The sequence below is a fragment of the Tenrec ecaudatus genome, chromosome 16 (assembly GCF_050624435.1).
Source record: "Tenrec ecaudatus isolate mTenEca1 chromosome 16, mTenEca1.hap1, whole genome shotgun sequence".
Classification (NCBI taxonomy): Eukaryota; Metazoa; Chordata; class Mammalia; order Afrosoricida; family Tenrecidae; genus Tenrec; species Tenrec ecaudatus.
This window is the reverse complement of record NC_134545.1, coordinates 61,534,891-61,679,069: the sequence shown is the minus strand read 5'-3', so window position 1 is coordinate 61,679,069 and position 144,179 is coordinate 61,534,891. Positions and strand designations below refer to the sequence as shown.

Sequence of the window (144,179 nt, the reverse complement as noted above, 5' to 3'; positions counted from 1 at the left end):
CTTGATCTTCATCTCTCTGGCTTTCAGTTTCTTTTTTAAAAATAGAGAAAGCTACCTTGTAAATCTGTGTGTGCTTGCAATACGTTCTTACACACAAAGCACTTAGGATAATGTTTGGCACACAGCAGTCACTCAGGGAGTTTTGCTTTCTCGTGATTATTTTTATTTCCAGCTAAAGTTCAATGTCTCAATTCCACCTTCTTGACCCAGGAGCTCGCTCTTTTTGGGAGACTTGCAACAGCAAAGACACACTTGAGTGCCAACACCAGCCCTGCCATCTCGCTTCTTTCTAAGGAAGCGAGTGGCCTTCCTTCAAAGTGGCCTCTGAAAAGTCCAATCAGAAAATATATGTCACGTGTCAGCAACCAGCATAGGACGTACATGCAGTGTCAGAGAGTTACTGCCTCCGAGGTCAGGGAGTGCCTTCCTGAGGCGGTGTCCAACTGTGCAGTGCGAACCTGGGTGATTTCTTGCTTCCTGAGCCTTGCATCCCGGTCTCCCACTGCCTTTTTCTGGATAATGGTACTTGGACACTGGTTTTTGAGTTGAATGCTCATCCCATTCTGGTTCTGGAAGTCAACTCCAAAGCCGGCTGATTTGGATGGACTTAATCTACCCGCCTAACTTCATCTGGTCTTGTTCCCTAGAATGATGGATGTAATCTTTGTCATCTTAGCTCTAGTTCCCAATCCCAGCCAATAAATGCAGTAAGTGGAGTTAGCAACTGCCGCAGAGGGCTGCTGGTGCCTCAGAAGACTTGGGGAGCTGTGCATATTGTTACTGAAAATATGGTTGACATTAAAGATGCCATGAAAATCCAGTTGTTGTCATAAGCATAGAAATGTCATAAGTTAGGAGCAGATGTGAATGAGAGTGTCTATCATGTTGGAGAGAATTCATCACCCAGGACTATCTAAAATTCACATCCATACAATTAGAACTCTGAGGAATTCTCTTACCAATGGCGGAGGAGTCTCTTTGAACACTAAATATAAACCTTTCCTCTCGGCCTTACAATACCCTGTGAAGTTGTTTACCAGCCTCTCTCTTTACAACTCTGTGAAGGTCTCGAGGATTCATACTTATATTCTCACCACCTGGCATTGACCTTGACATTTAGTCACTACTCAATACATTTTTGCTTAATAAATGAAATAAAAATCAAACCACATGGCAAAGGCATAAAAACATTAAAGTTAGTAAACAACGTTGAAAAAAAAAAGAAAAAGTAAACACGAGCAAAGTGGCTAAAGTAGATCATGCCTGGAAACATAGGCTAGACTGTCATGGCATAACTAATAATCCTGTTTTCTATGAATATTTAGTGACACAAGACAGTACTCATGATGTACACTCAATCAAAAATCAGCATACAAAGATCAGTAATTAAACAGTACAAAAGAGGAAGGTTGGCAGTGAAATGACGACATTGGGGCTGCGCCAATAGGCTCAAGCACAAGAACACTTGTAATGATGACTCAGGACCACACGGTCCTCTGTGCTGTTGCCATGGCGCCAGGTAGAGTCAGACTTGAAGGGACTGAACAGTAGCAATAACATTGTAGGACTAGCCTCCAAGGCAGCTAACAAACCAACAATCCATTCAATTTATCCTTCCGTGAATACTGTCTTTGCAGCCTGGTTACTGTACTTCTTGCCTGAAGATAGCAGAAAGGAAGAAAATGAACCTTTTATTCCCCAAAGAAACACCTCATCAAAGGAAAAAAGTTCATGCAAAAATACAATAGCCTTTTTATTATTTATAATGACCAAACCAAAGAAAAAAAAGTTCAAATGTACACTAGTGGATAAATTGAAACTATGGCATATCTATGTGCTGGAATAAATCATCTTGATAAGAATATTCTTGTGGCCTGCGTGATACAGTGTTGAGTGAAAATGCAGGAGCTGCTAGCTTAATTACATGAACATATGCATGAAAAGAAAACTATATAAAGAAGTATTTCTGTATTTTCCTGTGTCTGTAATTTTCACTGAAGATAATTAAAGGTTATTAAAATAAATAAGATCTTAAAATGGGGGAGGGGAAGTAATGTATCTAGATAAACAGGTGTGGTATAAGAATACAAAGGAATATTATTCAGTCATGAAAATAAATGAAGTTCCGAGATATGCTATGACATAGCTAAAACTAGAAAACATTTGAAGTGAAGTAAGTCAGATACAGAAGCGATTCCACTAACATGCAATACAAGAGGTTTCCAAGAGGTTGTGGGAAAATAGAATTAAAAGAGAATGGAATTTCCCATAGACTCTTTGAAGACCTCCTGTACAAAATTGGGCAAATTCATAGTTGGCAAGTGTAGGTTAGAGGTGGTCAAGGGCTGGGAGGAGAATTATTGTTTAAGGGTGCTGAATTTCTGTTTTGGGTGATGAAAAATTTCGGCCCTAGATAGAGAGCATCATTGTTACAACATGGTGAACTAATGTCACTGGCTACTCTTACAACATGACTAAAACGGCAAATTTTAGCGACAATAAAAAGCTTCTCTAAATGATAAAATTCCTATTTAATAAAGAATGTTATGTACCTTGGTACCTGCATGCATAGTGTACAAAACACAATCTCATGTTTATTGTAGCTGTACAGGATGAAGATAGAGTGAAGACTAATCCAAATGTGATTTGTGAGCACCTCTTCTTGGTGAAGTCATATTTATATAATTGGATTGAAATGTCTGTATTTATTTTCCACATCTTCTGCATGTATTTTTACAGTGTAAGAGAATTAGTAGCCTGAATTAATAAACCAAGCTCTAGTTAAGAAGCCCTGGGGAGGCGTCGTGAAAGCTTCTGTGTGGGGAGTTGGGGAGGGGTGCTGCCCAGGATGACCCATTACCTTCAGGTTGAGTTAGCAACGTATCCTCAGGACTTTGGAGCCTTAAAGGAACCCTCTCCTGGCTCATGTCTAAAAACAGCTCCTTGGAGTCACTCCACCTGACCTGGGGTGACCCGGGTCACCCTAGCCCATGCCTTATGAGTAGTCCCTGCTCTTCTCCCTTTTCCTGCCACCCTTATTCTCACCCCATGGGCTGTAAGGATAAGAATGCTCTACTAAAATGGTCCCAAAGATGGGCTCCCCTCTTGACCCACCAGAGACAGAAGTCAACTTCTCGATGGGGAGCAATCTGAGCGGCCAGAATGGAAAGCATCACACACACACATGTGCAAATGAGCCTGCCCCGTCACCATTTAAATATGATGCAAACATAAAAACGTGTGGAGTTCTGATATGGGCTACAACATGATGAATGACATAAGAGAGATAGATAGTGGGGAAGGTGGCATGGCCACCTAGATGATTAATGTCACCGACTTAATGGTCTCTCATTAAGAAGGTAACCGATTATTGGGAAGGTTCTTATGAGGGCAGCCATTGATATCTCTGGGCCTAACTTAAGGAGGGAGTTGTAGAGTTGCCTCTGGTACGAGGGGGAAACTGGGAGCCTTGGAAAGGCAAGGTAGCCCAGGGAGCCAGGAGCAGAGGCTAAAATTACATTTGGCATCTAGGTTCGCTTGGCCGGCTCTGGGAAGAAAGGAACGTGGAGGTCGGGGCCAAGTTGAGATCGGGGCAAATGCATAAATAGAAGTGGATCAGGTCACTGCTTGTCAGCTTTTACTGCGTGCACATTGCTGGCCGAGCTTCTCGAAAGGCGTTGTAGGATTCCATAGCTCAGGGTGGGGCCTGAGATTCTGCTTGTCTAACGAAGTCTGGACGATGCTGGCGTGGTAGTGGGTAGAGGGAATAGCAAAGGGTCTGGGGGGCGGGGGGCTGGGCTGAGAGGAGGAAGGCTTCCTTTACTGTGTGAGTGTGCAAGGCTGGCTGGGGAGGCAGTTCTCGGTGACTGGCAAACTTGCTTCAGCCAGTTGTATTTAGGAAGCCGTGCGCTGGAAAGAGATCAGGATTTGGAAACACACAGACATGGGTGTGAATCCCAAGGAGCTGGTGTTTATCTTGTAGGAAATGGGAAGACTTTGCAGGAGTTAAGCGTCGACTGGTAAACTCCTTCCTTAGCCTTCTGGCCAAGCGCGCCATTTGTGCCTGATTCAGGGCCAGGACTTCAGTGGCAGTGGCCCCACTGCCACCTTCCTGCCTAGGCTGAGCGATGCTGCCTTCTCACTGCCACTTGATCAGAGAGGGGGAAAGATTTGAAGGGTCAACCATCAAGTCACAGTCAGGATACACACTGCACCCGCTGCTTCCTCACCAGTGTTGCCTGGGTCTTACCCCCAGCTGTTCAAAGTGTGGTCCATGAACTAGCAGGGAGAACCACAGGATCTTGGACGCCATCTCTGTCTGATGCACTCAGTCAGAATCTGCATCGTAACCAATCTCCCCAGGTGATCTGTATGCACCTGAAAGGTTGAGAAGCACTGTCTTATATAAATAACGCTCACAACACAATGCTTTCCTCTTGGTAAATACATTTAATTACTACACGAGACAAATGCTAGTGGGTGACTTGGGCTACTCACTGTGAAGCCAGCAGTGTGAAATCATAGGACAGAGATGAAGCTTTGTCCTCCCATCAAAAGTTAGCGTCTCCAACACCTGCAGGGACAATTCTACCCTGTCCTGTAGGGTCGCCCTGAGCCAGAATTGACGCAATGGCCATGAGTTTTTAGTTTGTACACAGACATGGTAGGCCTGACCAGGTGGACTGTGTTCTGAGCATTTTTCAACAGGGAACTCTTCATCACCCACTAATCAGCCACAGTATCCCTTTCTTGTCTCACTGACTGCTATGGTCAGGGCCACTCCGCAGGTCACCAGAGCTTCTTTATGAGTTCCACGACAGCACAGCCTCGTGGGCGAGAACTGCGTGTGAGGCAGCACGACTCTCAAACAATTCTTTCTCAGCATCTTGGGAAGGAGTCCCATTGCCCCAGTGGTGAAGGGATCAGCTGCTAACCCAAGGTCGGTGACTCAGACTTAGCAGACACTCTCCGGGGGAAACGTGTGTCTGTTTGCTTCGGAAACCACATGGGCCAGCTCTGCCCTCCCTGACAGGGTTGCTATGAATCAGAATCAACTTGAAGGCAACAGGTCTGGTTTTGAAGCATTTGGGAAAGATTTCTCAACTCGATGGTGAGTGTATGCTAGAAAGAGTGTTGTGGGTGGAATTATGCTCCCCTGAAAAGAGAGATAAGGAGCCTGGTGGTACAGTGGTTAAGCACTCAGCCTCTAACTGAAGGGTGAGTGATTTGAACCCAGCAGTGACTTCTTGGGAGAAAAGACCTGCTTTAGTAAAATGTGCAGGCAGAAACCCCATGGACAATTCTAGCTAATTTCAGGGTCAGCAGTTTGAAACCGCCGACCACTCTGTGGAAGAAAGGCGAGGCTTTCTCCCCCAGGAAAGCAGAGTTGCAGTCTCGGAGACCCACAGGGGCAGTTCTACCCTGTCCGACAGGGTCACGATGAGTGGGCACCAACTCGATGGGCGTGAGTTGAGTTTAGAGAGAGCGTTGCTCTGAGATGGAATTGACTAGCTTGCCCATAACAGTGGTCGCAGCAAAACCAAAAAAAACATGTTAACGTTCCAGCTCTTGGGACTTGCCCATGTGACCTTGTTTGGAAATAGGTCCTTTGACAGTTGACATAAAGCTATATTGGAATAGTGTGGGTCCTAATCCCTTTTGAGTGATAGCCTTCCAAAAATAACAGAGATGGTCATGCGATAAAGGAAGCCGAGATTGGAGCGAGTTACCAGCCAAAGAACACTCAGGAACGCCTGTTGGCACTAGCTGTTAGGACACAGGCACAGAACGGATTCTCTCCAGAGCCCTCAGAGAGGATCAGCATAGCTGGCATCTTCATTTCAGACTCTGAGTCTCCAGAACTATGACCAAGTGCATTTCTTATCCAACTGTGTTTTTCTTTTTATTATTGAGAAGGAGCTGCTACTAAGATTGTATCAAACTGCCAAAATAGCAAATGTTTTCATCTCTACACTTTATGAAGTTAAGTCAAGAGGCATTGTTACAAAATCATAGACACAGTTATTAAACAAACACACAACAAACCCCAAAGAAAACAAAGAGAGAAGTGCTTGCTTCTTGAAATATGCTCCGCTTGGGCTTAGGCCCTTCTGAAGGTGGTGTTTACCTCTCTCCCGTCCTTCCCTAAAGAATTCTTCATCATTTGCACTATGTCAAAAGCAGTTTCACATCTTCGAAGGACTCACACCATCTTTCCTGTAAAGATGAGGGGCAGAGAGAAATCTGAAGGGGCCAGATCAGATCTCCAGGCTACAGGCTGGATGGAGCGATGCCATTCTCCTTGGACATCCACCCCGGACAAACCTTAAAGATTGAGCCGGTGCAGTGTCACGGTGGAAACATTTCTCAGCACAGAGTTCCTGGCCTATTTCTCACTAACACAGTTTGTTTTCTTAAGACCCTTTAATAATAAGGCCTAGCGATTGTCTTCTCTCCTTTGGGAAAAAAATGATCAGGACTCCATCATGGGACTTCTCCCAAAATAATAGCTATATATAGAAAATCATATGAAATATAAACAGGAAGCAAAAAGCAACAACAATAAAAAAATTCAACCACAGTGACTACACAAAACATAGAAAAGCCTCATTCAAAAAGAAAGCATGAAATACTAAAAACCTGAAACAAGTTTAAAATAGCTCAAAGAGGAGATCAAATGATGAGGTATTGCATTTTAATGAAGATTGCACAAGTCTTCTTAACGTAATTGAACCATTAAAGTACATGATAAATGAAGTACATCCCATGAAAATATAATAAATAAATAATAGGAGCTATCATATTCTGAGCTGACCTCTTTGTCGTGTCTTGAACCGGCTCAGCGGATCCCCTCAGACACCACTTTGTTTGAAGATGGGTGAATGCTGCCCGTTTGATCTTCAATTTGATTATTTTACCAGAGGGGGGTGCTCAGTTCTAAATCTGAAGGGTGACTAACTGTCATAGACGTGGGTGGTTCCAAACTAGGCCTTTCCTACCAGTACACCTGGCTTCTCTTAGGATTTTAAGGTTCATCCCACATGTTTGTCCCCTGTGCCAAGGACCTTCCAATGTGTGGTAGGCAGACCCCTTTCAGTTCCCTATTTTCCAAAGTAGGTGAAGTGCTAGAATGATCCGGGGCTGCACAGGTGGATAGACTTTATCATGGATGACGGGCTATAGTCCAAAAGTTTTTAATTGCCAAGGAGGGTGCTGAGTAAGTGGTTTTTTTTTAAAATGGAGTAGTTTTTTCAAACTACTGGCCAAATAAATTTGGCAGCTTGTAGTATAGTTCTTCCTGTCTCAGGGTGGTGGAAAGTGATATTTGCCTAGTGCCTTAGACTACTTTTTCCGATGTCTTTCAATTTTCCTTTAAATTTTTATTATTAATTGGGAATTAATACATATAGCATGTCATTCCATAGTTTAATCACGTCAAACAGTATTGTGCAAGTGCTACCACAAGCAATTTCCAAAACATTCTTTTCTTTCCTGGACTCCTTGACATCTTGTCCCTTTTACGCCCCCCACCCTTCCACGGTGCCCCCCCCCCCCCGGGTGCTTCCCCTGAAATCCTTATTCTACTTGCTGTCCATATAGTTTCATCAATCCGGGGGTCCGTATACCAGAAGAGCATAGGACAGAACTTGCAAGCCGCAGGACATGTCATGTTTTCTAACAGCCGTCCTAGGAAGCCCACACACATGGGATCGGCACACTGGTTCCCCCTCCCCTCCAAACGGAACACTCTTGGCCTCCAGAGGAAGGGAGAAGATCACTCTTTACAGACTCAGGCCACACAGTGGGAGGAGTCTCTGGTGGAGAAACTCTGAGGGGCCCGTCCTCATTCCCAGGGTAAAGGCTTTTGGCCCCGTAGGGCCGTGGGTTAACTTTGGGACTCCGAGACAGACTTACTGGGTTTAAACCATAGTCCTGCCACGTGTGAGCGTGTGATCCTTATATGAATCATCAACATCTCTCTGCCTCAGGTTTGCCATCTGTTTATCATGATGGATACAAAGTGCCTCCCTCATAGGAGTGTTTGAAAATTACATGAATGAATATATATGTAAAATACTTGACACATTTAATAAATGTTGTCTGTTACTGTACTTCTGTCTCAAGTCAAATTAAGCTGGTTCTCCTTTCTTCAGTCCGAGCTAGCTGGGTGCCTCTGATACTCAGTAGGGCCGAACTAAGCTGAAGGGCCCCATGGATAGTCCCCAAATTGAATATGGGGTTGGTAGGTCGTTAAGGCTGAGGAGAAACAAAAGGCTGCTGTGTTACTTTTCTATTGCCATTGTCAAAAATCACAAAGATTCAGTGACTTAAATAACATTCTGAAGGTTAGAACTCTGACATAGGTTTGTGTTTCGGTGGAGACTCTGGAGGAAAATTGTTTTCCTTGTCTTTTCGAGCTTCTGGAGGCTACCTGTATCCCTTGGCTTGCGGCTCCTTCCTCCGTCTTCAAAACTATCAGTGAAGCACCTTCAAATCTCTCCCGCTTCCCATTTCACTCCTCTAAGGGTGCCGATGATTGCACTGTGTCCGCCTGTGTCATCCAAAAACTGTACCCACGTCAAGAAGCTGAAGTTTCTCAGCCTGTATAGTCTTTTTGATACCTATTGACTGCCGTTGGGTCAATTACGACATAAGGCAACATATTCTCATGTTCTACTAGTTAGACATGGATATTTTGGGGGATTGGTGGACATAATTCTGCTCACTATATGGGATAAGAATATTTGGCTGAATATTAGCAACTCAATGAAGAAAGAAAGCCCTTGTGAATAACCAGAAGAAATTAGTAAGATACTCCTGCCCATGAGAGGACACAATCATTACGAGGGACTCACATGTGCCAAGCCCTGCTCAATGTGCTCCAAGGTTTTTAATCACTTAATTCTCACTTTAGCTCATTTTACAAATGAGGAAACAGAGGCTGCGAGAGCGTGTGACCTGTTCCAGCTACAGGCTTGGTGTTTGAACTCATGTCTGTAGGACTTCAAACTCCACTCTCTTGCACCCGTGTGTTTTCTTCAGGAGAAGTCGAGCTCGCTATGACATGCCTATGTAGAAGGCTCACTGCCTACAAATCATATTTGAGTTTTCATATAGCTGGGAGATGGTCAGAGTAAAGTTGCATTAACCTTGGGCATTCCCTTTACTCAAGCGGGGCTATGGGAGTCTTTGGGGAGGAGGGCTCATTTTGCCATTTGGGCCTCATCCTAGAACCTGATGGTTTCCTAGGCAATGTGACCTCGAAACCCAATGCCTCGCACTGCCTGGCCCAGTTTGACACCCAGCGCAGGGCAGAATGCTTTCAGATAAACAAATGAGAGCATCTCAAAGTGTTCAAGCGACTCCACAAAATCAATTGTGTGCCCCTGGCAGCCAGGCTTTTGACATTAAGAAGCTTGGCAGGCCCGTTCATGAATAATGAAGGGCACGCTGAATAGCAAGGTAGAGAGAAACCTGGCTGGGGGTGTAAATGTTCTGTTGTCATCACAGCCAGGGGCAGAGTACCCAATAAGTGAGGTAAGCACGGGCTTACTCGTGCTTACTCCTCAATCTATAGTGAACCATCTTACGTGGGTTTATCTATCTCCCCTTTGCGGTGGTCCACCTCTTGGATGTGAGTCATAGCCCAGGGAAGTGGAACTATCCCAGTAAACCTGTGCAGAGATCCTCCTTGATGGGATGACGGGCAGGAGAGAAGTCCAGATGGATTTCTGCGATGGAAGTGCTCGTGGACCAACAGAGGGAAATGCTCCCTCCCAAGCAGCCACGGCATATTGTACACGGCTTCTCCTCGGAGATCCGCGTGAGCGGACAAGGGCTTCTGGAGAATGATACAGATGTACCCTTCTTTAGGAATTGAGAAAGAACGTTCTAAGAACGACCCCACTGCCCCTGAGTCCCTTTGGCCTTCTCATGATCCTACTCAGAATCGTTTGTAGGAGTAGACAGCCGGAGCCTTCTCCCATGGATCGGCTGTTGGGTTTGGACCACTGACCTGGTGCTTACCAGCCCAACACCTAATCCACAGTGTGAGCGCCATGCCACCCAAAGATAGACTAGACTGACACAGAGGGTAGTGACCTCCCCATCTTCAGAGTAATGTAAGGCGAAGCTACATAGAGATCTATTACGGTCAGCGAAGGTGTTCCTACTGTATCCTCAAAGGAAGTTCAAAGGAAGTTAGCCTTATGGCCACATTTCACTGGCCTGCTCTAATGCCGTCTTCCAAGAAAATGTTGGGAGTCCCCAGATGTTTTGCATGTACTCAAGACAGTGCACTTAGGTGCTTTTGAATCCCCCTTCTTGTTTGTGCCTCTCAGTTGTTTGAGGAAGATACTTCATCATCAACTCACTGGCATCATGACAGACTCAGCAATCTCATACAGGGGTTTGGAGCCTGTAAGTCTTCCAGGGAGCAGAGAGCTTCATTTTCCTCCTGCGGATTGACTGGTTGGTTTGAATTGCTGACCTTACCCAACGCTCACCCAACAGAGCCCCAACCTTCCTTTCCTACACAGCGAGCTGCCAAGCCCCCTTGTGCCAGCTGCCTGGGATTCCCAAAGCACAGGAAGAAAGAAGCCTGTGCGACGCGGGTAAATGTTTAACAACTTGCTCTTTCCAGGGGAAAAAGACTTTGCTTTGTAGTGTTTTCTAGTCACTACGGTGTACGTAATTCCATGATGGTTGATTTTACGTTGTTAATTTTGGTCAACTGGCTTGCATAATTACTGAACAATTTTAAAAGTTGACTCTCCTAAATCATTGTGGCCCAGTTCTAGCCTGTCATCAGGAGGCGGTTTCCAGATTTTATCTCTGTGTGACACAGGTGTTTGGTGTCTGCTTGTAGCACTGTTTCTAAACCAGGGCTGGGGAACTGCTTTCTGCCAAAGGTCAATTATAATATCATTCATTGATAACATGATTCATGGGCCACATTAACTCACCCCTCATGTGATGAACTGTTTATCTTTGGTGAGGCATGTGACGGTAGCTAGTACTTATGACTTCTCAGGCCATGTAAGAGACCAGGCGTTCCCTGACCATGTTCCAAGCCAAAGTTCTTGTGACAGGTGGGGAATTAGATGCTCTACCTGTTTTTCTAGTCTTCCTCATACCCACAGCACAGTTCTTGTTCTGACGGAGCCTCCAGAAAACACAATTCACTGCTTCAGAAGGGATCTTTCCACCTGTATATCACTTATGCTTAGAGATCCATGGCAGGCTCTCAAGATCTTCCCTTCAAACTCTGGTTAAATTTGGCTGGTTCCCTAAAGTGCCTGACCTTCAGAATTTCATGAGAATTTTACAAAATAAAGAATCCTAGGCTTCCCTTTCTTCTAGAGCAGCAATTCTCAACCTGTGGGTCATGACCCCTTTGGGGGTAGAACAATGCTTTCACAGGGGTCACCTGATTCATAACAGTAGCAAAATGACAGTTATGAAGTAGTCAGGAAAATAATTTAATGGTTGGGGGTCACCACCACATGAGGAACTGTGTTAAAGGGACGCGGCATTTGGAAGGTTGAAAACCACTGCTCTAGAGAGTCTCACTTGGTAGACAGGTGTAAGACTGGGAAACAAGTGATTTTTTTTTCAAAAGCTCCCTGGGAAAGTTTAATAATGAGATCTGTATGTGACGCAGTCCATCTCATTATTTGGGGGTGGAGGCTACTTAGACAGCATCCCGTTTAAGGGCCCTCTGAAGTTGAAGAGTTGGTGCAACCAAAGCTTGACATTAGCTGCCTCCAAATGGGGGTAGAGGAGGGAGGCAATGAATCCATGGGACATGACTGTACATTCCTTCAGTGTGCAGTAAATGAGATTAGAAAAACACTGATTACATACAGAAGATGCTAGCGAGCTTCTATGCAGGCTGGTAACGAACTGCTGTCTAAGTCAAGTGGGTTCGAGCTGTACGGTATGGGCGACCATTACCAAATGGCAATGGGCTCTGGCAAGACTATTCCTTGAGCTCTGCTACTCCTGTTCTCTCTTTCCGTCGTCTCCACTCGCCCAAATCTGTATAGCTCGCAGCTTCCAGAAAGTCCTTAGATACTGAGCTTTCCCAAAGGGAGGGAACTTCCTTGTGTTTGTTACCCAGGAGAGCAAGACCCCGGAGAGAGACATAAGATTAGAGAAAGGGCAAAACAGCTAAAAATGGATGCAGTGGGAAGAGCGAAAGAGGGAGTTGTGATACTTCTCTGATGGTGGGGATATCGGATCTCTAACTTCACAAGGGACAAAGAGAACCAAGATCAACAGCCAAACTTGGATCATCACGAGGCAGTGAGACTAGTCCTCTTTTTCAAACCTTTCTCCTAATGCTGAAACTGACCTTCCCTCCCAGGGTGCTCCGCACTCCTCTGCTGGGTTTGTAACGGATTTCAGTGGTCATACAGACCTCGCAGGCAATGCAGTTATGATGTCTGCTAAGAATGTGACCGGTTCAGAAGTGGCTCAGGACACAGTTCTTCAGTCAGGACATGTTTTCTCAGCAGTGCCTACAGGTAGGCCTCTCTCTGGTTCCTGAGCTCTTGTCCTTTAGTCCCCACCTCCCTGGCCACTTGGCCTTTGCCCTGTTCAGGAAAGTCTTACAAGTCTTTTAACTCCACTAATAAGTACCACCTCACTCTGCCACTAAGCTTCCTGTCTCAGCTTCCTTGCTCGATGGTCAGGAAGCTCACAGTGCTGGGTCTTAGTTCTGCTGCATCTGTTACCATTGTCCCACTACTGCTGCTCCTTGCTGTGCCACTGTCTCTTGGTACATCCGGTGTGACAGGTCTCTTTTAGGGGTGCTCCGTGCAGGGACTTCAATTTCAAAGGACCTACTCCATACCAATAGTTCTTCTTGGTGGTAGTGAGGGTCTCCTTGTGCTCAAGGATCAGCTCTCTTTAAAGCCTAATGGAATAGCAAAAATGATTCACATCCCCCATGAGAATTGCATACACTTCATTTGCATGGTCCCGCCTCCACAAGAGTGCCCTGCATCCTATTTACATTATTAATAAGCTATCCAATTCCATGGGTAGTCCAAGCACCCCCATTGCATAAACCTATCTGGTTATTTGGTGGGAGTTACAAAGACTTTGTTTAGGAAGGTCACATCAAGTCATGCACTGTGCTGCACTGACAAATGGAGTCAACTTCATCAGAAGTCTTAGTTTTTCTGCCTTGGTTTCTATAGTTCTCATAGACTGCATTGTTATAAAAATGAAATCAGCTGTTCTATTGGCTTCAGTAGCAAGAAGTGGGGACCGTCATATGAAACAAAATATTTCAGAACGGAGGGTTGCTGTGTGCAAGGTGCATTCAGGACCTCCAGAAAGAGGCTTAGGTACTCCTGGAAGAGGCCTTGGAACTGGGAATCCCACCACTCCTTGGCCACTCTTTGTGCTTCTCTGGAAAAAAAAGGCCATGCGGTGTAAACCCCAGAAGCAATCCTGTAAGCTTTCTCATCTATGGGGTGTACATGGCTACATAGCAGGAAAGGACACCAATCCTGATTTTGTGATTATTTCCTTTGTTTTCTTTCAAAGCTCATGAGCCCAATGGCCGTGAGTCAGGAGACTCCATTTGGCCTCCTAATGGTGGTTTCCCACATCTAGAATAATTGTGTTGGCTTTGTCCCATTTTAAGGCTTCATTAAAGTGTAAGGTTTCATTAAAATATGTGGGAACTTGTAGTCCCCCCACCCAAGCACAGAGTTAAGGGTTCACTTTCTGATCATAATTTATATAACCAAGTGCCTCTGGTTTTAAGTTCTCATACAAATATATGCCCTAGAGCAGTGGTTCTCAACCTTCCCAATGCCACGACTCTTTAATACAGTTCCTCATGATGTGGTGACCCCCCCCAACCATAACATTATTTTTGTTGCTACCTCATAACTGTAGTTTTGCTACTGTTATGAATTATAATGGAAATATCTGATATTCAGGATGTATTATCATTGTTACTGTTACAAATTGAGCATAATTAAATCATAGTGATTAATAACAAAAACAGTATGTAATTATATATTGTGAAATATTTATTTCTAATTATAAATAAATGAAATTTTGTCTCAATGCATGCTAAAAAAAAAAAAAAGAAAAAAAAGGCCATGGGTGTGGGTTTGTGGATAAGGAGTGGTGGTGCGGCAGTTCCAGGGGTCTGTCGCTGGCGGTGCTGAGGCCCCTTCCTAGTGGTTGTGAGTCAACCTGGCATCCAGAGCTGGGAGATCCGAGACTTGAGAGAGTGGCAGCAATTTCCTTTCTACATGATATGCCTATCTAGTCCTTGTTTTATGCCTATCTATTCTTGCAGTGAAGAAGCCCAGGTGGCACGATGGCTCAGGGGTTTGGACCCTCCCGTTGCCCATTCTGTGGAAGAAAGATGTAGCAGTTTGCTTCCACCCAGATTACAGTGGTGGAAACCCGACGGCGGTTACACTCTGCCCTACAGGACTGCTATGAGTTGGCCCAGACTCAATGGCAACAGGACTTCCAGTTTGGATCCTTGCAGTGCAGCTCGAATGGCTGGGATCCACCTTAATTCTGTGGACTTAATGATTGGAACCGCGCTTGGAATTCTTCATCTAAGTTTCATGATGCTGAATCTAACACTTCCAAATTCCCCAATATCATAGGTGCTCAGGGCATGTTCACCTTGACTAGCATAAAGTTGAGATTCTGAAGCATTTTAGACTTCTAAAGCACATTGCCCAGAGTAGACCCTATATAAGAGTCCACTCTATAGGGTCTACTTGGAGCAATGTGCTATAGAATAGCAATTTTTCCCTAGGAAGAAGGCACGGCTGGGGAAGGAAGTTGTAAATGGAGACTCTCACTCGTGGTCAGCCTTCAGGAGGTGGAGACTCGCGCACTCTGCCTCTGCTTCTGCCTCCCTCTGAACTCCCAGCTGTTCTGCGCCACATGGACTGGCATCGATTACCTAGACTCTCCTACTGGGTTCACACTGATGCCACTTGAAAGGATGAAGTGCTGCTTTATATGACGACCAAGATTCTTTCCAACTTCCTAATTCCTGCGTTTGCTCCCAAGACACTTGAAGGGCAGGGCATAGGTTTTCTATGTCATTGCTATCTCTTCCAAAGAGAGCCTTCTAAAGGGTCACTGGAGAGGTTGCTTCCCTCAGCGGGGCCTCCTAACTCTCCAGAGAGGAGCAATATAGCACAGAGCCCAGGACTGCCAGGATCGGGGCTTATCTGTTACCGTAACTGCAGATTACAGCACCATGAACGTTGGACGACTCCAGACTCCCATCCCAGGTTAAACCTTCGCCAAGGAGTGAAATGGAAATAAGATGCACATTTCATTAAGAGGACCCAGCAACCTAAGACGGCAGCTCTGCTCACCTAGCGATAAGAGAGGTTTGTAGGCGTGAGAGACAGTTCGCCGATAAGGAATCAGGTCGATATCAGACAGTGTATCAGCAGGAAGAAGGAATAAGGATAGGCTACCTACTGAACGCCCACCCCCCGCCCCCCGGAAAGTGGCATTAAAGCCAAAGAAGACTGGTCTTGATCTCTGTAGGGCTGGCACTAACTTTATGTGGCCTGGGGAAAGTCATGGACACTCTCTGGCCTGTAGGATCCTATAAAAAATGTAGGGTGCAAAGGAAACAGTGAGTGAGTACTGAAGTGAGTTTGAATCCCCTCGAGGGCACTAACAGTGCAAAGTTGGTAAATTAGTTACACTCTCTGGGTCTAGTTTACCACTCGCAGCATGAAGGGGAGCTACGTAGCAGGGAACTTCAAAGTGCTTCAGGCACTACACAGTCTTCACTCAAAACTAGCTGCTTATTAACTTGGCATTCTTAGGTAAAATGACTGATCCTGAACCTTCTCACCTCACCTCTCAAGAAGGTCAGCACCCAGGCCTTCCTGAGAGTACTGTTGTGAAGAGGGCCAGGCTCAAAGTGGACGAGAGAAAGAGGAACAAGAGGCAGTTGCTATTGTTAGTTTGGTGAGTCACGGAGTCTCTTCTTGCAGGTTGTGGCTGGGAGAGACAAGAAACAATCAGAAGACGATAGAAGAACCAGCAATATTAGCAATGACAAGTGCCCGATACCTCCCGAGTCCCAGGGACTTCTGGGGAAGCCGGATTGGACATTTTATGAGTATGCTAGGGCTTCTTAACTGAGAATCATAAAACTGAGTGGCTTGAAATAGCAGCAATGTATCATCTCAATTCTGGAGGCTGGAAGTCTGAATTCAAGATGCCAACAGGACCATGCTCTCTCTGAAGATCCTTCGTTGCTTCTTCCTAGCTTCTAATGGTTCCCGGTGTTTCCTGGCTTCTTGGGATCACTCCAATCTACCTCTTTCTTCCTTTTAAAAAAATCATTTTATTAGGAGCTCATACTCTTATCACAATCCATACATACATCAATCGTGTAAAGCACATTTGTACGTTCATTGCCCTCATCATTCTTAAAACATTTGTTCTCCACTTAAGCCCCTGGCATCAGCTCCTCATTTTCCCCGTCCTTCCCTACTTCCCCCTCCCTCATGAACCCTTGATAACTTATAAATTATTATTTTGTCATGTCTTACACTGTCTGATGTCTCCCTTCACCCACTTTTCTGCTGTCCACCCCCCAGGGAGGAGGTTGTATGTAAATCCTTGTAATCAGTTCCCCCTTTCTACCCCACCTTCCCTCCACCCTCCCAGTATGGCCACTGTTACCACTGATCCTGAAGGGATCATCCATCCTGGATCCCCTGTGTTTCCAGTTCCTATCTGTACCAGTGTATATCATCTGGTCTAGCCAGATTTGTAAGGTAGAATTGGGATCATGATAGTGGGTGGGGAGGAAGCATTTAGGAACTAGAGGAAAGTTGTCTGTTTCATCGTTGCTGCACTGCACCCTGACTGGCTCTCTTTTTTTTTTATAAGGAAGCAGTTATATTGGATAAGGACCCACTCTACCTCAGTTTGACCTCCTTAATCCTTCATCTACTGAAAACAAAGTCAAACTATGGGTACCAGGGGTTGGGACTTGAATAGATCTCTTTGGGGAACACAATTTAGCCCCCACAAAAATGTTTTTATTTTGGGGGCTTGGGTCAAGAGAGGGCTTCCTGCTACTTCTCTATCTCCTAGACAAGTCTGAGCCTTTACCTGTAGGGAGAGTTCAGTGGCTCAGAAGAGATTTACTCCACTGACTTCATGGTCTGCTTACACCTTCAATTCTGGTAGAAACAGGAAGGCTCAAGGGTCAAGAGAGAATGCTGACTCATGCCTCTCTCTAACTTCTAGCCCAAGTGTGCTCCCTGTGGGGGCAGAGCATATGAGAATCTAATCTTTTCCTGCACTTCCAGGAGGCAAGAGAGAGAGAATTTGTAACCCTTTCTAGTGACTATCAAGCCAAGCAAATGGGTTACTTCTTCATAGGGCAGAAACCAATGGGGGTGGGGGGTGGGATGGGGAGGGTAGGACAAAGGTCACAAAGACTCACTCCAATGCATGCCCTCATTGAGAGGGGTGTGTTTTCTTTGAAAATATGGACAGATGCTAAAAGTCCTTTCATGGTGGTGGAGGTGGTCAACTAGCATTATATTACTGAAAAGAAACAACTTGGGCTCACAGTATTCCCGAGTCAAAAAAGTGGATCCTTCTAGGAAATCTGTCAGATGAGTGCCCTTCCTGACATGTGCTTTGGACATACTTTTCACTTTCCCCCTCACCTGGAACGATATGCTTATTTGTTCCTGTTGAAGACTTTGAAAGCCAAGGGCAGACCATCTGAGACTTTATAGTGCCAGATGCCCAAGAATCCATAGGAGTTACTGCTTTCAATAACAAGGACCAGGTTGTCTATTTGGAAAGATTACCTTGGGGAAAAAGGACTTCTTTTTTCTGACCCACTATCCTTCATTCCCACACCTACTTTCCTCCTCTGTCCCTCATCACTGCATCCGGTCTTCTTACCTGCTATCCCTGTTGGCCGCTTCTTCCTTCTTTGCTCATCTACATACTCATATAGCCTCCTTAGAATGATGGAGAAGCAGCAAGGAGGTGACTGGGGTTGCTGCCAGGCCAGAGCGCTGGATTAACGGGAGAATGACTTTACTTAGAAGTCCATCAAGTGACTATTTTCAGAGCAGGAGACATATCGAAGGCTGAGTTGCTGCTTTCTTTTTTTGCTCTGATGGTAAAATAGACAAACAAGCAGTAATGTGTGTAATTATAGAATGTCAAGGTTGAATTCTTTTTCAACTCTAAGCTGAGATAGCTGCTTCTCGTTATCCCATGTGCCCAAGTGGACGGAAACAGAAAGAGCTTCCATGCAGTAGGACATTCAAGGGGAAGATGTGTGCCTCCTTGAAGCTCTATGGTCATGTTCCATGTCTGTGAGCGAAGTCATTCAAGCCTTCCCTCTTCATGGGGGCTGGCAGGCTGGGGGGTGGTGGTGGCAAGAGTCAATGGAGCATCTTGGTGGCAGGCCTACCTGACATACGCATCTTACACTGTCTTAGGTTAGATTCCCTAGAGAAGCAAAACCAGTGAAGCTTATGTATGTACGAGAAATTTACATCAAGACAATGGTGTAAATGGGCAAGCCCACGCCCAGGCAAGTTCCACGGCCATGGGTCAGATGTTAGGCTGGAGGCCTTTCTTCACTTGCACAGCTACGAGGGCTGATGAACCCAAGCTTGGAGGGAAGATGACAAGCCGCAGCGGCATACGGTTCCGTGGCCAGTAGGCAGGCTTGTGGCTGTTGAGGCCAACCTATCCAAGGTAGCAGGTCAGATGGTAGCCCGCTTGGTGGCAATACAACAAGTCATTAGCTCAGATCCCCAAAATGGAGGTTGATGAGCCCAACAAAGAGCAAGCAAGTTTTTCTACAGCGTCCACATATATTGGAAGCAGGCCATATCCCTGAAGAGATTTCCTTCCATTTGGCTGGATTGGGGCTGTGATCTGAGTAAGGGTGTTTGGTCTAATCTAATTTTCTAGTAAACTCGCACTATGTGATCTAACAAAACCACTTCCATAATGTGACACACACACACACACACACACACACACAATATATACTCATGTATAAGGTGAGTTTTCAGCACATTTTTAATGCAGTTTTTGTGTTAAAATTAGGTGCCTTGGCTGCTATTTGGGTTGATTTATACATGAGTATCTATATCTATGTATCTATGTATCTATGTATCTATGTATCTATGTATCTATGTATCTATGTATCTATCTATCTATCTATCTATCTATCTATCTATCTATCTATCTATCTATCTATCTATCTATCATCCATCGAGCTAACTAGCTAGCTAGCTATCCCCATGATGTGTTATAACACATTGTGGAAGTGGTTGTATTGTGTTAGGTCACATCCTGGGGGCTTACTTGGTCTTAAAAGCCAAAGCACTGTGAATCCTGGCTTAGACAAACTAACAGAAAACCCAACTATCACACACTCACACCTCATTAAACTCCTATTAACATTTATAGAGGGTTTCTGGTGGTGTAGTGGGTTACACAATGGGCTGCTACCTGCAAGGTCAGTGTTTCAAAGCCACCAGCTGCTCCATGGGAGAAAGCTGAGACTTTCTGATCCAGTGAAGAGTTACCATTCTGGAAATCCACCGTGGTAACACCACTCAGTCCTCTTTGGTTACCATGAGTTGGCATCAACCCTGACTCACAGTGAGGTTTGACATTTGCAGATGAAAAAGTGGAAGCTTGAGTCATTCAGACCTGCCACATCCACACAAATGCTGTGAGTCATAACTTTCAAAAGAACTCAGCAGGGACAGCTTAATTCCACACAATATGTGGGCCTTCCTCTGGGAAGACTTGAAGGTTAGGAGCTAGAATCATGTGGGAGTGTTTTCGTTCACTTATTTGGTAATCAATGCTGAAACCTCAGCTGAGCTGTTGACTGGAACACTTCATACTATCCTTCCAGGGGGTCTACTTGGGCTTCCTCATAGTCTGGCAGTTTATAAGAATGTATGCAACCAGAGAAAAAAGCAGAAGTGCATGGTATTATATATTATATTTTTAATCTAATCTTAGTAGTCACATGGTGTCAGTTCTACCACACTATTTTGTTTGAGAGAAGCAAAAAGATTTCGTTCAAGTTCAAGGACAGGGACACAGATTACAAGATTCAGTGAGAGCAATATCAAGGTCACAACAGCTAGAAGCTTAATGCCCCCGAGGAGGCTCAGCATCTTTCTGATTGGATTTCTATTGTTAGGTTGTTGTTAAATGCCGGTGAGTCAGTTCTGACCATAGCAACCTTATGTAGAACAGAATGAAAAAGACTGCCCGGTCCTGCACCCTCCTCACCTTTGTTCCCATGCTTGAGCCCATTGTTGCAGCCCTGGTGTCAATCCATCTCCTGGAGGGTCTTTCTTTTTTCTTTTTTTAAAACAATTTATCAGGGGCTCATACAACTCTTATCACAGTCCATACATATACATACATCAATTGTATAAAGCACATCTGTACATTCTTTGCACTAATCATTTTCTTTTATTTTCTCCTCTTTTCTTTTTTCACATTTTATTAGGGGCTCAGACAACTCTTATCACAATCCATACATATACATACATCAATTGTATGAAGCACATCTGTACATTCCCTGCCCCAATCATTCTCAAAGCATTTGCTCTCCACTTGAGTCCTTTGCATCAGGTCCTCTTTTTTTACCCCCTCCCTCCCTGCCCCCCGGGTCTTTCTTTTTTATTGATGCCCCTCTACTCTCCCAAACTTGACATCCTTCTCCAGGGACTGGGCTCTCTTGACATGTCCAAAGTACATATGATAAAGTCTTGCCACCCTTGCCCCCAAAGAGCAACCTGGCTGTACTTCTTCCAACACAGACTGATCTGTCCCTTCAGCAATCCACAGTTCCCTACATTTTCTCCTCCACAACCACAACTCAAATGCAGAGGACTCACTTGTTCACTTACATCGTTGGGGAAGATTTTCCTGATCATCGAATTTAAAATGATATTCTTAAATATTTTCTACCCTCTTATGCTCATATTTGTCTGTTGGCTTTCATTGCATGTCTCCCACAGTGAAATGTAAGTTCTATAAACAATAGAGATTTGGTGCTGAGAAAAGTACCTGGCACTTATCTTTGGAACAAGTATTTGTGGAATGAACATAATCTTGGTAATCATGCTACTTGCCACTTCACTTCCAGAGCCCAGCACTCTGGGAGACAATGTCAAGAATGCCCAATACTTTTTGCCGCCGAGCTGGGATTGAGCCTCAGAATCCTTTACAACACTAGCAGGATTACTGTGCCAAGTTAGGAGATGAGATGAAGTCTATTTCCTATATTGGATCTAAAGCATTCATTTTGGTATGCCCATTTATTACTCATAGAGTGTGTCTAAACAGAAATCAGACACACTGGAAGTCCAAAGACTGAATTACATGTAATTGTTGGCATATAGTAGTTCAAAAAGTCTTAGATGGATTGAATTAATTTGTGATAATTTTGAGATCAACTTACACAATTTTCCCAAGGTAAGAGGTGGCTAATGGGTATCATACCAACAAAAGATCTTTCTGGGAAGGGGCGAAATGAAGCTACACCTGGAAAAAATAATTCTAGTTGTTGAGAAAGTCAGTTCTGTTATTAGTGTTTGGGATGCAGGGTATTTAATATGAACCTCCACAGGATTAGAAAAGTGGGGCTTTCTCTATTGTCCCAACACAAAATATCTAGCCAATTTTTTTCACATCACTTACTTACTTATGGTATATTTTTGGCCAGGGACTAGCCTAGAACTTAATCAGGGTCAAGTCAAGTATGAGAGAGAGAGTGGGGTAGAAAAATAACATTAAAAATGTATTCTCCACACTTGACGACCAAGGTACTCTGGTATCAGTTTTTTCTGGGAATGAGTGTTTCATTTTAGAAGAAATAAAATCTAGAATTTTCTTCAGGTTGGAAGTTCCTGGGTGAATTGTGGGTCAAGGCACTCTGAATGGAAACACATTTCCATGGCTTTCGTCTGGAAAGGGACATTCCAAATTGTTTGAATGCAATCCTTTCTGATTTAAGAAATACATAGCTGAGAAGGGCATCCCACTGAAACCGCGAACCGAATGTCATTTCAGAGAGAGAAGACTTTAACAAAGGTCGTTACCAATCAGAACAATCACTCATTCTTATTACCAATGTATCTATCACTCAGAAGCAACCCATTATATGAAAAGAAAAAAGACATCTTCTTGGGGTGAATTAAGATATTTATTCTTCCTCTAGCCAGTTGCAAGAATCAGTAAAACGATTCTCTTCTCCGAAACTGTGGCTCAGTGCCACCGAGTCAGTTCTGCTGGTTCATCGCAGTCCTGTGCACGCAGAACTAAATGTCTGCTCCTGAGCCATTGCCACATTTGTGATGTTTGAGACTGTGTTGCTGCCACTGTGCCAGCCCCTCTCTCTCACTGAGGCCCTTCCTCCTTCACACTGACCTTCACTTCACCCACCAGGAGATGCTTTCCCAGGGGCTTGTCTCTCCTCATCACACATCAGAGTATGCTAGACAAAGGCTTGCCATCCTCTCTTCCAAGGAACATTCTGACTATACTTTTACGATACGGTCGAGCAGTTTGTTATTCTGACAGTTCGTGACACTTGTAATAATCTCTGCCAACATCATAATTCAAATGTATCAATTCTTCTGAAATTTTCCCGATCCTTTGTCCAACTTTCACATTTCTATGAGATGACTGAGAATAATGTCCCAGGCCAGGTACACCTTAAAGTGACACTTTTGCTCTTTAATGCTTTAAAGAGGTCTTTCGCAGCCGATTTGGAATGCATTATTTTACTTGTTGATTGTCATTGCCAGAGTGATTACGCATTGAGCTGCCAACTGCAAGGTCAGCGCTTTGAAACCACCAGTCTCTGCAGGGGAAAGGCAAGGCTTTCGACTCCCATAAAGGTTACCTTCTTGGAAGCCCATGGGAGCAGTTCACCCTATCCTATAGGTCACTGTAAGTCAGAATTGACTCAATGAAGAAGAGAGTGAGCTTTCCATGAGTGTTGATTGAGGAGCCAAGTATAATGAAACCCTGAACAATTCTGACCCTTTCTCCAGTTATCATGGGTCGTCTTGGTCCGGCTGTGAGGATTTTTGTCCCCTCTCCACGGAGCTGGGATCCATACGTACCAAAGGCTGCAGATCTCGATCTACCAGCAAGTGCTTCCAGCAAGCAAGGCTGTGCATTTGCATATTGCACGGCGTTAAAAAGTCTTCTTCCGTTCCTGCTGCCCCGTTCTTCTCACGTAGTCACGCTGCTCAGGTTATTTGCTCAGCATACAGACTGAATAAAGGAAATGGCGAAGATATACAACCTTGACATCCACCTTTCCTGACTTTCGACCATGCACTATTTCCTTGTTTGTTGGAATATTTTGGTGCATGTTCAGATTGTATATGGGCACCTTTGAGTGTTCTGGAATTCCCATTCATTGCAATATTATCTGTAGTTTGTTAAGATCCACAAGGTTGAATGCCTTTGCATAGTTAAAGGAACACAAGTAAACATCTTTCTTGTATTCTCTGCCTTCAGCCAAGATCCATCTGGCATCAGCAATGATGCCTTGTTTCGAATCTTCTTCTGAATCTAGCCTGAATGTCTAACAACATCCTGTTGATGTACTACTGCATTGGTGTTTGAGTTATCTACAGTAAAAGTTTGCTTGCAGTTGCTATTATAAGGTATTTTCCATATTTGGTTGGGCCGCTTTTCTTTGGAATGGGCACAAATAAGGATCCCTTCAAGTTGATTGGAGAGACAGCTATTTTCCAAATTTTTTGGCATAAACCAGTAAATTCTTCCAGCACTGAATCAGTTGGTTGAAACGTTTGAATTGGTATTTCATCAATATCTGAAGATTTGTTTTTGTGAATGCCATTCATTCCATCAATATCATTGGATTTTGAGAATATGCTACCTCTTGAAATGGTTGAATGTTAATCAATTATTTTTGTTTCAGTGACTATATATTTCTTCCATCTCTTTTTGATGCTTCTGGTATATTTTAATATTTTTTCCCATCAAAATCCTTCAATATTTCAACTTGGGGCTTGAATTTTTTTTTTTTTTTAGTTCTTTCAGCTTGAGTTGTGCTGAGTGTGTTCCTCCTTTTTGAACTTCTAACTCCAAGTCTTCATTCACACGTTCCATTAGAATACTGTACTATGTCTTCTGAAGCTGCGCTGTGAAACTTTCTGTTGAACTCTGTTGCATCATCATTTTTCTACTTTCATTAGCTCTATGTTCAGAGCGAGTTTCAGAATCTCCCCTGACGCACACCATGTTCTCTTCCTTCCTTCTCTCTGTCTTACTGGCCTCTTGCTTTCTTGATGTATCATGTCCTTGATGTCATCTCCTAACTCATCATATCTTCTGTCGCTAGTGTTCAATGTATCAAATCATTTTACTGGGGGTTCATACAACTCTTATCACAATCCATACATACATCAATCGTGTAAAGCACATTTTTACATTCATTGCCCTCATCATTCTCAAAACATTTGCTTTCCACTGAAGCCCTTGGCATCAGCTCCTCATAGTTCCCCCTCCCTCCCCATGCCCCCCTTCCTCATGAACCCTTGATAATTTATAAATTATTATTTGTAATATCTGGCCCTGTCCGACGTTTCCCTTCACCCACTTTTCGGTTGTCTGTCCCCCAGGGAGGAAGTTATATGTAGATCCCTGTAATCAGTTCCCCCTTTCTACCCCACCCTCCCTCCATCCTCCCAGTATTGCCACTCTCACCTCTGGTCCTGAAGGGATCATCCATCCTGGATTCCCTGTGTTTCCAGTTCCTATCTGTACCAGTGTACATTCTCTGATCTAGCCGGATTTGTAAGGTAGAATTGGGATCATGAAAGGGGGGGTGTGTGGGGGGAGAGGAAACATTTAGGAACTAGAGGAAAGTTGTATGCTTGATCGTTGCTACCCTGCACCCTGACTGACTAGTCTCATCCCTGCGACCCTGCTGTAAGGGAATGTCCAGTTGACTATAGATGGGCTTTGGGTCCCCACTCCGCACTCCCCCCATTCACAATGATATGATTTTTTTGTTTTGTTTTTAATGCCTGAAAACGGATCCCTTTGGCACCTTGTGATCACACAGTGATGTTCCTTAAATTCAGCTTGGATATACTCAAGGTCATATTGGGCTAGTTTTCATTTTATTTCACTTCAATTTTCAATTATATAAGAGATATTGATGGTCTGTTTCATAGTCAGGCCCTGGCCCTGTTTTGGCTGGTGATAGTAAATAACCTCCTCCAATGTCTATTTTCATAGGTGCACTCAATTTGCCTCCTGAGTATTCAAACTGCTGATGTCCGGGTGTATGGAAATGTTGGTCTTGCAAAATTCTATCATGGGGTCACCATTTTTGTTTCTATTACCCAGGCCATATTTTTCATCTCCTGATCTTTCTTTTATTTCTAATTTTTGCATCTTATTCACCAGTAATCATCAGTGCATCTTGATGGCATGTTTTATCCATTTCAGAATGATGAATTTGGCAGAAAATTTCAATTTCTTCATTACTATCTGTGGCAGGCCAGGTTGGCTAGAGGATTGAGAGACACTCATATATGTGTAAGAAAGAGCTTTATATCAAGAAGTAATTGTGTATCAGCAAAACATCCCAGCCTAGTTCAAGTCAAGCCCATAAGTCCCTCTTCAGACTCACACAGCCACATGCAATGATACAAAATGCGGGAAGATCACAGGCTGGTGGGTGAAAAGTCTTGTGGATCCAAGGCAGTGGAAGCACCACAGAGCTCTTGCAGATCTCAGCATGTCTCCAAGGTGAAGGTGAAGGCAGAGAGAGGGGGGGGGAGAGGTTCCCAGGACCCTCCTGATGAAGAGGTCTTGCCCACAAGGAGACACCATCACACAGTGACCAGATTGACAGGCTAGACTCCATCCCTACACTTCAAGTTGACACAGAATTATGTAACTACCGCCCTAGCTTTGATGATTGGCTCAGTTCTATTAGTTGTTCTCCCCTGTAGGACTATAGATGTCAGAAATGTGCTTCAAGAGAGATTTTGAAAATTCCTTTTTGGCTATGCCTTTACTCTTGAATCAGTCATTCCTGGCATAGTAAACCATTGATTATCTGAATAAAAATGTCCAATACTAGTCCATTTTAGCTCACTAATCACCCATAGTATATATACGTGTATATAATGCCAATAAAACTCGATATGTCTAGCTTTTTTGGCATACAGTTCACATACCATACAATTCAATCACTCAATCATGTTAAGAACATTTGTGTAACCATCAACATAATCAATTTCAGAATATTTTCTTCTTGTACTCATGATTGCCACTCCCCATTTCCTCCCATCCTCCAGTACTATGCCCCTATCCAGTTACCGTCTCTATGGATCTGCCTATCCTGGATTTCACATACAGAAAATAAAACAAAACAAAACACAATCATAAAAAATCCTTATAAAACAAACAGGCAACCTTCCACCCAAGAACCCACCAACCACCCATAGCGACTAGACAAAGCACAGAAAACCCCCGATCAAAAAGAAAGCAGAAAATATTAAAAACTGAAGCATCTTTAAGATGGGCCATAAAGGAGATCAAATGATGGCGTATTACATTTTAACCCTAATACATTGGCTGTAATTGACCTTACAATGTTCTTTGTATGGTAACAAAGAGACTCACATCCCTGGACTGTGGTCATAGAGGATTCACCAGAGAATCAGTCTATGTGGGGACCCTGAATGGATTTTGGCCTTCTACTGTCATCCATAGCCTTCTGCAAATGGGATGTTCACAATGTAAGCTCTCATAACATTCTCTCCCTTGGATTTGGGTTTTATTATTTATAATCCTTGGATCACACAGGCTGCTGTGCTTCTTCCATGTGGACTTAGTTGATGCTTCACTTGGCTGCTTGTTTTAAGACAAGCCTTTAAGACTCCAGACAGTATTCTTTTTGATATCTGAGAACTGATTTTTTTACCACATTTTAGTATCATACGCATATTTTCAGTGATTTCTTCTAGGTATAAAGTCTAGGTTATTGATATTTATGTGTTCATTTCAATTTTGACAGCTTCTAATTTTCCTGGATTCATAGGATTCATGTTCTAATTATTAATGGATGCTTGCAGCTGTTTCTTTTCATTTTGAATTTTGCTCCTGTGTGAGTTTGGGTAGACTAGAGAAACAAATTCATAAACATGCATATGTGTATAAGAAAGAGCTTTATATAGAAGAGCAATTGAATATTGAGAAAACATCCCAGCCTAGTCCAGATCAAGTCCATAAGTCTGATATTAGCCCATAAGTCTGATACCAATCTATAAAGTCCCCTGTGGACTCGTAAAACACATGCAATGATGCCAAATGAAGAAAGATCACAGGTCAGTGGGGGGAAGTCCTGTGGATCCAGTGGCATTGTAAGCATCTCAGTGCTGGCAGGGGTTTCCACGTGGCTTCTTCAGCTCATTGCACTAGCATAGTTCCATGTGTCTTGTCAGTGGAGCATTTCCCAGGGAGTGAGCGAGTGTCTCCCTCCTCTAAGGAGGAAATACCAGAATTCACAGAATTCTCAGGAGGCTATGCCCACACAGAGCCCTCAAAGGCTATGCAATGATTGACAGGCTAGTCTCCACCCCTTCACTCTTAATCCTCAAATTGACACCAGATTATGTAACTACCACAGCAAATGAAGGTTCTGAAAGCTTTAGCCCATGTCATTAAAGTCATTAATCTTTACTATGAGGATACAGATCATTCTCATTTATATTTTGAGTGCCTACCAAGTGGTAGGGCTCATCAGCTGGCACTACATCTGACAATGTTCCAGTGCTATTGTGGAGGTTTCCGTGGACACTCATGTGTCAGTTAGTGGTACTCTGGTGGTTTGGGTTTCTAATATACCGGCAGAGTCACCAATGGTGAACTGGTCTCGGCGGGCCTTCCAGATTAAGAACAGACTAGGAATAAAGGCTGTTCATTTGGGGGAGATTAGCTACTGAAAGTCACATTCACTTATAGAACTCTTCTAATAAAGCCAGAGAAATAAGCCAGAATATAATCAGACAGGTGAACTCAGTGCAGCAAATGACATGGCTGCTTAGTATTTTGGCAAATGGAATGAATGACTTATTAATGAAAATTCAGAGTCAGGTCCAAATCCCATGTTTTCCGGCACTGAGCAACAGGTTATGCTCATGGGATCAGCTCCGCAGAAATCAGACCGTGCTCTCATGGGAACCATATAGCAGGTATTGATATAAATGTGCAGAAGGTCAAATCTTTAGTCTTTGATTAATTCTCCTGGACAGATTTTGTGTGTGTGTTTATGACAATAATAGTGATTGTGAGGAAGAATCAGAATTTCCTTAGTGAGACTTTTTCAGAAATTGTTGCGAGTCCACAAAACGCTGTGGGGCAGATGTATGTTTAGATTTAGATACGTCATCATTGAATCGGTTTTGGAGAGTTATATAATGCACCATGACGTCCTTCCAAACAAGGTCTTGTGCACACTTTGAGGACACAACAGCTTTGAGGTGCTGCGAAATTATTCAAGACCAATCAATTTTTGATGTTCTTTAAACTGACTTTTGCATTTCTATTATTTACATATGTTACGCATTGAATAGTGTCCTGGCAAAATACATGTGAAGTTGGCTGGGCCATGCATGATTCTCAGTGTTATGTAATTATCCCCTATTTCATGATCTGATATAATTATTTGGTGTATTTTAAATCCTCATCTCTAGAATGCCAACGAGGCTGGATTGGAGGCAGTCATGTTAATGAGTCAGCATGTAACTACAGGATTCACTTGTGTCTTGGTAAGTCTCCTTTGATATATAAAATGGTTTAAATGAGTGAGCAGAGATGAAGGGACCTACTACCACCAAGAAAGACGATCCCAGGGTGGCTCTCATAGTATGGACCCAAGGTCCCTGTACTGGGAGCTTCATGGACTCCAGAAAGTTGATGCCAAGACATGGGAGTCTGGAGAGAAGTTATCCAGGTTTTCTGAGAGGGTGAACAATATACAAGTAATGGACTGGTGGCTTTCGACTCACGTGAAATAATTGGAAGGCGACCTTCAATACATCCGAGCAAACTCACCAGGGATTTTTTTTTTTTTACAGGCAGGAGATTCGGAATCTTAGGATCCAGAGGTCTTGGGAAGCCATCTTGTTTTCTTGTCTTGAGATGTCAAGGTGAGGTGGAATGGACTAATGTCAAGGAGACGTAGAATTGGCTTATTCTAGTACATAACATTTGCCATCTCGGGACGGTTTCTGTAAACCTCTTCAGTGCAGGGAGCTAAGTGTAGTTCCTTCTTTTATTCTTTATTGCTGGTCAGGGCACAGCCATTCCCTGGACTTGGTCAGAGCCTTTCAGGTTCTCTATGACCCTTGAATGCTGTAGAATCATACTGTGGAGGCTAGAGGCTAAGAATGGATTTTCATGATTGAGTTCAATCTTCCCACACAGGGCCCATTGCCATTTTTAGACGGAGACCCGAGGGACGCGCACACTGTGAACACTGTGGTGCTGGAGTGTTGGGATGGATGAGGGGCTCCATCGCGAGTCAAATGGGACAGTAAGAGGTGGTGGGGCAATCTCAAGGGTGCTGCCAAGTCATAGGGAGCAAAGGAGGAAATGGACATATTGTCATATGGCGAGATATCTAAAATGATGCTGGGTCCGAAAAACAGGTCATAGAATGAGATTGTGTAATACCATTTGTGTAATGCACAGACATGAGGCAATTGTGTGCATGATAAGGCTATCCCCATGCTTGAAGATATGTCCTGAACACATCAGAAAGAGCTGCTGCCAGAGTCCATTCCGGCTCCTAGCAACTTATCGGGACAGAGTGGAACCACCTTCTGCGGTTTCCAAGGCTAACTCCGTACTGGGGTCGAAAGCCGCATCACTCTCCCACTGAGCAGTTGGTGGTTTCAAACTGCTGGCCTGTGGTTAGCAGCCCAGGACCGAAACCACTATGCCAGAGGAGGAAGTGAAAACGAGAAAGCCTTGACAATGGGTAAGTATTGAAAAGCACGGTTAACGAGAACCTAGTTGCATCTAAGACTGAAGCAGGCGATGAAAATAAGGGCCATGGAAAAGACAGGGCTCTCAGTGGCTCAGCAGCTCAGCCACGTTGGTGCTGGTGCGGTCCAACCACCCGATTGCCTTATTCAACAGACAGGCAAGGCTCTGAGGTGAGTGATCGCCCAGAAAGACTACATTCTCTCTACTCTTTTTCCTTCAGCCCCGCCCCTCTCCCCCATTTCCCTAGCCACACAGCTGCGATTTTCCAATTCTTTTATCACTCCCAAGAAGTCCAAGCAGCAAGCGCAGGATGGACTTTGAGAGACTGGAAAAGAAAAGGCCTCGTTGTTCTGTTGTGTAACTTAGGCCACTGTCTTTTCTTGGGCTTCCTGCCTAACTTTCAACATGCTAGGAGCACAAGTTACCTTCAGAGTAAGCACCCAGTTAAGACGGTCTGATATAGAGATAACTTAAGAATGGCTGCCATAAGGCTGCTGTATTAAAAATCAGAGTTAAGCACACCAGCCTGTGTGACCACGAGGTGTAGAAGGGGCCAGGTAGCAGGTATCAAAGAACAAAAAAATCATATTGTTGTGAGTGCAGAGTGGAGACCCAAAGCCCATCTGTAGGCAGCTGGAGGGTTGTGGGGAGGAGATGAGCCAGTCAGTGTGCAGGGTAGCAATGATGAAACATACAACTTCCCTCTAGTTCTTAAATGCTTCCTCTCCCTACTATCATGATCCCAATTCTGCCTTACAAATCTGGTTAGACCAGAGGATGTACATTGGTACAGATAGGAACTGGAAACACGGGATCCAGGACAGTGATCCCTTCAGGACCAGTGGTGAGAGTGGTGATATCTGGAGGGTGAAGGGAAGGTGGGGTAGAAAGGGGGAACCGATCGCAAGGATTTACATATACCCTTCTCCCTGGGGGATGGACAATAGAAAAATGGGTGAAGGGAGACATCAGACAGTGTAAGATAGGACAAAATAATAATTTATGAATGAGGAAGGGTTCATGAGGGAGGGGGTTGTGGGGAGGGAGAGGGAAAATGAGGAGCTGATATTAAGGGCTCAAGTAGAAAGTAAATATTTTGAGAATGATGATGGCAACCAATGTACAAATGTGTTTGACACAATGGATGGATGTATGGATTGTGATAAGAATTGTTTGAGTCCCCAATAAAATGATTTAAAAAAAAATCAAAGTTAGCCAATGGTTCATAATGAATGCACACACTGCACCATGACAGTGAAGAAACCACGGTGGCATCAGCAGTGAGCTGACTTGAGCGAGGAGAACACTGTCTGCCTTTTAAAGCCAGACCGTGCTGTCATTAACACTCTGTGGGGTGTGTACCTTTGTCTTTGGGTCACATCTTCCTCCTGTTTGCTCTTAGAGCCCTACTTCCAAAGCATAACCCCAATGCACGTTCTGCCAGCGCATCAAAGGAAAGGAACATGGTCACTACTGAGACCGAAGAACCAACCAAGGAAGACCTCATGGACTCACGCACTGCCTTCAAGTCCGTGCTGGCTCCTAGGACAGGGTTGACTGTGCCTCTGCGTCTCCAACTGTAATTCTTTAGGGAGGGGAGAGCCTCGTCTTTCTCCGGAGGGGCCCGGTGGTTCCAGCTGCTGACTCTGCAATGAGCCGCCCGCCTGGTGCCCACGATGCCATCATGGAGCCAGGAAAGAAGACGCCAGAACTGGAAACGTTTTTGATGAGTCAGCCGAAGACGTTTTGTCTCACTGGAGCATAAATGTGCACGCAGGAGGAACCAGATCCAAATGCAGCAAGGCTCACCAAAGTTTACTGTCCAGTTTCCAGGGCCTCAGCTGCGACAAGGCCATTTATAACGAGGAATAGCTCTGTGCCCCCCTCCCCCCCCAGTGATGTCTCTTGCAAGAAGGTGGTGGCCGTATCAGCCGCTCCTCAGCAGGCCTACTGGCTCTCCAACACGAGGTTCATCGTCTATTACCAAGAGCATAATTCTCAACGGTAGCTTCCTCTGTAATGATCTTTCACCTGAACTATTGAATTATTGTTATGAGGTTACCTCACAGATGCCCCTTCCAGTATTACTGCTACCTAGCTGATTGTGGCTCACAGTGACCTATAAGAGATTAGAACTGCCCCTTGGGGGTTTCGAGGTTTAAAAAATCGTGACAGGGCACACAAAGCCATCATTCGCTCTCAGAGCAGCCAGTGGGTTTAAGTCGCTGACCTTGTGGGTAACAGTTCAGTGGGAGCCCACGACAGCACCAGGGCAAGCTATCACCAGAGGGAGAGTAAGGGTTAACCTTTAATCAGGGCATGAGCTGTCTATTATTTCCCCTATCCAAACTGTTTTCATAACGGGTTAACTTATAAAGTCGTATTGTGTATGTACACCATGAGCCCTGGAGGGGCAGTGGGTCACACGTTGGGCTGCCAACCACAGAGTTGACACTTTGGAAGGCAGCCATGTGCACCAAGGTCAGCAGTTTGAAACCACTGGGCACTCCTAGGGAGAAAGATGAGGCTTTCTACTGTGCAGATTTACAGTCTTGGAGCCCCACAGGGAGGATTCTCTTGTTCTCTAGGGTCACAAAGAGTTGGAATCATCTTGATTCCAGCCAGGAGCCCTGCTGGCGCTCTCAGGAAACTGTCGTGAACTGCAGCGTTAGCGGTTCAAAGTCACCAGTGGCTCTGTGAGAGAAAGGTAGGGCAGTCTGTGCGCGTAGAGAGTTACAGCCTTGGAAATGCTGCACGGGGCCACTAGGAGTCACAATCAACTGGATGGCAGTGCGTTGTTTGGTGGTATACTTACACATACATATTTACACAGAGAGGACCACATTATTATGATTTTTGTTATGATTATATATAGGGTCGCCATGAATCAGAATTGACGCCGTGACAGTGAGTTTGGTTTTGCTGTGTTTGTTTTACTGTTTTTGTACATATTTGTAGTTTTATATGCACAGAATGGTAAAATAGGTACTATATATGAAGAAGCATATTTGACCAATAGATGCTGAGTAAGACCTGTTGCGACGTAGCTAGCTACACTTCTGATTTAGAGTGACTTAGGAATGTATCTTGTTTGTAAGTCGGGGACTGCCTATACACCTTTTATTTTCTATTTACTTATAATGTGCTAAACAACAGGCCCAATGTTCTACCTAAATCAACTCATTTAGAAACCCACAACTCAGTGTGAAGCCCTTCTTGAATGACTAAAGCTTACAAAGGTGTATCTTTTCACACAAGAATGAAAATGAACATGCCACGGGGATATCGCTTCACGAATGATCATGAATCAATCAATCAAAAGGATGATTCCCCCCCCCCCCGCCCCGTCCACCAGATTTGCAGGGAATAAAATGTTGCTCAAACTTTGATTAGCATCCAAGCAGAAATAAATCAATGCAGCCCGCCTTGTTCCACCAAAGCATCTAACCACTCTTGGCTGTGGACCAGGGAATCTAAGCGTTTCTCCCACGCAGCTGGATTTGCGTACCACCCTGTGGTAGTTGGATGATTTTATGTCAACTGGACACTACTGGCCAGGGGTGGAGTCAAACCTGTCAATCAAGTAGTAGCTTGACAACACCTCCGTGGGTGTGTGGTCTTTGTTGTGAGCGTGAGGGACTCTGGAAGCTGCCTCTCTCTTTGCTGGTTTGCCTTCCTCCTCTCTGGGACTTCACTGGGACTCTGCATCTGCCTCCAAGGGTGGCCAATGTGGGTTGCCTGACCCCGGCACCTGTGGCTGCCCTGTTGTGTTTCCACTGATCCTCCCCATTCATGAGCCTGCTCTCGCCAGCCTGTGATCTCCCTGCTTCCCACTTCGCCTTTCAGTGTCAGTTACATGAACCTGAAGGGGGCCATGCTAGCACAGGACTTGGACTTGAGTTGAACTGGGTTGGGGTGCCTTCTTGATGAAAAGTTCTTTCTTGTACATAGATGAGAGTAGCTAGGTTTGCTCCTCTAGACAACCTGCCCGAGTGCACACCCACTGCATCCACATTTCCTTGGAATTCATGTCCCCAGGACTCTGTGCCCCTAATGGGGATGGGGAACATCGGTGAATAGGCCGCAGATTGTTTGCTGCCTTATCTTGTGGATAGCAATTTCACGTCTGGTTCGCACAGCCACATGATTAATTGGTTTCCACTCCAGAGTTATTTCTAAATCCTTTCCATATTTTGTAGACTGTGGATAATACATAGCTAACTGATGAGCCACCTATAAAAGCATTGCTTTTACGGGAGCCTCTGGGTGCCCTCCCCTTGTGTGTGAGTCTGGGTGCTTTAGAGAAACAAATCCACAGAAATTCATATATAAGAGAGAGTTTTATATAAAGGGTGAGTGCGCATCAAGAAAACATCCCAACCCAATGCTGCCCAAGCCCACAAGTCCAATATTAACCCATATATCCAACACCGATCCACAAAGTCCTCCTCCATCTCACAAAACACATGCAATGATACCAACTGCAGGAGGAAAGTGGAATCAATCAATCAATGTGTAAGCATCTCAGCATTGGCAGAGGTCTCCATGTGGGATACAGAAGGATTTCGCCCAAGCTGTCTCCCCCAAATATATGCCAGACAGCTGCTTGGGAATGACTACACTTAGAGGTCATCAGAAGTAGGTCAGGGGTTATTCTCCCTGAGAACTATCAACTATCCAGAGCAAGCAGGCACCACTGTTTATCCCACAACAAATAGAGCCCACTCCCTTCTGATAAGGATAGTTGTCTGTTTCCTTGTAGGAGACCCCAGAGAGGCCAAACCCGCCCAAGGATGACCAAGGTTAGGCTGCCATCTTGAATCTAGGGTCCTCCCATCTTGTGACATGTATACCCCAGTCCTTCTTCCTATTGCGTGTATGTCCCTAGACCACACCCCTCTCATTACTATATTACCTATAGGACAGCCCCTTCCAGTGACGTATGTCCTCACCTGTAATTAGGGGGCTTGCACGTCTCCAGAGAATATAAAAAGCCTGGGCTAGCATTAAACGCTCTCTCTCCCTCCATGTGGACCATCATGCAGGGCAGAGGTGACCATGAATCATGACTGACTCCATTTATTTCATTACTTCTATCTCTCATGCTATCTATAACTTTACTATGATCTTTACTTATTATCGCTGTACAATTGTGCCTACCGGACCCGTAATGATGTGTTAGGGGCTGGCTTCCTGTGACATCTCCACATGGCTGCTCCAGCACCCAGGGCTGCATTGGGGTAGGTCCATGTGGCTTCTTGTCTGGGATGTCTTGCAGGAAGTCAACCTTGCCAGCTAAAGCAGGGAACTGGCTAAGGCAACTGCACCCTGGCCTGACCATCACAAAGCTAGAGACCCAAGAACTCGAAAGGTGAGGCTCACCAAGCCATTTATCCCTGTGCCCTTCAATTAACCCCACATGTGGTTTATTGACCAGGTTGGCACAATAAACTTTAACTAACTCACCTTGTCTTCATGTACAAATCTTGACCTTTCATGGTGTGTCAATGACCTGCCTTTAAATGGGAATTCAAGAGAACAAAGGCTTTGTTGGAAACAAAATTAAGTCAGGAGTTGTGGAACAATCTCAGGAAGTAGCACTTCATAAAGGAGGCCTGGTGGTGTAGTGGTTACATGTGGGGTGAACCGCAAGTCAGCCCTTCGAAACCACCAGCTGCCCTGAGGGAGAAAGACAGGGATTTCCACGCCCATAAAGAGTTACAGCCTTGGAAACTCACAGGGGCAGTTCCACCGTGTCCTTTGGGTCCCTGTGAATGGGCATTGAATCATTGGCAGTGAGTTTTGAGAAAAAGAGTACATCCATGTCTCAGGACTGAACTCAACTACTATGGCTTTAATTGCCCTCCCCCCTCCTTCCTTCCTTCCGGTTTAAACTTTGTTCTTGGCCTCTTTTGACCCTACACTGCACTGCTCCTTAATGGCTTACAAATGCACACACATACCCATTGCCGTTACTTTTTGTCACATTAAATAAACGTAGTCTTAATTTCTTTAATATGAAACCCTCCAAATCTGATGAAAACAAAGTGTTTATTTTTGAAAACAGTCTTATATACCATCTAAACAAGATTTTTTTTTTCAGATTTGAAAGTGAAAGGCAAAGCTCCCGAGACATGTGGGTACATCCTGATAATCCAACCTGATCTTAGTCTCTGTCAGTTTTATGATACACTGGGGAAAACTTTGCTGTAGTACTGAACGGTACAGTGTATGTCACATTTGTATAGAAAAGATGACCATTTATCCACTAGGATTCAATTAGGTTCTCCCCCCACTCCGCCGACATGTATTCAGTTTAGCTGTACGGTTGGGGTAAAATATATAGCAAAGCTTCAGTCTGCACATAAGCGTTCATTTCAGAAATTCCGCAGTCAAAAGTTTCTTATCATAGGACTCATATTGTTTCTCCCTCTGACTACTGCCACTCATTCTACTTAGGCAATGTCACTGAGGTGAGAAACTGTGTTTTGGCCACTATATGAAAGAAGCATAAGGGGAAAAAAAAAAGGAACATTAGACTGGCTTTTGAAGGTCCCCTGCCTTCTAATTAGAAATACCACCTATAGACAGCAGGATTTGTGGTTCCCCAAATACCAATACAGGGATGTTGAACTTTCTGGTAACATACGAGTGAACAAAGACTCTCTCTAGTAAGCCTCCAGGGGGGTATGCCTGTGTAAAAGCTGTCATGGTCAAGACCGTTCAATTGTCAAAGGTGTGCAGATGTATAGGAAATCTCATCGACTTCATTCTTTAGATATTTCTCATATAATTAACTCCTTGCCATGGAATTTGGAGAACTTGATCTGCAGAACATCTCCCAGCGAGAACTCTCCTCGCTGAGCTTGGGCACACACCTAGAAGTCTAGAGATTCCCCAGAGGCTGCTTGCAGGTGCTGCTTTGGAAGGGAAATCATTGTGAATCCCCCAGTTCAGACTCTCCACCCATGTTATCGCTGCAACTGCTCAAACTCCGGCGACAGTTCAGGCAGAGCTCCTGCGGAGGCACAGAGATCTTTTCTTCCCTCCAAGCTGCACCACCTCTAGTGACAGCCGCCGTAGCTCAGAGCCAGACGCCTCGTTTGCGTCACAGCCCTTGGGTCACCTCTGCTCACGATATTGAAGTAGAGGTGGCCTTCATTCCAAAAGCCTCATTTCTGAAGCACACACAAGCCTCACGGTCCAACTCCCGTAAAATGCTAGTAGTGAGCAAGAAGCTATTAAAATGACACACACGAGACGAGGGAAACCTGTACAAAGTAAACACCACCAGCACCACAACACAGAGCAAAACTGGAGACATTTTACAACTAAACCATTTTATTGGCTTTTTTGTGAAATAAAAAACACAAAACAAACCACCATGGTGAAAGGCCATAATCAGCATCTACCAAATGAACCAGCCAGTTGGTCACAGGAGCTGATAACAAACACTAATGGAGATTATTGCTTATATCCCAGGTTCATTTGTAAGTCCATTACATTTTGGCAAGAGTGCAATCAAATGGGAGCTTTGGTTGTATAAATTCAACTATGACTACTCATTAAAAACTCAACTACTGCACCATTTATGATGGGACATTGGGCAATTCTTCCTGAGTCTTGGCGTTCAGCCTTTGCGTTGTCTTCTTCCTCCTTGCGTGGACCCGTTGCGAGCCTACTTGCCAAAAGTGAAGGTGGACGCTCTTAGAGCCTTCCCTGCTCTCCTGCTCCCGCCCTGGTCACGGGAGGAGGATGCATTTCCAGGCCCCGCTAAGCTCTTTCATCTGGGGTATTGCTACAGCCTGTCATAGATGCCTGTTCATAAGCTAGGTAGAGTTTTCAAATACATATGGCTGTCAGTTTGGGGCCTGGGCCCAACTGTCTCTTTTTCAACTTCTAAAATCTAAAAAGAAAGTAAAAATAACAAACAAACAAACCCCAAGATCAATAGCGTGTAGCATCAGTAAGTGAGCCACCAACAAAATGAGCCCTAGCCCTGACGCACAACATGCCGTGGCATTTCTGGACCTGTGGCCTTAGAATGTGCCACGTGCCTGCCCTAACATATCAATTTACAAAGAAGCAATGGTTGATTGCCTCTCCAAAGCGCCTCTGCTCAATACTTTCTAATTTTAACACTGAAAACTCAGAGAGACAAAGGGTCAGGACTAACTCACAATAGCACCATTTCCTAGATTCTTGCAGTAAGAAATCCCTTTCTGCATCGGAGAATGCAGGGCCCCTGGGCGACCCAGCCTCCAGCTTTGAGCTTTCATAGGCCCTACCAATTTTCAGCATGAGTGAGGGGGTCTGCAGCAACCTGGATTTTCCCTGGGAAGAGTTAAAAACACATGTCTTACAAAGTGAAATTGGCCACAGGTGAGAGACCTGAGGAAGCCTGCCTCTGGTGGCGAGATGTAACAAGCCTGACAAGGCTGGGATGGAGTCCGTGGCCCTGCCCCTTGTCCATCTCGATTCAAGTCAATGGAGAATCTGCATGCAACGCGTGGCCAGATCAAGGAATACTGAGACATACACCCTAACACGGCCATCCACACCACAACGCTCTAAGTGTATTGCTGTATTCAGGTCCACCAGTGAGCTTGCCGTGGATGATGCTGGGATCGAACAAGCCCTTCTAACGATGGTAAAGATTATCCTCTTAAATCTAGACATGTTAAAAACAGACTATTTGCTATCACTACAGTTTACGTGGCATGTGTAACCATGTCAGTACTAGCACTTACGCAGCAAATGTTATAAGTACACAGTCCTTGGAGTTGACTTAGAAATTATACTGATGGTATTCAGCAGAACAGAGAATAAACACTCTTTAACTTGCACTTTGGGGAATTCCATTCCAACCCTATCCTCTACGACAAAAGGATAACCCTCTAATTACGCAGCGTGCCTCAGTGGCCGTGTGTGGCCCGAGCGCTTCAACTCAGCCACAGGACGACTTCGTGGTTATTTTGTGGCCTGTAACATAAAGTAATACACAGTACTTTTATTTTCAACAAAATACAAGAGACCATATAAAAATATTTCCCAATTTGGAATTTGAAACATGAAAGCTGAATTTTTTTCCTTTGTATAAAAAGAAAGAAAATAACGGGCTAAAGTTTGTTAAGCCTCCTAAGAAAAAATAATATACTTATTGGTTTAAGGAATGCAGTGAACATCAGCTTCCCTTCTTTGTCCAGGCTCATGGATGGTGAGCTTGTGCTTTGAGCCGAACAAAGAAGAATGCACGAGTGGAGGAAGATCAGTGCCTGAACCCGAACTACGTTTTCTCTCTAACAGTAAGACTAACTTTACAGTAGTGCTTTGCGATACGGCGCATCAGGCTGCTCGTTTTCTTCTCTTCCTCCTCAGGCGACGGCTGGCGACGAGTTCCAGAAGCACCATTTGCGCCTGGAGTGATGTTTATGTAGTGCGATCGCTTCCTTTTCGCGCTCCCTTCTCACTCGCTGGTAGTGGTCTTCTTCCTTCAGATACCACACGGGGGGCCAGCGGTGCCGCTCGAAGTATTCCCGGTTGTCTAGTGACAGAAAGATGGACGGTGATGCGCGCTGTTTATTACTGCTCCCGTGGGCCGCGCCCTATATTCTAGAGCCTTACGAGTCCTCCCAACAACCCCATGTAGCAGCCCCTCCGAGGGGAACCATCTGCAGCCCGAGACAAGAACCTTGAAGAGGCAGAAACATGGAGTTGGGCAAAGAGACCCCAAATAGGACTCCATATTTTTTGAGTCTAACCTTCCCAAGGGTGAGCCAACGACCTCAGAATGCTTTGAAGCGGGGTGCTGGGAGTTCCAGTCACCCAAATCCTCCCAAGCATGAGACTCTCTTTGGAGAATTTCTATCGGACAATGCGTAGGGATGTGACTTCCTAGGTCTGTGGGGGCGGTGTGCAGCCCTCCTCCTCCAGGCATGGTGAGGGAAGACCTGCCCGGCGGGGGGAGCGGGACACAGGAAGCCAAGGCTCGTCTCACCTGAGGACTGTGACTTGATTTCCTTGCGGAACTTGGCACAGACACTGTTGTAGTTTGTGCAGACGTGGTGCAGACACCAGGCAGCCAGCTGGTGGGCGTTGTGAAACTGCAGGGGAAAGACCGAAAGGGACTCAGTCAGGATCTATTTTCTAAAGTAGAGGCTCCATGGGGCCACTGCGGTGGTGACATGAAATCAGGGCCTGGATAACTAACTCATTCAGTAACCTGCTGCGACGCCAGTATTTTCACTTTGGTATGGCTGCTAGTGCCAGCCAAGTCTAGCGTTTGGCACATCCCTCCTTTATCCCATGATAGGTACACCCAAAATAATCACTGTATCAGATTCGGAGCTTAACGCCTGCTCTCTGTCCACCCTTCTCCACTATCTGCAGCGCTGGCCACCAGTAAGCATGGCCTCTGGAAGAAAGCAAAAACACGCAGCAGTGTCATCTCGGTTGAAGGAAGCCCCAAGAATGGAATGCTCCGTGCCACATGCCAGAGCTCAGCTGCGGGGCCCAGCGATGCCAAAGAGGAAACTGTGATGTGTGGCGGTCCTCCACCTGTCCTCTGGGTTACATAACGCAGTGGGTGGTGTAGGCAGGGTGGGAGGATCCAGACACGCACTGGGTTCCATTCTGAGCACAGAGACACCCAGGGAGGAGGCAGCGGAGGTGGCTGTGGATGAAAGCCCCAATGTTGAAACAGAGGCAGACCTTCGGCGGCGTCTTTGTTGTTTGCATCCTAGTTGTGTACTTGAAGGCCTTCTGGATATGAAATCCAGGAAATCTACAGAGGCAGTGCTCCGATGAACGGTTCTCTAGGGGCTTGGCAGGGGCGGAGCGGTTATGGGGAAATGGGGAGCTAACAACAGTGAGCAGGAGAAGACAATGTTCTGAAAATGATTGTGCTGATGAGTATAGCGCTCTCTTAATGTGATCGAATGATTCTGCTGTAAGATATGTGAAGTATACGCCAATAAGATTATTTGTTTTAAACCAGGCAGACCCAGACTCATTCCCCAAATTTGGCACAACTTGCCCCTCACTGCTTGGGTCCCTGTCCTTTTCAGACATCATTGCCCTTTGCTCTTGGATGCTGGTTTGATCTGGTCAAATCCGGCCTCTGGGGTCCCCAGCTCTACCTCAGAAAGCCAATATAAAAGCCAGAAGCCATTTCAGGAAACTCTCTGAACTGATTCAAGAACCTCCCAGAATTATCACCTCACACACCAAACTGAGCGCTGGGCCTGTTTCAAAACACCCCAAACACCAGTTTCGATGCAGGGAGGTGGGGGTGGGGATGGGGGTGGGGGAGGGGCACGACGAGTAAGTAGGTGTTTATCCCCCATCTGAATGGTGATGTCGATGAGACATTTTACCACATTGAGCTTTAAATAATTTGTACTCCTCGCTTTCTCCCGTTGGCCTCTGCCTGCCTGGGGCTGAGGAACAATCGCCATAACGATTGTTTGTTAAATGCTCCGTCGAATCCGGGCCACCTCCTGTTGTCAGAGTTGCAATGGTCCGGGCACCACGTGTTGTATGCCTTCTCCTCCCTCTCGACCGAGACACATCCAATGAAAATGCCTGGCCTTTACTCCACCGCAGCACTCACAGGGAGAGGGAACCATGACAAATCCAGTAAGCAGAAGACTGCAGAAAATGTTTCTTAGTTCCCTTAGTAAACCCTTGTCTCTAAGTCTATGGCAGAGAAGCGAGTCTCACACACGTTCCGTGCTCTGAGAGTAGAAGACTTTTGACTACCCAGTGCTCTTTTGTGGACATTCTCTCTTACTTTGTTCTCAAAATCACCTCTAAGTCTCGGAGGGTATGAATCCCCACCCCCACCTCTTACTGCTGAGAAACCGAGGAAAGGTTGCGTTTGTACCTGGACTAAATTATTAAGTGATGAAGCTGAAATGGGGTCCCCTGGCCCCATGGAAGAAGGTAGGTGTGTGCGTATTGGGAGTTTGGAATCACAGCATCCATGTGAACAAGTAATGATTGTGGAAAAGACCTGGGTAGCTGTCATGAGATATATGGGCAAAGCTGGCCTGCATGGATTTCTAGAAACTGTCTGGCCCTGGACAATACATGTCTAAGAATTAAAGTATAAACTCAAAGGAGAGACAAAACCTCTCCCCAACAAGCCCAAGTGGTTCTCCCACATGGGAAGCTGGTGCTTCAGGGGGTTATGAGGATGGTGTGGGGGAGGGGGTCCCTGTTGATTTTCAAAGGAAGCCCAGCAGGGCGAATGGTGCATGAAATGTTAAAACTCTTAGATCTTGGTGTACACAGGGGGCCTCTGTGACTCAGTGGTGACATCTTTATTTAGACAGATGCAACAGAGGAATGTTTTAGCAGCACTGAAACAACGGGCTGAAAACACTTAAAAGGTGAAAAGCAAATTGTTACAAACCTGGGCTAATTCCAAGTAAGAGAGCACTTCCCCATCAATGCCCACGCCATTCATTGCAGCCTTGGTCAGCTCCTGTACAGCGTGCTGCTCTGAGGGAGGGAGAAGAGCAGGAGAAGGTCAAAAGGCACCCTCCCACCCTGGTATCTTGCTTAAAGGGTCTTTTCTGGGACCACCTAAGAGAAAGGGCATGGATCCCAGCTCTGGGCAGTCATCTGAATTTAATCCCAAACCCATTCTGATGCAGTCTTGCAGTGTACAGAAGTTCTATCGTCTACCCATTGCATCAACTACTCTCGGGGCTCTTGTTCAGATTGCTGAAAATAGCCAGACTCTGCTACGAGGGGGCATGCAAAAAAAAAAAAAAAAAAAACCCTGGGAAAAATAGCTGTGCTGCGGGGAGCTTTCCTAGTCGGCATTTTTCCCACTAGGCGAGCATCAGGCAACTCGCTCTGAGTTAGTGCACCCAGTGGCATTGCCTGGGAAGCTTCTCGGGTCACGGTGAATTTTTGTTTTAAGAGCAGTTTTGCTCAAACCTCATTTTTTGTGATAGCCAATTTAAGAGAACAGCGTGTGGTTGGAAAATTTTGTTTCCTGCTCAGGAAAAATGCCACAGAAACTGATGTGATATGTTGGACAGAGTTTCTAAGGACAGCACTATGGGTAAAATTCAAGTGTACGAGTGGTTTTCTCATTTCAAAAGAGGTGAAATGTCGATAGATTAAAAATCTCATTCTGGACATCTATCAACTTCCCAAATGGGATACAAATGTCAACAAAATTTGTGCACTTGTGCTCAAAACCCAATGATAGACCATTGAAGAAATGGGGTCTATCTGTCCTGTATACCCTGTGTTATCAGCTCTTATCTGTACCCATGTACATGCTCTGATCTAGCCAGATTTGTAAGGTAGAATTGGGATCATGATAGCGTGTGTGTTGGGTTGGGGGCAGGGGGAGGAAGCATTAAAGAACTAGAGGAAAGTTTTATGCTTCAGATAAATCCCTCAAGACCAATAATGAGAGTAGTGATATCAGGAGGGGCAGGGGAAGGTGGGTAGAGAAAGTGGGGGAAGATAACAATGATCTACATATAACCCCCTCCCAGGGGGACGGACATCAGAAAAGTAGGTGAAGGGAGACATTGGCCAGTATAAGACATAAAAAAAAATAAAAATAATTGATACATTTTCAAGGGTTCATGAGGGAAGGAAAGTGTGGTAGGGAGGGGGGAAAATAAGGAATTGATACCCAGGGCTCAAGTAGAAAGAAAATGTTTTGAAAATGATGAGGGCAACAAATGTGCTTGACACAATGGATGTATGCATGTATTGTAATAAGAGCTGTATGAGCCTCCAATAAAAGATTTTTAAAAAATAAAGAAGAAATGGGGAAGTTATCTGGACTCTCTTGGAGCTTGGGAAAATGAATTTTAACAGAAGATTTGGAATGAGAAGGGTCACTGAAAAATTTGTGCCTTGGCTTCTGACTGACCAGGTCAAAGTGCTAAGTGGAAATATGCCATGCTTTGAAAGAACAGCTCCGAAGTAATCCAGACTTTTCTCCAAGGTCATTACTGGTGACGAGACATGGTGCTATTCTTACAACCCCCAAAAGCAAACATCAATCAAGCCAGTGGAGGACACCATCGTCACCTCTCCCCTACAAAGCTAGTTAAGTGAAATCAAAGATCAAGATGATGCTCATTTGTTTTTTATGTGAGGGGGATAGTATATTTGAAGCTCATTCCACCAGGTCCGACTGTTAATTAAGCTTTCCATTTAGAGGTTCTAGAAAGATTGTGCAACAGTATGTGACAAAAAAGGTCTGCTTTGTGGCAGATGGGGGACTGGTTGTGTCATCACCACAATGCACCTGCTCACGCAGCCATCTCTGTGTGCCAGGTTTTGGCAAAAAAAAAAAAAAAAATCATGCTTCTCTTGCCCCATGCACCTGATTCACCTGACCTTGCTTGCGCAACTCCTTTTGTTTCACAGGAGAGTGATTCGATGATGCAGAAGAAGTGAAGAAAAAAACGAGGGAGGTGCTGTCAGCCATCCAAACAGATGAACTTGAAGAATGTTTCCAAGAATGGAATTGCAGATTTCACAAATGTATTGTGTAATGGAAAATACTTTGAAGGTGATAAGGTTGTTTTGTTAAAAAAATTTTCAGGTTATTTTTGGGTTCCCTCTTTTAAGTCTGTACTTTCTAGTGTGGCAATCATGGCTACTTAAATTCATTAAAATGGGGGAAAAATTCAGTTTCTCAACCACACTAGCCACAATCTAAGTGCCAGGTAGCTTTATGGGGCGACCTTATTGGGTAGGGCTGATACAGAACAGACCCCTCGTTGTGGTATACCTCCCTCAAATCCTTCACACTCTCTAGCATTCATCCAAATCTCAGTACTGTCGGACACTTAAGACGTAGAGTAATCAGAGGAACTTCAAAATGTGAAAGTTTACAGCTGACTCCTCATTTACATGGCCCCTTGTTTTGAGACAAGCCTCTGAGATTGCAGGCAGTATTGTTTTCTACTAGCTGGGAATCATCTGATGTCTTCACCACATTTTGCTATAGCACTCATATCTTCAGTGGCCTACCCAGAGCAAGTCGGGAACAGGGCCATGGTTCCAAGAACGAGTAGTTCTTATTTTAGGGCTACGATCAACTGAGAGCTCAAAATCCATTCATAAATCTATGATTTATATATGTCCCTGGTACATTTTAGAGATGCCTTTCTAATTTTATTGGAGTACATAATAAATCAACCCCATGAGGTATAAAGCAAAAGTATCATTATTTTAGTCATTGGTATAGAATTTAAAATGCTGCTGAGAAAAGGGATTGGATTTATAAATGTGTAGAAGGTAACATTTCTTGATATTCACTTAACACTTCACTTTGGAGAGAATTTTCACCCCTGAGATATATGAACATTATGAGGCTTGATGGGAGAAAGATCTAGAAATCTGTTTCTGCACAGATTACAGGCAAAACGATCCCATGGGGCAGTTCAACTGTGTCACAGGAGCTGTCCTGAGTGTCAGCTGTCTTTAATGTACTTAACAATTACAGCCTGACAACAGTTCTACAAACACATCAAGCACTGTATATGCATTCATGGGAATCATCTTGAGACGCTATATGTTAAATAATCATAACAGTCATCACCATTTTATACAGAGGGAAGTCTAGTTCACACAGAAAGCTTTCATAGGGAGAATTAAAAACACAAACAAAAAAAAAACCTTTCCTGGGCCAATCAGTCCAGTGTTTTTTTTTTAGTCATACTTAATAGTCAAGTAAAAAGTGTTATTCAGAATTGACTCCAAATTACTTTTGATATTTCAAAAAGATAAAAAAGCTAACACATACAAAAATGTAGAACAATTGTGGATGGTCAAATGGATGTAAGCCATCCTTCTGAAAAAGGGAATCAACCATTACACCTCCGGGATTTAGCACGTGCAAAGCAGCGTGCTCACTGGGCTCTACGGCTACCCATGTATAAGTGAAGGCAGCAGACCTTTAAGTAGCTCCTTCCACCCAGCTGGGGAAGAGCTAAGGGGAGGACACCTGGATTTAGAGAAATACAGGCTTTTTGTAAATGTGTTACTGTAAAGTGAAGTACAGATGTGCCTGGCTGGTTTGCTTTTGGATTCATTAATTTATTCAGTGAGTTGCTAAACAAATATTTATTGAGACTTAATATATGCAGATGCTTTCCTATGGGCAAGGAATAAGCCAGTGAACAAGACACTGTCTTGATTTCATGGCTAACAGGAGCCAATTGAAATGTAGCAAGAGAAACCACTGATTGCTAATTGACACCTCTGGTTTAAATTCAAGAAAGATGTATTTGCATGCATGTGTCTTTTAGAGACCAGCTTTGGCTTGGCAGTTGAACAAATCTAGGCTTCAACAAATTAATCAAGATCCTCCCTCCTCCCACTGCCCCCCTTCTTCCAAAAATGAATCTAACCACACCAGAACATTTGCCGAAATAACTTTAAGAAAACCACTTACATAATGCTTACTGTGTGGCAGACAGTGTTTAAAGACTTTATATGTTCTAACTCATTTAATCTTCATTAAAAAAATCTATGTTATGTAAAACTATCACCATTTTAAAGAGAGAAAGCTGGACAGATTGGTTAAGTAATTTATAAAATCAGGAGTCAGGACCCAAACCCAGACAAATTGGCTCTGTGGTCTCTGCTCTTAACCAGTGCGTTCTACAGCCTTTTCTTAAAGATCACCTCCAGCCACACATTTTGTCTTCTTTCAGATTGTGGGGTAGGGTGTCACAAACAGTTCCACACGTGTATAGAGTGTGCCTCCAGGACAAAGGCCAAGTATTACTCATCTGCACATCGCACAACCAGAGAGGGCCGACCTACCCACAAAGTCAACGCTTACGACAGGCATGTTGAACTGCACTGGGCTGCTTTCCCCATCTGATCAGTTCCTATGCTACACACACACACACACACACAAACACACACGCACACACGTGCACGCACATGCACGCACATGCACACACACATCCTATTTGGGGTTAAGACAAAACAGATGACAAAGCACATATTCTTTCCATACCCTGGAAATCTTGTTTTTGTTTTAACATAATGCAGACACTGCATGGTCCCGAGACATAGACTTACCTGCAAGTGCAACCAAGTGTGGCAGGCACAGTCTGTTCGCCAAGGCAATTAACTCCAGTGGGTCCAGGTCCAAGTTAGGTGACAACTGCTTGGTGTAGAGGTAATCCAAAACGGATTGCATTGACATCTTGTTTATGTTCGGGAGATAGACCTGCAATGTTATTTGGAAAGCTAAGTTTTGCGGAAGAAAGGAAAGAGTGGCCACATTCCAAATTATGCTGCTTATAGACACACCCAACTGTACGGTTTCATATTGGTGAGTCTCTGATACCTGCTCAGAGGCTGAGAAATGACTGTATTTAAAGATTTAAACACAACACTTTGATTTGTAGAGGATATACAAGAGTTAGCTTGCCCAACAAAGCCTGATTCAGAGTTTTTAGATGGCTATTTGGATTTCTAAATCAGACAAATGGGTTATAAATGTATGATGGCATTATAGGCCTTCATTGCCAAGTACATTACAATACTCTACTGTAGAGAAAGACATCACCTAGCAACGGGACAGGTGTTGGTGGAGCTACAAACCACACTCCTGCCGACACATGACAGAGCCCAGCTCTCTAAGATGTCAAAACAAGGGAGGAGCAACAGACCTTGCTGTTGACACAGTGGGTGGCTTGATTTTGATGTTCTCTCAGAATATTCTAGCAATGGTATACACACATGATGCTTTTTCAGACAGTAAACCAGACAGATTCAGAATGACTAGAACATTATCAAGTAACAGATTCAGAGAACATAACAGAATCTTTGCTGGCTTAGGCCAGCATCTGAGAGAGCAGCTTGCTAGATAACGTGAATTGTTTCCCATAGACTGTTCCAGTTCCCCTCTAGTTTGTTTGTAATTGTTTCCTGGATAAAAACGTGCTAGAGTTTTCTAGAGAGGTAGGGACAGTCTTGGAGCCGGAGTTCTGAATGCTTGGCCTGGGTCAATTGGGATGTTCCTGTATACTCCCCACTACAGATCTCTAAATGATCCCACCAGTCAGGCCCTGGTAGGGCATAACTTAGTACTGGAATGATGATGCATATACAAAAATTAATTGTAGACCTCTATGTACCAGGTATTATGCTAATTTTCTAAATGAAGTATCTAGTTTGATCCTTACAATGTCCCTAGGAAGAAGATATTTTTTTCTTTTTACTTTATAGACAATGAAATTGAGGTTCAGGAAGGTTCAATCCCTTGTCCAAGGTCTTAGAACTAATAAGTACTGCCAAGGATTTGAATCCAGAGAGTGTAACCCTGAAGTCTATGTTCAGAACCAATGCAAAACACTTGGAATCCTTAATGGCAGGGAAATAAATGTTTGGTTCAGAGTTCAAAAAAAAAAAAGCACCATGTGTCAGTATTTTTAAGAATGAGATTTCCAAGTACAAAGGGATGAACTTTCATAAATTCATTTCTGGTATTTTATAAACATCTATATATCACACCTTACAGATATGCACACGTATAGCAGTGGTTGCTTTAGAGCACGATATAGTATATAAGGATATAAAATGCATACATGTACCGCTATATAGTATATCTGTATATATGAGGGGGCACCCCCCAAAACTGGAAGTTTTTATCAAAGCTATGTATTTAATTTTTCTTTTTTACAAAACGACCTTATCACCTTCAAAGTACTCTCCATTACACTTAATACATTTGTCAAATCTGTGATTCCATTCTTGGAAACATTTTTCACACTCATCTGTTTGGGTGGCTGACAGCACCTCCCTCATTTTTTTCTTCACCTCTTCTTCATCTTCACATCACTGTTCTTTCATGTCCCTCTTCATTTGCCGAAACAAACAAACAAACAAAAGAGTTGAATGGAGCAAGGTCAGGTGAGTAAGGTGCCTGGGGCCAGAGAGGCATCTTGTTTTCTGCACAAAACTGGCGCACTGAGACAACTGCGTGAACAGGTACATTGTCATGGTGGAAAAACCAGTCCCCCATCTACCACAAATCAGGCATTTTTCAACACTGTTCTGCAATCTTTTCAGTACCTCTAACTAGAGAGCTTGATGAACAGTCTGACCTGGTGGATTGGGCTCCATGTCCACTATGAGGGAAGATTTTAGTTTGTTCAGGAAGTTGATGGATGTCCAGAACGAGGTTTGTCGTCAATAGACATTTTTTGAAATGAAAAAGCCACTTTTACACTTGTTTTTCCTATAGTCCTGTCCTTGTAAAATGTGGTCAACACCACACAGTTTCGGCGGCATTTTTTCCCGAGCAGGAAACAAAAATTCACAGCGGTTCTCTTAAATCTGCTATCATAAGAAATAAGGGTTGAGTGAAACTGCTTTTACAAAAATCTTCATTGTGACCAGGGAACCTTCCCAGGAGATGACACTGGGTGCACTAACTCAGAATGAATTGCTTGATGCTCTCCTAGTAGGAAAAATGCATACTATGATAGCTCCGCCCAGTGGAGATTTTTTCTGTTTTTTTTTTTGGGGGGGGCCCTTCGTTTATGTGTGTGTGCAGATACATGGAGAGAAAGACAGATGGCAGGCAGGCAGGCAGGCAGGCAGAAAGACCATGCTCTACCTACAAAGAGCTCTTGGCCAGTGCCGTATGTTCCAGTGGCGTGACTCCAGTCTTGTTTAAGCTACAGCAACTGTCTACGCCATTGTGCTATGCAGCCGCCAACTACCTGAGAGAGGGCTGAATTCCCTCCAGCCTCTACTGTGCCATAGGGAGGGCCGAGAAAAACTGCCCAAACATTAAAGAAATGGCCCCTTTCTGCTACCGTCAGCGAGAACAGCAATTCTGAGTCGATAAATGAGCTTGGTGAGTCCCTGCCATCAGTGATGTGCAAAGTGTGGTCACTTTGCAACGACAGCTCTCTCCGAGCAGCAGCAGTTACTGTGGTTACCAAAGGACCGATGCTCAAGGTGGCGCCTCTGCAAGACACACACGGGGCAGGGTTCCTCACCCTTCAACCCGCTGCACTTACAGTCGAAAAACTGCTATGAAAACGAACCTAGGGACACCCGTGTATATGCATTTATATTTATATTATATATTTAGACATGAATACATTTAAAGCACCCACATTAACTCACTTGTGGGTGGGGACACATGACACCATCTCATTTCTCTAGAGTGATGTTAGGATTAGTACACTTTTCCAGATAACTGAAGACTAAGTTGTGCATCTTTGAAACTTTAACCATTTTGATGATGAAACTGTATTTTTTAAAGCATGGCATGCTATACACTGTTAGTGATCGTTAACATAAAAGGCCCCAAAGCTTCCTGTCATCCCCATGGGGCTGTGTGCTGCTCCTGACCTCACCAGAGCCTGACCCAGCTGAGACCCAGCACTAAACTGCTGGGTGCCCTCTGACAAGGCCCTCCACCTCTTTGCCTTTCGAGACCTTTGACCTTCTTCTGTTATATGAGAGTTTAGAAGAGTTAATATCTGAAGCTGTTTTTTTTTGCTTTTCTTCCCTGACATGCTGAGCTTGGAGGCTATTCAGATTACCGTAAGGCATTTTTTTTGGCAGGGGCACATGCTAAGTCATTGCTTAGAAAAGTAAGGCCGGTTAGAAATACAAATGGGAAAATGAACATCCCAAGTCAAAAGAAGGAATTCCTGGCAGCAGGACATGGCAACCCCAGCCAGTGGCCCTGCCGTAATCCTCACCATGTCCTTGGGGTGCGCTGCTGTGCGGAGCCACCCGTGACCTACTGTTTCCTCTTGCTTAACACAACTCGATCATTTTTGTTTGTTTTCTTATAGCTGCGGCTCTTTCTGGCAAATAATTTGAGGGACTCAGAGAATGAACCAGTCGGAGAGAAAATCAGCTCACCACACTTTCAGACCGTCCCTGTTCTTCTCATGGTCTCTTTCTTCACAAGCCTGCCGTGGCATCTACAAATTTCTCTTCTCCTTTCAGAGAAGAGAAAGTTTTACAGCATTTTAAAAGAAATGGAATTTATCATGTACCCTACCTGCAGGAGGCAGCTTAAAAATCAAAAACCAACAAAAAATCACAAGAACAATTAATGAGAAAAACTCCAAACAATGACTCATTCCAGTTTAGCTGGTTTAAAATTTTAATTGCGAAGATCAACACAGACTATTAGGCTTATAATTCGAGATGTTCTCGTAGAGTATGCGAAAGCCATCGAGATCCAGCGCTTCGCTTACAAGCCGCGCATTCGTGCTTAATGAACGACTTGTGGAGCGCCTCTGGGGAGAGGGTTATGCTTACTGCTACATTAAAAGTAATAAGAAAAATACGTAAGTAAACTACAGCAACTTCCTGAATATTAAACCACAAAAAAGTCAAAGTAACACCAATGAGCATATTTTATTCCTTTTCTGGACTGCTTTGGAGCCACAGCAGATGAGGCAAAGTTTGTGGGTGGAAGTTAGATTTTCACAAGGCAATAGAGAGTTCAAAGGTGGCCTGGGAAGGGCAAATCCTAGGGGTGAACACAGGCCTCCATCCATCAAGGAGTATTTATTGAGCATTTACTATGTGTTCCACCCTATCCTACGACCCTTCTACTGTGCTGTTGCAGTTTAGCAAGGGGTGGGGTAGGGTTTTTAAGTCTAGAGCTTTCAGGGTACAGAGATTTAATCTCTCATGGAAATAACTTAACATGACTGTCTCACGACAGCCTATCATTGATGGAGCATTTGCCTTGTTGGAGGCACCAAATTAAATGCTTCCACAACATACTTTCATGGTTTGCCTGCCCTGTGAGGAAGTTGCCCTGCATTCCCTCCTTCAGATTGAGGAAGCCGAGGAGACAGTCCTTTACCTAATGTCATGCTAGAAAGACCTGGGATACATGCCTATAATGTTTACCTGAGAGATTAAAGAAGAGACAGGAGTGGGCAGTAATGTCAAGTGTTCCAGGCAGTCTTAAAAATGTTTTGTTGGTGCTGTTTTATTCTAGAAAAAATATAAACTTAAGTTTTGGCCCTTGAACCATTTCCAACTATTGAATTCAGTGGCTTGTGGCATTCTTAATAGATTGGCTTAAGGAATTTAAGCCCAGACCTTTTGTTCCTTGGCTCCTTGGCCTTTTTGTCTCGAGCTCAATTGAATCTGTACATGCCGACGGATGCCTTAGCTTTCCAGAACTGACTGCTGTGTTTGAGGGCGTGTTAAACAGGCGACTATCTGCAGAGGAGGTTACTGGGCCCGGGCATAGATCACACATGTGCACTCACATTGGTGGCCAAGTTTTTGCTGTGGTCACCTTTACTGGGCATTTTAATCGGAGACGATTACAGTCCATTCTGGGAAGGGATAAAGGGGATTAGCATTTGTGAGGTTGGCTTTGACAGTGTCTCTTTGTGCCTGGGCTCCTGACCTTGATCCCCTCCCTGCTCTGTGCCTAGCAGGCCCCACGCGGCCCAGGCAGCTGGAAAAGGAAGGAAGCAGGCCTCTCCAAGCTCTTCCTCTGGTGATTGTGGAAACCGGACCATGCAAGTGGGACGAGGTTGTACTTACTAGCTGGTGGCTATCTCCAAGGTTTTTCTTGCAAGTACTGAGAAAACCAAAACACCTGGTTCCCTCAAATACGACAGACAGACAAAACCCCAAACTTCCCATTATTCAATGGATTCCAACTCATAGCAACTGTCCAGCAGACCCTGCAGAACTGCTGCCCTAGCGGGTCCCCAAGACCGCACCTCTCTACGGGAAGCGACAACCTCATCTGTCTCCCACAGCTGGGGGCTTTGCAGCACCAACCTTATGATTCTCAGCCCGGTGCTTCGCCCACAGCTCGCAATCAAGAGGGGGTAGGGTTAGGGGTGCCATCCCAACCAGTGACAGTGAATTAAGAATACCACTTAGCTACTGTTTACAATCTGCTTTGGGAGTATCGTATCGGTCCTTGGACCTCACAGCCACACTACGGGAAGGGGGTGGCGGCAAGGGGGCCACGCTTATATTCTGGTTCCCATATGACGAGACTGGAGCTCGTAGAGGTTAAGTCTCTTGCTCGAAGTCTCACAGTTTGTCCGTGCGATTCCCTCCCCACAGCCAGTGTGGGGCTTCCACTCTGCTGCAATAGCTTCAGAACAGCTTGTACATCTGGCTGGGCTTAGACATCAGAAGAGGTCAGCATGACACTGTGGATGCCAGCAGATGGCCCTTTGCTGGGGGGCACCTGCAGTTCATTCTGAGGAGTCCTGGTGGCAGAGTGGTTAAAGCTGTTGGTGCTTTGAAGCCACCAATGGCTCTGTAGGAGAAAGATGAGGCCGTCTATCCTACGGGGCGGCTCTATGTTGCCCGGTAGGTCTCCATGGACTGGAATCCACTGGACAGCAGGGAATATTTTTGGAGATTTTTCTGGAAGGAGAAGGGTGACCTAATGACCTTCTCAGCCCCAGCCGCCCCGACTTGTGATTCTAGGATTCTGTTTCTCTACTTAAGGATGCGAACACAGGCTCCCGGGCCACAATGGGAGTGCTCAGATTTCTGCTGCTAACACCCCTTTGGAAAAGTTATTGTGTTCTGTATTTTCTTTAAAAGTTTGGAGAGATGCTGAACCAAGCAAAGCAAGCCTCCTAGGATAATAAACTTGATGGGGTGTCCCATTTTTTTTTTAAAGACAGTTCAGAAAATACACAACCCAACAAAAATGCTTACTTACTCTAAGACCAATGGTAGAAGCGCTTGGATGGAATTTCCTTCTCTCACTTTCCAACAGAACTTGTGAAAAGGATGAGGGTTTGGGGTCTCTGTGATAACACTGCCTCTGCTTCTCTAAGACTATCCCTTCCTTCAGTGATAGGTCCAGCGTCTGACAAGTAATCTACGTGCTTCTTCTAGATCTCAATACTTCAGAAGAGCAGCTCTTTGCTCCAGGACTATTTTCTTACCATTAAGAAGACACGCTCAGTCCCAGTAACCCCTCAGTACAGCAGGGAAAACTAGCTTGGAGGAGTGGGTGCCTTACAGTCTCAAGGAATGAGGTCACTCCAGGGAACTCCAAGGTGAGTCAGCGGATTCCACAAATTACAGATGAGGAGACTGAGGCACAAGGATGTGGCTTCATGAGGTCTTCCACGTGGTGAGGGAGAATGCTGAGGGCAGGACTAAGTGACCAAAGAACTCTGTTTTCCTGAACGTCTAGAAGAATATGCATGCAAAAATCCTAGGTATTAAACAAGAAGATCACTTCTGTTGAGACAACGGGGACACAGAGTGGCCCTATAGCACAGAATAGAATTGCTTCACTGGGTTTCTGAGGGTATAAATTCTCATGGGAAAAGACATTCTCATCTTTCTTCCTCAGAATGACTGATGGGTTTGAACCGCTGACCTTAAGGTTGGCTGCCCACTGCTTAACCCACTGAGTACCAGGGATGCTGCACATAACTGAACAATAAATGATAGCTCTTCACAACTGCAAAATTAAGAAAATGGCAGGCTAACATTTAAGCCTTGCCTATGGAACCATTTCCTGAAAGTAGTTGAAGAATTGGTTACCCAAAAAATGATATAAATACACATACACACCTCACTATTGGAGCTTTCCACAAACGACCCTCCAAACATGGCGGCCATCCACTCGCAGCTGCAGATCAGCAGTGGCTTGTGGGCACTGATGGCGCCATCATCCAACTGAAATGTCACGTCTGCCAAAGAATTGAAGACACAGCCTCAATGAGAGTGTACAACCCCGGGGTTCGGCTCCACCCACGTCGTCAGCCTCTCTCTCTTTGACATATTTATTTGCTGAGTTTAAATCACCTCTCTCATTCAGCATACTCAATTCCTCCTGTTGCTTTCCAAGAATTAATGAGCAACCATTGAAAATCAGACACTTAAGGCCAAAACTCAAATTCTCCATCCAGGAAGTTAACAGAAAGGAGTTGAATCATTTCCCCCTCTTTTTAAAATTATGAAATGTTTCATACTTCCAGAGTAGAATGAATATTACAATGAAAACCCATTTTTCATACTACCTAGATTCATAAATTGTTAACATTTTCCCACACTTGATCAGCTATACTTGTATTTATATGTTTGGGTTGATTTTTAAAGAGAATATGATCCTTCCTTCCCTACTACTTGGTCATGAATTTTGTGAAAATAACATTCTCAAAGCACACCATTATTATACCCAAGTAAGTACACAATAATTGCCCGAATCATTCATAATCTAGTTCATATTCAAGTTTCTCCAATTATCTCTATGTTGTATTGTATACCTTAAAACAAAAACAAACACAGAATCCAAGTTGAGGTGCACACAAGGGGCATTTAGTTATTTTGTCTCTGCAATAAGAAGGATTTAATCAACTTTACTTCAGGTCCATTGTCTCATTTACTCTTGGTTTGAACAGTTCGTTTGCAGTAACTTTCAAGGCTGTTCTTATTGATGATGGTCAGTGTTTGGAATGTGCCTTAAATGAACGCACAGATTCAGTGTTTACTATGGACACAGTACCACGGCAGGCATGAGGAACAATAAAGAGAAAAACAAAAGTATCCTCATAAGCCAGAAAGTCAAAATGGTACACAGGAACGAACACACACACACACACACACACACACACACAGGCACACACAGGCACACCAACAGTCATTCAAAGCAAAAGGGAACAGGGCCACGTACAAGATGACACAAGCCCGAGTCAGTGAACCACATTGGATCCCGGGCACCAGTGGGATGTGGCAATTATGTGAGGGCACAGTGATCCACAAACGAAGAGGGGGTAAGACAACATGGGCGAGCTGGACAGAGCAATGTGACAACAGCAAAGGGGGAAGGCTGGAAACGAGGAAGCACCTGGCTGGAGAGTGATCTTTGACATGCTGATGGGTCAGTGGAGAATGGAGAGAGGCAAGCAAGGCATCCTGCCACTGAATTTTAAGCACCAAACAGACTGATGAGGGGCTCAAGAGTAACTTGACCTACTTGTTATTTTTATGATAAAAAAGATTAAGCATGATACCATGTTGGTTTAAAGATCAATTTCTTCAGTCTTGGGTTCAAATCCTACCTCTGCCACCTACTACCATCTAATAACTATGGGCAAGTTACCTAACCTCTCTTTCCCTCAGTTTCCCCATCTGAAAACTAGAGATAATGTTTAACTCTGTCTGATGAGAAATAAGAGAATACATGTATATGGGGGTGGGGGGAGCTCATATGTTAGCTATGGTTTTTTATTTTGTTTTTAGCAATAGACTCATTATCTTTAATGGCCATGAAATTTTCATTACATCCTGGTAATTGTTTGCAAATTGTCACTAATTTGGTATGACTGAAAATAAACATAATTGGCAGGAAGGCAATGAATTTACAGAGTGGCACCACCAAATTAAAAATCAAATCCAATAACTGAAGAAACATGCCTTGTGATTAAGGAGGTTCTTCTTTATCCTCCCACTGTGTTTGACTCAAAAAGCCAAACCACAACAAAACAAAACCTAACCCACTGCTGACGATACAAGTGACTCATAGAGACTTTATGGGGCAGCGCACAACTCTCCTTTGGGATTCTCAAGGCTGCGAATCTTTATGGAAGCCAGGTAGCCTCATCTTTCTCCCAAGGGATGGCTGGTGGTTTTGAATCACTATGGCTAGCAGCCCCACTCGTAATCCACGATGCCCCAGGGCTCTATGTTTGGCAGGTATACAACAGAGTACATGCAACAGTTGGGGAGAGAACCCTGCCACTGGGCCCCTCACCTGAAAAGGTCCCCTTGCTGAGACATTCCTTTATCCGATTAGCTTTCCTGACGTGAAATGCTTTTGTAATCTCCTGGTTCATGAAGGCTTCCTTGTTCATGATGTTCTCCACCATCATCCTCAAATCAAACATCTCCAGGACCTCTGCGATTTGAGCCAGGCCCATTAGATCCTTTTCCTTTTCGTCCAGCTGTCCCGTATACAGAAACTGGAGCAGGGTCCGGAAAGGGCCTGGCTGGACTGAAGAGTCCATCCTGACCACAGTGATGGGGCCCACCCGCTTTGAAATGGGGTTGAATTGCATTTCCCTGTGCATGCTAACGAACCCCTTACTCCATCCAGACAAAACCTGTGTCTCTGCACCTGAGCTCTCAGCTTCCAGCCCCAGCGTCTCCCACAAGCCCTTGCTGGAGGACTTCCACTGATCTGCCTGTGGTGTCCGTGGGGCGCCCTCCTGCCTGTCCTCATCTGGGTCCAGATTCAATGTCCGCCCCTGGAAATCCCTGCTCTGCTTCTCTTTCTCACAAGCCCCGTCACCCCAACTTGGGGATTCTTCACACTCCATTACAAAGAGATCGTAAAATTTGGAAGAGGAGGTAGCGAGGTAAATTCGGTGTGCAAAGATGTGCCCCTGGTCTTGCAGGACGAACAGGACGTCTGCACACAGGGGATTGTTGAGCAAATCGGCGGCTCCGTTCGTCCAGGTGGAGGGGCACTCGGGAACCTTGATGACTGGTGGAGGGGCTTTTGGAGGTAGAAACGGTGCCTGCAGTAAAGGTTTCTGAACTTTCTTTAAGTGGGATTTCCAGAACTGCAAGTGCCGGCGGGAAATCAGGGCTGCCCGGATAGCATTGTCAAACACGTCCTTGATGCCAAACTGGTCAAACACACTCGTTTCGTAGTACGGTATGCCCAGCTCCTTGGCAACCTCTCGGCCTTTTTCTGGGGGCAAAATATCCCCTCTTTTGATGGGCCTGAAACACAGTAATTCACAAGGTTATAATTAGCATTATTTTGGGGGGTGGGTGGGAGGAAACAACCAGGGTTTATGTGAGGACACATTTAAAATGCGATTCAGGCCTATAATAAGGACTTTGAGAATGTGCCTGCTAACCTCAACTCTTTCACCTGTCCAATAGGAGTTCATAGCCACGGCGGGGGGTGGGGGGTGGAGTGGGGGTGAGGGGCTATTCTCTAGTAACCCAGTAACTCAAGAATCACCCATTTATCAGCTGTTTGCTCTTGGTCAAGCTACTGAAATTCTTTAAGTCACGACCCCCCCCCCCCACAGAGAAACAAGGGCATGAGCATAGGTACAGCTCTAAGGGCACGGAGCCCTGTGAGACGCACTCAGCATGGCATCTGACGCACTGCTCGACCACCCCCATCATTTTATCTTCATTACCATCACCTTAGACTTGTGTCTCATAATTAAAAAAATAAAGCCATATCAATTTTTTTTTCATGTGAGCCTTTTGATAGCCCTCAGAGACACCCTTTTCATTCAACATTATTGAGGAAATTGAGGCAGAAATTTTAAAGGAGTCACCTAAGGTCATATTTGCAAGGTGGGATGAGACCTCCATTAAACAATTAGAGGCCAGACCTTGCGCCTTCTGGTTAAATGCTATCCATCTCACAGCTTATTAAGGTCTACCTGGTAGACCCCTGGTAGTTCGATGCTTAGGGAGTCAGCTGTTAACTGAAAGATTGGCACATTGGGCCAGGGGTGTCACAGGAGCAAGACCTAGGTAGGGATCTTCCTGCAAAGACTATGGCTGGAAAAGCCTTTGGGACAGGTCTACTCTGCCACGTTGGGTCATTATGGGTCAAAATAGACTCGACGCAGCTAACAACAACAACTGGATTTATGAATCCTCTCCCATCTCTTCTTCTTCCCCCCACTCTGCAGTCCGGCCATGTCAACTTCTGTCTGGTCTACTACATTAGCCTCCTAACGGATTTCTCTTCAGTTCCCCACATTTTAGTCGACAGTTCATGTTGCTGCAAGAAAACTCTTTATACAACACAAATACGTCTTCCTGGCAATCCTGTTTTAAAATGTCTGCTTCCGCAAACCTTGTGCAGTAAGTGTGTCCGTTAGGCTGGCAGACAAGATTTATCATCTTATCACATGCAGTGAGGGGAAATCTATGGAAGCTAACTGAGCAGGATAATGTAGTGACGGCACAGGCCCAACCAAAAAAAAACCCAACAAGGATGGCTCTCAGAACAAGGCCACGATGCACTTCTTTCCTCCAGTCGATGGACATACATGTTTAACTCTGTGACACAGGTTCAGGAAGTGGTCTTCCCAAGTCAAGGTTTGGTCTTCAGTAAGAGGGGTAGTGCGTGTGCCGGGCACAAGTCTTCAGAGAAATAGGATTCTACCTGATAGAATCTGGATGGAAGAACTCGACGGTGAGGAGGACTACTTATCGGGCGTTGGCAAAGGCAGGAGGGCATGCAAGGAAAAAGGCTTCACTTCAAAGTTGGCTCCAAAGGATTCTCTGTGTGCCTTGTTTTTCCTCTGCTCTAATACCATCTCCTTCACGCAGGTCCTTCTTAGAACCAATCCATGGAGGGGGGAGTGGCTCTGGCTGGCCTCCAGGTCGCCACCTCTCAGTGATATGGGAAATGGTCTTTCAAAATGGCAATTTGCTTTCGTTGTGGGAGCTCAAAGAGTTGTGTTGATAGATAATTCTGTAATAGTCTGATTAGGTGAAAACACTGAAGGAAGATATCAACATTACCATTTTTGGAAATGCTGTGTTCTCCAATTAAAAGTACTATAATTATCCTTTTACAATTGCAACCTGAGCGAACACAGTTTTTAAATTTCACTTTGTTGTTGAGACTATCCATAGCAAACAAACAAACAAACATTAATCCAACCTTTTCAACAAGTACAATTCCATGGCACTGGTTACCTTCGAGTAGTATAACCATTCTTCGTGTTCCTTTTCTGAGTTCGTTCTCCCTTTTTTTAAAAAAATCATTTTACTAGGGGCTCATACAACTCCTATCACAATCCATACATAAAAAAAATCAGAAAGCAACAAGTGTTGGAAGGGGTGTGGTGAGATTGGAACTCTCATCCACTGCTGGTGGTCCTGTAGGTGTGCGCAGCCGTTATGGAAATCAATTTGGGGATACCTCAAGCAAGTGGGAATTGAGCTACCGTATGAGCCAACAATCCCACTTACTAGAGATGAGGTAAGAAACAGACCATGGCTAGACGTCTGTGCTCCAATGTTCATTGTAATGCAGTTCACAACTGTAAAGAGTGAGAAATAACCTAAATTTCCTTTTTGTTTGAATCGTTTTATTAGGGACTCATACAACTCCTATTACAGTCCATCCATACGTCAACTGTGTAAAGCACATCTGTACATTCGTTGCCCTCAGCATTCTCAAAACATTTGCTCTCCACTTGGGCCCCTGGCATCAGCTCCTCATTTTTTCCCCTCCCTCCCACCCCCTCCCTCATGAACCCTTGATAATTTATAAATTATTTTGTCATATCTTTCTCTGTCCCACATCTCCATTCCCCCACTTTTCTGATGTATGTCCCCCAGAGAGGAAGTCACATGTAGATCCTTGAAATCGGTTCCCCCTTCCAAACTACCCTCCCTATACCCTCCCAGTATCACCACACACACCACTTGTCCTGAGGGGATCATCTGCCTTGGGTTCCCTGTGTTTCCAGTTCCCATCTGTACCAGTGTACATCCTCCAGTCTAGCCAGATTTGTAAGGTAGGACTCAGATCATGACAGTGGGGGATGGGGGGGAGCATTTAGGAACTAGAGGAAAGTTGTATTTTTCATCGTTGCTACATCGCACCTCAACTGCCTTGCTCCTCTCCAAGACCCTTCTGTAAGGGATGTCCAGTGGCCTACAAATGGGCTTTGGGTCTCCACTCCATACTCCTCCGCTCATTCACTATGGTAAGATTTTTTGTCCTGATGATGCCTGATACCTGATTCCCTGATACCTTGTGATCTCACAGGCTGATGTGCTTCTTCCATGTGGGCTTTGTTGCTTCTGAGCCAGATGGCTGCTTGTTTACCTTCAAGCCTTTAAGACCACAGATGCTATATCTTTTGATAGCCGGACACCATCAGCTTTCTTCGCCACATTTGCTTATGCACCCATTTGTCTTCAGGGGTCGTATCAGGGAGGTGAACACACAATGATATGATTTTTTTGTTCTTTGATGCCTGTTAACTGATCCCTTCAGCACCTCATGGACACACAGGCTGGTGTGCTTCTTAGCGACAGATGGCCGCTTGTTTACCTTCAAGCCTTTAAGACCCCAGACGTTATGCCAACTACTGCCCTTGGAGGTTCCTCGCTCATCTGTTCAGTTGCTGTGGTCACTTTGTACTCACAAAACCAAAGCCACTGTGGTTGAGTTGATTTCATCTAATAGGGACGCTGAAGACAGGGCAGAACTGCTCCACAGGATTTCTAGTTTCTAATCTTTATGGGAGCAGACCACCACACAGCTTTCTCCAGAGGAGCTGCTGAGGGGTTTGAACCACTGATCTTTGGGTTTGCAGCAAAGTGTTTTATTCAGTGAGCCACCAAGGTGCTTTTGATCCCATATAGGTAGCTGATAAGAGAGCATAATGCTCAAAGCAGCCATTTTTAATGGTTAAACTGGACTATTGTTAGGTTTTAAGATTTCCTGGGAAACTTGGTTTAAGGTTAGAGACTGCCTTAGACCACTGCTTTCAAGGGACCACCCAGCCTTCATGGCTCCCGAGATTCTGAAGTCCATGAGAATTCAAAATTCTGTCTGCACTTTCCCTCTTTTCATCAGGATTCTTCTTTGAGATCTTTGATCAAAATATTCAGTTTTGGCAGCCAAGCATCATCCACGTTCTTCTGGTCTCGTGGGAAGGAAGGCAGTTAATTATTCATGGAGGCCATTAGGCATACCTTCCGTACCCCCCACATATTCCTGTCTCCTCTCCTGGCTACATTGCTCTAGGTGAATAGAGACTACAGTTGTGCTTGGCATGGTCAAATGCAAGCTTTTCAGATCCCAGGCATTATGTACTCCATGAACCATGTGATAGAACAGCACACAAGCATCCAAATGAACTGAGATGTCCCATGAAACAAGAGCTTGAGAACACTGCTTCTCAAAACCTTTTACTTTCCACCAAAATTAGTATACTTGATTTAGATACAGTGAAGCAAATCCTCCTTTAAGTTATGATTTAAGGTGTGTGACACTATAAAAATATACCTACTAGTGACTTTATTAAGAAGCAGAGTCATGTTTTTGCAAATATATGACCAAATGATTTTTAAAAACTGGACCCAGCCAGATCAGGAAGGATTAAGAAAAATGAAGAAAATTAGGAACACTTGAATGTTCATATTGATATGAACTTGATCGCCAGGCCGAGGATTTTGGCTAGTCACTGTAAGAATTAGTGAAAATTATTTATTTCCAGAATGACTATTATGAGTGGTTAATATTTTGTCCAATCCTGTGCAAATTATCAAACGGTTCTTTCACACATAACATTTCACAATTAGAAGATCCATTTCAGGCACAAGACCACCCTACGTCAACAATGGGCTTCCACATTTAGGAATGAGGTGCCTGTGAGGAGCATTTACTATATACCATCGTATGATCAATGAAACAGGTAAAAGCCTATGGCTGATCGATGGGGTCCCAGATCCATGGTCAAATGGGAAACGAGGCTTCAGACACATCTGCTACCTCCAAATTTTAATTGGGCCAGCCCCGTGAAATACTGACTACCCTGGCTTACCTTGCTAAAGGGCGTCTGGCTCGATTAACAGCTTCAAGATCAGCATAGCGGAGATCTAGCTGGCAGCCAACTAGAATGACAGGTGTGCGAGGGCAAAAGTGCTTGATTTCTTGATACCACATGGTTTTCACATGATTCAGGGAATTGGGATTAGCGATCGAAAAACAGAGAACCACAACATCGGACCTAAGAGGAAATCACAAAAGAAGCTATATTACCTGTTAACTTAAAAAAAAGACATTTTGGAACCTTCCCCTCCCCACTGCCCATCACCTACCCCCTATCAAATACCACAACATAGCACAATTTAAAAGGAAGAAATTAAAAGACCAGCTATTTAAATACATCTTGTACTCATGCAAACAGCCCGAAAAGCCCCCTTGCTCCCCCCGCCCCCCCCGCCGCCATTCCGGCACGCACACAGCTCAACAGTCCACCTCCGTGTTGCACTGCGGAGCGCGTGTGCATGGAAAGCTCCCATGAAGGTCACGTACGGTCTAGAGGATTACCCGAACTTTACCCAGGCCTGCATCCATGTCATGCTGAACTATTTCTGTTCATCACAAGAAATAGTTTCAAAGAACGCCCCCCCCCCCAACCTACCACTTTAACCACAATAGTGATGATGATTCAACCCAATGAGATAAAAGCAAACAGTTTCTATGTTACTGAAAATGTAATGGAGGTATTTGCCGCACAGGGCCAGCAAATACACAGAAGGAATGCGGCAGCCCTTCTTCCTGCTCCTGCGCACATGTAGACAGCAAAGCCACGTCTCTGCTTCCATTTTTAAACATCCTGAATTTGTAGGGAATCTGACTCTTGACTAGGGAGAAGGCAAGAAGGCAGTATTTAACACATGACTAAGCACGAGTGAAAGGGGTAGCCCATGAGATGACACAATGCTAGAAGCAGATTTCTCAGATGCTGTGCGACACATAACAAGTATATGGGAAAAAGAAAGAACTCCTTTATAGTCAATTTTGACATAAGGATCTTCCATTTTTACACAGTAACTTACCATTCTAGAAGCCAAAGAAGTGTTTTATGTAACGGTTGCTCAATGATGGTATTTGACAAGTAGCTGCTAACAGGTCTCTCTAGCATGATGTATAAACCATAGTTGTGAGTTAAAACATGTACAAGGATGACTTTCAAAACATGGAGGCAGAAGAATATAAAGAATCAGACAATTATTCCCAAGGACTGAAAACTATTTTGCAGCTAAATCTAGAAATAAACCCATACAATTTTATTAGATGTTAATTTATTGCCTTTATTGTTTATGTAATGAGCAGAATCAAGTTGATGAATCAAAACACCTCTTTTTTAAATCATTAATGAGCTATTCCCCCTACATATCAAAGAGGACAAACAACTATATCCAGGCAACCATAAAACTTCTAAAAATAATCATTTGGAGTGCAGAAAACTGCAGGGTGCTTATATTAAATGTAATTCACAAGTTGAGTCTTTAAATTTATATTCAAGAAAAATGGCACCAAACTACACTAAATCGAGGAGAAAACTCCCAGGATAAAAATCTTTTCAAATTATAAAAAAGATTCTAGAATTAAAGTAGATTAACAAATGAATCAGCATGCTTAGGATCTCCTTGAAATAAAGATAATATTAAAGATTCTTGGGCAATGGAAGGATTCATGTAAAATATGCATAAATACATAAATGAAAAGGGAGAATGTCTTGTCTTTCGGATTCTAATTTAGTTAGTGGAATATTCTGGGCTCAGTTTTCCTTTCCGTCAGCATAAATAACAGTATCCAGTAAAGCCAAGAATGCTTTGGATTTCACCTTTTCCTGGGAGATGAGTTTGTTATTCACAATCCTAGTTACAGTGGGTATCTGATGCAGCTTTTGTCCTGATCAGGAACTAAAGCCACCATGAATTTTATTATTGTCACACTAGTATGCCAACATCTGAGGGTCAATATCATAAAGAAATAGTTCAGGAAATAGAGCCAGTATGTAAATGTGGACCAGCACACATATGTATAAAATTACTTTAATTGGTGCCTTCTATCTCTATATTCAATCACATAGCTATCAAAGAAATCATTCTCAGAGCTTAATTCAAATGACAGACACACAGCTAAATGTCTACTCTATTCTCCAATTTTATGAGACCCCATGTGAGGTTTTGATATCAGAGCTACCTCTGTTGCCACGGTTACCATGATAACAGTCTAGCTACTGAACACACGAGTTACTCTCCAGATGACCTGGAAGCAAGTGCCGACAGGACCTTGGAGGTTGGACAAGGGAATCTTGTGATGATGTTGGTGTGCACTGTGGTTCCACAGGGCCTCAATGTTAATTATGCTGCATCCGTATCTGAAAGCATGGAATACTGTCAGAAAGCTAAAAAAAAACAAAGAAAACCCCCCCAAAACGACAATTGCTACTCTGTAAATACTTGGTTTCGAAAGGATGCTAGTTGAAGTTGCTATACGGAGGGCAACTGTCTGAAGCTAAAATAACTTCTCGAGTGAAATTCCATTTATCTTTTTGGAATAAGCTTGTTTTTTGATCCCGCTTAAATTCACATCGAGGTGCTATGAGAATGTGTCCCACTAGTTTACATTGAATGCAGTTGAAAAATAAGACCTTATTTTAACTACCAACTTGCTTAAAATGGCTTTGGTTTAGACCCTGCTGGTTTCACTACACATGCAAGTTAAGAAAACAGATGAAATCTATTCTTTAGGCCCAGAAACTGAGTACGGTAGTCTAAATAGGATTTTAACACAACTGCTGGGAATCAATGGATGCAGTAATAGAACTATAGGAAGGTAATTTTCAACACATCAATATCTCCTGTGGTATAAACACCTATGTAATCAAGTAACTATTTGGAGAATGCCACTTTTTTTTCCTCTCTAGAATTTGGGGTCAGCTTTTTATGTAGGCAAAGAAGGCATATGATCTGTAGCTAAGAATATATCCAGCTGTAAGCAGAATTCGAAGGAACTGCAGATATTAAGTAGCTTTTAATCAAAACATGCATCCCTGTGTGGAGGCTGTTCAATGTCTGACATTAGCTTGTGTTTAAAAATGCCATTCCTGTGAATGATGCAAAGAAAAAGGCAAGTTCTAGGATTTCTACTTCTAAGGGCCTGTTCCTTTTTTTATTTTTTCACCTTTGAAGAAGAGTTTAAAACGGATGGGGGTGGGAGTGTGATGAAGGCATTCACACACATTCAGCTGCAGAGTCGTCCAGCAGCCCCTCCAGGCTCCGCCGGCAGCTGTGACGGAGATTTAAAGGGAGCCCCCTACAGCTCTTTGGAGTGGAAAGCACAGGGATTTCAGAGGGCAGAGACAAAAAAGGAGTTGCTCAAACTCCCAATTCCAGATCATGAATACTCAGAGGCAGAAAGAGATTGGAAAAGTATGTGTGCGCGCACACAAACATCTTTTTTTTTCTTCTGAGAGGAAAACGGGGTTTCTTGTTTCTAAGGTAAACAATCAATATAAAAACTTCCTATCACATAAGAGGATGCCAATAAGAGGGTGTTTTGATTTGGCAAGTAAAAAAACGACCCAAAGTAAATAAATGGCTGTGTTAGAAACCATTGGGACTCTCCGACTTCATGGTGGGTGAGGAGGGGATCCAAGCGAGACCAAATCCTCTGAGAAGGCTTCAGCTGCGAAAGCCCGCTGTAGCCATGCTAGCTTTTCTTCCGAAGTGAAACCCAAACTAGCGTTTGTTTTCCCAGTTACCTTTCAAGGAAGACACCGGCTAAGGAGAGCCGGCGAAGGTGGGCAAAGAGACGTGGATAGCAGAAGGAGTACCTGCAACACTGGGGCCAAAGTTTTGTTGGAAGATAAAAAAAACGATGGTGGAAAAGAGCCCTCCTTACCCACCCATCCCGGCCCGAGCTGCACTTGGAACAGCAAACGCGGCACATCCTACCAAAGGCTGGCTTTGTAACGTCTACCGCCAACTACAGCAGATGCAAAGTGGAAACCTCAGAGGAAAACCAGAAGCCACACTGTGTCTTCCGTCTGCAGCAACATATGATCTGACGAAGAAGTAGTTGAAGAAAGATATGTACAAGTATTATCTTCAACTAGCTGGTGGGGATACATTTTCTAATTGTTCCGTCTCCAAAATTCTATCTTAGGGGCACAGTCAATTAAGTGTTGGGTTGCTAACTGAAAAATCAGCCATTTGACCATACTGTCTGCTCCAAGAGGCAGATTGGGCAGATTTGCGTCTTCTTTTAAAATGTACAGCCCCAGGAGCATGATAGAGCCGTTCTATTCAGTCTACGGGGCTTCTGTGAGTTGACACTGGTGCACAGTAATGGGTTTAGGTTTCCTGTCCTAGTCTCAGCTACTTAGCCACCACTGTCCAGCTAGGGGCCTGCGGTATTTTCATCTGCTAAGTGAATGAATAACTCCTAAAGCATCCTTTAGTTAAGAACCTAAGATCAGGCCAATTTTATAGGCAGTGAAAAATATGGAATGGATTCAATTTAGCCCTCTAAATATCAGTGAGCGAGATGATCAGTACCTTTTCCCAAAGTCCCCAATTCTGCCTGGGTCACTTGCTGGAGGTATGCTTGGTGACCCAGAGGGAGTTAATGATATTCACCCGAGTTTTTCTGGAAATAGCTCCTTTTAATGTACTTTTGTGCACTTGAAGGTCCTGGTGAAATAGTGAATCAGGAGTTGGACTGCTAACCCCAAGGTCAACAGTTCGAAATACCCACTTCCCCTGTTAGAAAGATGAGGGTGTCTGCTTCCGTAAACATCTGCTACTGCCTTGGAAGTCCTGGGGGTATTCCACTCTGCTCATGGAGGCCAACTCAGTGGTAGTGGATCTTGTACATTTTGTATTTTAAAACTTTTTGTTCTTTACAAAAATCATACCCCTTTTGTCATCACTGCCTCTTATAATTGTTAAGTTTTTGGTAGAGATTTGCATAATATTGATATTGGTACAGACCTGGCTCACACTTAACTGACTCTCTTTTCTTTGCCAACAAAGTGCAAGCCCCTTTGGGGCTTTAAACGTCCTTCTCCTCCTTGCCAACCGAAGAAGGCTCTTTGCAGAAATCATTTTCAGAACCACACATGTCAACAACATATTTTTCATGCACATAGTCTGACAGTGCTAGGCAAACAGACAGATCAAAACATCACAAAACAGCTGGGAGCATGGCGGAGAATAAGGGATGTGTAACACGTGGCTGTGGAAAATGTTAGTAGGGGAGCAGCCCGGTGTGTATGAGATGCAGAGCGAGTTGTCAGTAATGGTGAACAGTACCACCTGGAGATGGATGGCTGTGTCAGTTCATACTCATGGAAGATGGAGAGGCCTGCGGGGGAGCACCTGGCAGGGGGTCTGGGGAGAGCAGGGCAGTACCATGCAGCGCCCTGGATGTCAGCAGAGAAATGAAGTCAATACTTTACCAATAGCAGTGAGGCTTCTTAAGTACAGATGTTTATGTGGGGGAAACTGTCAAACCACCCTGCAATATATCCAGATTTGGGAGTGATTAGCATGCGCAACTATTTCTTCCAGGTCCATAACTGCATGTTCAGTGGGAAGGGACATTTTCAACCAGTCTTCCTCCACCCACCCTCAAGAGGGTCAAAGCATGCTCCCAAGTGCAGGAAGGCAGCATCTTCAACATCCCACCAAGGCCATCAGATTGAAAGTGGTTGGCGTTGCCATCCCAGCACACAAATCTGAGGGAGCCCTGGTCCTCCAGTAAAGGTGGAAGGATTGCCATCCAGCAGAAACAAGCGATTCTTCGTTGGATCCCCATTTGTCTATAGATGGCCATCTATGTACCCTTTAGTATATTGTGGCACCTCACATGTTCATTAGAGAGAGAGAGAGAGAGACAAATGCCCATAAAGTTGGGGAAAGCATAGCAACTTGAAAAGAAATTTCTGAAGCAATCTCATTTAACTCCTGACCAGTAAACGCAGGAAACACTGACATAAAGAAGATTTCCTTAACAGAGAAGGTGAAACTGTGCTAATAAATCCCTCCCCAACAGTATTCTCATGCTCCTTTTAAAGTTCCCTGAGACTAAAGCCCATGGAACTCCTTCGTAGGCTGCTAATGTGTTCTCTTAGGGCAAGACTGTAGCTGCAGCTAGAACCCACGCTCCATGTGCGGCTGAATGACAGCTCGGAGGGCTCTGGGATTAACTTCCCGACTCTGCTGAGACCAGGCTCTGAAACCAGCAAGACCATTTCACCATAGTGCATGGAGGTTTCTTAGCAATTCTCTTTGAATGGGACTTGTCAAGTCCTTTATCCAGTGTCAATGCAGCGTCTGGATCAGTTTTTCCATAATTAGTAACTGAAAACCTCCGTTGTATTCCAGGCACCCTCCCAATCACTCGGGATACAGCAAGTACCACACACACGTTGCAGTGGAAAAGAGAAACAACACACGAGAAAAACAAGTAAAATATGTCGTATTTTTAGGTAATGACAAGTGTTAAACAGAAATAAAATAAAGCAGAAAAGCAGGAGGGGTGCTGATGAAGTGAGTACTGGGGAGAAGAACCTTGATTCGTCGGGGGGTCACTTGTGGATGGTTAACTACAGGCTCAGCAGCTGGAGGCCACCATCTGTTCTGAGGAAGGCCGGTGAGGCTGCCTGCTCCCTTACGGATTGCGTCTCAGAAACTAAAGGGGCAGCGGCACTCTCTTCTATAGGGTTACCATGACTTGGACCCCATGACAATGGTGGGTGGGGAGAGGGGGCTACACACAGAAGGAGGCAGTTGAATACCATTTTGAAGGAAGTGAGAGAATGTTGAGATCTGGGAGAACTTTGTGGATGAGGACACTGTAAGTGCAAAGGCCCTGAGGCGGGAGGAGCATGCCTAGGATGCTTGCCAGAGGGAAGAGAACAAGTTGCTGGAGGTGATGGATGAGATAAGGTACCTGGCTGTTGCTCTGAGTGAGCTAGAGGCCATTAGGGGGTTTTATGTAGAATGACAGGAGATAATTTCCGTTTCAAAAGGACTACACCATTGCTGAAAGGGAGAGTTGGTGACGTGACTTCTCTCTGTCCAGAAGCAGTCCCGGTGCTGTCAGCGGCCCCATTCTGTATAGGAAGATGCTTCAAAGCATCCATGGAAAATGGAATTGAAAGGTAATAGAAGTTTTCCTTTTGAAGCTTTCATGAATATATGAAAAGTAAAGTCAATTAGGGTTTTCTGCTGGACTAGATGTAGGAATTGATGGAAAAAGTGTAAAACAATGCTTAGGTTTCTGGTCTGAACAATATTTTCCTTCCTTTCCTGGTGTAGACATCTTGGCTCAACATTTATAACACAGAATTGTGATTTCTGTTGTCAGCTCCCACGTTAAAGTGTGAGTTCCTAGGGCAGGAATCATGTCCTGTTCCTCTTCATTTCTCCTAATGGTATAGAACATAGCTACAATGCTTGTACCAGAAAAGACTTTACATTAACAGTTACTGAATGAAATGGTCTTATAAATACTGGAAGGCAAAAATTGCAAATATACAAAGTCTGAAATAAATTAATATAAGCCTAATAAGTCTGCTAGGCAATATGTTGGAGTTATAAGAACAAAAATCGTGTGTCTGTATAATATATCTTCAGGCTATGATTGCTGAAAGACTGCCGTGCAAAATCTCTGGCATATAGCAGCAGTTAATGAGTTACCATTAAAAAATTTAATATATCTAAAATATCCATTAAACCATTTACTTGAATACTTTTATAAAGTCAGAAACACAAAACCTTTTCAAAAATCTCCAGAAGCAAAGAATATGTAAAAGAAATGGGTAGCTTAATCCGAGGATTTATTTTGGATATGCTACACCAGAACAAAGGCTTAAGAAAGCTCTATAGATGCCTGGTGGGGCTTGGTAAAGGCCAATGTAACCGAGAGGAATTACCAAAAACCAAATGAAGGCCGAACATGATAGTGGGACAAGAGGAAAGTAAAAGGAAATAGAGGAAATAAATAGGAGGCACAGGACATCTATAGTGGTCTAAATCCAGTCACGTACATATGTAGATATATTTATATATAATGATAGGGAACTACATCCATGTACTTACATTTCTATTTAAGTATTAAGGTAGCAGATGGACACTGGGCCGCTACACAAGTACTCCCTCAAAGCAAGAACACTTTGTTCTAATAACTTGGTATTCTGTGATGTTCACCTTCCTGACATGATCGCTGAAGACAAAATGGGTGCATAAGCAAATGTGGCAAAGAAAGCCCAACCATCAAAAGACATAGCATCTGGGATCTTAAAGGTCTGAAGATAAACAAGTGGCCATCTAGCTCAGAAGCAACAAAGCCCACATGGAAGAAGCACACCAGCCTGTGTGATGATGAGGTGTTGATGGGATCAAGTATCAAACACCCAAAACAAAAAATCCTATCCATGTGAATGAAGGGGAGGTGTGGAATGGAGACCCAAAGCCCATCTGTAGACAAATGAACATCCCCTCACAGAAGGGTCACAAGGAAGAGATGAGCCAGCCAGGGTGCAGTATAGCACGGATGAAACACATAACATTCCTCTAGTTCTTTAATGCTTCTCCCCCCACCCCCCCCCCCGACCCCCTGCCCCAAATCATGACCTCAATTCTACCTTACCAATTTGGTTAGACCAGACCATGTACACTGGGACAGATAGGAGCTCTCAATATAGAGACTCCAGGACAGATAAACCCCTCAGCACCAATAATGAGAGTAAAGGCACCAAGAGGGTAAGGGGAAGGTGCGGGGAGAAAGAGGAGAACCGATCACAATGATTGACATATAAGCCCCTTCCAGGGGAATGGACAACAGAAAAGTGAGTGAAGGGAGGCAGCAGTCAGTGTAAGACATGAAAAAATATATCAATTACCAAGGGTCATGAAGGAGGGTGGGTGGGGGAGGGGAAAAAGAGCTGATACCCAGGGCTCAAGTAGAAAGAAAGTGTTTTGAAAATGATGATGGAAACGTGTGTACAAATGTGCTTGACACAATGGATGGATGAATGGATTGTGATAAGAGCTGTTAGAGCCCCCAATAAAATGATAAAAAAGAGAAAGTCCTCTCTATTTCATAGACCATCTTCATTTTTAAAAAACAAACCTAAATAAAATTACTAAAATAATAATTTAAAAAATCTCCCAAGGTAACACATTTAAAAGAGATTTGCTAGTTTGTCTTACCTTTCTGCAATTTGGTATCCTCTCTTTCTCACTATCCCCTTTAGGCTGGACTGGAAGACCTTTCGGGGAGATCATGTTGGAAATATACCGAGTGTACAATCTGACAGACAAGATCATCCAGGCGACGTCACGGCACAGAGGTCAGCGTGCTTGGCTGCTAACTGGAGCGCAGCAGTTCCAGCCCACCAGCAGCTTCCCAGGAGAAACATGCGGCAGTCGGCTTCCTTAAACCCTAGGTAGCAAGTTCAACTCTGCCTTCTAGGGTCACGAGGAGTCAGCATTGACTTGACAGCCAAGGCATTATTGGATAAGATGCTCATGAGGATTCATTTAAACCCAACAAAAACAAAACTATCTGTGCCAATGTCCTACAAGCTGTAAAGTACCGACTATTTTCCAGCGCATATAATTTGGAATGAAAACATCTTCGATATCTCTCGTTTGATGCAACTAAAAAGAATGGCGAGCAGCATTTTTCATTAAAAACTCTTTGCTTTTGGGTTTGTCTGCTTGGGTCCTTGATTAATACGGAAATGCGGAAACGTTGCTAATAGAAATGATCTAAGAAATCATTGCAGAATTACGCAAAAGAAAAACTGCATGGACTGAAACCCATTTTCTGTATCAGAAAGTTGTTTTTTTTTCCTTCCTGGATAAAAGATCAACATGAAAGACAGCTATAGTTGACTCAACTTGTCAAACTTGCAATTATTAAGCAGTAATAGAAAATAAATGAAAGGAAGGCAGAGCCCAAGCTAAAATAAACGGCTGTGTCTCTTGTTCTTTGCATGCCCCTGGGTCTCCTCTCGTCTCTTGAGCCCGCCAATGCTCTTTCAGGGTGGCCCCACCAAGGACTTTCTTTCCCGAGCATGCGATCCATGTCTGGGCTGCAGCCAACATCCTTCCAGGTCCTGGAACATGGGTGAGCCAGAGTCAATGATCATGCCTATAGCTATCTCTGTTGGCACTGCTGCTTCCCAAGGACAGTCTTATCCTGAGGACAGGATTGGGTCAGGCAGAGGAATTCCAACTCTTCTGATATTTGTCTTTTGGTTCAAATAAGCAATCATCCAGCAGTAATCAACCATCAATTGGTTTGCCCAATTTTCCCCATGTTTGCACAGATATATTAAAAAGACATACCTAATTAAAAAATTAGTCTTTAAAATAGAAACTCATTTGTGACTAGGATGAAGGTTCACTAAACAAAATGATTTTCCATTTAACAATATATACTCATCTTGTTTCAATGTCATTGATTGTAATTCCCACAATGTAATATCCCACTTTTTCCATTTTCATTTTGTTTTCTTTTTTTTTTTTTTTGCTTCAGGTCAGTGAAAGTGAGACTTTATTGAGGGCCCAGGGCCACTGGGCTCAGGAGAACCCCAGCAGCTGGTCTGGGGGAATGCCCTCCTTGTCTTGGATCTTAGCTTTGACATTCTCGATGGTGTCGCTGGGCTCAACCTCAAGGGTGATGGTCTTGCCTGTCAGGGTCTTCACAAAGATCTGCATCTTTGCGTTACCCGCTTGGGCCGCCTTGCTGAAGAGAAAGAGCTCATTTTGTTTTCTAATCCTTCATTCCTTCTGAGCTTTTTCCTTGGGTAACTATTGCCCTTTACATCCCAAATGGTTCATTATTGTAATATGTGTGTACCTCCCCTAATGTTGTCTTTTCTCCTACAGGTCTATGTATCATGGACCTGAAAAACTTGAGTCTTGGGGGTTGCGTTTACTTTCAGGCCTGATGGGTGACCAAGGGTTGTAGTCTTGGAATTTCCACCAGTCTCTATCTGACTGGAGAACAGTGTCTTTTTTTTATAATTTAAATTTTTATTCTATGTCTTCCCCACTGTGTACATCCAGGACCTTCTGGTGTGATCCCTTTCAGAGTGGCTGGTAGTGATGCCTGGGAACCATGTCGTTTTTCTGGTCTTGGCGTTTGATGTTTGCATGATACATTAATCCTTTGGACTAGTCTTCCTGTGGGTCTTCGTTTGTTTCTGTGGGTGTTTGATTTTCTTCACTCATCTTTGTTCCGGATGGGGGAAAGACCAATAGCTGTACCTTAGATGACTACTTGCAAATATTTAAGACCACGGTACTCACGAAAGTAGGATATGGCTGTGGATTGTGTATATACCCTAGAGCCAAATTGCCATGACACAAAAGGAATGACACACATCGCCATGCTCACTACCCAACCAGGCACAATAGCAAGAAGACAGAAACCTAAATGCCCAGCAATGGATGTCTGGATGGAGTAACTATGGACATTCACACAATGGAATATTACCAATGAAAAAGAATAAAGATGAACCTGGGAAACACTACATATCACGAATTTACCCAGAGGACGAGAGAACTTAGAAAAGGTCAAATATGGTATGAGGCATGTACGATAAAATCAGGCAAGGTTTTCATACAATGTTTCCCACAAAGAAACATTCTTTGATCATTACCCGAGGGAGGAGGGAAAAGAGAGCAGTCACTAACTAGATGGCAGCCACATATTAACTTGGGTGAAGGGGACGGAAATCCACATATGGGAGGTCAGCAAAAAATGATCCAGGCAAAGGAAGCCACTTGGCAGGGTACAAGAGTTCAAGTAAACGGAGGTCATACTATTACACAATCCTGTAAGGACAGGGATGACAATAACCGGTGAGTAACTACACCAACACACAAGCTGAACGGTATGGGACGAAGAATGGGACTGTATCCATGAATATATATAGAGATCTGACAGGCTATTTCTACACATGCTTTTATGTTTGCTGCCAATAGATTCATGACTAAATGGTAGAGAACACAGAGGGCGAAGTTAAGAAAATGTCTTTTCCAGAAGCAAACACCTCCAGGCAATGAGTCACTGGACTGTGGGGCTCAAGACCACCGTCTCAGAGGTCATCAAGGTCAATTGATACAGTCCACGAAGAAAATTTTCTTAAGGGTTAGATTTATACAATTCTTGGAGACGAAACACATAGGAGGGACAATCAATAGTTGGAAAAGCATTAGGCTAACCAATTTTCTCTCTAAGGACACTTGCCCAAGCAAGCACCAAAAAAAATTTTTTTTAAAGAATGCTAATGAATTTGAACCCTCAACCTTTTGGTTAGCAGCCAAGTCCTTAACCACTATGCCATCAAGGCTCCTTCTGTACCTTAGATACCCACACGGGACAGTTCTACTCTGTTCTGTAGGGTTGGCATGGGTTGGAATCATTTCCATGGCAACGAGTCCTCATGGACCAAAGGAGTCCTAGTGGTACAAATGGTTAAGCATTTGGCTTCGAACCAAATGTTGGGAGTTTCAGCTCAACCTGACACTTTGCAGGTCAAAGATGTAGATGTCGACACCTGCTTCTCAAAAGATTACTGCCAAGGAAAAAAGAAAACCTCCGAGGTTGTGTCATGAACACTAAAGAGCCGATTTCATCCCATGCGATCACTGTCACAATGAGAGCTTTGCAAAGGGATTGTACGGGGAATACAGAGCAGACACCACACCTGAATCCTGAAGCTAAGAGGATGGGGAGAATATGGAGAGGACGTCTGGGAGTATGTGACTCTTGGTCTAAATCTTAGAATACTAGTAAGGATTAGCTAGGTAAAGGGTAAAGGGCTACAGAGGGCAGAGGATGTACTTTCTAGGAGTATTTAACTCTAAATACTCATATGCTGTTATATTTCGAAGCAAGAGATGAGATTGGAAAGACAGGCTGGGACACAATCTGCAGAACAAAACAAAAATAGGATCTCACATTCAAATGAGAGCATACTGCCTCCTAATTCTGCACCCAATTTCCAGCCAGGGTATCTGGGATACTGTGTACACCGTGGAGAAGCCCACCTGTATACCTTCAGAGATTACCGCCACATTCTCCAGCCTCAGAAACAACTATTAAAGCCACTTTGATAGAGAAACCCATAACCTTTATAAAATTTGGTGTTCTTTAATCTGCTATCACAGAACTTTTGCTAAAATGTCTTCTCATAAAAAGTTACAAATGTAGCCACAGTTCCAGAAACAGGCTACTTGCTTAGCCAATGATTCACACCGTTGAGGGCTCTCCCTCTGGGAAAGGGACCAGTCTTATTTTGTGAGATAATATGATAGTACCCTATTATGAACTTTGGGGTCTACAAAACATCTGATCCTATTTTTGCCCCAAGTCCACATAAATGGTATGTTTTCATAAAGATGAATTTTAAGCTCAACATATCATTACAAGATATATTAACATGCAAAATTTCACATGTGTATCATAGAGTACCTGGATTACCAATAAAGGTATCTTCAAAAATTTGTACTGAGCATATTGAACATGTTAGTTTGTTTGGTTTGATATAGGTATTCATCCATCCTTTAAACCAATGGTTCTCAGCCTTCCTAATGCTGTGACCCTTTAATACAGTTCCTCATGTTGTGGTGACCCCCACAAGCATAAAATTATTTTTGTTGCTACTTCATAATTGTAATTTTGCTACTTCATGAATTGGCCAACATCCGTGAAAGGGTTGTTCAACCCTGAAAGGGCCGTCTAGCTGTTTTCTAGTATGTGTAGGTATTTTCAACCATGAGAACTGACAGCTTGAGTCTAGCCTCCTCATGGAGAGCACTATCCTGTTTGTTGATCCAACTCGGTGTCCTTCTTAGGTCGCTCCCCAATTTTCTGGTCCCCAAATTTCTTGGTCCTTTCTGCGCAGAGCAACCATTTCTCCTAGATCCCTTTGCAGCAGCACACTTTTACAAAGTGCGATGTGGGTTTCCTTTCCGTAAAGAATGGCCCTGATTTTCCCTCTGCTACTTTTCTACGCCCTCGTGAAGGTCACGGTGGGAGACAGGACTTGCGGAAAGACAGCAAAGCGCTTGCCGCGTGGTGCAAAATTTGAAGAGGTGCCAGACAAGCTCAATGATTGAGATGAATAATGCTGTACAGCAATAGTTGCTTTTTCAAAATTGAAATAAAGACATCAGAATGTAATTTCAGACCCAGCATTTAGACTATGCTATATTCAATAACAGCTAATTCACAATGACCTATCAAGAAACATTTGTCATTCTTTATCCTCTTGCCAATAACCATAAACACACCTAGTCCCAGACCAAGACACAAATACCAGTTACCCATAGTCATGAATTTTTAAAAGACTTCAAACCAAGCATTCAAATGGGCTGTATTTAAGCCATATCTGATTACATGTGCCTTCAACATGAAACTGGATTGACGTTATCTAAATAGATAGACAGTTGCCCTGATTAATGTTGTCACTTAAAATATGCTGCTCAGAGAAACTAATTAAACAAAATAAGTGTGCATTAATAAACGACATAATAAGTGGGTCCCCACGTGGCAGAAAATACGCCTAGGCACTGTTGGGAGTGAGGGCAAGTATAAAGTGGGTGTGCATTTTTAAAGTGAAATGCTGAGGGTCTGGTGGGGGGTGGCAATAATAAGCCATATGAGGTACCCAAGACTGCCATTCACTGTTAAAATGCTCACTTGGTTGTCTCATGTGTGGCTACTGAGAGATACATACAAAGAAGAGAGTTAGTTGTTCTGGATTTAAAGGTGAAAGGAAAGAACACAGTGTTAGAGTTGGTGGTCGTGCTTCCTGGTCTCTGGATTGCACACTGGACAGTGTGTGATTCACACTCCACAGGGAGAATGCAAGCCGGTGCATCATCAATCAGCACCATCGGCCACAACTGCCCGGTGGGGTGGGAATACATGGGCTTGGGAGTCAGAGCTACTGGGAAAAGTCAGTCCCACTCTTTCCTTGCTGTCTGACCGGGACCCTTTTCTATGCCTGCTTCCTCCTCTGCGAGCTGAGGAGCCCACAGCCTGCAGTACAGGGTCACCACAAGAATGGAACCAGCCAGGACAGGCAGAGCCCCTAGCATAGCCTGCCCTGCAGAGGCCCCCATTAAGGTGTCGCTGCTGTTGCCACCATCCTGGGCATCACAGGTCTTACTTGGAGTCTGAAGGTTTTCTGATCCTCTGATCAATGGAGAAGTTTTTCAAGGAAAGGAAATACAATCTGACTGTAGGTACTGACATCTGGTTGTGTCTTAGGTGGCACAGTGGTTAAAGTGTTTGCTGTTTGCCTGAAGGTTGGCAGTTCAAATCCACCACTCTATGGTAGACCAATGTAGCAGTCTGTTCTGTAAAGATCACAGCCTTCAAGATCCCATGAGGCAGTTCCATGCTGACTTACAAGGCTGTTATGTGTCAGAGTGGATTGAAGGGCAATGGGATTGTGTGTGTATGTGTGTGTGTGTGTGTGTGTGTGTCTAAAGGAGAGGGGCCCAGATGTGTGGTAAAGGCAGAGTTTGTCCTGTTTTCTATATTTTTCACTGCTAGTTAGCTATGTGTGAACAGTTTCATTATTATATTAGCTCAGGAAAATTTTTTTAATTTAGTGATATCCTTTTAACAAGGGGCTCTTTTTCACCAAGAAAGAGCAGCCGATCATAATCATGGTTAGCCTGAGCAGTTTTGTTGCTGGCATTTCCAAAGATCCAGTAAAGGGCTTCCAAAGTTCATGCAAAAGTGGGTAGAAAGGAGGTGGTGGCAGGAAAGGCTCCAAGAGAATTGGTGTCAATCACTCCGAGAAAGAGAGGGTTCATCCGTTCTCAAATGCGTGTAGTGGTCGAATGACAAAGCTATTCTTGCATCTCCATTACCTAGAAAGACACTTCTCAAATTGCTTTCTTAAATGGATGCATGGTGCCCCTTCCTTGGATGTACCTTTTGAGATCTCTTTTGGTTTTAAGCATTTGCACAAATATGGAAGAATACTTAGAAACTGGCTCACCAATGTTAGATGATCATCAGCTGCATCAAGTTTAAAATGAAGTTACGGTGGCTTGGCATGTAAGATCCAGGACTCTGGATTTGAACTTGCCCCTGAGACTCACTACTGGGCCAATCGCGGTAATAGAAAGATTCAACCATATCCAACTGCGGCATGAAGGTGACCTCTGCCCCAAAGCATCCCTGAAAGGATGAGCTACCCTAACACTGGAACGGTGACATGCTGAATGGCACAGATTCGGTCTTTGGTCATTTGCAGCGATTATTCTGGTGGGCTGAAAAATGGGTTCAAAAGTTGATCTCCACTCAGAAGGAAAGCAGTGACATGCTGGTTACAATTACACCACACTAAGAAACTTGCAAGTTCAAGTTGGCAGCCAGCCATCCACTGAAAGTCCTATTCTCCAGGGAACACACTCTTCAAACCTGAGCTCATGTATGCCAAGGAATGTCTGAAGGCTAACTTATTAACCACCTTCGTGATAACGAAGCAGAAGACAGTGAAGGAAGGGTAGGGACCTGGTTTCTTTCACTGCCGCCACAAGAATCAAATTAATTATCTTTGTAAAAGAGTTCCTAATACATTTCCAAGTTTAGGGAATATATCCCACATGCTGCAAAGTTCATGTCCATCCACTTCCCAGTGACTTGTCATTCACACCGACAGTAAAAGTAGCAGTTATAAGAACACAGGTTTGCAAACTAGACTGATTAGAAAAGATCATTCTGATTTTTCTCCTCCATAAATGATACCAAGCTAAGGAAATGAAACAGCCCTCTCACAACAAGGAAATGCAGGGCTTAGGGCCCAGTGCCTAGTCAAAGGCTATCCACAAAATGTAACTTTCTGGTGCTTTATCAGTGTACTGTGACATAGTTTATGTGTCAAAAAGATCCTGGAGTCTGAGACAGACAGCTCTGCGTTTGTTCTGTGCCAGGGGTGGGGTCTGGAGGCTGTGAAGAATCAGAAAATACAGAGGAAATACAAGGTACAAACATACACACAAAGTAAGGCCCAAGGTAAATTGGACCAGAAACATGGAGTGGTTCCCAAAGCCCCCTTTGCTGCTCAGAGACATAACCTTGACTCAGGAAGTTTTTCCCGTTTTCCTCAATGGGGTTACAGCTGAGAGTTGATTGAACTATATACTTCAGACCAGAGGGCAGAGCAGTGGAGCTTCAACTGATGGAGTCACATGAAAGAGCAACTTATTTTTTTCTTGGGAGTGAACAAGCAAAGGCATGTTCCAGATATGCCAGGGACGTTGACCAAGCCCAGTGCAGACATTGGGCAATGTCGGATCTACGAAGCCCTTGCTGCCATTTAATACATCTTGGCCAGAAATTTCATGTGAGAATAAAGCAGCCCATATATTAGCATAGGATAGGCTTTAACTGATGGGAACCCAATAAAATTCATTATTTCAGTTGCACATATTTCAAGCAGCCACAACCACATTGCACTACTGAGACAGTCAACAGATATTAAACCCAAATAGCTCGGTAAGTGCAGCTTCAGGGTCATCTTGACATGGTGACAATGATAAGTTGCTTAAATATATTAAAGCACTTTGACCTCGATTCTACCTGGATTAGTGTCCTTCTATGTTACTCTTCCCATTACTGGATTTTTTTCTATTTCTTTTTAGATGAAAAATAGACATTGATGCTTCAGCGCCCTTTGGAAATGTGCCTTGTGTAGGACTTCTGAGATATTTTTCTTTCTTTTAAAAAATAACCTTCAAATAAAAATAATAGGCTTTTCAGATAACAGAGCCCAAAGCAAATAACATCAAACTTTGCTAATACGGTCACGAAAAGACCAGAGAGACCTTCTGAAGTGGGGCTGCCAAGTGCTAAAAGGAAACACTCGTAGCAGAAGGCAAGCGAAGTGTTTTTCCAGAGAACAGCCATCACCGCAGCTCGCGGCTTAAGGGGTGACAGAATCCCCCCCAATCTAGCAAGAGCCCCGGCTTCAATGGTACTGTTTTTGCTTTTTCTTCTTCAAAACAAGGTGCTTTCTGGGAGGAACCGTGTGGTAGGGCAGACTCCACTTTTCTTGACATTGAGAAATTATATATATATAATTTCGGCCCTGACTGAGCACGTTCCAGGCCATCTGATAGGGTTCAGGTTCATGTGCGCACCAACTGCCGGTAGGAGAAAGCAAAGTTAGTCTGGGTTTACCTGCCGTAAGCAAACCGCCTGTCTTTGTGATGATCCCCAAAGGTATCCCACAGCCTGAGAGACACGCTTACTTCGTCAACAACATCCCTGGAACGCTCCAAGACCTGCGGGGGAGACGGGGAAGCCATGCCCGGTGTGAATGGGAAGTTCCCCCCAAAGAATGTTCCAGAACACACCCTTCGATTCCCCACTTAACTGATTTGCGCTCCTGTTTCAGCGCAAGGATTGAACTGAAAAATCCCACTTCCTGGAATCACAAGACCGCAGGCTTCCATTCGGATACCCGACCAGAGCCCTCAAGCGTGCGTTTTGCTTTCGTTTTAGCTGGTGGGTCCCCAAAGGGCCGCGCTCTCTGCAGCGGGAGTTGCCTCGTGGCATTAGTATTGTTTCAAGCAGACTGGCAGCCGCACTCCTGTCCCCCGTAGGAGTGAATCCCCAGCCCCGGCCGCCTTACCTCCTGGCACACCCGGTACTGATCGATGGCCCACACGGTGGGCACGTGGGTGGCCAGCAGCTGGTACTGGGTGAGCGTGGTGTTGCACGCTCGGGCGCAGATCAGGCGCGTCTTCCCCACGGCGTTGTCGCCCACCACCACGCACTTGATGGTTTCCACGTTGGGCCGTTCGTAGTCCATGTCCGTGTCCATCTATAAAACCCTGCCGGGAGAGAGCGGACACGGCGTCAACGACAGCCGAGCGGCCCGAGACCCGCTCCGTCCGAGATGCCCGCGGCCTCGGGAGAAGCCTGGCCGTGCCCACGCCGCCAACGGAAAGTCTCCGCTTCTTTGGATACCCACACGAGTCCCAACACTGGCTTGTTGTTTTGATATGCCCCCGCTCCCCTCATGGTTTATTTCCGTGAACGTGTTATTTTCTCCTTGGTTTTCTCTAAATACTGGAAACGAGTCGAGGAAGAGCCCAGATAGTGGCACACCGTTACTGCTCACCCGCCACTCCTGTGCGCATGCGCACCAACGACGCACCGTGATAGCGCCCCGGCCTGTGCGCATGCGCACCGACGACGCACCGCTGTAGCGCACCGGCCACTCCAGTGCGCATGCGCACCAACGACGCACCGCTGTAGCGCACCGGCCTGTGCGCATGCGCACCGACGACGACGCACCGTTACTGCTCACCCGCCACTCCTGTGCGCATGCGCACCAACGACGCACCGTGATAGCGCCCCGGCCTGTGCGCATGCGCACCGACGACGCACCGCTGTAGCGCACCGGCCTGTGCGCATGCGCACCGACGACGACGCACCGATACCTGCAGATTCAGCTTGGACACTTTCGGGTGCAATCGGCCTTGGCAATGTTAGGCCCCCAAGCCCTCCCAAGTGTCCAGCCACCCAGTGCCTGGGATGGAAGAGTTAAACAGGAAATTATTATGGTGCCTCGTTGACTTAGAGGAAGAACGCGAGTCCCAGCTGAAAGGCCTACGTGACATTCAAGGAGAGTAAATTACGTCTGACTTTTTTTTTTTTTTTTAATATACCAACCAAACTCAAAATGAGGGAGGGAAGGAGGAATTAAAAAGATATTCTGAAGCCCAGGATTGAGTTGCAAGTTGGGATTCCAGGGCTTCAGGAAGGGGTTCAAGAAGAAAAAGAAGGTCTGGAAACTGGTTATGGTAGCAATTGTACAATACTGCTTGATGTGATTGAACTATGGAATGATATGTGTATTAGCTCCCAATAAAAATGGTTTTGGGGAAAAAAGATATTTTCAAGAGGGCTCATGTGACTTAAAGCAATAATTTCCCACTTCCTTAAATTAAAAAAAAATTCTTCCCTAATGTATTTTCATAAAAAAAAATCTGGGGTGTATTATGACTTCATCAGGAAGAGGAACTACTTTGGATTCTTCCTGAAACCATCCCAAAACGCCTAAAGAGCCTTGCTGATGGGGGTCAAGGGGAAGGGGGGGGGGCAGCTGCCACAGCTTCCCTTCCCAGGGACAGGAACCTCCTAAACTTACTTAGCAGCTGGTGGGAAGTGGGAGGGGACTGGCAGGTGGGGGTGGGAGTGTTTGGCAATTGATTGTAATTACCCTTTGGGGGACAATGATTGTCAAACAGAAAACTGGCTAGGTAGTCATTTTAAAGCATTGATCATGATTTTAATGGCTAAAGTTAAATAGTTATAGTAGGGCCTAATACATAATTGGGACTCACTAAGTATTCATTTCAAGTGGCTTGAGAAAAATAAGCATTTGGATAAGAGAGGTTAAGGGTAAAGATGGAGAGAGCCGAGGAAGACTAGTAAGAAGAAAATGCTTTCACAGGATTATCTCTGACAGTGACAAAGGGTGTGGGATTATCTCCTGGGACACATTCACAGGAGGTGTTAAACCAAGGCTGTAGAACTCTTGGCAGGAAAAGGGTGGAAGAGGTGTTTGGGGTGGGTAGGATTTGATCTGTGGTTCCTAAAGAGTGAAGAGAGAAAAAATCCGCAGGTACCCGTCCCTGACTTGGCAAATGCTGATTCTGAAACTCTTGAGTGGGGAAAGAGAGCCTTTAAAACCCCTACATCTTGGTATACACCCCAAAGAAATAAACAACAAAAGAGGTACAACTATATACACACATGCTTATTGTAGTGCTAGGTCCAGTACCAAAAAGATGGAAACAACCAAAATGTCTGGAAGGAATGGGTAAATACGCTTCGGTACATACATTCCATGGAACATTATGCATCCCTAAAGAACAATGATCAAGCTGGCAAAAACTTCGTGGCATGGAAAGACTGTAGGCTCAGCAAATCCCATACAAATACTGAATAAGATCACTACTACAAAAGAAAAAACAAGAATGGTGTCCATACTGACACCTTTAAGTAATTCTTCTGAAGAGCCGCAAACATGGACTCCTGAATTCTGATTCACCCCTAATATTCTAGGATTTCATTTTTTGTTTCCCACTTAAGAGTACAGTGTGGCAAAACATGCCTTTGGCATTCGATCAGTGGTCCTCAAATACCACCCCCAAGGAACATTTGACAATGCCTGGAGACACTTTGGGTTGCTGAAGCCAGGCGAGGGTGAATGCAACTGGCATTTAATCGGTCGAGGCTAGGAAGGAGGCTAAACCTCGTTCAGGCACCAGACAGCACCTCTCTGCCAAACAAAGAATATTCTGGTGCAAAATGTCTGTGCTGAGGCTGAGAAACCTTGCTTAGATGGATCTCAGTTTGAATCTCAGTTCCTCCCAGTATTGACCCTTTCTGGGCCTAAGCTTCCTCAGTCTGTTTGTTCAGTGTGAATAAAAACACCTCCATCAGGCAGTTGTTGTGAGAAGTCAATAAAGCGATGCTCAATGTACGTCCCCAGTGCAGTGCCTAGTACTCCCTACTCACGGAGTTAGGTGGAAAACCAGAAACTAAGGCAGACTCACTGGCATCCAGTCAATTGCAATCCACAGTGACTCTGTAGGGCTTAGCGGAACTGCTCCATAGGGTTTCTGAGATGGTCACTGTTTAAGAATCCACTCAGTCTTATTTTCTACCACGGAGTGACCATGTGCCCAATAGCGTAACCCACTCTTGACGCCAGGGCTCCTTGGAAAGCCACGATTAAAGCGAAATTTCCATCATAACTCCAGCAGAACAATCTTTAAAAAGGGTAGATTTTAATGGGACTCATCAAAGAATATAAATACAAGATGGGCCACTGCTAGCGGCCCTTAGACAAAGAAGATAGAAACCATTCTGGGGCAGGCGGAAAGGGTCATGGTTACCCAAAAAAGTGGAATTGTAAATGTGGGTTAAAACCTTTTTCTTTTTAATGCGGCCTTGTTAAACTCCAGAATATAAAGGCTCACATTTCTTACCACTCTGACACATCTGGGGGCTATCATCCATGGAGGTGCCTGTGTCAGAAACACAGCTTTGGTTTGAATCTGGTGACACAGCGGGTAGTGGGTTAAACATCGGTCTGATGACCTTACGGTTCATGGTTTAAACCCACCAGCTGCTGCTCAGGAGGAAAATGAGGCTATCTGCTCGTGTGAGATTGTGCAGTGGCAGAAACCCCAAGGAGCAGTTCAACTTTGTCCTATCAGGCCAACGTGTGTTGGGATAGTGTTGATGGTAGTGATCTTAGCCTGTTCTTTAGGATGGATTATCAAACCTTAACCATAAGGTACAAAGAATTTTCAAAGAGTTCATGGAGAAATGGAATGAAAATGGATCTCCCTCCCCACAAACATTTTTTGTTTGAAAAAGAAAGGCTTTGTTTAGACAGGCTGAGGTAATAGCTGTTAGCCATTTCAACATGCTTCTGGCCATCGACCCAAGTGTTGGTGCTGATTAAAGGTGGCCTGTTCTTCCCTCTTCGCAAAGAGCCTTTGAGTCAGAACTCTCCCTCCCTCTGACTGCTGGTCTCATGCCTGGGGTGGAGCAGAACCTCCCAGTGTTTCCAGAAGCTTCCTGTCTCTCCAGGCGGGCTCCAGGTAGATGCTGCACCTTCTAGCCTTGAGCAGCTGGAGGCTCCACAAACAAGACCTTAAAGGGTAGAAAACCTTACTCTTTTGATAATGAATTTGATTCTTTGAAAGACAGACCAAAGTCTTACAGCAGTATTTGGGGCAGTATTTCGATTTAACCAAAGTTGAAATGACACTAAAAATAGAGAACTGGGTTTCTCAGCTTACAAACTAGCCCTCATAGCAGCTTCCAAAGAGGCGTTTCCCCAAATAATGCAAACCACGGAGGAGTGGTGGGCTTACTGGGCAGTTTTCACAGAAGACCACTATGAAGCAGACGGAAACCCTCAGACTTAGCTGAAGGCAATGGTTATAAAAAGCATCCTGCCTTCATTTGTTATTTATGGACCAATCCCCTCGCCCAGCCCGAAAGCAATCTTGTGTGTCAAAGGTGAGGATAACAACCTCTAGTCCTCTAATCCCTAGCAATCTGCTCGAGCCCACAGAGGAGGAACAAGTAAGGACAGAAGTAAGCACTCATAGTCCAGAGCACGCGCTTTAGCCTGGACGTTCCAGGAAGAGTTGGCAGAATTTTCAAATACTGAGCCTCTTTGATATGCAGTCGGAATTCATTTTGCAGTAATTTAAACAGTGTTTGAAGAGGATGAAGTTACAGCCAAGAATGTAAACTCGTGCTACACTTACATTGTTGGAAATCAATTATTCATCTGTTACACATAAACAAATAAACATTACATTTCAGTAGTAATTATAAAAATATGCAATTTTCTCCTCCTCCATTTAGTACAAGCTCTAATTTATTCATATCTGGAGCTCGTGTGGTTGAATGAGTTCTCAGGGCCATCTGGATAATGACTATGTGGATCCTGATTTTTATTTACCTAGAATGAGAGTTATAAATATTATCCATTTAACGCTGATAATGGATTTTGCCACCATAACTTTTATTGGTCTATGAAAATACCCTTTCACTTTGCGATAGAAGCCTGAAGAAACAAGGAAGGTATAAAAAAAAAACCTTGAAAGAACTAACACCAAGTAGCCCATTTATAGGGTAGTTTCGTAATATTTTTAGACAAAACCAAACTGAATCTCATTTTATACTTTTACTTCAAGACATGGATGCTGGTAATTTAAAATGTCATCTGAAGAATGGATCTTTCTTTGTATTGGAAATTTATTTGAAAACTTGTAAGTGATCAAGGCCATTAGGAGGCTGAGAAGTGAAGAAAACTAATGAGCTGGTTCTGGGTGATTAGTGCTGAGGGTACTTGGGAGCCAAATAGGACATTCAGAACAGTAAAGCCAAAACCACCTCCTTTGCTTGTATTGCCCCATACCTGTCTCTGCCATTACGGCTCCACTTTATTCACTACGGTCTCCTCCTAGCCTGCTACTCATAGTCAATGTCCACAAAGCTCATGCATCCAATACTCTTGCTCCACAAGATCATTACCTCCTTGCTAACAGTGGTCTTCACTCAAATTCTACTAGAGATAGTCAAACAGTTGTGCTGGATACTGTCAGACAGGCATTTTTATCTCGGATCCCTCAGATTTCCAACTGCCCCTTTCAGAACAAAATCCTCCATCTTTACAAGATGCTTATGCTTGATGAAGTTTGGCTACTGCAACAACTCCCATCCGGGTGGAATCTAATTCTCTGATGGAATGGAAGCAGGCCTTTTGATTGGCCCAACAGAATGTGGTAGAAGCGATGCTGTGCGAGTTCGGGAGTCTAGCCCTCAGGATGCATTGCAGCTTCTGTGTCTCCATCCTCTGGGAGACTTCTCGGAGGTCATGACAGAAGGCAGCTAGTTTGGCCTAGCCCAACTAAAAACACATACTGACCCTCTATGGGATTTCTGAGGTTATAAACCTTTACAAGAGCGAACATCATTTTTCTCCTTCACAGCAGCTGGTGGATTTGAACTCTTTACGTTGCAGTCCAATGCTTGCCCGGCAGTGCCACCCGGGCTCCTTATCTTGCCTACCAGAAGATGAGAATTCATGCTGAAGACAACGGAGGCAGCCCAGCCGAGTGCCATCACTAAATGGCAGTTAATTTAAGTGAGGCCAGTGTGGATCTTCTAACTCGGCCATTCTTCAGCTGAAATGTCTTATCAGTCAGCCTAGCAAGGCCACCAGAGGGGTGACCCAGGCGACTCACAGTCATGAGACATAATCAATGTGGCTCTTATATGGACCACATTGTGGGGTGGATTGTTTTGTAGCAATAGTTATCTGAAACACAATCATTACATCTTAGCTAAAGCTATAGAACCTTGACTCCATGATTAATTTTTTCTGTTTCTGTGGTGCCCTTGAATTGGTGTTTTCCACCGATGAGTGGATGGATCACACTTTTCTATGTAACATCGTGCACGTCGTGTGGCAGGCAGAATCGTGACCCCTCCAAAGATATACAGGTCTTAACCCGTGCAACCAGTGACGGTGCTAATTGCTAAGAGAGAATTGGGATTGCAGGTAGAATTACAGTTACGAGTCAGTTGACCTCAATAGAAAAAGCCTGTCATAGATTTTATGGGTGGACCTAATATAACCTGTGTCTGCGTAGTCAATGTCGCACAAAGAGACAGCAGTCAGAGTCTGAAAGATAAATGGAGATGCTGTGTAGTTGGTTTTGAAGATGGAGGAGGGAGCCACAAACCAAGAGATTCAGGTAGCTTCTAGAAGCTGGGAAGGTAAAGGAAACAGACTCTCCATGAGAGCCAGTGGAATGCAGTCTTGCCAACTGTAGCCCAGCGAAACCCGTTCAGACTTCTGACTTTAGAACTGTAGCATAACAAATGTGCATTGTTTTAAAAACCACTGAACGCCTGGCAGTTTGTTAGAACAGCCACATGAAACTAACACAGCCCAACCACACAAATGGCCTCCCTGTGTTCTGCGTGTTATGCTCCATCTTGGTGTCTTGACATCGCGATTTCTTCTGTGTGTGCTCTGATCCTGTCCCAGTCCCTTTCATTCCATAAAAACGGATCCAAACATTCCTTCCTCTAAGAGCCTCTCGTAGATATTCCTCACCCCCCCCCCCGCCCCCCGGCTAACTCACTGCCTCAATTGCACAAATAAATTGTTCTGAGGGAAACAAATGGTAGAGCTCGCTCTCTCACACACACACTTTTTCACAATTTTCAAATAATTTCCAGATATACTAACAAATCATGGAATGATGATTTCTGAATTTTTTTTGGTGTGTGTGTCATTTCACCTTCAAAGTGGCCCTTCTCATGCACTTCATGCGCCGGCAAGTGTGTCCCGGATGCTGCTTTGTGCTAACACAGATGAAATCTATGACGTTCAACCACCCTCTTCGGTAAACCTTTCCTCGTCTACCCCAGCTGGTCCACAGCAGCCTCAAGGCAATTCTGGCTGTCTCCTATGGGGAAGAGGGAGTCAACATACAAACTGAGCTCACCTGACTTGCTTCCCCAATTCATTTTCCTTTCGTTCTTTTAGGGGCTTTTGATCTTGTTCAGTGCTCGGGAGCTGGTTCCTACTCACAGCGACTCTGAACCACAGACCGAAACCCTGCCTGCTCCTGTGTCATCTTCACGGTTGGAATGTGGGAGCCCATTGTTGTAACCATGGCGGCAATCCATCTCATCATTTCCCCCCTCCTTCTACTTTACCAAGCATAATATCCTCTTCCAGGGCAGCTCTCTCCTGATAACTTTGCCAAAGTCCAGGAGCTGACGTCTCAGGGTCCACAGTTGTAAGGCTCATTCATGCGGAGGGCAAAAGGATGACACTCTGAGGGCTAAGGCGCACCCACACAGGGTGGAATTCAATCACCTCACATGCATGTGAAAGCTGGGCGTTGGATCATGGTGCTGCTGAAGGAACATGAAAGGGCCATTAGGTGCCAGAAGAACAAACAAATTCCTCACAATGTTGGTCTTCAGAGTGACCTGTGCTGAAATGGGCGCCTATAACACGCTAGGGACTCTCAGCACCTCACTCACACTCTGGCTACGTGACTTTTAGCAGTATGTCCCATGATTCATTAATTCTTGGCCTCTGTGGCTGATTGAGAAGGATCCCTGGTTGGCAGAGTGGTTAAAACTCTTGGAGGGAAGGTGGGGTAGAAAGGGGGACCGATTCCAGGGATCTACATATAACCTCCTCCCTGGGGGTGGGCAACAGAAAAGTGGGTGAAGGTAGACGTCGGACAGTGTTAAGATATGACAAAATAATAATAATTTAAAAATTATCAAGGGTTCATGAGGGGGGTGGGGGAGCGAGGGGAAATATGAGGAGCTGATATGAGGGGCTCAAGTAGAAAGCACATGTTTTGAAACTGATGATGGCAACAAATGTACAAATGTGCTTGACACAATGGATGTATGTATGGATTGTGATAAGAGTTGTACGAGCCCTCCGCCCCCAAATGATTTAAAAACAAAACAACTTCTTGGCTATTAACCAAAAGGTTGGCATTTCCAACCTACCACCTACTTGATGGAGGAATGCGTGGCGGTCTGCTTTTGTCAAGGTTTACAGTTCTCAGAAACTCTACGAAGCGTTTCCATTAAGGCATTTCAGTGCACAGCGATGCCCCTTTTCTCTAATGTGTGTGTGTCTGATAAGACTCAAGATGTTCCTGATTGTTCTGGGTAGGTGCACTTCAGCATAAGTGCACTCTTTGAGACTGTCCCACTAGTGTTAGGAAGGAGAAGCAGAGAGTGTCACCGTTTGTCTAAGACACTTTGCTAGGAGTCCCTTATTGGTCCCAATCACTCCACCATTGCAATCGGCCATCTCTGCCCCTCACCTGTGCGATGCATGGCTGTGTCACATACCTGTGTACAATTTCAGCCATGTGAGCCTTCTGTTTAGAGACAGGAAATCTAAGGCCCATGGTGTGTGTGTTTGGGGGTGGGGTGGGGGTAAGGGTGGGTCTTTGTATTTCTGGTGTCACTCAGCATTCAGACAGGTTGAATGGCGCTATTCTATAGCCACTAAATGTCCTCGTCAGTTGAATAGTATATAATCTGAACTTAAGGAATACTTTAACCTTGTCATTAAAAAGTACCAGTGTACTTTTAGTGTTCTGCCAGAGTGGGCGCTATAAAAAATAGTTTCGAATGCTTTGTTTTTGACAGAAACACAAGGGGAATGTTAAGAGTTGCTCAGTGCCTACAGCCAGCAGACAAACTTCAACTGTGTGGATCCCACTATCCTGCACCCTCATCACCAGTCCAAGGCAGGTAGAAGCTGCTTCAATGGCAAAGAAACATCTCAGCTGGGAGAGAGAAGGAACCCGGAGCTGAGAAAGGGGTAGTAAGGGTTGAGCCAGATTGTTCGAAATCAAAATATCCCAGCAACATAGCTTTATGATATAAGTACCTTTCATCATTTAAATCAACAGCAAAGGGCTGTTTGAATATCATCTTGAATATTTTCAATGGAATGCTCTGATGTTTAATATAAAGGAAAAGCGGTAAGTCACAGAAAGGACACGAGTTCAAAATCCAGGAATGAAGATTGTACAGAGGCATGCACCTTCTACGAGGTTCTACATCCACTGATTATCCTCATCAGATCCCCACACGCAAGGGCTGCCACTCTCTCCTTGTCTTTAAACTCAAAATCAGTAGAGCAGCGGAGCCCAGATTCAACATTGTTTTCCTACCTACCCATTGCTCTTAATAAATCACAAAATGAAAAATGCCTCAAATGAAAACTCAGGTCAGATTTAAAACATGAACTTAGAGATTCCAGCATGCACCTCAAAACCAGCCGAGGTAAACTGCTCTAGAACCCAGACATACTGGTCTCCCTTCTCCTGGGGACATGCCACATATCTCTGCCTTGAGGGTTTTAGTTGCAACATTACTTCTACTTTAACATCCCCCTCCCACCCATGCCTGGTCCACTGCTGTTTTCTTTCGTCTCTAGTGTGCAGGCAGAGGTCATTGGTTAAACTTACGGAGTACCAGGTCTACTAGGACTACAGTAGCAAAGGGGCCAAGCATGGCTCTCACCCTTGAGAACTTCACAGTTAGCTGGGGGAGACAACTAACAAATGGACACAGGTGTACTTCTCAATTGTTGTAAGTCCCTTGAAGAGAGATAAAAGGAGCTATGAGGCGGAATAGGGGACCAGAAGACCCCCAGACAGATGAGGAAGGCGTCTCAGAGGAGGTCCTAGCAGGCTCCAGTCACAAGATGGGATGGGAAAGCAAGTGGGAGGAGTCAGAAAGGGGAATTGTTGAGAGGGAGGGTCAGCAAGGTAGGCAGGTGACAGATGTGTGTGTGTGTGTTCTTTTAAGCCACAGACAGGCGTTGGGATTTTATTCTAAGTGTACGGAGAATCGCTGGAGTAGGCAGAGGAGTGACACGCTGTGTCTTGCTTTTTAGAAGTCTTCTCTCTCTTGTTGAGACTGCTATGCGGAGAACACCACCTTGCTGCTCTCCTGGGAAATATGAGTGCTGGCAGAAGATCCAGTTAGGATACTACTAGAGTTCTTCAGGGAAGTGAGGAAGGTGGCTTTGGCCACAGTACAATCAGCAGGCATACAGCAAAGCAGATAGAAGTAAACTATATTTTTATTCTTTTATACCATCTTCCAGGGACTTATCAAGGAGGCCCTGTGATCCAACGCTTAAGGGCCTGACTGCTCACTGACAGGAGGGCAGCTCGAGCCCACGAGCTGCTCAGCAGGAGAGAAGACGAGGCCATGTGTTTCCATAAAGACGACGTTCTAGGAAGCACTGTGTGGCAATTCCACTCTGTCATAGAAGGTTTTTCATGAGTCACATCGACTTGATGACACAAAGCAACAGAGTATTTCCAAACTCTGGTTTGTGACGCAGATGATCATGTCTACATATATTCCCCTTTCAGCTCACCAAGATTATACGTTTGTGACAAGGGACTGGTTTTCATGCTGAACCCTACAAATATTTTCACCATGTTCTGCCTGAATGTAGCTTTCAGCAGCCAGCTGATGGCTTGAATATAAAAGCTGCTCAGTCCTCCATAGGAAACCTTCCACTGGGGGCTGCTAGAGGGCTTGCACACAGCTATCTGGTGACGGACCATGAAACCCTGCAGCCTCAAAAGGAGCAGCATGTGGCCAAGCCTGTGGTTGGTGAGAGGAACACCTTGAAGGACATCTGTGTGGCCCATCATGAGCAGCAGCATTTGACAGATGGCGATGTACCAACCATTGGTCTCCAGCCGGAGGAGCATCAGTAACCATGGGAACCACCAGGGACCCAGGACCAGACCCTCCGTTAAACAGGAGGGCGGAGGTGGGAGGCCTGAAAAGCCAGGCAGGAGGGGCTCAGAACTAGATTGGATTTAGACAAATCATGATATATAATCATTTATTATGCTCTCGTGCCTAGAGGTAACTTATGCATCTCAATACTACTTACATATAGGGTAGCACAAAGTTCATACTTTCATACTTAACACAAGGGATTCCAACTAACTCTCTCCCCCCCACCCCCCTGCCCGAGTCTCTACTTGGCTGGAAAAGAAGGAGAGAGGGAAGGCACCGAGTACAATTAGAGAGAGCCCCACTGGCAAACTGGCCAAGCGCTTGACAGTGAATTACAATGTCAGCGATGCTAGGTCTACAGGATACAGGATGGCAGGTTGTTCTGTAAAGGTTTCTAGCCTGGGGAGCCCTAGGAGGCAGCCCTTCTAATCCCTGCTAAGAGTCAGAACCCACTCAAAGGCAATGGGTTTGTTTGAGGTCTTAGAATTTTAGTTCATAAAGAAATATAGTTAATATGAAGGTAAATCTTAAATGTAGGAAATCAACCCATGCTTAAAAGAGCCCCATCAACAAGGACATTTTTAAAAAAGGCAATTAGATAGTCTTCCAGATGAGGTAACTGTGAAAGCCCACAAGCTTTGGACAACACCCCCCCCCCGCCCCTCCCAACAATGTCTAATGATAATTATTTCCATTCTGTACCCATAGCAACGCCACGACGGTGCCAGAACATAGGGATAAGAAGTAACCATAGATCAGAAATTGGAAGGACTTCTTCCAAATTCACTTCTGCGGACACCAGTGAGAAAATCCCTGGAGACTAGGAGAGAAAGGCTCGCTCAGGAAGTTAGCAGGATGCGCAACTTGATTGGACGCGTTTGCCCCACCTGTGGGCAGAGTAGGTGGTGAAGCCACCAGGAAGCCTCGAGGAAACCGATATCTGACCCTGATGTCAGCAGCGGCCCCTCAGTGACGATGGACCACCGAGAGAGAACTGAGCATATTGGAATTTTGGCTTTCCTGGCTGGCTTGACCCGGCCCTTTCCGTTTTCACATCGTGACAAACGATGCACTGATCCAGTGAAGAGGGAATGGTGTGGGGGTGGCTTTTCCAAAGACTGCATATTTATATGAGGGCTTTCGGTCATCACGGTTGAGCTTATCTCGCCCTTGAAGGTTCTTTGAACCAGGAGTATGTTGGACAGTTTTGCTGGTCTGTCTGGAAGTGGGCGAGTCTCCGAGCCTCCCGAAAAAGAGTGGGTAGATCTCTACTTTGATTTCTCACCGAGACTGAGGTTCCCCAAGGGTCTGGAATACATGTTGATCGTTGGCTGACAGGAATTTTTTTTTCTTCTGGCTAGAGAGAGCACCAGTCAATATACGGTCAGTTGAACACACTGACTGAAAGAGAAGTCATAGAAGCAAGAACGTCTACTAACGTGTAAACACAGCTTGAAAAAGATGCGGGATCCACGCGCCCTCCCATGTGAAAGAAAACAACACACGAAAACTATAGATAGGCGAGGTTCCAAGTCACAGGACAAGCAAAAGAAAGGCAACGCCCCGCCGAACATGGAGATTAAAAACAAAACACAAAGTGCTCACCTGTTGCTCTTGAGTCAATTGCCACTCCCAGAGCCCCCATAAAACCGAAGGGCAAAGCCCCAGCTTTCTCCCGTAAAGCAGCTAGGGAGTTTGACCTGGCAACCAGGTGAAAATAAACAGCAAATGTAGAATGTCATGAAGAGATTTAGTAAGGCCCCGGCCAAACCTGAGAAGCAATCTCTTTATAGAGAATGAAAGGTCATCTGAAAACCACATGACCCAAGAAGTTGACAAAGGGGCAGAATCTCAAAGCCAAATCTCCTTCTGGATCCTAGAGGAACAGAAGGAGCTACATGTGGTTTAAAAGGACAAAGCTCTACCGACTTACACACAGCAAGAATGGGCAGCGAGAGAAGAAAACGGAGGAGGAGAAAAGGAAGATTCCAAATCTATATTTCTATATTAAATGTCATGGCAAAAAGTAGTCGCAAAAGAATTCTTAAGACTCCTAAAGCAGCCTTTGAACCAAAGGCCAGGAGAATAACCTGGAAGGTCACAGCTTCATCAACACACCGAAGACGCCCAAACACGGCGAGTCTGGGAAAAGAGGAAATAATGCCTCAAATTGTCAGCCGGATCAAACGGATATTTGTGTGACGGCGAACACAAAGCTACTTTCTGGTAGCAAATACCTGGGGGATGGGGAGCTTTAAAAAATGAAACTATTCACAGATATGAGCCAGAATGCCCAGAGCTAATTCAAAATGGAAATACCTAACAGAAAGGGAATTTTTAGTTTTAAAGAACTGGGGGAACCACAGCGAATTAAACAAATAAGATGAGCTTCAACTCCGGGTACAAAATTTACTAGAAAACCCCCTGTATGTCACAGCCACGTTGGTGAAAACCAAGTGGGGAGCAATTCGTAGGAAAAACCAACAGATACATCAAAGCACTGGAAAACTTTGAGGGCTTTTGTCATGACTGAAGTCATCAAAAAACCCTAACAGATAAAAAAAAAGTAGAATACTCTTCCCTCAGATTAGGGAAACAAAACCAATACAACACACGGAGGATTTGAATAACAAATAGTAAGATTAAATTGATATCCCACATTTTAAAGAGTTTATTGAAAAAAAGGTGACAACTTCTTTTCAAGTGGTCTTGAGACACTTATAAAAGCCGACCACATACTTGGTCACAAGGTCAAAATTTAAGTTGGATCCAACAAATAGTCTGGCCACCTGCCACCTAGGAATAAATGTCTTGTTCAAGCTCATTGTTGCAGCCACTGCATGGCTCCCCCTCCCTGGGGGATTTCGCCACTTTGGGGGAGGCTCTCTTACCCAGCATGATGTCCTCCTTCAGGGATTGGTCTCCTAAGATCATTGACACAGTACGTGGAGAACAAATTGTGCCACCTCATTTCCAAGGAGCACTCTGGAAGTGCTTGTTCCAAGACTGGTTTGTTCTTTCATCTGGCAATCTGGTCGGCAGGCTTTGCCAAGGTCATAATTCAAAGGCACCGTTAAAAACAACATCTTCTTATCCAATTCTGTGTCTCCCTTATCCATTGCGCTGCTGGACCCCGAGCCGCCCCATAGGAGAGGGGAAGCACGCAGGTTTCTACTCTGGTAAAGAGTTGCACTTTCAGGAGCCCACAGGCTGGTTCTGTTCTGTTCTTCAAGTCTCTGAGTCAGAACTGACTTGAGGGCAGTGAATCTTTTTGTTTGCCTGTTTCGTCCATAGGTTGGGATTCATAAAAGAAATAAAGGGCTGGAAATGAGAAATGATTGAGAATACCACGGCTTGGGTCAGGCTCACTTGAGTCCTCAAAGTGCCATGTTTGTTGTTAACACTTTCAAGAGGTCCTTGGCAGCAGACGTGCCACAATACAATGTTTGATTTCCACACACACTGATGTGCATCCAGGTAAAAACGTTGTCAACCTCATCTCTTTTCCGTTTAGCAGAATGCTGTGTGTTGTGGAAGTGGTGAGGATTTCGATTGTCTTCTGAAGGCTGCCTCTTCTCCAGCAGCCATTGCTTCGAGTCCTCTCGCTGTCAGCGTGCACGTTGGTGTCATCTGCATACAACGGGTTGTTTAGGAGTCTTCCTCCAACCCTGATTCCCTGATACTTTTAAAACTTTGGCCCAGCTTCTCATTGAATGACTGTGACAAAAAGGTACAATCCTGACACACACCTTTCCTGCTTTTAAAATGTGCAGTATCCCCTTACTCTACTAGACGGATTGCATTTTGGCCCATGGATAGGTCCTGCAAGAGCACAATGAAACGTCTAGAACTCCTGTTCTTGACAATATTACCCATAACTTGTTATGATCCACAAGTGAAATACCATTGCTTAGTTAAGGAAACACAAGTGAACACCTTTCAAATCTGTTTTCCGCCAACGTTCATCTGACAGCAGCACTGATATTTCTCAGAAGGCAACGAGAATTTCTAATAACGTCCCATTGATCTGGTGCCGCAAACATTTTGAAATGATCATGAACAAACTTGTACTTGCATGGGATGTAATCATATTGTTTGATAATGTCTGCATTTTGTTGGAGTAGCTTTCTTTAGAATGTGCACAGATATAGATCTTTCATCAATTGGCTGTAAAGCTGTTTCCCAAATTTCTTGGTCTAGCTGAGGGAGCCCCTTGGAGCACTGCATCTCTTTGTTGAAACATCTCACTTTGTCTTGTATCAATTCCTGGGGACTTGTTTTATGCCAATCATGTCAGTGTAGCTTGAACTTCTTGCTTCAACACTGTCAGTTCTCGATCATATTCCACCTCCCGAGATGGTTGCACATTGACCAGTTCGTTTTGGTTCAGTGACTATGTTTATTCTGTCTTCTCTTGATACTGCTGACATTGTTCAATGGTTTACCTATTGAATCCCTCAATAATGTAACTGGAAGTTTCAATTTTTCCTTCAGGGGTTTCTGTTTTTTCCAGCTTGGAAAATTCAGAGCATGCTCTTTCCTTTTGTTTTTCTAACTCTAGTTTTTTGAAGGTAAAATTGGGTTTTCTAATTCTCATTCCTGGAGGTAGAATTGGATTTTCTAACTCTAGTTCTTTGAAGGCAGAATTGACCTAAATGAAGTGGATTGAGTACATCTGCCAGGACCCTCATTTACTGAAGCACCTGTAGCTCAAATTAAAATGATAAGAAACAGCTTTAAACATTCATTAGTGATGGAATTATGAAATATAAATTTAGGAAAATTAGAAGTTGTCAAAGATTAAATAGAACAGTTGAAGATAGATATCGTAGGCACTGGTGAGCTGAAAAGAACTGGGATTGGTCATTTTAAATCAGTCATACGATCTACTACACTGGAAATACCATTTTCTCAAGGAAGAGTGTCCCATTTACAGTTAAAGGAAATTATTTTTACCAAAATTAACTGTAGTTAGTTCAGACAAAGCAATAATTCAGTGAAAACTTAAATTCTGCCAAGGAAGAAGTTGTCCTAGACATAAAAAGTTGTAGCATTTTAAAAATAAATAGTACAGTGGGATAGTGACCAGAAATGGGGACTTTTAAAATATCATGTTTCTTGATTTAAGTACTGGTTATATAGGTATGTTCCATGAAAAAAAAATAATCAGTAGACTTAGAATCTCTATACATTTCTACATGGATGTTTGATACTAATTCATTTTGTAAAAGTAAAGTAAGGAAACATTGCTGTTGGAGGCCCTGCAGGCCTCGAGGAAAAACCCTACCAGTGCGATGGCCACGTGCTCGACTGTTGACAGAACTGTTGGCAGTTCGAGTCCATCTGCCCTGAAGCAGGAGAACGATGCAGTAGCTGCTTCAGTCACTCCGGCTCCAAAACCCCGGGAGCGGCTCTTCTCTGTGCTGGAGGATCACTCGTCATAATCAACATGGTGCCAATAGGTATAGTTGTTTTTGGGTTTTTTTTTTGGGGGGGGGTCCTCATGAAGGTAAAAAAGGGCTCTATAGCAAGAAGTTCAGTGAAGGCACTCGCTAAAGGTGCCCCTTGGGTTAGCTGGTTTATCATTAGGAACCATGCGCTATGCGACCTTCAGATGCCATGGAAGTCAAACACCTGCAGCTCAACATTTAGGTCTATAACATGCCACCAGTTATGACATCCTTCCCTGGTTGAGTACAATGAGCGCACCTATGACTTGGCTTGTTTTTTCAGGATGTTGTAGCAAAGTGAGACCAGGAACGAGACAGTACTGGTTGGACAATAAGCCGGATGCCTGAACAACTCATGTTTAGTTAGAAGATAGAACTGAATAGATTCTAGCTGGTATTTTTAGAACATGTTCTCGTCACCCACCAACTGATGGAAGAAATTGTTACATGAAAGATTGTGCATTTTCTTCAAGCAGGAGAGGGGACTGCTTATGTAAGTGGAAAAATGTTACCAATTTTTATGCAGGGCAACTAGCAATTTTAAGTTAAGGCTTTACACCGATGCCTTTAATTCTAAAACTCCATTCCTAGGAAAATAATCGAGGCCTACAAAAGTATTTCATTAAAATTATATTCATCATATTTGCAGAGACAAAATAATGGAAGCAAACTTGAAACTCTAACCACAGGGGATTAGTTAGGACAGGGGTCAGCCCATTTTTGAGATGGAAGAGCCCATGCCATCCCTTAAAACAATGTAAAAATTATGTGAGGGCCATACATATATTTTTACAAACAGATGAAATCACTGTAATCTGAGTTATATCCTTTAAAACCTTATTCATGAAACTATGATAGTTTTATTTTTTATTTTCAATTTTACTTCAAAGCCACATGTACAGCCCCAAAGAGCTACATCTGGCTCTTGAGCTGCAGTGTGCCGACCCTGAGGTTAGGTCAGTGATAGCGTATCCATAATAAGAGAATGTCGAATCATCAATATGCTGTTATAGAAATACATCTGTCATCATAAATGTGCATAAAATAAGTTATGATAATTGCGGCATGCCCCTATTCCTCAACAGTCAGGGATTCAAATAGTCACTGAAGAATTTGGAATAGAGCAAAGCCATAGTGATAATGCCAACATTTTTTATTGGGCTAGATTATAGTTTATTTGGCTTATTATTACTATCTTCTCCTTATGTGGTAAAGTCATTTTTTTTCTATTATGAAGATATTATTTATGTAATGAATAAATTTTACAAAAAAGGTGAGGGTGGCAAGGTAGCAAAACTATGGACGAGATAATGCATGTGTGTCAACACATCATTCTTTCATTATGAAGAATGATGTCTACTCTGTACTTTCAGTCCATATATCGAAAGGCTTATGTGAAGTCCCTTTCTAGAGTACGAACTAGCCTTGCTGCTCCTGGGACTTCCTTTCAGTGCTTAGCAGTCATTCTAGTCATTAATAATATGATCTTGGGCTTCCTGATCTTTCAACTCCCTTTACTCCTTTATAATAAAATAACTTGTATGTCAATGGGCCCAAACAAGCTGCCACTCAGCCTACAAAAATGTAGCAAGCATCAGCTCTTGAACAGTAGGTGTAGAAACAAACCACCCACAACCCACAAGGTCGCATTTGCGAAGCTCCCCAGATCATGTCATGAGATTCGGAGAAATTTCAGTTTTTATGACACAAGATAGCCCATGGTGCATTTCAGAAGAAAAAAATCCGAAATATTCTAAGTGGTCACTGTTGAATTTTGTTCAATTACACACAAAGGGGAACAATTTCCTTCATTGGGGGCTCTTTTTAGGAGTCTAAATGATCAGCTGCCTAATTTAGCCTTTGGCTTCATGTCCACCGTGTCGATTATTCCCCTATGCTAGCTGACGTGAGGCCAAATCCCATCCCTATTTAGCGTGCACATGCGGATGTCTTGATGAAAGGGGGAGCTGGTGAATCTGCATTAAAAGAGTCAGGAGAACACATTGTCATGAATGGAAATGCAAGGCTCAATGGCTTATGGCACCAAATGGGCATTCACACAAAAGAAGCAATCGGCCTCAGGATTTTTTGCTACATGAGAAGTAGCAGAGAGGAAGGGAACTTGTAGAGAAGACAACCAAGGAATTGACTGCCCATTAGAAATATTAGGGGGATTTATTGCTTTAACAGTGTATTGCTGCCTATACCAGCAGGTTCTAGGCACCACCATTCCTAATCATCAACAACTGAAATGGGACTTGTCAACAGTAAAGTGGAGAATTCAATAATGAAACGAGGTCTATTCACAGTATTAGTGAGTTGATTTTGCCATATTTTCATAGTTTAGTATTCACTGCAAAAGGATATGGAAGGGGCTTATGGGCGCAGGGGGAAAGTTCAGTTCGTGAAAATTCTTTCAGTTGTATACATGAATAATTAGCCTATTTAGCTTTATGTAACATACATTTCAATGTTTAAAAGTTTTAAATACAGATTTAAATACAGTCTGTCTCCAGGCGTGGATCTACTAAAACCATAAAGAATAAGCTTCCCTGGGTGTATTCCAGTATACTGCCGAGGTTTATCCCTGGATTGGCTGACTGACTGACACCCAGTGACGTACTAAAGCTGGCCCATCCTAGCCCACACTAGTCAGGTCTCAAATGTGTCACAATTTTCTGTATTAAAAATTGAATTCTAAAAACTTACGGTTATAAAAATCATACTAAAAGCAAAGCTAATAATTAATCAAAACTCCCCATTTCCTAATTGTTTTCATTGTCTTTATTCTCTACACTGTAGAGGTTATTATGTGGATTTCATCCACAGGGGAGAAACTGTATATAATGGTGTGTGAATGTGCATCTCTTCCCAGTTTTATGCTCAGGCACAGTGATGGCTTGAAACTGCCACTATGGGATTAACAAACACTACTTATCAGGTCTTGCTTTATTGTTTTGTTGATTGGATGGGAAAAAATGCCAATAATATAGATTAAACATAAAAATATGTGGCTCTTGTGTTGTAAAGGGTACAGTCAAGGAAATACTTTCCCGGCATTTGAAGACTATTTTCCAGTAGTGATGAATGACGAAAGTTATGACATTGGCTTTTGTTATTTCACTTTGCCTTATTCATTAACATAAAGGAAATATTAGCCAACATTCATATGGTAACTATACTTGTCTACCAACAAAATCTAATATAGGTTGACTATGGATAAAGAGTTCACTGAAGAACCAAAAACAATACTTTGAAAATCAATGGGCTATGTGGAATTTAGAATAAGAAAGAATTAAGTATCGTATATTTTCGACTTATTTGTAAACTGTATGCCACACATTCTTAGGAGGGTCAAATCAATGCAGGTATGCATATGTGTACACACAGACAGCATACAGGTATGCATACGTGTACACACAGACAGCATACAGGAATGCATACGTGTACACACAGACAGCATACAGGTATGCATACGTGTACACACAGACAGCATATATATGCACTTGTGCACACTTTTTCCCTCCAAGACTTAGTTGGTTTATCTGCTGCATGGTCTCTATCCCTTCCATGTTTTAAGATTCTAATCTGCTATATCAGGATTTAAGAAACAAACGAACATGGAGGGAAAGTGCAATCAATTGGCATAACATAGTTCATAAAGAAAGTTTTAAATCCTAGCCTGGGGAGCAGTGTCTAGGGTCTGAAAGTTTATTAGCAGCCGAGATACAACTAAGTGCTCTCTACTTGTTAGAGACGAGAAAGAATGAAGGAAATTGACATCTTAATAAACTAGTCCACAGGGCTACTAGTCCACATGAATTTCAGTTTTATTCATCCTGGGAAAAAAGAACTGTGCCCAAAGCAGGCCTGGATGCCATTGCTGACCATGCTGACCAGGGACACAATAGGAGGTCCTGGGCAGAATGGGAGAACAGTGTTGAATGAAACTCAAATTCCTAAACGAGGCCAGACTTACTAGATCAGTAGAGACTAGAGGAATCCTTAAAACTATCATCCTAAACAAATTTTTGAACTTTGAGATCACTCCTAGAGGTCGCCTTTTGCTCAAGTAATTGACCGGCTTATAAAATAAACCATGTCCACTGGGAGCATGCCGCCCTAGGAAGAATCAACAATATGCATCCACTTGATCAACACTGACACTATATCAAAGATGGGCAGTGAAGGAGGGACAAGGGAGCTAGAGCAATGGGAACAGAACAAACAGAAGGGGAATGAGAACAGAATAAACAGAACGAACACATTTAAGAAAATGTCACCAATGTCAGGGAATGATTTGTGTAAAGTTTTAAAATGTGAGCCTAGCTTGCTGTAACACAATAAAATGCCTAGAACACAATAAAATAATACAGAAAGGAAAAGAAAAAGCCAAGCAACAGAGGGTAGCAAGGTAGCTATGGCCGATAAAGTATGAGAATCAGCATAAGACCTGGTGTGTCAGTCTGGGTGATTAGAGAAACAAATCCACAGAAGCTCATATGCATAAGAAAAAGAGTTTTATATAAATGGAAAGTGCACATCAAGAAAACATCCCAGCCCAGTGCTGCCCAAGCTCACAAGTCCAACATTAACCCATGTGCCTGACACCAATCCACAAAGTCCTCCTCCATCTCACAAAATGCACACTATGATGCCGACTGCAGGAGGAAAGCCGAATCAGTGAATGTGTAAGCATCTCAGTGCTGGCGGGGGTCTCCAAGGTCCATGCAGCTTCTCCTCAGTCAAGTCTTGCAGGAAGTGAGCCTTGCCAGCTGAAGTAGGGAACTGGCTAAGGCAGCTGCACCCTGGTCTGACCATCACAAAGCAAGAGACCTGAGAACTAGAAAGGCAAGGCTCACCGAGCCATTTAGCTCTCCACCCTTCAATTCATCCCACATGTGTTTATCAGTCAGGTTGGCACGATTAATTTTAACTATCGCACCTGGCAACAGCTACATTTCAAAAACTCACTACTCAAGTCTGGTCATCCAACCAGCAGTGCTGGCATGACCAGAGAGCTTGCTAGAAATGCTGAAGCTCAGGCCTTACCCCAGAACTCCTCAATCAAGGCTGTATTGTAACAAGCTCCCCAGGTAATCCACATAAACGAAAGTTACGGAGCACTGATGGAAAACTAATTGCTCATTATCGTGAACCAAGGCGCCCTAGTGACACCCAGGTAAGTGGTCGGCTGCTCAAACCCACCAGCCACTCTGAGAGAGAGAACGGTGAGACTGGCTGCTACTGTCGAGATTGACAGCTTTGGAAACCCTGTAAAGGGCCCCTGTGAGGGGAAGCAAATAGGGGGCAGTGGTTCCATTATGAAATGAATGACATAGCCAATTTGAGAGGAGTAATCATGTGAGGGACAATCTAGCAGTTGGCAATGTCTAAGCAACCTTGCAGCTTCTCGATAGTATTAGGGACAACCCATTGTTAGCACGAAACCTGAGGAACATATAGTTTTGAGGATATATATATATATTTGTCAAATACTAAAAAGGGAAACTGCACCATTAGGGGGGAAAAGTCGATTCTAGGTCATTTGGATTATTAATAAAAAGTGAAAATGGTGCAAGTCAGGGGGAAAACCACGATGCTGGTTTCCCTCTATGTCCGTGATGATGTTGCTGAAGCCTTGTTTTCAAAGTCCTGAGCAGGGCAGGGTGGCAAGTAGCACAGGACAAAGGGCGGCAGCTGGGGAGAGGAGGGTGACAAAACATTTTCCTGAGAGGTAATTTAGGGCAGAGGAGTTACCCGGTGCTGGGGTGAGGGGGAGCAATGGTAATGTTTATGCTTTCCCTGTCAATCTATCAGCCAGCACACACGGCGCAGGGAAAGAGGCCCAGCACTCAGAAAATTGCTTAGGAGTCCAGTAAATCGCAACAAGGACAGGAAGGAAGAGCTCATGTGCCTCGAAATGGCAAGGGAACCTTTTCTTCTGGCAGTGGTATTCTCTGGAAATATGTGTCAGTCACTTGGCCGAAACTAGAGTAGCTTCTTTGAGATGCAAAGGTCTACGTGGAAGACATGTTAGATCCATAAACAGAGTCTGGGCGAAAACGAGAGCCACAAATCTCTAAAAGGAGCTTGGCATTAGTTTTCGGCAGAAACTGAAGCCATAAAATGATTCAATTCACATAAACCTGGGCAGCCTGAGAATATGAAGGAAATAAATGTGATTGTGACTGGGCCATTGCTACCCACAGAGACAACCGGGCTTGCTTTAACCCAAGGGTAAAATAAGGTTCCCAGAGCCATTTCTTGCCAGGTCAGAGTTAAAATGGCTCCAGTAGGTTTAGGGGGAAATAATGTGACTCCCTAATGTGGTGACCCACCTTTCTCTGAGATATTCCAGGAAGGTTTCGAGGAGAACCAACCCTCCATTAGCACCTACTCTGTGCTCGACAAGAGCGATTTCATTACATCTTCCTCATCCTTTGAGGGATGCGATAGGTTGCCATGTTCTAAACATGGAAAATGAGGTGCAAAGAATAAGCATTGCACCCAGGCCACTTCGCTGATAAACAGCCAGAGCGCCACAGGCAACAACAACAACAACAACAAAACCACACCAAGCAGCTCCCGTAGATGGCTCGACAAAGACCGTCTGGAAGGTGTGGGGGTGTGCAGCCGTGTTTTCAATAGGAGGGAAAAAGATCGTTCTCTAAGGTGTCACTGAAGAGAAGTGAGGTTTCTTTTAGAATCTACCACAACTTTACACTGCTGGAATCCTCTTCTCATCCATTGCTGGGTGCACCTTTGTTCACCCAGCACTCACTCCCTCCCTGCACCTGAGTCCAACTCACAATGACCCTCTAGGTCAGGGTAGAACTGTCCCTGTGGGTTTCTGAGAGAGTAACAACCATTTACAGAAGTAGAAAGTCTCATTGTTCTCTCACTGAGCAGATGGTGGTTTTGAACTGCTGACCCTAAGGATGTGCCTCAGCTTGCAGACATAGTGCAGAGTTCATGGTGCTGATTTTGGCTACACTGGAGGTTTCAGGAGACTTGGCTCTTTCCAGTGTGATGCAATGGAAGGTGCCTGGGGCTGGGACGCAGAAACCTGGGTTTAATGCCGGCTGTGTCTCTTACGAACTCAGACAGTAGGTAAGTTACATTATTTATCTGGGTTGCAGGTTTTTAAATCTGTATGAGTTTGAACTAGATATTCTTAAGAACCTTTCATGCTCCGTGATTCAATTCTCAGTTTCAACTAATATTTAAGACGATGCTTCCCTAAAATTATAGTAGAAATAACCTGAAGAGTTAACACATTTGTTCAGGCAAAGCTGCTACCTGGTTCACGTTGCAACAAAAGAACGCCTCAAAACCCAACCTCTCCCCTCTGCCCCTGGAAGCAATAGGCATTATTTAACTACTACATTCCGTCATCTGCGGGAATAAACCTGCTTGGAAGAAAATGGTGTAAGAGATTTTCTCTAGGAGTTTTTGGGAACAAATATGAATTTAAGGTGCAGACAGAGTGCAACTCTGAGGTTTACTTTCGATTAGTTCAGTGACTCCATCTTTCCAAAGTCCATTTTCCGGTGCCGTGAAATTGGAATCGATAGTGAGTACTTGCTGGAATGCAGCGAAGTGTCTCTCATCTAGCAGGAGTACAATGGTGTCCAATAGATACTGGGTTTCTGTTCTTTCAAAGGTTCTTAAGGGTTTGGTTTTAGTCAGTGACATTTCTCCATAGAAGGAGAGAGACTGGGACTGTAACCTCTTCAGCATTGGGAACTTGCCATTAAACTGACTTAACAATCACTGGTCTGGAGTTGATCAGACTCCTAGCAGGTGTATAGACAAGGTAGAACTCCACTGGTGAGTTTCCAAGAGTAGAAACTCCCATCTTTCTCTCTGGGAGTGCTTGGTTTCAAACTGCTGACCTCCTGGTCAGCAGCCCAATGCGTAACTCACTATACCAGCCGGGCTCCTTGCCACTACCCTGGATCTCTGCAAATGACAAGACTATGACTTCCATCAAAATAGAGTGCAAGTAACCTCTACTTCTTCCAACAAATCTCAGAAGAAGTACAGCCAGAACATTCCTTAGAGCGAAGAAGTTTCTTCATACTTCGGATATATGTTCTCAGGAGAGAACAGTCCCTGGAGAAGACCCAAAAACCAAGCCAACAAATAGACTAACTGAAGTCACTGTCATTGAGTACCTCTGGCTCACAGTGACCCTACAGGACAGAGTAGAATGGCAGGTGTGAATTTTCCAGACTGTAACTCTTTACAGGAGTAGAAAGCCTCATTGTTGCTGTTTTTTCTCCCAAGAAGGCACTGGTGATTTTGAACTAACCTTTCGGAATAGCAGTGACAAAGGGGAAGACCCTGAACAAGATGGAATGCCACCATGGTTACAAAAATCAGAAGAACAATTGTGAAGATGACGCAGGATCGGGCAGTAGTGTTTCTTTCTGTCGTACGTTGGAAACAAAATAAGTTGGCACTGATGTGCGGGCACCTGGCAACAATAGCATGTCACAAATAAACAAACTCTCCCTTGTGGAAAAATGTAACCGCTGCTAGTAGCACAGTGCCATCTCTTTGTTTGTAAGCTTTACAATGTACCCTTGGGTAGATGAAACCTAATCAAACACACGCCAGTCCATTTGATGGGGTGGCTCAAAGGACTGTCCAGGGCCATCTGAGACAAGTGACTGTCATACCAACAGTATTATTTGCTCATTTCTTAATTTGTGTCCTATGTTCACAAGGAACGAAAGGTCACAGCAAGAGGAAGAGCAGGTGGGATGACTTGTTTATAAACAAAACAATTCTGGCACTGAGATGGAAACAATAAATTCCTATACATCCTGCTCATTTGAGGGACTCATTTTTTTTTTTGTTCGCCAAAGCGACTTCTCCCTTCCCACTCACCACACCTCTGGCCAATTAGAGAATATTCTCTTGATGATAGGTTTCCCAAGCCTGGTGTTGATGTTGTGAGGTTAGTGGGAAGCTTGGGTGGAGAAAGATTAACCCAAGAACCAGCTCCACCACATCAGTACTCTTAGAACCCTATTACATGAAGGCTGAGTGAGGCTCGCCACTAATGAGATGTTGAATTGCCTATTATTGAGAAGGAGACCAACAGTAAGGTTAAACTGTCTCTGCTTTCTACAGGTAAATTTCCTGAGTGTAAAACAATGAAGTCACCAATATTCCTAGCCATTTATTAAAGAGCTACATCATGCATATTAATCGAATCCTTCTGAAGTTCAAACAAAAGAAACAAATGATTGCTAATTAGGTAATTATTATTAGAGACACTATGTCAATTTTAGTGTCTCTTTTTGCTTACGTATTTCAACTGTAATTTTACTGCTTTAAACAACTACAGCTTTACAGACACTATCTGGATTTTTAAAATCACATACTACTGTTCAGCTAACCATTAACCAGTTAATTATGAGGTATTAGGCTATGATAGAATCTTCTCAACATAATATTATGGGGCAATATGGCACAGACATGTTTTATAGACTATGATATATTTCTAATGATTCCCTGTATAGCAACATTTACAGGACACTACTAATATAGAAAAGCTTAAGTTGTTGCTGTAGTTATGTGTCATTGAGCTGCTTCTGATTCATGGAGGTTCTATGCACAACAGAACGGAACTCTCGCTAGTTCCATGACGTTTTAACGTCATTACTACGGTTTGAGCCCATAGCTGTGGACCCTGGGTTAATCTATCTCTTTGAGAGACTTCCTCTTCTTTGCTGACCTTGTACTTCACCAAGTCTGAGGTCATTCTTCAGGTATTGGTCCGTCCTGTATCCTCCTGATAACATGTCCAAAATAAAGAAAGTCGTGTCACCCCCACTTCCACGGAGTATTCTGGCTCTACTTCTTTTAAAAAAATTATTTTATTGGGGGCTCGTACAACTGTTATCACAACCTATCCACCCATCCATCTATTGTGTCAAGCACATTTGTACATTTGTTGCCATCATCATTCTCAAAACATTTGCTTTCTACTTGAGGCTTTGGTCTCAGTTCATTTTAGTCCTTGATAATTTATAAATTATTTTTTCATGTCTTACACCGTCCGATGTTACTTTTCTGTTGTCTGTGCCCTTCACCCACGTTTCTTTGTCTTCCCCCCAAGGAGGGGGTTATATGTAGATCATTGTGTTTGGTTACCCCTTTCTACCCCACCTTCTCCTTACCCTCCTGGTATCGCTACTCTCATTATTGGTCCTGAGAGGTTTATCTGTCCTGAATTCCCTGTGTTTCCAGCTCTAATCTGCACCAGTGTACATGCTCTGCTCTAGCTGGATTTGTAAGGTAAAATTGGACCATGATAATGGAGGGGAGGAAGCATTAAAGAGCTAGAGGAAAGTTGTATGTTTCATCGTTGCTATACTGCACCCTGACTGGCTCATCTCCAACCCCGCCTTCTGTAAGGGGGTGTCCACTTTGGCTTTACTTCTTCTAAGACAAAATGGTTTGTTCATCTGGCAGCCTATGGTTATATTCCATATTTTCCCATTCCATAATTCAAATCCATCATTTCTTCTTCTGTCTTCCTTATTCATTGTTGAATTTTTACATGCAGATGAGGTGATTGAAAATACCATGGGTTTGGGGTCAACTGAACCATAGTCCTTAAAGTATCATATATTTTTTAAAACACTTTAAAAATATTTTTTTGCAACAGATTTGCAAAGTCTTTGATTTCCTATCTGCTGATTCCAAGGGCTTTAACTGAGGATTCACACACAATGAAATCCTTGGCAATTTCAATCTTTTCCCCCCTCATTTATCACGATGCTGCTTATTGATCTAATTGTGAGGAATTTTTTTTGCTTTCTTTGTATTGAAGCATAATCCATTCTGACCTTCATCAGTAAGAGCTTGGTTTTGCATATATGCATATAGCAGGTTGTTAATGACTCTTGCTCCTATTTTGATGGTGGTTTCCTCATATAGTCCTGTTTCTCAGATTATTAGCTTAACATACAGTTTAATGAGTATGGTGTAAGTTTGCAATCCTGATGGAAACGTTTCCTAACTTTAAAACATCCATTCTCCCCTTATTCTGTTGGAATGGCTGCCTCTTGGCCTGTGCACACGTTCCACATGAGCACAATGAAGTGTACTGGAATTTCCATTCTTCTTAATGTTTTTCATAACTTGCGTTGATCTATACAGACTTTACAAAGCCTGTAAAAGACAGATAGACATCTTTCTGGCACCCTCTGCTTTCAGCCAAGATCCACCCAATGTCAGCACTGATATCCATCGTTCCAAGCCCTCTTCTGAACCTGGCTTGAATTTCGGGCAGTTCCCTGCTGTACTGTTGCAAACTATCTTCAGCAAAAGTTGATTTGTGTGTGTTATGAATGGGATTGTTTGATAACTTCCACAATTTACAACGTTGGTCAACTCACTAATGGAAAGCTAGTTATTTCCAAAAAGTAATTTAATACACAGACTCTTAGCATGATTTTTATGAGGCAGAAATGATCACTATTAGATATAATAAGGGATGTACATACAAAAAAGTGAATACTTAAGAATCATAAGAGGATCCCATGAATATCATCAGGCAAATATACTTGAAAGTTTTACAGTATATAATTTGAGAAAGTCTTCATTAAAGAAATAACTATTTTAAGGATTACAAGGAAACACGTCCTAATTTGTTTTATAAGGCCATTATAACCCCAGTCTCACAACCAGACAAGGATAGAATGAGAATCGTTCTTGTATACAGATTTTTTTCAGAGGCTTTGGTTTTCACTGTTTCAATAACCAAGTTAGAAGATCATTTGCACATCAGTAGAAACTACAAACATAGGACATTTTCATTAAAGAAAAAAATGGGTTTACGGCAATTTACTCTTTCTAAGCAATCACAGTAGAGTATTGATAAAGAATTTCTCTTTTACTTAAGTTTAATTCTCTTGAAATGTCAATCAACATCTTCACTCCCTCAAAGTCCACCATGGCCACCTTAGGAAGTAGGCTTCTTTATTTGTCAGTCAGAGATACAAAGTGAGGGGGGGAATATTTTCATCATGTTCTTAGGCTGAAGGTTGCAGCTTCGTTATAAGGAAATCTTTTTTCTTGTTTTGTATGCAGCCGGAAGGTGCAGCTTATAAACGTAAAAAACCAAATGCCTCAATTAAGTTTTTAGGGTTATTGACTTGAGTTGGGGATATCAGCACATTTGAAAAAAAATGATATAATCTTAATTTGTTTTTCCACTTCATTCTTATTACCCCTTTTATATGGCCCAGGAGCCTTGCTCCGAGAGAGACGCGACTTGGTTTTCCACTCCTTTAAACAGCTACAATCTCAGACACACACGGCGGTCGCTGTGAGTCCGCATTGATTTGATGGCAGTCATTTTTGTTTTTCTATTCATATGATCCAGGAGCCCTCGTGGCATAGTGGTTTCTCTGCAAGGTCGGCAGTACGAAACCAGCAGCTGCCCCGAGGGGGAAAGACCAAGCTTTCCACTCCGACAAACAGTCTCAGAAAGCCACAGGGGGCAGTTCTATGCTGTCGCATTCAGTTGCTATGCATCAGTAAAGACCAGATGGCAGTGAATGAGTTTATAGGCTCCCCAAACCAGTCTCACTGCCACGGAGTTGACACCGACTCAGGGACCCTACAGGACAGGGTCAAACGGCTGACTTTGCAAGTTTCTAAGACTGTAACTCTTTACCGGAGTAGAAAGCCCAGCCTTTTGCCCACAGAGCAGGTGGTTTCAAACGACTCGCCTTGCGGATCAAAGCTCAATGCATAACCACTCCGCTACGCTACCAAGGCTCCTTTTAAAAACTATTAGAAAGCATTCCACCAAAAGAGGAGGAAGATGAGTAGAGGAAGAAGAATCGTGGGGGTGTTTAAAGAAGTTGCCAGCCCAGGCAAAAACTTACAGTTTAATACCCATTCAACATTGGTCATTTTTAGAAATTACATATTTGTTTATTATACATCTATGAGACACTTTCCAGATCACTGGATTCCAGAAAGAACCCGGTACTTCAACCATCATACAAAATCATGATATTTTCTTCAGGATGTTGGGCAAGTTGAAACCACTCACAATCTTGTCAGAATGCTTTTGCAACAATAATGCTTTGGGAGTTGAGATCCTGTAATTTAGAGGTTGTGGGTGACTGCATAATCACTCCCTGTTGAGTTGAAATTCCACATTGTGTCTTTCTCCAAACTCTCGCCCATTGATCATCTATCCAGACCAGGAAAAAGTGACTGCAAATATTTTCCATACATATGAAATTTCAAAGTGGTCCTATAGACTAGAAAATTTTGAATTTCTCGTAAATGTCCCTTGACCTCCAATTCAGCCTTTGGCCATGCATAATCTCGATCTATTCCCTCATTGCTTCACACATAAATGTTTAATATCTTGCCTTTTAAATTGGTTTGTAATATTCTCAAAACTCAGAGACAGCATTAAATACTGACTTTTTGCAACAACTGGACTATTGATGTTATTATGTAAACTGTAATTACCAAGCTCTCTAGGCAAGTCAGTTAACCTTTTTGCCTTGACTTTTCCTCCTGGGAGAGAAAGAAGCCTTGGTGAAATGTCTGGTAAGCCCTGGACTGCTAACCCCAAGGTCAGTGGTTCAAACCCAGCAGCCACTCCTTGGTAGAAAGATGGGATTATCTGCTCCAACAGATTTACAGCCTCAGAAATCCTATAAGGAATTGACTCGATGGCAGAGAAAGCTTTTTCTTTTTCTTTGCTATTGAGATTTTTTTTTTTTTTAACCAACAGGAGCGTTTAGGTGTTTTATTAAGAGTAAATCACAAGTATTTTGTTTTTAATCCTATTTCTACCAATGAGTAGGAATATGAATTCAATATATTGTCTAACATCTCCACCTTTGCAATTCCTTGCCGTTAATTTTGGAATCAAGAGAGGGGTTTTAGGATTTTTTTTAAGGTACAATGGGGACACACATGTCAAGAAAGTAGCATATTATCTGACCCAACTTGGTTAGTGCTCAGGAAATGTCAGCAGCCATCACTGGATCAAGTTTCATCTAACATTTGTGTGCGAAGACTAGAGGAGAAGCAAAACTTTAATCATCAACCCCCATGTCCCCAGTTATCTCAACTATCTGGCCTTATTTTGATCCCCAGTATAGAAGCAAATAAATAAAAAGTCTTACAAAACACCGACAGATCCAGGGCTTATTCAGTACCATTTTACATACAGAGTGAATAAAATCGTTTTAAGAATCATCAAACACATCATGTGCAAAATTGAGTCCATAAAGCAAACCATCAAGGCACATTCTGCTAAGACAAAATGTTACGGAACCTGTTCTGCCGTGCATACTCCAAATTAGTCACAAGTTGTCGTCAAGCTATGGTCATGGGTTTCCGCAATCACACTGACCTGGCTTGCTGGGAGTGCACAACACAAATCCTGCCCACTGGTGGACTTACCTGTGTGAAAGGGAGAGACACTTTAGAAATCCTTTTAGCTGCCAGGCACATGAGAAAATTTTCAACACACTTTGTGTCCTCCACTAGAATTTTTACCCTATTTTTGCCAAGTGCTGCGCTAGAGTGACATCTCTTTTTTTCTTTTTAAAAAATGAGAACATATATTAAAATATTAAACAGGACAAGGACAAGACAATGATGAAGACATAGTATCCAGATGGGGAGATCATTAACACGATGAGATTCAAGGGTTTGCTGAGGTGCAGAATTTTAAAGGGTGGTGGTGGTTGGTCAAGGAAAATGGTCACAAACGCATGGCTCGTGGTAGATCAATGTACTATAACTGCAGGTGTGACTCACGGAGAGGGACACCGATGTTGTGGGAGACAGAGGCGCTTACGAGATGGCCCAAGGGCCTTCCCAGTCAGGCAGTCAGGGCATGCCTCATGCGTCTGTTACCCACTGTACTGGGACCTCCATCCAGAACACACCCAGGTCAGTCCCCAAGGCCCCTGTGGACCGTTCAGTGGGTAGAGGTAATAATGTCCTTTCCAATGTACTCTAAAGTGACATTTTCTTTGGGTCAACTGTAGATAGTGAGGTTAACATTTTGTAGCAGTTGAACTAATATGTTTCCGAGCACTTAGGATCCTTCAAAATTTAAAAAAGAAAAGTTGCTGCAGATCAAGGGCCGTGAGGATGTGAACAATTTCAACGCAGACGTTACAGACCTGAACATGCTATTGCTCTGAAAAAGCATTTTAAGATACTATTCTTTTTGCCCTGGGCTCTCTGGATAGCACAAATGGTTACACATCTAGCTACTAACAAAAAACTTGGCCATTGGAATCCATCCAGGGGTACTGGGAAAGACAGACCTGGCAATCTATGTCCAAAAAAAGCACAGTCATTGAAAACCCCATGGAAAACCATCTTTCCCCTCAGCCCTAACAGGCACCCACCATTCCACTTAGACACACGTTATCACCCTGAATCAGGACTGACTAGATAGCAACTTGCTTGGCTCCTGGTTTTTTAATCAGACCAAACAAGATTGACTTTTCCTATTAAATTATATTTGTATAATTGAGCAATTACATTACAGGATCAATAACATCAATGCACACGTGTTTCTATTTCCACCACTGTTCTCACACACAGCTCTGTATAATCAAATTTACACTACCTCCTGGGAAAATAACAAGATATAGGGAAGCTGAGAAACCTCCTTAATATTTTTTCCCCAGAGCCTTCCCTACCGAGAGGAACTAGTTACACACTTTCTGCACCAATATGTCCAAGAACGATCCAGGGACCTCTCAGAAACTCTCCTTTCACGGAATTCACTGCCCACGCCACCTGTGGAGCACGATGCAGACACTATTTATACTGTGTTTTCTAGAAACCAGTGACTCTCTTGGGTTGTGGAAAGCGATTGGAGGTGGGATGCATTTATTTCCAAATTTCTAAAGTGTTTGTAAACATACTAAAAAAAAAAACAACCAAAAAACTTAGCAAGTCAAAAACAGCCTATTTGATGTGGGGGAGGACATTATGCAGAGATGGAAGTCACTGATAGCTTAAGAAACAGTATTGTTCTTTCTACTTTTCGAGGCTATGATACAGTACAGAATGTGTATTAAAGCCCCCGCTGAGAGTTGGTGGGGGGGGGTCCCCAAACACTGAAAACTCAAGCTGAGCTCTGGCTGGGGTCCAACGGAGGTGATGGACAGCACAGGTGGGGGAAACTCAAAGTCAGGGCCACTCGTCTAGTTTCAACTTCCTAGATCTGGATGCCCTGTGTTTATATCAACTACCATGCAACCTCCCGCCCCCCCCCCTCGCCCTAGCGAATGTGTACAGTCAGCTCCCAAGGCACAGCTTGTGTGCTACGTGCAAAGCCAAGTCGAAACCCCGCGCTTGGCGCTCCCTTAACTTGCTGGCTTGTCCAAGTCTAAATATTGACATTGCTCCGTAGTTGAGATGGTTGATACTGCGGAGGGCAGAAAAGGCACAGCGCACCGTGCAATCGAACGCTGTATTGTTACCTAGCTGTGCCTTCCTTCCATCTCTCTTAATTCTTTTCATTGCAGATGGGGGGTGGGGTGGGGGCTGGGTCCCCGTGACTGCTCCCCCACCTCCGTTGTTCTCTCCAAAGCAGAGAGCAAGCAGACAGAGACAAGGTAGGGTGTTTTCCAAGCCCCTCAAGGCAGCTCCAACTGTTGTCACAGCAACTCACAACAGACTCTCCAGAGACACAGCAGGGAGGGGGGCGGGCGCCAGACAGTAGGTTGACCAGTCAATCTTCAAGCAGGGTGTGCCAGCGCCCAAGGGTTACCATACCCGCCCCACCACCCCCTTCGGGTTCTCCAGCTCCCCACCGCTGTCCCTCGAAGGCAAAGCAGGCCCTCTGACAGGCGGGGTTCCAGTCCCTCCTGGGCGCGGCCAGCCTGCTCGGGGTGCCGGGTGTACATTTCCTCAACTCCGACTTAGGGGTGCGGCCGTGTGGGCGCAACGGACAATCCGCTGGCCTCGGGCGTGAGGGTCTCTGGCCTGGCCCAGGATTTAAGACACCCCACGGCTCGGTCCCAGCACGCTCGCGCACGACCCTGCGGGCCGCGAAGCGGGGTCCCGGGTTCTCGTCCGCCACCCGCGGGGGGCGCGGGCCGCGGGGGGGCTGTGCTCCGGGTGCTCGGAGAAGTTTCCGACCACAGCGCACTCACCACCGGAACCTACCCTGCAGCCCAGCGCGCCGCCAGCTCTCTCCGCCTTCTAGCCTGGGGGGTGGGTGCAGGGACCCCCAGCCACTCAGCACCAGCACCGACTGCGCGCGCTCGCGGCTGTGCGGGGTCCCGGGGCGCGGCGCGCCGCCCGCCGCCCAACTTCGCACAAAGGCAGCATGGCACTGGCGGGCCGGCGCTGCGGCGCCTCGGCCGGGGCTCCAGGCCAGGGGTGATCGCCCCCTCCCCGCCCTTCCCCGCCCTCCCCGGCGCCTCGGGGCCCCCCACCCCGCTCCCAGGCGGGGCAGTGGGGCGGAACCGCGCGCCCCGCACCTCGCTCCGCCGCCGCGGCGGCCGCCTCCCTCGCGCCCCGTGACGTTGGCCGCCTTCGGGGCTATTTATATCCCCGCGATTGGATTTCATTCATGAAACCGGGGCCTGGTGTGGCGGGGCGCCGGGGCGCGGGCGGCCAAGGTGTGTCTGCTCCACGCGGACTCCAGGCGGGTGGCGGGGGCGGCACGAGGCCTGGGGACCCGGCCCAGCCACGCGCAGAGCGTGGAGAGAGACCCCAGCCCTTCTCCCAGGCGCCCGGGAGGAGAGGGGAGGGGAGGGCGTGGGTGACCGGTGCCGCCTCCCAGCCCCACCATCCCGCCCATTCCCGCACGTCCGCCGGCCCTTTGTCGCAGGCTTAGCAAAGTAAGTTGGGCCACTCACTAACCGGCTGGGCAGCGCGGCTTCTTCCCCCTCGGAGCTGGCCGGCCGCGGACTCCGGGGGAGGACATTGGCTTTGTTTCCAAACCGAGCCCTGCTGCTGACCAAGGGCGGCGTTAGCCCAGCCTCCTCCTCTCCCGGGCGCCGCACGTGCTGGCGGGCGGGCGGGCTCCCCCCTCCGGGTTACCTTCCTCATCCGCTCCGCTCGCTCCCGGGGTCCCCGCGGGGAGAGCAGCCACTCACTGGCGGCCCCTGACCCAAGTGCCACGGGTGCTTTTCAACCGCCTGCCAAGGTCTGTGGGAGGAGGTGAAACTGACTTCTGGCTCCTCCTGGCTGGTCAGAATTCTTGGTCGCCCATGACAGCCCGTGTGTCCTCTTGAAAACTCTTCTCCCTCTTCCAGGTAGACTGTGACCTCTGGCACCAGGAGCAGGGGTCTGTTTTTCGTGGATTCGCATAACAAACACCCAACCAGTGGCTGCAGATTGCCAGGTACCCAGCCAAGCGTTGGGTGTGTGACCGTGAACACACCCCAACCTGGTCCAGGCCAGCAGGGATCGTTCAGTTTATTTGCTTTCAAGTCCTCACGCTTCCAACTTGTCCAAAGACAGCTGGGGGAATAAAGTTACTAATGTGTTCTGTTGCATTAGGGGACTTATTCATTTAATAAACTGTGATGACATTAGGGGACTTATCCATTTAATAAACTGTGATGGAAGAAACTGTTTTAAAGACAGTGGCCATGTGTCTGACCCTGAAGCTCTCACCTCAGGATGGTCCTGAGATACTGAGGGGCTGGGGGAAAGGGAGCCACATTTTCTTACAAGAATCATTTCTTTGTGTCATTCCCACCTCCCACCCCCCAAACTGGAACACGTGGGAAAATGCTCAGAGAAAACCATCTGTGCAGTCCCAGTGTTCAGAGGACTCCTCTCTTCTCTGGGATTTCCAGACTTGTTTCGGCCCACTGAGTATTTCTAATCTCCCCATCGAATGTACATTTTCCTTGGGGCCAAAGGCCTGTCTGCTGCTTTCTAAATCTAGAGCCCCTGAGGCATAGTGGAATTCAATATTTTTTACCAAAAAAACTTTCACAGGCAACGTTTTTGTTTGTTGGCTTAAGCTGCCTGTATATCGCCATCTTTAGAAATGGAGTTATCAGGCTCTTATAGTTGATAAAAAGCCCAGGTGGTGTAGCGGTTATGCATCGGGCTGCTAAGGACAAAGCCAGCAGTTCGAAATCACCAGCTGCTTCACGAGGGACAGGTGAGGCCTTCGACTCCCCTAAGGAGTTCCAGTCTTGGAAAACCACAAGGGCAGTTCCACCCTGCCTGTAGGGTCACTGTGGATTGGAAGGGACTCAGCGGCGGTGAGCTTGGAGTTTTGCTTTGTTTTCTAATGTTTGATACTTGCAAGGGGGGGTGTGTGTGAAAATTAAGTACGGGTGTCTAACACCTTCTAGGAAGACACCGAAGGAGGTGATCATTCATTTGGTACAAAAGCGATTTCCTTTAGCCTATTTAAAATGGATTCTGTGTATTTTGAAAGGTGTAATCAATATACATCGTTTCACTAACCCATTTCTTGGGGAAAATTAATTAACCCTGCTCACTCCTAGCAAAGCAGTTCTCTTCGTTGCAAGGCATATCTTCACACTGCCCTGGGACTAAGAAATAAGGCCGAGAGTCAACAGAAATGGAAGTCAACATGCAGTGCAGCCTTCCGCTGTGTGTGGCAGGCCATGGTGCCTCAAAACAGGTCATCTTATTTAATCCGCACACCTATCAAGAGAGATATCATTACCATAACCATTTCTAGACAGGGAAACCAAGGCAAGGAGAGGTCAGCTATGCTCTAAGGCTTTGCCAGGACCCACAGGCAAAACCTATAATCTGTCCAGTGTCATCCTGATTGTATCCTTCACCTGCTTCCTACCATTCTGTCCTGCCTCAGTGTCCTCCATGGGCTCAATCAGAAATGTAAACGGTTCAGTGGCATGCCTCTCTTAAACAAGAGACAGCTGGAGCAAGAAAGCCAGCAACTAAAAGACCGCAGGCAGCAACTTACCCTCGAGTGATTGTGCTCCGCTCTAGGGCCACTGAGACTGGCCTTCCCAAGGGCGGTCCTCCTGCAGGATAAAGAACAACCCTTACTCTTGGAAGTACCCGGGGGGAGGCTTCAATCGGAGGTACACTGACCTGAAGAACATTTAGGAAAATAAATTGATGTAAGCAGTCATTCTACTATGAAAAGAGAGGGGCTGGGGTGGGGTGTGGGAATCCCTTTTCTGGGAAATCCTCCCCCACCACCACCACCTGGGTCAGTGAGCTCTGAAAGATCTGCCACATGGGTGCAAGCAGCCACCCCCCTCTCCATTTTACTTCTAAAACTTCTGATTTTGGAGAGGTTGGGGAGAATTCAGCAAGGAGTACCTTGTATTTTGTCAACAGGAAAGAAGAGTCAAGGAATGAGCGCAAACCATCCCTGGAAACACTGCCAGGAACATATTTATATGATCACAACACGATCCAGATTTACATGCTCACATGGTTGCTTGGTAATCAAATGAAAATAACTTTATTTTAGTAAATACGAAGCTCAGTCGAGCTTAATTGAACCTAGATGATGTATTTTAACATTTTCAGGCTTTCATTGCTCACAGGTGGTTTAATATTTTTGACTAGTTTTTAGGGCAAATATTTTAACAGGATCATAAACCTAAACCAAAAGCTGCACCCACTGCTGTGGGGTCTTAGTGCCTGTACACAGAGCTTCTGAAGCTGTCAATCTTTATGGGAACACTTAGCCTCCTCTTTCTCCACAGAGGTGCTGGTGGATTTGAACTGCCCACCTTCTTGTTAGCAGTCCAATGCTTATCATACAGTGACACCAAGGTTATACCAAGAACCAAATCAAACTCTGCCACTGAGTCAATGCTGACTCATAGCGACCCTATAGGACAGGGTAGAAGTGTCCCCGTGAGTTTCTGAGACGGGAATTGTTTAGGGGAGTCTAAGGCCCTGTCTTCCCCCCATCCCCCACCCCAAGCATCTGCTATGGGTTCCCACCGCTGACCTTGCAGTTATCAGCCCAACTCAAAACTACTACAGTAAAGAGGCCACAGGATAAATATGTTTACACATTATAATCAAGACACGGCATTGTTCCATGACCCCCTAAGGATATCTTGCCCCGTCTCTTGTTTGTCCGCCTGTCCAACTAATTACTGAGGTCCATCTAGACTGTGGTACGCATGAATAGTCCTCTCTTTATTCTGAGTAACCTTCTACTACATAGCTGAACCAGTATTTGTCTAATGCATTGAAAGACAGTTGTTTCCACAGTTTGCTATTATGAATAAATCAGCTATGAATGTTAGTATGCAGGCTTTTGTGTGAACATACATTTTTACTTGGGGGGGGGCGTTAAAAGCCCCCAAATATGGTTGTTAGGTCACATGCTACGTTTTTAAAGAAAGTGTCCATCAATTTTCCATGTTGTACATTTTACAGCAGTTCTGGAGTTCCACCTCCTCGTCATCACTTGGCACGATCACTTAAAACACGGAAACAGACTGTTTGGGGGGAGTTTTATTTGTGGAGTCAAACTTCAGCTGTTCTAACGTTGTATGCAATTGTGGGTGGCACTAAGGACCCATGTGCTCTCTGCTGGTTACAAAACAGGGGCGGGGGCGGGGCTGGATGGTTGAATCCACCAGGAGGTGCCTGGAAAGAAAGGTCTGGCGTTTCACCTCAGATAAATCAGAGTTCCAGCCCTAGCACACTGCCCGCCTCCCCTCCCTTGACTTGGACTCCAGCACAAAGCAACTGGTTGTGAAGCGTTTAAGGAATGCTCATTGCAGTTCCTTGGGAAACATCTTTTCATCCGTTTATTGAACATCTGTGCTTCTTCTTTGCTGAAATATCTGTTGATGTCGTTTTTCTCTTCTATAATTATATCTACATATATACATCCTCGTACATATGTATGTATCATTGTTAAACTCTGGTTTACTTATTTTGGCCTCATGTAGATTAAATACATGTTTTGGATGAAATCACTATTTTTCAACATCTGTAGTCTTATTTTTTTAATTCTTAATTAACAAGTTTACTTTTGACAGTTCCATTGGCACCCAATTCACAGATCACACATTTCAGTACTCCAATCACATGTATCAGAGTTCTGCACACCCAGCACCATCAATTCCGGGACGTCTCTTCTGCCTTGTCCTCCTTGTTGTCAGTTTACTGCCTTATTTTTCACAGAGAATATTCTCAGGTATAAAACTTCTCTAAGGACAGTCTTCTCAGGCTTGTTTTATAAATCAACACCACAGGCATAGGAACTGGCACTGAGGTGATTGACATGGACAATCACCAGTGAGCCTCCAGTTCTGGCTCACACGTGGCTGTACTGTGAAGGACTATAGCTCCATCCTGGTGCACAGGTGTACGTGTCCTGGGGCTGTGAATGGGTGCATTTAGGTATCAACACTCACGGGGCTCTGAGAGGTGTGGGACAAGCTGGCGTGGCTCTGGGCAGAGTAGGGGGTCCACGGACCACTGTTCCTGCCCCAGAGAGGGGGATGCAGCAGCAGCAGCAGTGGATGCCGGAAAGGAAGACGGCTTGGTGCTCTGCATGGTTTTGGCCTCGGTTGCAGAATTTGATGCTGTCCCTGGCAATCACAGGGCCTGGCTGTGGGTGACGAGCTCGGTTGATCCAGAGAAATTTCATAGACAATTAATGCTAGGGTTTGAAACCATGGAAGAGAATAAACACAGCTAGGTGTCGATTTTGACAAATATATTTCTTTGGTCAAGAAAAAATTAATAGGGTAAGCAAAAAATATATGTATTGCTTACAAGGGCCCTCATTCATATATGCATAGGTTTATTCCCCACAAAATGTCCTTAAAATGGCTCTGCAGTAAGTTAATGGTCCTCTTGGTTAGTTTGGATGACATCAAAACAAGGTGGCTAAAATGGTATGGGGCCCACATCTGATCTCCGTTAGTGAAGCAAACAAATAAAAAACAAACCCGACGGTTTTAGGAGAGGAGATGGGTCAGTCAGGGTGCGAGGTAGTACTGATGAAGGACACAGCTTTCCCCCAGATCCTGGATGCTTCCTCCCCCCAACTACCATGATCCGAATTCTACCTTGCAGGGCTTGATAGGGCAGAGGTTGTACACTGGTGCATATAGGAGCTGGAGGCAAAGGGAATCCAGGGTGGATGATACCTTCAGGACCAAGGGTGTGATTGGCTATGCTGGGAGAGTGGAGGGTGAGTGGGCTAGAAAGGGGGAACTGATTACAAGGATCCACATATGACCTCCTCCCTGGGTTGGTCTGGAGGGTGTGGGCCCAGTGGGCTAGAAGAGGCTTCAGCTAATGATGAAAAGAATTATGATGTTGGTTCTGGGGCCTTTTATTAGTACTAAGGGTTGATGGTTTTCAGTGGCTAATTCTTCAGAAGTGGACAGCCAGTTCCTTCCTCTTAATCTGCGCCTAGCCTGGAAACTCCAGTGAAACCTGGCCTCCATGGGCAACCCTGATGGTATTGGAAATGCTGGTGACGGCACTTCCAGCATCACAAGAAACACCCACCTCATCACAGTTCAGCAGACTGACAGATGAGGGATGGAAGGCTGCGGCCTCCAGGATGGGCTGCAACTCAATGCAAAGGAAACAAAAATCCTCACCATCGGTTCAGTAGACAACATCATGATGAACAGAGGGAAAAAAATTCAAGTTGTCAAGGATAAACTTTTACTTGGATCCACAATCAAAGCTCACGAAGTTAAGACATCATCGTGTTGTACTGGGCACATTGCTACACACGACCCCTTCCATGCGTTAAAGAGCAAGGCTGTCGTTTTGGGGCGGGGGGTAAGGTGCACCTGACACAAGCCATGGTGTGTTCAATCACTTCACACATATATGAAGGTTGAGCAATTAATAAGGTAGTCTATAGGAGAATTGATGTGTTGGCGAAGAATATTGGAAGGACTGTGAACTCCAAAAGGACAAACAAGTCTGTCTTGGTAGAAGGACAGTCAGATGCTCCTTAGCAGGGAGGCTGGTGAGACTTTGGGTCATGTACTTTGGGCATGTTATCAGGAGAGACTAGTCCTGAGACACAAATATCATGCTTGAGAAAGTAGCGGGTCCGTGAGAAAGAGAGAGAGTCTCACTGAAATAGATAGACGCAGTGGCTACAACAATGGGCTCAAACATAACTATTGTGAATCGGGTGCAAGACCGGCCAGTGTTTCCTTGTGTCGTACTTGGGTAGCTGTGAGGTGGAACAGAGTTGGTGGTTCCTGAAAACAATAAAATATTGATGGGTAAAGAAATAAAAATAGCAATAACTGAACCTCCTGAGACTGTTTCTACTCTAACCTTGAATTCAGTAACTCTAGCACTCCAGCCCCATCATTCATCTGTTCGTTGTATTGTAGGAGCTTACAAAGTATTTCAAATACCAGCATAGTTATACGCTGTAGACAGGTTTCAGCAGAACTTCCAGACTAAGATAGACTAGGAAGAAGAAATAGGAGGACAACGTCTGAAAAAGCAGCCACTGAACACGTTATAATTAGCAGGGAAGCATTGTCTGACAGAGCCAGGTGGTGAGGCTCTTCCGTTGGACGGCACTCAAGATACGATGAAGGAAGAACTGCCTCCTCAAGGCCATGTGACCTGAACGATCTGAACAGACAGATCTGAACAGGAACTCCATTGCTGACGGGGCCCAACTCAAAATGATAAGAAACAGTGGCAAATATCCATTACTAATTAGAACATGGAAGACACACTATACAACTAGGAAAACTGGAAGTTGTCGAAATGATATGGAGCAAATAGAGATGGATAGCCCATGCATGGGCGAGCTACCCTGGGCTGGTGTCGGTCACTCTGAATCAGAGAACCATGAGGATGACAGTGCTGGGAATGGCAAATTCAAAGGGAAGGACATCACATTCCTCATCAAAAAGAACATTTCAAGATCTATCTTGAAGCCCAATGTCGCTTGTGATAGGACAATATCTATGTATCTTCAAGGAAGATCAATTAATACAACTATTATTCAAGTGTACACAGCAAACTCAAGCCAGAGATGAAGAAATTGAGGGGGTTCTATCAATTTCTACAGTTTGAAATTGATCAAATATGCCTCAAAATGCATCGATAATTACTGGCGATTGGACTGTAAATTAAATGTTGGAAACATAAAGGAAGGGTTTGGTTGCTGGAAAATGTACTTTTGGTGATAGACTTCATAACTGGAGATAACATGATAGAACTTTGTAAGACCAATGACTTTTTCATTGCAAATACCTTTTTTTCAATACACACAATTTAACAAGTGGACCTCATATGATGGAATACACAGGATTCAATGCATTGGGCTGCTTATTTCAAAGTCAACTGAAACCACCGGCCACTCTGTAGGGGGAAAGATATGGCTTTCTATTCCTGTAAAGATTATCAGCTCCCAAAACCTACAGGGGCAATTCTACCCTCCTATCTATAGATCCACTATGAATTAGAATCGATTCCATGGTGGTGAAATTTTTTGGTGGAAAGAGATAATAGAGAAGCTCAATATTATCAGCCAAAAAGAAACCAGAGGCTAACTGTGAAACAGGTCATGAGGTTCAAAGTGAAGAAAAATAAAACAAATCCACAGGAGTCAAAATATCACCTTGAGTCGATCTCATCTGAATGTGCAGACTACCCAAGGACAAATGTGACTAATTGAACACTGATGGGCAAAGGCCAGACGAGAGGCGCGAGGACATCAAAGCATCACAGATAAAGAAAGAAAAGGGCCATTAAAAAGATGGGGATGAAATAAAAGATAAAAATGAATCTCAGAAGAGACTCGCATTTGCTCTTGAATATAGAGAAGCAAATGTAAATGGAAGAAATGATTAAAGAGTGAAGCAGCTTCACGGCGCAGCTCAAGGAAGACAAAGTGAAGTGTTCAAATGAAATCTGTGGGCTCCAGGGGTGGGTTTGAACACCCAAACCTCACAGTCTTGAACATCCTGCGGTGGCCAGGAATTAGAACTGACATCTGGACAGCAGCTGACGACACCAAACCCAACTCGCGGCCAGGCGGTCGATTCTCACTCATTTTGACCCTTGGCAGGAGTAGAAAGCTTTATCTTTCTCCCGAGGGGCCGGTGGTTTTGAATTACTGACCTTGTGGCTCACAGTTTGACTTGTAACCACTATGCCACCAGGATTCTTCTTTTAAAAATATCATTTTATTGGGGCTCACACAACTCTTATCACAATCCATACATACATCAATTGTGTAAAGCATATTTGTACATTCGTTACCCCCATCATTCTCAAAGCATTTGCTCTCCACGTAAGCCTCTGGCTCCTCATTTTCCCCCCTCCCTCCCTGTTGTCCCCTCCCTTATGAATCCTAGATAATTTATAAATTATTATTTTGTCATATCTTACACTGTCCGACGTCTCCCTTCATCTACTTTTCTGTCTTCTGTCCCCCAGGGAGGAGGTTATATGTAGATCGTATAATGGATTCCCCCTCTCTACCCCACCCTCCCTCCACCCTCCACCCACTCTCACCACTGGTCCTGAAGGGATCATCTGTCCTGGATTCCCTGTGTTTCCAGTTCTTATCTGTACCAGTGTACATCCTCTGGTCTAGCCAGATTTGTAAGGTAGAATTGGAGTCGAGGTAGCGGGGGTGGGGGTGGGGGGGTGGGGGGAGGAGGAAGCATTTAGGAACCAAAGGAAAGTTGTAGTTGCTACACTGTCACCAGGATTCTTCATGCCAAGACGACTCCCCAATCAAATGATCTTCTCTTCTATTCTGCACAGTATCTTCAAATGGCTATTTGCTAAGCCCATTTTGACAATTACCATTGTGCATAGAGCTTGACATTTCACAAGACATTTTTTACACATGGGATTTTATTTCGTCCTCCTACCAGCTTTCTAGAGAGTTGTTATTCTTGTCTGGGTTTTCTATGGGCACATTGAGGTACAGTGAGTTATGGAGCTACCACAGAATTACGTGGTTAGTATATGGAGTGTCTGAAATACAACTCAGCTTTTCCTCTCTTTCTCCTATCCTACCAAAAACCCAACTCACTGACATCGAATTGATGCCAACTCATAGAGACTCCATAGGACAGGGCAGAGCTGCCCCTGTGAGTTTCTGAGACTACAACTGTTTTCAAGGATAGAAAGCACCTTTCTCTCAAGGAGTGCCTGGTGGTTTTGAACTGTCAACCTTTCGGCACATAGATTCCTTCATTTGTTTGAGTGGTGTGGTGGGCTACATATGGAGCTCCTAATCACAGGGGCAGTGGTTCCAACCCATTAGTCACTCCTTGGAAGTAAGACAGGCTATTTCTGTAGAGATTTAAAGTATTGGAAAGCCAAAGGGGCAGTTTGTCTCTGTCCGATGGGGTAGCTATGAACCTGAATCCACTGGATGGATGGCAGTAAGAGTAAATAGAAAAGAAATACAATTTTATGAAATAGGCAAGGTAACCTTAAAAATGCCATAGTGCATAAATCATATATATGCATGCATATATGTATGTATTCATTTATATATATATTATACACATACATATATAAATTAGGCCAAGTTGAAGTCTTGCATTAGCACCTTGTGTAATATTAGAAATATAGCTCATTCCTGAACTAAATATCCTTTTCAAATGCAGATTGTTTTCTGGTTCAGCAGCGTATTTTTACTTAAAATCAAAAAGGATGCATGCTGTGTTTTTCTTCTTCCTAGGAGTGTGTCGCAAATGTTTTCCAATCACCAATGTCCCACTGAACAATTGACTTCACCAAAGCCAGATAAATGACCATAAAAGTTACTTGCTACCTCCTCTTAATCATAGTGAATTAGACCTGGGCAATGCCGTTTTAATAGGAGAAATGTTGACAAGATAATGAATTTGTTTGAATCGCAGAGCTTGGAGAATCACCGTTTTACCAAGCTCTCTCCCATCCCCAAAGACAACAAAATGAATGGACTCGTGCAGAAAGAATTTGATGTAAACCTTTAGAAGCACACTTAGCGCACTATAAGAAAGGAAGGCAGCCCTATTCCCGTTCCCTTGCACTTGGTGTATATTCATTGATACCCAGCACACAGGGGCCTCCAACATAGAAGCATGTTTGCCTTCATAGAACCACCAACTAAAAGCATCTCCCATCGAATGCTTTGATCTTTAAGAGCATAATCATTGAGATTGTAAGATTGGATCCACGAGGTTAAATTTTTTTAACCTAACATGCATCTATTAATGTTTTTAAAAGCTTCCCCTGGAAGCTGCATTATGACCAATAGCGATAATAGATCTGCAGGCCCAAGACTAAATTGCTCACGTTTATCTTTTAGATAAAGGACACTACTCTCAGTTGATCTCATTGTCAAGACGAGCTCTGATTTCCCGAGAACAGTGGACAGAAAAGAGAAACCTTTAGAGCTAGTTTGAGTAAAGGCATCACTGCGTGTGTATGTGTGTGCCCAAACAGGCGCTTACCTATGAGCTGCAAGGTTGGCAGTTCAACCCTCTTAAGAGAGGCCTGCTGGTTTGTGCCCCAAGTTCATACATAACCTTGAAAACCCTATGCGTTAATTCTACTCTGCAGACTAAGGAGTTACCATGAGTCAGAATCCACTGTTCAGTAACTAACAACAAACCAAACCCAAACAGACTGCTGTCTGACTCATGGCAACTTTGTCGTCAGTCTTTCTTTCCATGAACAGGTAACTCCCACTTTCTCCCAAACAGTAGGGGTGGGTTTCACTGGTCATCCTGGCAGTTAGCAGCTTGAAGTTTACCTAATAGCTCCACCAGGGTTTGTTCACAACAGCAAGCTTTGCATAAATCCCAACATAAATTTCCCAAGAAGTCACTATCCCCACACAGCTAGCTGGCTGGCAGAGCCAAAGGCTTCTATTCTTATCTGAGGGCAGAGTGTAAACACAGCTGAATCCTGCAACTCTGCCTGGTGTGTGGGACCACGGCGATCCTGATGGCCAGTCGGTCCATGCTGAGTTTCCAACAATGCTGAGGCAGCAGAATGGGCTCTCCAGGTGGGATGCTCCACGGTGTCTTCTCCCTAAGTAGCCTGACTCAGAAGCACAAGGGAGCTACAGCGCCTCAGATAGGAGTACTTTTATTTTACCCCTGTTTGTCGGTTGGCATTTGTTAGGTGCCATCTAGTTGGCTGTGACTCACAGTGACTGTGCACAACAGAAGGGAACACTGCCTGGTCCTGCGCCATGCTCACAATTTGTTTGAGCCCCTTGCTGCAGCCACTGTGTCAGTCTGTCTTGTTGAAGGCCTTCCTCTGTTGTGCCGATCTACTTTAGGAAACACGCCGTCCTTCTCTGGGCAGTGGTCCCTCCTGATAATGTCTTGAAAGCACATTTGTTGATGGATAACCATCCTTGCTTCTAAGCAGCATCCTGGCTGCGTGTCTTTTAACATAGATGTGCTTGTTTGTTGGGCAAGCTCTTTGGCTAGCCACACAGGAGCTATATCTTGCCTGCGACCATTCCTCCAAGGCAGGCGGGAACTCTGATCCACACAGTGGCTGCCACCAACCTCCCTCTATCAGGGGACAAGTTTCATATTGAAGATGGGAAATTTCCATCTCCCCCTGACAAACAATCGCTGTGTTTCCGCGCATCTGTAGAAGGGAGTCACGCAGCCGTAAGAAACTGGAATAATAAATGGACGGCTGGCACACACAGAGCGTGTTGGGAAAATAATTTCGCCTACATTTCTGCTTAGTGAGCCTTTTGAATACGCACATTACTTCATCTCCAGGACAACCTGGAGAAACATTCTCCCCCTTTGAGAGAAGAGGCCATGCCGTCTCCCAGAGTGCGTGCAGGTGACGAGGTATCCCAATGCTCACCCCGATTTGACCTTAGGGAAGTGGATGTTCTGAAGTAGTTTAGTGCACAGCACCCTAACTTCCATCGCTACCTCCTTAGAAGGAGAAGTCTAGAAACACCAGTGACCTGGCAGGAGACGTAGCAGCCTGTCCGCAGCTGAAGCTGAGCTTTGAGGATTTTTCTGTCATTGGCAACATTGCTCACAATTTGTCCTTCTCTAGAAAACCCCGCCAACCTGACTTGCCGTCCTAGACCCCAGCACATCTGGTTCCAGGCACACAGCTTCAAAGTCTCTCCCGGCCCTGTAAATATTTATATTTACCTGAGTATGTCCCATGACCTACATTTGCCAGTTGGTCCACTCCCCTGGGTAGGTAAGTCGTTCAGTGAGTCATACGTGATTGAACAAAGCAGTTAAACATTTCAGGATCACCAATGAGGAAGCATAATCCTTTAGTTTGTAAGCATAAACTGATGACTGGGATTAAAGACCAAGTCTTGATTTCCATCGAAGCATCAATCTTAGGGGATGCCGAAGATTTAGAGAGTGGGAAGGAGGTCTCTTTGTGTCTTCAGTCTCACAGCACCTTGAACAATAATATGGGCTGGGATTCTCCACAAAAATTAAGCCTCTTTGAATGATTTATAACCATTAACCAAGGGTGTTGACAATCCGGAATGCCTTGGACAGTTGATTGCCTCCACCCCTCTTAGGCCAAACCAGGGAGGGACAGTTTCTCTCTTAGGGGCTTGCCTACGTGTGTCCTTGACGGAGGTCACCGTAGAAGGCACAGTGCAGCGGGTGGCATAGTACGGAGACAGACCCTATCTGTCATGTCCTGACTGCTTTGGTCAGAAGGCCCTGGGTCAATCTTGCAAGTCCTTAGACCCAGCAATGTGTGTGTCGCAATTGAAGTATCATTCCTGCTTCTGCGGTCCCACCTGTAACTGAAGTACTGCTCTACCAGCCAGCATGCACGTGTGGCAGTCTCCTCGGCTTACCCATGGCCTTTTGTCAAGTGCTGGATCGCAACAAACCCTTGGACATGATTTCAAAGTTGTGTTGGTTACTTTCCTCATCTGGATGAAGTGTCTGTGTCTTTGTGTTGTCTTTTAAAAGATTTAATAAATGTTCTCTTGAAACCATAAAGAAAAAAAAGAAGAAAAAAAGGAAATAATTTTAATAATGGTGAGTGCCAACACTTTTACAAGGCACCTTATTTTTAATTTCTTCAAATTATTCCTCTATAAACCCAGTATTTTTATGAGTCATGGAAACCCCATGTGTTACAGAGTAGATGTGAGCTCCAGGGGTTTTCTTGCCTGTGTCTTTATGGAAGCAGGCTGCTAGGCCTTCTGAGAGGCTGCTGGGTGGGTTTAAACCATCAACCTTTCCGTTGGTAGCTGAGAAGAGACTGTTTATGCAACCGACACTCTATGATTTATACATATATGCCACACAGTTTCAAAATGAAAATTTATAATGAAGTTGAACTATTATGGGGAAGTGGTTCTTCATGGTTTTATTTGTTCTTCTATAATCACTGCCAATATTGAACTTGAGCTCTCGAAAATAGTCTTCCAAGGTTAACGTGTAATAAATTGGTAAAGTCCTAGTGTACATGAGTGATAGTCATGAACTCTAAGATCATCCTCTGTGAATTGGTAATAATCCCTAAAAACACTAGGACATTGTTCGAAAGGGGCTAAATGCTTTCATGTTGTCAATAAACACACACAGGGGCTTTAGGAGACAGTCCTATTATTGTTCCTATGTGCTGCTGACCTGGTTCTGGCTCACAGTGACCTGATGAAGCTCTGCCTGGTCCAGAACTATCCTCTGGTGTCATGTCTGAGCCCATTGTTGCCGCCACTGCGCCAACCCATCTCTTTGAATTCCTTTCTCTCTTTTTTGGCTGATGTTCTACTTTACCAAGCATGTGGCTTTTTCCCCAGAAACTGAACTCTGCTGACAACATGCCCAAGTTTGTGAGACATGCCAGCCCATTATATACATGAAGAAACCCCGGAGCAGAGTGTTGAAGTCACTTGCCAGAGATCAACTATTTAGTTGGTATTGTTTCTCTTACTGCCATCGAGTCGATGTCCACTCATAGCAAACCTATTGGACAGGGTCCAACTGCCCCTAGGGGTTTCCAAAACTGTGACTGATTACAGGAGTAGAAAGCCCCATCATTCTCCGGAGGAATGGCTGGTGGTTTCAGTGCCGACCTTGTGGATCACAGCCGAACACCTGAGTTCTGTAAACAACCAGGGCTCCTGGAGTAGTGGTTATGCATTGGGCTGTGATCCACAAGGTCCACAGTTCAAAACTACCAGCAGCTAAACAGCTCCATGGGAGAAAGACAGAATTTTCCACTACTGTAAACATTTGCAGTCTTGGAAATTCACAGGGCCAGTTCGACCCTGTCCGATAGGGTCACTAGGACACACAGAGTTTGTTCTACAGTTCAAACACTTCCTACAGAACCTTGTGCTTCTGTAAGTAACCCTCCTACTTCAGCCCGCAGTAAGTTGTTAGTATCAGCTACCATAGTGTCCTAGAATGGAGGGAATAATCCACATTATAAGAAATTATTGTTTACATCATTAACAATATTTACTGTGGCAACATGCACACTAACTTGTTCACCCAACAGTTATTAATATTATTATTTGTGCTTATTCCTTCTTGATGAAGCACTGTGTTGATTTAAAAAATCACTCATTGTTGTTGAAAAATATACACAGCAAAATATACACCAACTTGTGCAGTTCTGCCTTTCCTTTTGTGGCAGTGATTCCATTCTGTGAGTTCTGTGCCATGCACACTCTGCCATGCGGACTTGTCCCCTCTCTGTTCAGACAAATGTGCGGCCTTCAAAGCTCCATATCTCAACTTTTGAGTTGCAGTTGCCAATTTAATAATATACAGATAGTTCTTTAAGAAGCACAATGCTCACGGCAGACCTTTACAATACATTTTGTAGATAATAAAGGTGATATAGCTTCAACTGCAGATAAAAGTAGTTCTTGTGCTTTTGATAGGAAGAAATGTGGCAAAGCTGTTGCTTTTGCCGGCATTCCTGTGATTGCAGCGTGATTGTTGCTGGCCCGATGTTTCTTCCTAGCAAAACACTTCAGGTGGCTGATGAGTGAAAAAGAGCATACATAACCTCAACAACATGTTATCAATGGACACTCATGGGCATGCTTTAAGTCACCGTCAACGTTTCTTACACTTTGTACTCTTGCTTATCTGTCTACTCCCATAAAGAATTACAGTCTTGGAAATCCTGTGTCAGATTTTATGAATAGGAATCAACTTGATGGTAGTAAGTTTGGTTTGCTTTGGCTTGTTTATCTGTACCATACTGTGGAACTGTGTTACCGATTGCCTTCTGGATAATTAAAGAAGCATTGTTATATGCAGTGTAATTTAAACTCTAATTGATTTTAATATATGATTTTTGTGCTTTTCATCAATGAAAAGTAAAAAAAAAATTAATTCTCTTACTTGGAATATTCAATTACCAGCTCCTTCCTTTTACTTTTCTTTCTTTTTCCTTTTAGAATGCTAGCTTTCAGCCCGATACAGCACAGCGAAGAACAGTAAAGATAGCCTGCTTGTGAATCTAGGCCACTGGCTTAAGAAGTTAACAAGATCTCAAGTCAGACAGTTACCAGCTCGGTGGAGAGGCAGATCAGTTCTCTCAGGGCTCAGTTTCTTCATATATAAAATGCAAGCCGTCAGATGGAAGTAAAAGCATTTATGGAAGTCTATAATTCCAATATGGTTACAATATTTTATGTTGAAATTTTTGGGGAAAATGAGAATGACACAGTCGTCTTCAAAAGTGCTCCATTATCTGACCAGTACATCTGATCTTTTTTATGATTTTGAGTTTTACTCTACATCATCCGACCCTATTCCCTCCCACCAACTCTCTCTAGGCCCTTCGATGAGATCCCTTTCAGAGAACTTGGTAGATAGTAGGGCACCATCTGGTTCTTCCAGTCTCTGGGTCTAGAAGGCTCACATGTGTGCAGTCCGGTTGTGCACTAGACTAATTGTTTCCAAATGTCTGGTGTTCTTCACTCTTACTTACTTCTGAGAAAACCCCCAAATCAAACTCACTGCCATTGTGTCGATTCTGACTCATAGTGACCCTATAGGTCAGGATAGAACTGCTTCTGTGAGTTTCTCAGACTGTAACTCCTGACAGGAGTAGAAAGCCCTGACTTTCTTCTGCAGAGTGGCTGGTGGTTTCAAACTGCTGACCTTGCAGTTAGCATCCCAACATGTAACCACTAGGCCAGCAGGGTTCCTGTTCTTGCTCCTGATAGAATAGACCAAATAGCTGCACTCTAGAGGCTTTGAAGATCCCAGTTTCTGCTCTCCAAAGCAGCATGGACTGCTGCTGACTATGTGATGCCAATCGGCCTTGCTGATCCCTGGGACTTTGGCCCTCAACTCCCAGGCCCTGGAGTTCATTCCCTCAGGGTGTTTGCTTATGTCGTCTAATACCTTTCTGCCACATTTATGGGTATATTTTCAGAATAGATAAATATAGATACACACAGATACATATACATCTACACTTTTATTTCCCTTGTCTAGTGTACAGACGGACTGCATAAACCTCAGCCTCCTTGGCCTGGAGACAAGAAGAACTAACTAGATAGTGCACTACTACCACTACCAAGGGTATCATATTTGTCTATATAAATTAAGTCTATATAAACTAAATATACCTTTTTAGTTTACATAAATTAGCCTCTTTATATACCCTGTCAAAAATGTATTTCATTGGTATGATCCCACTCTTACTCCGATACACATTCATGAGAAGGTTTTGAGAAAATTGAAAACTACATTGGTAAGAAAAAGGCCAGGAAATTTGTGTCCCAAGGAATTTTTCCCATAACAATAATGCACCTTCTTATTCCTGGAGGGCAGCAAGGACTCTTACCCATCTAGAATGTCACTGGGTAAGTCTTACCCAAATACAGTCCTGATCTTGTCCCTTCGCACCTCTGCTTGTTCCCCAAACTCAAAGATCATAGAAAAGGAACATGGTTCGAGTCCCTTGAGGATACCTAAACTGCTGCTTTGATATCGTGTAAATCGAAGAGGGCAGAATTCTTTGGGAAGGATTAGAAAGTTGGAAATGGCACCTTCGGAAGTGTATAGACCTAGATGGGTCATCTTCTGAGAAACAATACCTTCATATTTGTATTTTTGTTCCATAAATATTTTATGACTTTCCAGCAGTACTTTCTGACTCATCTTTGTATTTATACAAGCAAATAGGTGAGACTGGACTATGTATGTTAAGTGGGAAGTACTCTTTGTTGAGTTTACTGTATGTGTTTGAGGGTGAGACTTTTATTGTGATATTGTAATATCTTTTAAAAATCAAGAGTGTTTCTTTAAACTCACTTTGGGAACATCTGAGTAAGTAATACAAAAATGGAATATTTGGTATATAAAGTATTCCAAATAACTTAACCAGCAGGCTTCCTTTTGAAATGTGGGTCACTGTCATGAATTATTCAAGATGCTTGTATCCTGGGTTACCCCAAACCGCAGATAATTGTCAGCTTTCATTCCATGGCACACACGTTTCCATTTTAACCGCCAGCCCACTATCTGCCAGGGATCTTTACTGCAGAGCGCTCTGATTAGGCAGCATCAGGACAGATGACCAAGTACTAGAAGGCATTCTCTCAGTCTACACTTGTGATCTGCAACTTCTCAGCGGCAGAAACTCACAAGCGTCCAGTGGTTGATGGCAAAGGAAAGAAGAATCCGTATGTATAGCAAGCCTGTTTATAGTGTAAATAGGAACAGACTGTAATTGAAAAATGTAAGCCTATGCTATCATATTGATAAAATATTATTAATGTATACACATTGTTAAATCCATAGTAAATTTTGCCTATTAATTTACTTCATCAACAGACTGAACAACCATCATGAGTGATTCTGCAAAAATTTTACTTTGGACATAGTTTATCAATAGGCTGGCATGCTTCTGAGTGCAATAGTTCCCAATTTGGTGTACCATTCGGCTCTAGGAATCAACACACATTTCTTCAGCCCATCTCAAAATCAACTTGAGTCAAATGTTTATTGATCATAAAAATATTAAATGCCAGGTCAACGTGAATAATGGGGGACACACACAGAGAGAGAGAGAGAGCAATTTAGCAATCCACTTCAGAAAATGAGCAAGAGTATTCTTAATAATTTAGCCAATGGCACTAACAATAGCCTCAAGTTCTCCTGAATTGTGTTCAGTGTTTTACCTACTTGATCTGATGTAGTTCTCACAGCAACCTGGGAAGCGGTGTCATCCTCTCCCTCTGACAGACAGATGGGGAAGGGGAAGAGTAGAGAGCTAATGCACATGCTCACAGTTGCATCCCTGAAACGGGGCACGCAACAAAGACAACTCCTGACAGTCTCAGATCAAAGCCCCAGTGTGTCAGTGCTGTTCAGGGCGAGTCAATACTCCCTCCAAGGAGGAGGATCGACTGGGAGCACTTCAAAGTAGATGGTCTGTGCTTGGCCAGAACAGGGACACACTCCAGTGTTCAGCTGACTGAATAATCACCATTAGGTCCTCAGGCACTGTGGCTGAAGGATTCTGGGTGGGGTATGAAAACGCTAATGCTACACTAAAGAAGCAGAAAAGTTAAGCATCTCCACGGAAATTAAATCACAAGGAACTTGACTGGATGCCATTTTTACATGCATAAGGGTGAAGCCTGCAAAAAATGTAGCCTTGAGCGCAGTGTGTTCTACAGCATGCTAATTGTACCCTATGTTTTCTGAAGGATGGTCACTGTGAAAAATGCTCTTGTTTCATTGAGGAACCCAAGGCTTCTGAACCAGCTCTCTTGGCAAAGAAACGCAGCAAGTTCCAGTTTTCAAAGGGGTTGGGACCTTGATGTTGCACAGGCCAGAAGGGCCAAGAAAAATTTCTTTTTTACTTGCTAAGTAAGTATAACTGGATTTATAAAGCAAAACTTGGAATTGAGATGAATCCCTAAAACATTTCTAACACAGGAAATTCTCACAAACTCACCAGCCAACTCTGCAACTGAGGACAGAGGCGGAGTTTTAAGTAAAATGGGTTTCGTTTTTATCATCTGGCAACATTCTCACTATGGCCGACTAGCACGCTTTCTTAGACCCAGTGATTCCTGCCTCCCAGTACCTACTAGGTGCTTCGGTGGTCCCTCTTTGGGGAGCAGCTGGCCCTGTGCCCTACTTTTCGCAGAATGCCCTGGAAGAGAAGCTGCAGGCCTACACTTTCGGGAGGCCTGGTCACCTAGGCTTGGGTACTCCGAAGGAAGCCATCTCTTAAGAAAGGAGTCTGACTACTTGGGACTGTCATTCTGGAGACACAAAACCTCAGAAAAGAGACCCAGTCGAGGGGCCAGCTGGCGGTCAGCACATCGACCGTGAGTGAATGCACTGTGGAACTGGTGCAGCTGGGACACCGCATGCTGAATCATCCCCACGGATCCCTGCCTAAAGGGCAGGCGTTTGAGCAAATGGACGGAATTGCTATTGTTTTAATCCTCTAAGTTTGGGTTCCTTTGTTATGCAGAATAGATGGTCAGCATTATTCCAGATCTCGTCCCCTTCTACAAATTTGTTCTGGCAGGGACCTTCACCTCTCTGTTTCTTTTACAAAATGCCAACAACTTCAAAGCAAAAGCCAACCCGGCTCCAGTGGAGTTGATTCAGCATCAGCGACCTAAAGACCAAGTAGCATTGCGCCCCCGCATTTCCTAGTTGCTACTCTTTACGTAAAGAGAGCGCCACATCCGTTTCCTGCAGAGTGGCTGGTTGAACTTCCGACCTTTTGACTAGCAGCCAGGCATTTTAACCACTGCTTTACCAGGACTCCTGCCAACACCCTTGCCATATTATACCAGGTCCTTTCCCCTTTGCCCAACTTTGTTTTGGAGAGAACATTCATTCTTTCAGTGAAGGTTGGCCAGCATCACTGTTGGATGATGCTGGTGTCCAGGTACCCACAGACGAGAGACTTGAAAGTGCTTTCAGCACCAGAGACGTGAAACACTTACATGCCATCTTTTCCCCTGCACAGGACAGCGCAGGAAGCCAAGCGCAATGGCGGAGCGGAGCCGAGACCATCAGGCAGTTCTGCGTCACTGTAGACAGAGAGTGCAATCTTCTAGGACATGATCAAGAAAGAAAATCATCTGGGTTCACCTGGGATGAAGAAAGGGGTTCACCCAGGTGGAGGCAAAGGAGGTATGAAGCAATGGTATTTCATGGGGAAGGCACAGCCCAAGTAAAATGCTGACCCTGTACAGTTTAGTGAGGCCATTAGGCAAGCTGAGGTGACAAAGGGAGGGTGACCCAGCTGCCCAAGCAGACAGATGCCTTGAATGCTGTTCTAATGCGTTTAGTTAAAGACAAAGTGAGGCCACCTGAATGGCTCCTCTCAGAAGGAAAACACAAGAGGAGGTCTGGTTTTTAAACAGGAAAGTGTTCAAATGCCGACTGTGCAGTTGGGTAACATGTGTGATATACGTAAACATGTATTTAACTGCCACTCAGATCAAGTGGACGCTCGTGTAACACTCGTCACGTGACCTAACAAGGACACCATGAATATAGCTGCACCTTTCCACAGTAGAAGAGCAGTAAATAGAACAAAGACAGAACAGCAAGACCAAGCGGTTAGGAATGCAAGGTTAGTTTAACATGAGCAACAACAACAATGATGTCATTCATCATATTCATGGAACACAAGAGAGAAACCATAAGATCATTTCAGTAGAAACAGAGAGTTAATTTATACAGTGTAGTACTGATTCATGACAACAAACCCACTATCTAAGGGTTTCAAGCGAGGCAAAGGCATGGCCAAATCGGTGCTGCTTCCGGTGGAAGGCTCTTCTTCATGAAGGAATCTCAGGTCTTGTTCCTGGAATAGGGAGTTATAGTACGGTGGGCTTTGGGGAAAGATTCCAAAGATGGGGAGAAAGCAAAATCCACTGATAGCTAACTCTGCCATTGGTGGAACAAAGCCAAATGCTGACTGTCAAGTGAGCAATAGATTTCCTCCAGACTGCCTTAAGAGCTATGCAGACAAACAGAGCCCAGACACAGGGTCCATTAAAAATGTGATTGCTCCACACATCACAGGCAGCCGTGCTAATGGATACTGCGTACAGGTTTCTCAGCCTGGTTGCTTTATGCTGGAACCAAAAAAGAGGTAGAACAGCTCAGTCTCATGTGATGGCTCATGGCAACAGAGACAGCAGGTAAGAAAGCAGGACACCCAAGTCCTAGTTTTGCTTTTGTCCCTCTTCAGCTAAGTGGAAAGACATGCATGGAAAGCTCTTTCTTTGGAAAGAGAGTTTGCCTCTCTGCGTTTGTTTCTAGCTCTTGATAATAAATAGATCAGACAGATGGGGATGGGAATAAGTCAAAACTGGGTTTTAATTCTGGCCATGACATGTAGCAGCTATGTGAGCTGGGTCTTAATTTCCACATGTGTGGAATGAAAGAAACCGCAACCTGCTTCTCTGGAGACTAAAAAGGATCATGTAGGTGGAGACGCAACATGCTCACGGCACACACTCAACTTTCTTTAAAGGGAGATGATTTTTACGTTGCTCAGAATTGGCTATGGGGTTATAAAATGCCCCAATGAACAAGAGTCCATGAAAACACTAATTTGCTCTGACATGGAGATTGGTAGGTGCTGTGGGGAGCTTTGAAATTCGGCATATTCTGCCTGTCATCCCAGGTGGCGCTGGAAGACGCCCGAGAATTTTGGCAGGAAGGGAAACAAGGAGGGCCGACAATCTGTGTGACTTAATCTTGGGAATGACCCAATGATTTCATTACAATGGGAAAGTGCTCTGATGGAATTTCTCACACTCTGAGAAGTACTAAGTGAAAATCTAATTAAACAGTACTTCCATAGCATTTCCACATAACCTACCGTAATTGATGTGACAAGCCGACCCCCGTATTGATGAATCGAATAGTGTGCTTAGGGAAATCATGCAGTGGACTCTGACGCCCAGTCAGACATGTGACTTTTGCCAGCTCTCAACAAGCTACTCACACCAACAAAGCACCTCGGCAGAGAATTGGAAATTTGATAATCTGCTTTTGGCGCATCAAATAAGTGTCTGCTTTTCCCCAAAGTCACATTCGCAGGATCCTTTTGGGAGTTTGTACGATCTGATTGGGTTAATACAGCAAATGGCAACATTCACGAGGGGGGTTGACTGATCCGTGGTTTCGAGTCACGCTCCGACCACCTACCTATTCATGCTCTCTTCTCCATGGATGATCACAGCCGCCCGGAGGTGACGGGAAGACAGTCTTTTCGGAATCCTTTGTAGCAGCACCTGCCTCGAATGGGCACCAGCATGTTTTCTTTCTCTTATTATTGACGCGGGGTTGAATGGGTTGGTAACGCGGGGATCACCCATTCTGTCCTGTACTCAAAGCCCACCGTGCGTTATTTACCAACACTGCCCCTGCGTCTGTTCCAACGCACCGTGACCTTGGATGAGGTTTTTCAATTCTTTAATTTCCCAGGGCACGAGCAGTCTCATCTTTTCCCCGTGACCAGGCTGGTCGCTGACCTTGGAGCTAACAACCCAGGGCCGAACCCACAAGGCTACCAGGGCCCTGACCCTTCCGTGCGCCCCCCAGTCATTTAACTAACGCTGCTTTCTCTAGTGGGGAGGGGGAGGGAGAATTGGGGAGGGTGTGTGTGTGTGTGTGCACGCGCAGTGTGTTGTGTATGTGTGTGGTGTGTGTATGTGTGCAGTGTGTGTATGTGTGTGGTGTGTATGTGTATGTTTGTGGTGTGTGTGTATGTGTGTGGTGTGTGAAGTGTGTGTGTGAGTGTGTGTGGTGTGTGTGTGGTGTGTGAATGTGTGGTCTGTGTGTGTTTGTGGTGTGTGTGTGGTGTGTATATGTGTGTGGTGTGTGTATGTGTGTGATGTGTGTGTGGTGTGTATGTGTATGTGGTATGTGTATGTGTGTGGTGTGTGTGTGAGTGTGTGCTGTGTATGTGCAAGTTGTGTATGTGTGTGGTATGTGTGTATGTGTGTGGTGTGTGTATGTGTGTGGTGTGTGAGTGTGTATGTGTGTGAGTGTGTGGTTTGTGTATGTGTGTGGTATGTGTATGTGTGTGGTGTGTGAGTGTGCATGGTGTGTGTGTATATGTGTGGTATGTGTGTGTATGTGTGTGGTATGTGTGTGGTGTGTGTGTGTATGTGTGTGGTGTGTGTGTGTATGTGTGTGGTGTGTGTATGTGTGTGGCGTGTGCATGTGGTGTGTGTATGCGTGTGGTGTGTGTATGTGTGTGGTGTGTGTATGTGTGTGGTGTGTGCGTGTGAGTGTGTGCGTGTGTGTGGTGTGTGTGTATATGTGTGTGGTGTGTGTATGTGTGTGGTGTGTGTATGTGTGTGGTGTGTGTATGTGTGTGGTGTGTGTGTATGTGTGTGGTGTGTGTATGTGTGTGGTGTGTGTATGTGTGTGGTGTGTGCGTGTGAGTGTGTGAGTGTGTGTGGTGTGTATGTGTGTGGTGTGTGTGTGTATGTGTGTGGTGTGTGGTATGTGCGTGTGAGTGTGTGAGTGTGTGTGAGTGTGCATGGTGTGTGTATATGTGTGTGGTGTGTGTGTATGTGTGTGGTGTGTATGTGTATGTGTGTGGTGTGTGTATGTGTGTGTGCGTGTGAGTGTGTGAGTGTGTGTGGTGTGTATGTGTGTGGTGTGTGTGTATGTGTGTGGTGTGTGGTATGTGCGTGTGAGTGTGTGTGAGTGTGCATGGTGTGTGTGTATATGTGTGTGGTGTGTGTGTGTGTATGTGTGTGGTGTGTGTATGTGTGTGGTGTGTGTACATGTGTGGTGTGTGCGTGTGAGTGTGTGTTTCGAAAGGTCCTGGTGTTGTGTTTCCTGGATCACTCCTGGAAGCTCTTGCGCTGCTCTTCCAGCGGCTCCGAGGCATGCCATGCAAATTCATCCAAGTCAGAGATCCCGCCCTGGCTTTGCAATCGTTTGGAACCTGTGGAAAACCTTGTAGGCAACGAAAACACAAACCACAGGGAGGTGAATCGTCAGGCTGGGGCAGCCCAAAGGGTTTTTAAATGGAGCAACAGAGGAGTAAGAGCTTCTTCTAGAAGAGTAACGAGAGGGAGAGCCTTCCGAACCCTGGCACCATCATCTGTTACTTGCTTTTGCGTGAGTTATTTAGCTTTGCCCAGCTTCCGCATTCTCCTCTCTAAAATGGGGCAAATAATACCTGTGCACTTACTACATTTCCCGGGGGTAATAATAGGGCTATAGCTTGATTTCAAGATGTAAGTAGGCTGTTTTTTAAAAATAAGTTTAATGTAACTCACACACATATTCAAAACAAACTCAATGCCATTGACTCAATTCTGACTCAGATACAGGACAGAGTAGAAATGCTCCTGTGAGTTTCCCAGACAGTAACTGTTTAATGGGACGAGACGTTCTCTTCTTACTCCCTAAGAGTGGCTGGTGGTTCAACCACAGACCTTGAGGTTGGCAGTCCCACTCTTGACCACTGGGCCACCAGGGCTTCCTACACACACACACACACACACACACACACACACACACACACACACACGGGCTTCAGTAAGTTCATTTCCCACAAACTCTTTGAAGCTCTTTTCTATACACCCACAATATATATATATATATATATATATATATATATATATATATATATATATATATATATATATATAAATAAAATCTCTGGATTCAGAATGTGGAGATCATGTCTGAGAGTCAGTCCTATAATTTTCAGGCTCTGTGGGAATTGCTCACAAGCTCTCTCTCAGAGACAGCTGGAGCAGGACCACGGTGCAGTCCAGCGGACTCAATGTTCTGCCATCCAGTCCATTTCAACAGATAGCGACCCCATGGGACAGAGCAGAGCCACCCTGGTGCTGTATTTTTGAGACTGGAGCTTTTCTGGGGAAAGAAGGCCTGGTCTTTTGTCCATGGAGTGACTGTTGGTTTCTGACTGCTGTCCTTGCAGTTAGTCCAGTTCGAACCACTCCACCACTATAAAAATCTGCCACAACTGCATGTAGGTGGATAGATGTGAGTGTTTTCTTAATGAAAGCACACAGAAATGGCAGAGAAGGGATTTCTGATATTGTGGCCATTACTTGTCGGTGAGTCATTGCCACTCTGGGGGGCCCCTGTGTTCTGCAGAGGACTGTTCCGTGGATGGGGGGGGCTCTCAGAAGCAGATCATCTGGGCTGTCATGGGTGGCACCTCTTGGTGGTTTGAACCACGCACCTTTCAGCTAGTGATCAAGCACTTAAACATTGCATCGTCATCTTAGGGGCCTCTCTTGAACTGCAAAATTAGCTGCAAGTCTTTTAACTTCAAACTGCTTCTTTTTAAAAAAAACCATTTTATTGGGGGCTCATACAACTCTTCTCACAATCCATCCATCCATCCATCCATTGTGTCAAGCACTTTTGTACATTTGTTTCCCTCATCATTGTCAAAACATTTGCTTTCTATTTGAGCCCTTGGTATCAGCTCCTCATTTTTCCTCCTCCTCCCCCTCCCACTCCCCTATAAACCCTTGATAATTTATAAATTATTATTATTTTGTCATATCTTACACCATCTGACGTCTCCCTTCACCCACTTCTCTGCTGTCCGTCCCCGGGGAGGAGTTTATGTAGATCCTTGTAATCTCCCTCACCTTCCCTCCACTCTCGTGCAAACTGCTTCTTATACCTACTCTTTAACGTTTTCTTTCTTTTTTTTACCTTTTAGGGAGAATTTTCTACTCTCTGCAAGAAGCAAATTATATAGTCTCAACACATACTGCCCCACCCCTCCCCTGCAAATAGTCTTTTTCAAGTACTCTGCCTGTTGTATGTCCTCCTAAAGAAGCCTTCTCCATGAGCAATACTTAGAAGTTCATCAGTCCTTTGGTAAAATCTTAAGTATGATCTATCATAGCTTGGAAATAAGACCTAGTATACTTAATTCTGGGCTAATAGAAATATTTCCAGATTTTATTATTCCCAATCCAATTGTAACAGTGGTGTACTCTTCCTGGACCTGCCTTGGCTTCTTAAAAACAACCTGAACACCGACAGTACTATGATTCTATGGCTGCATTTCACCACTGACACTATCCGCCAGTTTCATCATGTTCAAACAAAGGTGTCATTCCTAATCCAGAGTGAGAGCATGATGAACAATTGCTGTTTTAAGACAGGCGTTCTTTCCCAGAGACCTTGATAATATTGCAGGCGATCTAGCTATGGAGGTGATAGGAGAATCACCCCAAGAAGTATGGAAAATATGTATACATTCCAGCGAAAGTGATCTGCATCAATCGGTGTGGTCACTGGAACAAACCATACCCAAATTGTTTTGGCCAAAAGTTATGGCAGGAATGTTCTCAGGGCCACTTACTGCTGTGTGTGTGGACGGTTCTCCTGGTCCTCGGTGTCACATAGAAACCGAGCGGCTCAGCAAATATTGACTGAATTATAATGCTGACAGTATTAATTATTTTCTTCACATATTTGAGGTTTTCAGCTTGTTCTCAGTTTCACAAGATGAAGGCGAATAAAGAAGTTTAATCAGCAAATAATTCAAATACGATAAAGGAGATGCAGGAAGATAAATTCACAGGTACTAGAAGAGGCTTTTAGGGCAATCTTGCAAAAAGGCTTTTTTGAAAGTTGCACCCTTTGCATTAAAATGTCTCTGCACAGAGTAAAATATTTAGACTGCAACATTAGCTAAAAAAGAAACCTCAGCATTAGGAGAACACCCACTCTAGCTCTTCCTTGTCCATCTACGAAGCTGCCTAGGGCTTGTCATCATTCAAACATGAAGTTCCTGTGTGCCCTGGGACAGGACAAACCTATCAGATCTTGGGGCTATGAAAGAAATTCAAAACAAATATTTTAATTTTATAGTGCAACCAACAGTCACACCTAGTTGGGCAATATTGTGTTCGACCATTAGAGATGTTTACTTGTGTTTTATTGACTGTGTGAATTGCACAGTGTAAATCATAACACATGATGGATCACATTGCAAAGCAGGATATTGATACCGCTCTATTTTGCTTGTGTGGAACCCGTACCTGTGGACATGCCAAGAGGCAGCCCTTCGAACAGAAGCAGGGGATGCAGATGGTTTAAAATAAGGAAAGGTTCGTATCAGGGCTATGTCCTTTGAGCTAATTCTCTGAAAAAGTGAAGTCTATGAAGATGAACGAGGATTGGTGGAAGGCTCATTAACAACGTGGGATATGCAGATGACACCACCTTGCTTGCTGAGGGGGGAGAGGGTTATGGGGAAGACCATCCTGCAGTATGGATGCCGCCTCAGTGCGAAGAAAACCCAAATCCTTACAAGTGGACCAATAGGTGACACCATGATCCATAGGGAAAAGATTGAAGTTGTCAAGGATTCGGTCTTGTTTGGATTCACGATCCATGCTCATGGAAATCAGGAGTCCATTGATGCACTACAGTGGGCAAAGCTGCGGCCCCAGACCCCTTGAAATTGTGCAAAGCTCAGATGTTACTTTGAGGACGAGGGTAGGCCTGGACCACGCCGCGGCTCAATAGCTTCAACATAGTGAAAAAGCACTGTGCAGTCATCACCGCAATTTAAGACATTTCCGTTTTCCTTGTACTTTTCTTACATCTCCCCTTCCCCTGCCATAACTCCAAAAAACAAAACAAAACAAAACAAAAAACACTAGCAATCCTGTCACTATCTCCATAGAGTTTCTTATCCTGGCTTTCATCTAAAGAAAAACATACAACAGAAAGCAAAAAGAAAGAAAGAAAAACAATAATATCAACCAGAAAACAAAACTGTAAAAACAAAATCACATAACAGAAAATAATAAAACTAGAAAACATTTTTGAAATGTTAAAAGAGAACAAATGATAAAGCGTTCACTTTTAACCTAACTACATCTGCAATAGTCTATTTGCCAATGTCCTTTTGTTAGGTAGCTTAGCCTAGGTAATTGGGAAGTCCATTTACGCATGCCCAGGAGAGCCAGCATAGAAAAGCTGGGTTTTCCCGCCGGTGGTCTCGGATGGGCGTTACACCTGGAGCAGCCCACCTGGGCCAGGTGACTGCAATTCAGCCAATGGGAGCGACCTGGGGTCGTTGACCACGCCTCCCCCGGAACCCTTGAAAAGGCAGGGACCGAGAGGGAGAGGGGTCTTGCTTGGCTGGTCTGGACGTCTTGTGGGAGGAGAGAGATCCTTGCGTGACCTGGGGCAGTCTCTGCC

General features: G+C 44.3%; 1 protein-coding gene across 5 annotated transcripts; it reads right to left on the bottom strand.

The window, feature by feature from the left end:
• Positions 1–37,425: 37,425 nt before the first annotated feature.
• On the bottom strand, positions 37,426–116,082 carry RHOBTB1 (Rho related BTB domain containing 1). Of its 5 annotated transcripts, XR_012780441.1 has the most exons (11): positions 115,912–116,082; positions 81,318–81,519; positions 80,864–80,967; positions 62,658–62,843; positions 56,861–57,834; positions 54,679–54,797; positions 47,185–47,335; positions 42,518–42,606; positions 40,100–40,205; positions 39,419–39,646; positions 37,426–39,084 (listed from the first exon to the last, which is right to left on the bottom strand). XR_012780441.1 is itself a non-coding variant. In XM_075535141.1 (10 exons), exons 2-10 carry the CDS (start codon positions 81,507–81,509, stop codon positions 39,477–39,479), a joined length of 2,091 nt encoding a protein of 696 aa, XP_075391256.1. In that variant the 5' UTR covers positions 81,510–81,519; positions 115,912–116,081; the 3' UTR covers positions 37,426–39,476. The 5 variants fall into 5 exon arrangements, 4 of the variants coding, with proteins under 4 accessions (XP_075391256.1, XP_075391258.1, XP_075391257.1 ...); XM_075535141.1 differs by having other exon boundaries at positions 37,426–39,646; positions 115,912–116,081; XM_075535143.1 differs by lacking the exon at positions 115,912–116,082 and adding an exon at positions 115,527–115,770 and having other exon boundaries at positions 37,426–39,646.
• Between the last annotated feature and the right edge of the window lie 28,097 nt (positions 116,083–144,179).

Bases quoted from the DNA above. Each gene is read 5' to 3' on its own strand.
- RHOBTB1 (XM_075535141.1), bottom strand. From the start codon at position 81,509: ATGGACACGGACATGGACTACGAACGGCCCAACGTGGAAACCATCAAG. The intron at 62,844-80,863 runs GTAAACCCAGAC...ATTTCCTCTTAG, and splicing joins AGGCGGTTTGCTTACGGCAG to GTCCGATGTTGTGGTTCTCT. The intron at 54,798-56,860 runs GTGAGGGGCCCA...ATTCTTTGGCAG, and splicing joins CAGCAAGGGGACCTTTTCAG to ACGTGACATTTCAGTTGGAT.